Genomic DNA, 118416 nt, shown 5'->3' on the forward strand with positions numbered 1-118416 from the left:
AATATATAAATAAATAAATAAAAAAATTGCAAAATTTTGAAAAAAACATGGTAAAAAATAGCCCTGAAGAACAATTATCTGCACTGCCCAATCGAATCTCTCCCTTTTAAAATATGCAACTAATTCTAAATATACAAATTAACTAAGCTCCAACATGTATGAAGTTCATGCATATTCATTTCTCATTGAATTTTTTTAAATGCATATGCAGACTGTAGGCCTGTAATTGTGAATTCCATACATCATTTACACGTGAGTAGAAAAGATCCACCTATGAGAACAAAAAACCTTCCACCATCTTCATGTGATCAGCAGACGACTGCAACTCCCCGTCCATTATAGTTCCATTATTCCCATGAATGCAGCCAATAGGTATTGAAGGCACTGAATTGCAGAGCCACTGATGCCGCATTGTCAGTGACCTATTGGATTTAATTGACTGTTGGATAAATGCTTCTCCGAATGGAAAGGACAAAGCATTTGAAAGAAGGAAAAATATAAAAGCTGAAGGCTCCTTTAAGAGTTCCTTTATTGGTCAAACAGCTCATGAACACATTTTATTCTTACCTCGAATATACTGTAGGCTACACACATAAGCATTCCCCCGAGAGCACACATGTCTGAGAAGATGGTGAAGGGGGAGGAGGAAAAAAAAAGAAAAAACAGCAGTTTCGAGATGCACCTGTAAGGTGTAAGACTACCCGGAGCAACTTTCCAAAGAGAGCACAAGTTGCCCCCATGCGCATTTGTTCTTCCAGCAGCAGGGAGGACGTGCAGCGTGCAGTACACCACCAAGCAGTGCAGAAATCAAAACAACAGCGGCTGTCACCCATCAGGAGAGACGGGAGAAATTACCAAACACACCAGCCAGCTTTCAGGTCCCCACTGATAGAGCTCGCAGGTTGTGTTTGAGATCATATTTTTCCCATGCACTCCCCCTTTCCCCCTAAAAAAAAATACACTGAAAAAAAAAAGTCCATGAAATAGTCCTGTTTTTGGAGAAAGCTGCAGCAAGCGAAGCGCGGCGTTGTCTTAGCACTACTGAGAGGGTCCAGTTCAGGGGGGGGAAACCCTTTTGACTCGAATTAAGGGGAGGCTGTATGAGACAAAAAAAAAAAAAAAAAAAAAAAAAAAGACTAGGAGGAGGAGGAGGAGGAGGGCAGGGAAGAAAGTGGTGGTGGTGGTGCCAGACGCAGCGGCAGTAAGAAGCGTACGTACGTGCTTTATCTTAGCGGCAGAGTGTGTGACGTGATATTGCAGCCTGCTCCTGGAGCTCTGCAAGCACCGAGCAAAGCGCGTCTATTCCTCTCTCTGTTGTAACTCACTAGCCCCCAACATCTCACATCCACCCACCACGGATTCTTTTTTCTCCCCCTTTTTTTTCCAGAAAGGTGGGAGGAGGGGGGGTTGGAGAGAGAGAGAGGCTGCGCGACTTGCTGAAGAAAAACATATCAGTTGGAAATAGAGACTTGGAGTCTGCCGAATTAATTTATGGTAATACTGTAAGAATTGCTCTCTTCTCTTCATCACTCCAAGAATTTCTTTCTCTCTCTCTCTCTCTCTCTCTCTCTCTGTCTCTCTGGGTCTGTCTCCCTCTCTCCCCCTCTCTCTCTCTCGCTCTCTCTCTTTCTCGGTGGCTGTCGTGTGTTGTTGCGCTCCGTTTTGATGGGAAAAACCCAGAAGAAGAAGAAGACGGGGGGATATGAGCGGGCAGACCGGAGTGTAACGCATTTTATTTTCATCCATTGAACCATCTTGTTGCGCCGGACTTCTATTGTCGGGAATGGGGAGTATTGATTCACTGGAGGGCTGCAGAATTTATTTATAAAGGATGTGGTCAAGTATGTTGGAAAAATAGCCATAGCTTCCGCAGTGTAAGGTAAGATTATTATTATTATTATTATAATTATCGTTATTATGATTATTGTTATTATTATTGCATGAAACCCCTGAAGCAGCTGAAAATCCCATTTTCATATGTCATCTGTCAGTTAAAGTTTATCCTCCTCCTGTTAAATGTTTGTCCTGTCTATTCAACATGATGGCTCTGGAGCTTTCATCCGCTCACATTCGTCCAGAGTGCTTAACAGATGATTTTTTTGAGAGCTGATCTCTCTCTTAAGAGGCAAAAATCACTTTAAAGTGCCGAGCGTCGAACTGACACTGCATGAGATGTAGCCCGTGTCTCTATATTCAGATTTCCTCTCGAGACGAAATTGCTCTTAGAAGCCGAGGCAATAAAATCAGCGTCTCCTGACGACCGATTTCTCGTCTCCAGAATACTGATTTTTTTTTTCCTGTAGCCTTGGCCGTGAATCTTGCGGAAGGATGTGGAATCATATGGATTTATCGCGACTAAAAGCTGATTTCACTCCACGCTGCTCCCACAAATCCTTATGTAACACATATATTATCCTAATGTGGTGTGACGGGCAGGTTTTATCATTCAAAGGGAAGAAGTTGGAGACACAAGTGCAAATTTAGCCCAATCTATTCTCTGGACTCTGGTATCTGTAGCCTACTTGGGATTTCAACGCCTACACACGCACACAGACACGCGCGCACACACACGCACGCACACACAGTTTGAGAGAGACACACACACACACGCGCGCACACATGCACGTTCTGCTGTGACACTGCTCACAGCTGCATTGCCTGTAGGATTAAAGCAATCAGGACATCGCATTGCATTCTCTCTCTCTCCCTCTCTCTCTCCAGCTCTCTCTTTCTCTCACACAAACACACTTAGGCGCGCGCACGCATGCAAGCTCCAACACACAGAGCGACACAAACTCAGACACACACGCACACACAGACACACACACACACACACACACACAGGCTGGCTCTTTATCAAATTGCATTGTCAAATATGTCAAGCCCTAAATTTCGGAGACATGCAGGTCGGGTAGTGGACAGAAAGCGCGCATAAGGAGAGGAACCACAGTGACCGGGCGGGCGCAGAGAGACATTTCTTCTCAGTCTGTGAATTTATCTTCATCATATTATCTCCCCGTCGTGTGAGGAAACGAGACAAAATCACGAAGGGAACAGCTTGATTTGAAAAAGAATCTGGTTGCTGCGTAAAATGAGCAGTTGCATCCTCACAGCTCGTGAGGACCGGGCTGAGTTGGATAATAACTTTCACTGTTTGTCTTTTGGTCTCAGATATTCTAAATAGCTATATTTGAATATCCCCAGGGATTGTGACATACCAAATACGACCCAATTAATAATGTCTAAATGACTCACATTATTGCACCCCCCCCCCCCCCCCCAAAAAAATAAATAAATAAATAAGTAGGCTAATGGCTGAAGCGCCCACAAGGTGGCAATGTTTGCACAAAGTATAGTAATGGAGGAGGAAGGATGGGGATGCAAAAGCCACGTTGCAGGGTCTGAGTGTGATAAGAAATGTGTGAAGCACATCAATCGGACCTAAAAGACATGTGCCATCATGTTTCCTGTGTCCTCAGCTTTAACATTCCTTTGTGTAATTCTCTCCATCTCTCCTTGCAGGCCAAATGACATAGGATGAAGGCTGTTCGAAACCTGTTGATTTATATATTTTCCACCTATCTTCTGGTTATGTTTGGATTAACTGGTGCCCAAGATTATTGGTGTTCCACTCTGGTCAAGGGGGTCATTTATGGATCATATTCGGTGACTGAGATGTTTCCTAAGAACTATACAAACTGTACATGGACGCTGGAGAACCCAGACCCTACCAAATACAGCATCTACCTGAAGCTATACAAGCGAGACTTGAGCTGCTCTGAATATTCTTTGCTTGCTTATCAGTTTGATCACTACTCACACGAAAAGATCAATGAGTTGCTGAAAGTCAACGAGTCTATAGTGTACCTGTGCGATTCGAAGAATATTTATGTATTTTTGCTGTATGACAAGAATTTTGTTCAACTACGGAGAGTTTTCCCTTATGATTATAACGGATTGACGCCACAGAAGCTGGATGAGGAGGAGAAGTCCATTGTGGAGTTTTTGGTGTTGAACAAGGCGAGCCCCAGCCAGTTTGGGTGTCAAGTGCTTTGTACGTGGCTGGAAAACTGCCTGAAATTAGAGAAAGGGACAGTGGAGACATGTGGGATCGTGTACACAAAATGCACATGTCCTCAGCATTTAGGCGATGGAGAATCAGAGAGTATGCTCATGCTCAACAACGTGGTTTTACCTTTGAATCCACAAACGGAGGGTTGCTTGTCACCCCAACTACAAGCTGGGCAGATCTGCAATCTGAGTGCAGAAGTGAAACGGCCTCCTAAGGAAGGTAAGTATCCTGTCATCTTCCTCCTTTATGCTGAAATAGATGTAGACTTAATGGACTACTGTATGCATAGATAAGATAGTAATCATGTCAGACAAATGTGCACGTCAATCACTCCCTTCTCTGCCCTTATTGCATGTTTGAAGTGTGATGGCCCATGAAACAAAGAGCACACATAGATATGTAGACTGCAGTTGGCTCAGAAATGTGTCAACGTCAAGAACAAAGCTGCCAGAGGAGTTGGGTGTAGTAAAGACCACACCAGCACAAATCAAACCACCTAAAGGGGGGGTCTTTCATTTGGTTGGATTGAATTCAAAATGCACTATCATTGCTGTGAATTTAAAATGGCTGTTTTTGTACATATCAGCACAGAGTTAAAATGGCTGCGGATCCAAAGACAATTTTTTTTTTGGTGTGTTTATACATTTATGTCAGTGTCATCGATGCAAAGACCAACAGTGGTCAATATGGACACATCCCTGGTTTTTTTTTTACTGGCATCTATGTGACATGGAGCGACTGGGATCATGGATGCAGCAGTGTCAGACTGGATCACATTGCCCATGCAATGCAACATTTAAAACTTGTGTATAATATTCAAGAGTTTAATTCTTAGTCAAATCTGTAGAAACTAATAATTAAACATGTTTAAAGATTACTGAATAAAAGTTTTAGGATCTTCAAAGCTGTTCTACTATATAGGAATACCTGTCCAGTGTTGCCATAGAGCAATGCAACGCGTTTTCACTGTATGTTGGAACTGAGCAATAATTAACATAGAGTCAAGTGCTTACAGAAGAGAATGGCATTATCAGTAGACCCATTTGCAGCTGTAAATCCCACGTTAAAAGATGCATACATAAAACACCTATACATGCAGACACATACCCAGGCAGACAGCTGAATGAACATTTAATACTAAATGGTTATGATAAGGTCATAGTGATTCTGTTCATTAGTGTTACCAGGTAGCAGGGGGAGTTTTTGAGTTATCACATTTGTGTAGCTCTTTGAATTACAAAGCGAAACCTTCTTGACACATAGCTGCTTGCATTTTAACAGATAGCAGAGAGAAAAAAAACCCCAGAGGAATATGCTACATACTTCAGAGGCGAGGTGCGTTTACCGTGACACATAAAGGAGGAGCATTCATCACGGCACACTGAACCAAAAATAATGAGTCAACCTTTAGATTTTTTTGGGGGAAAAATAATGATAGCTGGAATGTTATGGAGCTATCTCCCTTGTGGCACTTACCAAAATAACAGTCGTTATAATAGCACCTTGGAGAACAGGTGGCAGTTTTCTAATCAAGAAGAACAGGTGATCATTGATTGCAGTAGTTCAGCTGTTTGGTTGACTCCTGCTGAGTGCTGCTACATGCTACATCCCATTTTTAGGGTTTTATTTTCTTGGAAAACACACAAATACACACATTTTTCTAGAAACATTACCCCCTAGATGCCTATGGTCTTTTTAATGCTTTTGAAAGAATTACTCTTGCTCCAAATATCTACAATTTATTAAGTGGCCAGCCTCCATGAAGTTGGATGATAAACTCATTTTTTGAGTATTGTTCACCTACCCTTTCATTAGAGCCCTTAGGCAATAATGCATACAGTTTTAGATGCAAATTACCATTACAACTCACCCTGCAGTCAAGTAGCACGTGCAGTAACACCGGGAAGTATGACTCAGCTGTGTATTTTTTTTTTTTTTCAGGAAATGTAATCATTTAGTGAATCTTATGTACAAATCACAAACGTTACTGGGAAGCATTATGCTTATTTTCACAGAAAATTCTGTGCTCCAAAATAACATTTGACATTTTTCTATCAGCATGTTAATAACAGCTTAAGAGCACAGCTTATTTTTTTTTTTCCTCTCTCAGAAGATTTTCCACAAGCTTCTATTTATAGGGTCGGTTGATAGGAGGTTTGAATAAATCCTTTTTCATCTGGATAACGGGGAGATCACCACTGGGTTTAAAAGAGCACTGTGTCTCCCGTGGCATCGTGGTGACAGAGTGGGTGTTCCTGATGAAGAATAAAGCATTACAAACAGTCGACAAGGGCTCCATTTGATAAAATCACTTGTCTTTGATCTTCTCAGTTCCTGGTAGAGGATGGCTTCAGAGCACATCAAAGAAAAGCAAGGCTGGAGGTTGTATACTCCAGCCATGCCACTGAAATGCCCCACCAGTGTTTCACGGAGACAGAGGATAACAACATTTTAAAGGTTAAAGCTTTTAAATATTTAAGGTGATTATGCAGACAATGGACAGGCCACATTCCTTGATACCGTGGCATTTTGAAAACCACAGCGACACGACGAAATCCTAAACAGATGTACTACTCGGATGATTCATTTATGCAGTTTTATTTTTATCACATTCTCCCATTTCATGAATAAAAGTTGTGAAAGGAGGCACCACAATGGCGCAGTGGCACTCACAGGAAGACAGATTTAATTCTCTGTCTTTTTTTTCCGTGTGCGTTCATGTGGGTTTCCTCCCACATCCCACACATGCAAGTCAAGTAGGCCGTTTACTCTGAGCTGCCCATAGGTGAATGAGTAGTGACTGAATAGCTCTGATGTCCTGGTGACGTGTCCTGGGTGTTTTCTTACTTTCAGTCCAATGAATGCTCGGATAGGCTCCAACTAGTGTGACTCTGAATTCTGGAGCAGAAAAATTAGAAACTGAACTGAACTGTCATAAATTTAAATTGCCCTGGTGCATTTATTTTGAAAAGAATAACCAAGATCATAAAGAGGCATTTGGTAGCCAGATAGCAAGTACAAGCAGACATTTTAGTGCATGCTCTTACCCAGCTATCTTCCTTTCCCCCTGTCCAATCCTGTGCAGATGCTGGTGTTTACATGTCCACAAGCTTAAAATCCGCAAATTCACATTGTGCTGCTCAAAAACATCCACAAATTGCTCTTGGCTTGAGGAAATAAACATCATGAGGCATTGTCTTGTTTTGTGGCTCAGTCTACCAGTCTGCCCTTGGCTAAGGAAAAGTGACGCATTCTTTCTCGTTTAGTTGGAATTTGCCAGTTTTCAAGGATCAGGGTCAAGGAGTCTCATTGTCTGAGAGGAATGTGCTTTGGTGCATGTCCTCCAAGGTGTTCACTGTTAATGCCTTGAGCAGCAACGTTCATGTCTAGATGCCTCAGTATTATACAAAGACTGTTTTGTACAAAGAATTGTGACAATCATCCCTCTGTTTAATATAACATTGTCACTGAAAAAGTTTTCTTTCTTGTTTTTTTTAAACAAAGCAATTATTTCAAAATGAAAAGAGCAATCTGACTTTTTCATCCGAACGTTTTTGTTTTTTTTTTTTGATTCTGTCAGATATTTCAGTTCATATAACCGGGCCCACCTCTACCCCCACTTTCTATTTCTGTGTTGTCATTGACTTATGAGTAATAGTGGAGAAAGATAACAAGTGTGACAGTGACAGTAAGATGCCTTCTGGAGATTAGGGTTCATAATTTGTTTCAGGCCCAATAATGCTGCAAAAGAACCAAAGCTCATAAGTGTGTAAAATATTCAAATAAATATTTCATGAGTCCACAAAGTGGAGCCTCCAAATTCATTGTTAGTACAAGAAGTAGGTTAGTAACGACTATGACATCACAGATTTGAGTCCTGATCTTTTTTTTCCCTTCTTTTTTCACTTGAGAGACAATTTTTCACACTTATGCAGTATGCAATATGTATAAAACATGTCAATGCTTTGTTTGGATTCTTTAGTTTTGTTTCACACGGGTGATTAAAGTCGACCACCACAGAACTGGCACAGAGGGAAAGAAATGTCACATTTCCTTACTGCAGTGGTTTTCATGTTATCTAAGAAACGTATCCACTTAATGCATTTGCTTATTTGTGCAGTTGCAGATGCTTATTTGATCATTACAGTTTCTGATGATGCAGACCACGCGCCATGTGGAAAATGGCAATAGGATTTTATTGGCAAATGAAATGTGTGTGAAGCGTTCTAATGCACTGTCACCCGCCAGAGTCCTGAGCACTGCAGCAGCTAAGCCTTGCTGCCTCACATAGTGAGGCCTTTTATTCACTTTGGATCTCAGTCAAGTCACTCAGTAGTCACACTGCATTATGCTCACCCCCATTGTTCAGTACACTTGGAGGCCATTTTAGTTCCAATTCAGTGAAGGAAAGAGCTCAGCTCAACAGCACAGAATCTGTTTGTTTTATCTTAGACATGCATTATTTGTCTTTAGCTATAGCAAATATCTGGAATATCCCATGTCCCAGCTATCCCTAAAATCCTGAGCTAAAATATTCCACCATCTTAATAATTTTAGCCTGCTGTAAACACTGTTTCACTGTTCAACTCCTGGATTTTTTAGAAACAGTATTTGAGCTATGCTCTCTGTGTTCATTCTTCTGTATTAAACCTCCTGAGGTAGCTGCGGTTATGTTAAAGAAAGTTGTTAGGGAATGACAAGGTCAACACAAAACGCGTGATAGGCTGTAGGACCCTGAAGAATCAGCATGAAAGTGCCAGCTATCTTCTTTGTTCATGAGCTGCATATTAAATTTGCCTTTTCAAAAAAAAAAAAAAAAAAAAAAAAAAGGGTAATGCAGAGTATGAAACAATTATGTTTTACGGTGTAATCAATTACGCAGCTTTGGGTCAATTCCAGACACGTCTTGTGAAACATATATAGAAAACTGCTCAAAGGAGGTTAAACACTAAACTAAAAATTGATTCGGGATCTGCAAGACTCTGATTTTTAAGATAATGGCGCCTTGAAATTGGTAAGCAGTTCTTTTCTGTGCGTGGCTAAATGATATACAGATATTAGAAGATGTACATATAATAACTAATATAGATTCCTCAAATAGCCCAGGTCACTGTTTCTGGATATAAAAATTCATGAGCCTCTGAGGTGACTCCTAAGTTATTTTACACAGTGATATAAAATGACAAAAACTGTTGCCATGTTTAAAATTCTGCTTAAACCACTCACACTGTCACACATGGATGCAAATGGGCTCTTTGGAACCACAAAAGTCTCCATTTTCCAACCATTATAAATTTATGATACAATAAAGTATGGGGTCCACCACATGAAGCTCAATAGGGTTTTTTTTTTTTTCGTGTGTGTGGCAAGTTAAATGCTTAAAAAGACAACAGTTGTACAATTATGTATAATATAATCAAATAGCCGATTCTGATAATTGTTTTATTAAAAGCCCTGATATGTGGTCCAACATGAACAATATAATTTTCTGCCAAAGCCTTAATTTATTCTGCTTATTTCCCAGGGCTCAATTAGTAAATGGTTATGTCACGTATTTCTGCTCATCGATCACAGTAAAGCAACATCTGAATCAAAACCTGATTGTGACAGTTGTGTGGTTGTTTGTGGATGTTGCCAGGTAACTATCAATCAAAGCTGATCCCACTCGTTTAGTATATCTATATATTATATTGAATATCTAATATGATAAAGAAATATACTTAACATTTGCAATTAAGTTTTCAGGGGCTTTCAATATCAATAACATGATGTTTTAAGTGAGATGAAACATGTATTAGTCAGTTATAAAGATTAAAATGAGAGTCTGATCTCAGAGTTCCAGTATTCTAGTAAAGCTAGAATCCTTAGAAAGCAGGTTTTCTTATTTTAGTTAACATCTCTAAAGTAAACACTTTCAGTTTACCGTTAGTCATTTGGTTAAAACTGCACTAGTTCCACAGCTACACCAATAAAGTATGTGTTGACAGTTGCTTTTGAATAGGCAGGGCAGGTATCGCTGTGTGATAAAGTATTGATGCAAACTGAATAGTTTATGTGGTTCTATGCCAGGAAGTGCATTATAGTATGATACTGAAAAGAATTTGGGCTGTTCTGTTAAATTGTCAATCATCATCCTATTGAAGTGGCCCACAGTGAATCCATTCACTAGCTGCGATGCTAACAATGATAACCTGGCGGTGGGGTGGATGCAGATGAGCTGCGAATACTGATGTTCATTTGACATGGATTTGTGATCTCAGTCTTGAGGCTATGTTTCAACAGCGTGACAACTGCAAGTCAGAGTGATAACTCTCAAATACCCAGACTGTGCACTGCAAACTGCCTCCAAGTAAATTAAAGCCTCGTGTTGTCACAGCTGAACAGCAGACAGGATGCAATGAAACGCAGCAAGTCTGGAAAGAAGACCTGAAATACAATTTCAGAAGCGTGGAGGTGATTTATGGTTTTCAGACATCTAGAAAGAATTATGCAGTATAAGAACCAGTGGTTACGATGCAAATGCAAAAAAGTGATGCTGGAGCTTAAACTACCTCCAAATTAAACAACACATTTTTGGTGATTCACCTGAAAAAAGTAGAAGTACTAAAATACTAAGAGCTCAATGTAGTTTTACCAGTACTTCAAATGTATACTTAGTACAGTGCTTGAGTAAATGTACTTAGTTACAGCGTCAAGCCTATATTTCTTAAATTAGTGCATCAATCCAGGCCCCATCTCCATCACTCTTCCAGTGTCATGGAGGTGACAAGTCCACCTTCTTAACTTTACAGCCTACACTAAATACAACTGTAATAAAATGTGTGAGTAACAGTTGTTGCCTATAATAATGTCATATTACAGCAGGAATCGTAATCAGAGTAATGGGTTACGCAATGTAGTATCTAATTCTCTGATGTGAGGCAGCCACGCCTCGTTTTGTCAAAACTGTGCCGCTTCACCAGTAAAATCCTACATAACCAACGAGGAAACATGCATGTCTGATTTATTAGTGTGCGTATTCCACCTATATACATGGTTCTTGTTATGAATTCCAAACAGTGGTAGGTTTGTGTGCCAGTGCATCCACACTGCACCAACTCCCATAACTACTCATAAATTCTTCTTGAAATGCCACAGACTTGCCTTGTTTACCATTCAAGCTCTCACTCAATTCTTTCAGCTTTGCCCATTAAATAAAAATCACACAAAACAACAAATCTAAACCACCACTGCATAGTGAAAATGCTGAACTGAGGTTGGTTCAGTGCACTGTTTGAAGGTTTGATATTACAAACAAAGTAAAGTAAGACATAAAGGGGTGAGAGGTAGCATTTCTTTACCTGTCAGTATCTTACTGTTTATACTTCTATCAATTTGCTTAATTTCTATCATTTAAAAAAAAAGAAAATCTAATATGTGGTCTGTCCTCTAAATGGCTGCACTGTGGGAAACATTTGAACAGTGAACGGTATTAAAGGTCTTTGTGAAATTGTGAAATTATGTCAACCTAAAAGACTGTTCTGCTTAATGAATAATTTACAGAGAACAGGTCTTAGTTAAAGCACTTTATGTGAACAATCTTTGTTGTTTTTCCACTGCAGAGGACTTATTTTACATCTCATCTCGTAGCACACTGGTGCTGCATCAATTTTGCCGTAGTGTGCGCATGGGCGAAGCTGATGCTGTTGTTTGTCAAAGGCTCCATACGGTATACTGCCGTGCTGTTTCATCAACACAGCAGCAAATGCATACTTATCATGAAACATTTCCATTTGTAATTGCATGTCTTGCTTTGACATCACAGCATCCAGGCTCTATTTTGCAATTTATGAGTTAAAGATAAGTGGACCTTATAAATCAAAGGAACAGCCACCGTTGTGCTTTTCCTTTGACTTCAAAAAGGTTTCTATATGAATGCAAACATAACAAGTCTCTGTAGATGAAGACTGTCTCATCTTATTATTATACAAATTTAGATTTGTTTATTGCCATCATATGCATAATTTAATACAAACAATAATTTCTGATTCCCTGCCATTAAAAAAATATATTCCTGCAGTCTCATTCATGAGAAAATGAGGCAACACTGTGAACTTGTTTCCATTATGTCCAACTAGAACTAAGTGTGAAGTGAAGGTTTGGCATCGTTGCTTCTCAACAGAAAAGGAACAATTCAGCTCACTGTAAAAAAAAAAAAAAAAAAAAATTTGGACAACAATTGTGATTTTCACTTAGCAAATTCATTTAGACAGCAAAATCCTGCAGAGGGGGCCTCAGAAACTCCATTCTTCATCCTTCTAAGAAAACCTTAGCCACATTCACAAGTCTGTTACAGCTTTGCCCTACGATTCTGAAGCGAGGGCGAATCTTTGAAGCTCTCAGTGTGGATAAACACTGTCACATGTCTCCAACATATCTTGTCATTTTTTAAAATAAGCTAAAAAAAAAAAAATCATATTCTAACTTTTGTGTGGGCTGGCTTAATGTGGTAAATTTTATCAAGCCCTTGTTGTGCGGTGCCAGAGATGTTAATGTAAATTATGCACTGCTTTCAGCCTCTCAGTTGCATGTTCCTGCATTTCAACCCAGTTAGTTTTGGCCTGTCACTGGATGGCTATTTCAGCCCACAGAGGAGAGGCATTTGCATAAACATCCACCCACAAAACCTGGCAAATGAGTCTGTCACTCAAAGACACTGTCTGTGTGGTAAAGTGGAGGCAAAATCCAATTTTTTTTTCTCAAGAGGCTTCTGTAGCTGCTCTCACTGGCATTCCTTCTGCAGGGTATGGCAAGTGTCCTTGTGTAGCTGTAATGGATGCTGCCTTTAAACTTGCATGGTATACTGTGAACTAGGGCAGCGTACACACTTACATAATCGGTGTCATATAACAACACCATGTAGTCTACACAGTCCCGCCATGAGTTTTACATTTTCAATGCAGTCAGAGTTTAGAACTTAAACTTGTATTTTTCAGTATAATATAAATAAAGATGTAATATTTAATAAAAATATTAATAGAATATTATAAAGTCAATTAGACCTTAAGTGCTGAAAACTGCTATTTAAAGTATTTACTTTGGAATGCAGGTTTTTGGTCAAGGGCGAGGGCTTAAGGTGAATACCACTCAATCATTTTCTCCTAATGATGGAAATAAGGGAATCCAGACTGATCAGACTGATCCAGACTGTCAGGATCAGGAAAATCCAGACTGAACTAATGACCTTTTGTTTTTAAATTTTTTATTTTATTTTACTTTTTGACCCTTGTACCAATCATTCAATTTCTATTGGGTGTCCTCTTTTCCATCCTTTCCAAATAGCAATGGGCAGGGTTTCTACTAGCTTTTGCTGATAAGAAACTCTAGTACCTCTTGTAAAAGAAGAGAAAAGAAAAAAAAAAAAAAATCATATTTGAACTTGACCAAGCCTTCACTTTGATGTGCAAACAATGCAACTTAAAACAACTGGTCGTCCTGTTGATAATGAAAATAGTAATGTAAATAAAACAACACGCATTACATAATGTACTATGGACAAAGTATTATAAATGTTGTCTCTCTATTAAATCTATGAGTTTTTAACAACAACCTCAGAATGACAAAACTATGTGTTGTTGTGTGCAACTATAATGGCAGTGATGTTTAATTTAAGTTGGTTATCTAAAGCATACATACAAAACAGAGTATATCACACAAATGAATAACATTAATAATTAAAAAACACTTTTATATTATTCTTGCTATGATCACTGATCTGTCCTGGATGAATCCATTACAGTGATATGAATATTCAAAGTGTTTTTTTTTTTTTAAATCTAATTTGTCTTGTGTTGTTTAATGTTTAATTAGTCCAATCTGTCATCAGGTGTTTTTTTTCTCTTGTCATGTTCTGCAGGATTACAAAAGTCTCCACTGCACTGCCTCTATAAGAACTGTTGGTGAAATAGGGACTGTTTTAACTTAAGGTATACGATTGCATCTTAAGGATTCTGAAAGAGGGGTCTTTCAAATGGCAGCACTAAGGCTTGACAGATGCGTGATGGGATGTTTCAGCAATGGCCATCACAAACGAGGACAGCTGACATTTGCTTGCACTGCCTGTATGTTTCCATGGAGCATTGTGGATATTCAGCTCCTCTCACTGTAAGGCGAAGTGTTACGTAACGTAGAATGAGCTTTAGAAATTATCACTCTGCAACACACTTGTGCCAGATTGTCAGCTTGTCTACAGTACAGCTATCTGTCCTTCTGAGCACACCGAGAAATGACTCTCACTGTAAATCTTTTTTTTGACAGCCCATCACAACGAACAATAAATAAATAAATAAATAATAAGAATAAGAATAACCTACTGAGTATAAGTAAACAAGGGCTATGCTATGGAAACATTCTTTTTTGGTACATCTAGACATGAATGTCATGGCATTCTATGGCATGGAGAGAGAGAAGGTTTATCTTGATTCCTCATTTGGCCTGCAGCATGATCGTCTGACTCTGGTCCACCAGTTAACATACCTAAATACTACTAAGTCACTACTATAGCAACCAGTGCAGATGTGTTGACAATGCCTGAATATATAATTCCTAATGGATCACTTGTGAACAGCAGTGTGCACAGAAAGTCCTTAAATTGGACCAGAGACACAAAAGTGATTTTCCAGGTCTGGATATTGTCCGCCGTCTTATTACCATCTATGCATACTACCTTATCTGTGGAGATTTTTAAGTCACCATTGCATTAGTTAAGGTTTGGTTATGTTTAGGCAACACAAAGTCCTTGGTAAAGACTGTGCTCATAGTATCACAGTCAGGTGCTTTGCTGTGTTATAGAAAACAAAATCGCTCCTCTGTTTTTGGGCCTGAGCATAAACATAGCTCATTTTAACCTGCTTGAACAAATGACCCATGCTGTCATTTTCCCCCAGAGGACAGTCTCTGCCTTTTCCAGCATTAATTCAGCAGAAAACTACAAAGTTCTCAAATGAAGAACCACTATTTCTGCCAGTCTATATCGCAGAGAATGTAATTGCTCTACTTGAGTATTTAATATCATAAACATGCTCTTTCCTTAAATAATCCTTAATTGTTAAATTACTCACAATCTCCTTGAAGTCTCAATGGCAGCATCAGTGTGAGATCTCTAAACACAGTAAAATGAGCAAATCGCACTCCACCAAATTAGTGAAAGTCTGCTGCAGGGAACTCTATCCATTTAGCCAATACAGAGGACACATCAGATGGTTAGATGCTCTCTGCAGTATTGTATTAAAGAGAGCTTCAGAGCACCGCCATAATGAAATGTGACAGATAAATCAGAAGCATTTGGGAAATAGGTTCGGATTACTGAATCAATACTGTATCCAGGGGCGCTGCCAGGGATTGTGGTCCACATGAAAGGATATCACATTGGGCCCCCACCACCCCACCACCACTGGCTACACCAAACCTGAAAAAATAACACTGTGCAGACATGCATGCAACATTCTGCGTACAGTGAAATTCACTGTTTGATGCAAAACTGATACCCTCAATAAGAAATGTGCTAAACATCATCTTTCAGTTTTAATGTAATTATAATGGCAAAATTCTTGAATGGAAAATTCTCTAAGCATTAACTAACTAATATTACTTAAACTTCTTCAATGAAAATAAATTAACATTATCATTTACAGAATTATATAACAAACAACAGAATATAATCAGCCACAGATTTTTGAACCAACTAGAAAACAAGTAGCTATAAAAACAGGAACTGGAAATGAAAAAGCCTGATGGTGGTGATAGAGGACAGGTCATATCGTCACCAAATAAACAGGTTTCTTCCACAACTGTGCACAACAAATATTATGGCAATGTAGCCATGACTCTGAGATATATTTTGTTCTCAGACTGTGGTCATCACATATGTGGTGATCCAACATCCATAGCCATGCCATTTAATGAGCTGTTTTTGTTTCCTATAATGATCATTATGTGGAAAAATAATTACAGTATTTGAATTCTTATCACTGAAAAGGATTTAATCGGTTTTCTTTTTTCATAATAATACAAAAAAAGAAATTCCCACAGACCCCCTGTAATTATGCCAACTGACATGTCATTCAACACAAAGCTGCTCACCGCCTTCCTCAGTTGGGAGTAGAACCGGTTCATTGGTAGGAGTATGGGGATGGGGAGACAGGGTTGCTGAGCCTGAAGCTGCATCTGTTGGGCCTGGCACCAGGCAGGAGCAGGGACAACTGATTTAGTATGCATTGCTTGCTAAAAGTTCAACCTGCATTGATTAAATATAAGCTAAAAGAGGAGCGAAGTGTAAACACTCTGAGTTTTCTGTCAAGATATTATCTGTCTAATGTTAGGGGAGCAAATGTTGCCTATGGACCTAACAGGTTAATTTCCACCACTCACAGAGTGCATTCACTCTCAAATTAGCTGACATACTTTTGTTTTCTCTTTTTCATTTTTGGAACCCAGACTTTTTTTTGAGGAAGCTGAGACGCTCCACCAGTACTCTTAACTCACAGTTCACTTCAAGCAAATACCACCAGTTAACATACCTAACACTACTAAGTCGCTACTGTGGCAACCAGTGCAGATGGGTTGACAATGACCGAACATACAATTCCAAATCAATCACTTGCAAACAGCAGTGTGGAATATGAGCTCTTAAATTGGACTGGAGACACAAAAGTGACTTTCTAGCAGTCTGAATATTGTGTATTTTCAAGATAGTTTCTATCCACTGTCTTTGACATTGCCATACATGCATACTACCTTATCTTTGTCAGGGTGCAGCAATTCCACAACACATATGAGCATTTTAATAATGCAATACTGAAAAAAAAAACATACTAAATCTTCTAATAATGTTTAGGGCCCCTATCAGTCAGAGACCTTTGAAATTGTCCTACCCCCCACCCCCCTGCACAGGCTGACCCACCACAGGTATTCCAGACTTCCCAAAACTGCACTGCTTTAGTAGCACCTCCAGTAAAACCCTGCACTTGGGCTTGGGACTTTGTATCCTCTGTACATACAGTCTGCAATGTCAAGTTTCAGACATAAATTAAAAGACTGTCGTCCCCTAAAAAACGAGCCCACAGGATGTCTGTGCAAGCAGCATATTATGACCCATAGTTACATTTTATTGGTAGGTGACCTCTTGCAGTGGCAGTAATTTTTTGGGAGCAAAGGAGGAAGTCAGGCGACATATAAAGAGCGTCAAACTTTCCTTAAACCTAACGTTGTTGTTTTTATACCTAAACCTAACCAGTCTGTGACCATTATATATTGTAACCGCGACAGTGAAGGTTGCATACACTTGCCGCCGTAGGGCACTATTTCATGATACACCCCACTGGGTCGCCTCAGAGGGTAGGAACAAACAACCTATATGGTTGTTCTGGTTGGAGGACTTTATAGTTTGTGACGTTGCTGTGAGGGGTGGTTATAGGCGCAACAAAAATTTTAACAAGAAGGGGTAGGTGTAGCCATGATTTTTCAGCTTGTTGGTTAGTTACATGTTAATCGTGTGAAAGAGCTGACTACTATGTAAATACAATCAGTATAATGTAGAGAGTTTTGACCTTGTTGTATCATTGGACGCATGCTACCTTCAGTTTCTCAGTTATAAAACTATACTAACTATACTTTCAGTATGAATGATGCCAACAAATAACTGACACAGAAAAGCTGAATAGACTCCATCTAGTAGTGATGATCTCGCCCTGAAACTGCAATGGCTGACAGAGTTCATCTGTTATTACAGTCCAATACAGTATCAGCCTGTGATTGAATTATGCAAGAGGTCAACCAAGCATAGTGAGTCAGTATAAGCATTGCTCCCTTCGATGACAGAGACTTTTACTGTGATGTGAGGCAAAGTGTTCATTACTAGTAACTGTAGCCATGCTGTGGCCCTAGCAACCATTTTCTTTATCGGCTTTGGATGATCTGCTTATTTGAATTTAATGTACATCTCTCACACAGTTGATATAAAAGGTAAATAATAGCAAGTTTTCCACAAATGTCACTCGTCATGTGTGTGTTTTTAAAGGGAGTTTTGGTGTTTTCCTCTGTCAAATTGCAGTATAATTCAAGATTCATAACATTGTCGGAATATCTACAAATACACATGAAGCAGCTGAAGGGATGATGCTGAAAGCTACTTTTTGTGGATCTGACACCTCTTGATGTGATCTTTAATTTGTTAATGGTTAATTTGGCTTGGCTTCAATTTGATAATCTCTTGACAAAATCAAAGCATAATTTTGGTCTGATTTTATATTTTTCCTAAAAGACTCAGATTAAGTTCTATTTCTACTGGTTTTGCTGTCTTCTGGAAAGCATCTGCCACCCTGAGTGTGATGTAAATCAAATATGGCTGGCATGTAAATTCTGTGTTCCTCCTGTAATCTGTAGCCTTTGATTTGGTGCATTCAAAGACACCTTTGTTTCCAAAGGAAGCATTAATAGACCATTTCTATGTGTGAAGCAGTTTTACAAGCCTTTGATTTAGTCTCTTTGAAACGTACATCTATGAAAAGAGGTCATGAGACACACAGCTGCTCTGCGTGTATGTGTGTGTGTATTATATCAAGCTAATGAATACAGAGCAAATGGCACTGAAGTGATAATGTAGAAAATAATCACCCTGTGATTCTTAGCCCTCCTCTGAGCTGCATTTGGTTACTGTCACTATTAATAAACATTTCTTGCACTTCTCCCTCATGATGACTCAGTGCATTACAAAATTGTCTTTTCTTGTGCTATGCATTTGTTCCCGCTTTAAAAAGTAAATGCAGTGCATATAGAATATCAAAACGTACAGGCAGATGTCTAACCACCACGGTTGTTCAGAGTTTGACTATGTAACTGTGCAGTCACAGTATTTTGTGGAAGCAGACTTAAGTGCAGGACAGTGTAAAAGCTGAAAGCTTATTTTAAAGTCTTAAGGATTCAACAACATCAGTATTCCTTGGTCAAAAGCCCTGCTTTGCTCTAAAATGTATCAATGCAGGGATGATGGCTGGAGGCCATTACTTGGTGTTCATCCTTGTGCATCAACTAGTCACGTGGCCACTCACAGTGCAAAACCCCTGTTTTTGCACTGTGCTATGAGCAGCATAGCCTTCCTATATTGTTGACAATCTATGCAATAAGTGAAGAAAAAAAATAATAATAGAAATTCAATAGACAAACTAATAGTAAAAAATAGCTTGATCCATACATGTAGAAATGTATGAATTGAAGCATCTACTGTAAATCTGATATTGGCACACAACAGATGCCACAGTACAGGCGTAATAATAAAGTAAAATCAAAATGGTTTATTGATTCCTTCCTTCCAGCACTTGTTTCTGCATTGATAGACAGATTGTTAGAACAGCAACAAAGATGAAAAGTCTTTTAGTTAACGGAGGGTGATTTGTAGAAATTCTACCACTAATTACACACTGAATCTCAAAATTAGAACTGCTGGACTTTGCAAAGGTGAAGTACATGAACATGAAAACAATCCCTGTCATAACAGAAAACCAAAGCTTTATTTGAGAGAAGTTTCAATTGTGTGGCACATTTAGGTGTAAAATTTATATTCCACAAATGCATGGCACCCTCACTTGAAATAGCAACTTTCAACAAACCCTCAATTTTGTGTGTGCTAATGTCTCTAAGAACACTGGTATCCATGGAAACCATTGCTGCAAATGGATCATGAATTCAGAGCCAGTGGTGCCATACTGTACAGCCTCTTTAATCATTGTTCAAACTGAAGGTGCCACAGTTGCTGTACAAACAACAGCACTCTCTTAATAAGGCAACTGCTGCCTCTACAAGAAATAGTAAAAGTGACCTTGCAGTTATGTTGAAACTTGTTGGAATGAAACCTACATTTACTTTGCTGATAGCTTTTGCTGAAAACAGCGGGCCTAAGAAGGGAAAACTTAGTATGACAGCATGAATGTAAACCTTCTATTATCTCATGTCAGGCTACAACAAATATCAAACTGTTAACTACTGTATGTTGCAGTTTTGCTCTGGCACATGAAAAAAAAGCACATGACATATTCAATTTTCTTCAAGGCAAAATTCAAACCCTTCCATTCAAAATTCCCCGGTCAAAATAGGCTTTTGTTTACATGCTTCGGGTCTTACTGTGAACTAGTTCTCAGTCTTTGTTTTCTGTGATATTTCTGTAGCCCATGTCATGAAGCAAATGTGACTGGGGCTAAGATTTGGGGTGTTTTTTTTGTACTTGCTGGTGCAAACGCACATTAGTGGTTGTGCTAATGATGGTGAAAGAGTCTGGACCTTTCTACTTTGACCTGATTAAGACATACAGTTTAATGCTAAGTAGAAGGCCAAGTCTTTCTTTGCATGAGCAAGCAAACTGATTAGTCCCATGATTTATTTGATGCATGTTAATTTGAAAACTATTAGCAAAAGCAATTTATTTACCAAATCTGATTAATGTGTGCTGTTAACACACACCAAGGTAAAAATGTTCAATTTTTTAAATTTATACACTCAGGATCTTTTCTGTCACAATAAAACACGTTCAGCAGGAATTATCACTATTATAAGGGACAGATAATTTACATTAATTTAGCAATTTTCTCACTGATGTTTCACATAATGGATTGCCTTTTAAACATTAGAGTATAATTTTACCATTGAAAACTTGCTTAACAAAGTGTCAAAAGAGTGCCCATTCACTCTTGTGAGTATGACTATGAGCCAGAAAAATGTATGACATTACATTTGGTGCTGCTGTTGGGCTACTAAGCAGTGATGGGGGTGTTTCATGGTTTCTTAGGGCACCAACACCTGAAAGTGCTCTGTGGGTTTACCTCTCTATGGGCACAAATGTCTATACCCTCTTCTCATACAGTGATCTAAAGCTATCATTTAGCAGGTGTTTTGGAGCCTTGAGATCCTCCAGTTTAAGAGCTCTGCTCCTCAGACCATCTTGCCTAACCATCAGCTCAGCGGTGTCCAAAGCTTGACTGTTGTGATGTTGTCTCAACAGTTACTGAAGTGCAATAATTGCAGCTTTTTTCTCTGATGTGAGGTGACAATTAGAGGAAGGGGGCGCAAGAGGAGGATTAGCAGTGAGAATGAGAGAATACTTTGCCATTTGGCAGAGTGAAACTCTACACACTGAACTGCGGGAACAATCAAAGGATTTTGTAAACATTGTTCTCTGTGGGTGTCAAGAGATGCAGCGTTGACATTTTTTCAGAGTGGCTCCAGATAAGCGATAAGGCCTGAATATATTTTCATACTAACACGGGAGCTTATTTTCCTGCCTCAGCTTACACTTTCACTTTGGAAATTACAGAGTTCACCTTAGCTTTGCGACTGTAAAGTGTAATCAACATCTTTAAGGTCAGTAGTGCCTCATATCTTTGACCCAACTGACAAATGAAAAATAGTGGTTGAAGACGCTGATTTTGTTATCTGTGTCCTGAGCAGACTGAAGCATTACAATAAGCCTCATAGGTCAGGGTCAGTGGGCAGATGCAGAGATTGCTCATCCTAATGTCAGCGCTTATCACAGCAGCTTGTTCCAAAGTGTCCATGTCTGCGTGACCCTATTATGGTAAGTCTGCATCCACAAGGCCTTACTGTTTAGTCCATAAGGTGAATTTCACACTCCATTTGCTATTACAGTCTGTATCCTCCAGTGTGCTGTGCACTTCTTATAATTTGCACAGCTCACAGATTGCTGATTGGAAGTGTCTTTCCCAGAGCTATATTAGCTGTGACATACACCGATCAGCCACAACATTAAAACCAGTTACTGCTTTTAATGTTGTGTGGCTGAATGGTGTATCTATACAGTATATATACAGTAAATGCGTGGGTGTATGTTGCTGGCACAGCAGTAAAGAGTGGACAAGAGATGTTAATGACTTACAGATTATTGGAGGATGCTTCCTCACTGCACCACTGTTGGTTAAAGGAAGGAACAGAAGTTCAAGACAGAATTTAATCAATATTAAAAGCCCTGAAACATCAAGTCCTTCAACCTCAATAACCACACAAACAACACAAAACAAGCTAATATTATTATATTTCATAGACTAAACAAATAATCAAAAACATAACTGACAGGCTAAGTAATAAAAATCATTCATTGCAGCCCCGTGCTGTATACACTGTATCACTGACGAAGAAGGTGGTCTCAGCGCAGAGCATTATTCATTGCGAATCCACACAGGTGTATGAACACATACTTAGCCACACACAGAGGCACAAACAGCAAACGATAAAATATTGTGGAGCTCAGACCAAAACCTGCAAGATCCAACCAACAGCTAAAATAACACCAAGGAAGAACTATAATGAAGACAAAGGCCTTAGTCACATGTCACAGATAAGATATTTATAGCTGTGGTAAAATCAGCTCATGTATTACATGTAAAATGTTTCAACTCTGAGTTTAAACAAATGTAATGTGCAGACAGCTGGATATAGGCTACTAGAATCTCCTTGGGCTGGATTTTCCCCCACACTTGCTTCTCTATTGCCTGCACTTGCTGAGGTAATACTGTGATTAAATTACATCAGAAGTCTTCCTTAGGGTCTCGCCAAGCTCAGCGAACCATTCTCAAATGTATTTGACAATTCAGATATTGAGCCAGGAGTTATTTTGACAAAGCAGGCAAGCAGAAGTGTAGATGGTACTGGGTGGATCGTTATCAAAGTAGTGATACCCTCGAACACACAGACACATGAACATCATGTCAAGAGAGATGCAGACACTGCAGTCAGCTGTTGCTGGCACTAGTGCAACAGGGTTTTGGTATGAAATGTACTACAACACAGCATGTATAACAATATTGCATCATGACCATTTTGACTGTAATACGAGTGGCAGAAACTCAGGCAATTGTTAAACGAAGCAAAAGATTATTCAACCAAAGTTAGCTGAGACAATCACACCTTTCTCAACATCACCATGCAGAAATATGTCCTTCTCTTTGTTCTTTTTCGTCAATTTCCAATTTTCTAACCGTGTCATGGAGCTACTAAGAGGGCTCTCACATGGGTTCCTTTATAAGGGTACAAAACACACTGAACAAATGTCTGTATATGCTTTTCCACCCTAAGGCCAGATTTGTTCAGAAAGAAAATCATGGAACACAATTTTTTTGTCCTTGAGGGAAGAACATATTTGGATGTTTGGCCAGTACTTTATTTGTGCCTGTCCTACAAATGCCCTCCATCAATTTCTTCTTGTGTTCATCCGAAAAAGCATTGATTTATTGGCCTCACAGCATTTTTGGACATTAACAGTGAAAAAAACAAATTTGATCTCAGGGGGAGTGTTGGTTTACGTCCATTCTTGCAGCATGTCAGGTGTGTAACTCCAAGCCTGACTGAATTCCCAGATGGACTGAAGCCATCAGCGCTGGCCAGACAGATGAATCTAAAGCAAGCAATGAGATTTCTGCTGGAGTCTGCCTTTTAGGACAGAACGGCATTGGTGAACTTAGTGTGAAAGCGGTATTTGGTCTAGACAGCGTCTCCCTGCTTTTAATGCACAAAGCTGAGGCTTTCTTTAGAAGGCCCCTCACGTTCTGGGGTAGGGCAAAGCCTGTCCAACAGGGAATGTCAGAATACCTCCTGTCTTTAACAAAAAAAAAAAGAAAAAAAAGGGAGCACGCCGATTCCATTTAATTATTCAAGACCTCGGACTGGCAAGAAAAAAAATAAACGGCACCCATCAGATAATGTCAGTGCTGGCTTCGACAGAGTAAACACCCACACAAATCTGTCACTACCTTTGTATGTTAGTACTCTGTCTCTCATGAGATTTATCCATTTTAAAATGTAAATTGAATGTCTTTGGAGAAGACAAAAGTCCAGTTGTATGGAAATATAAAGATTCACTCCAATATGGCATGAACATAATTTTTTAAGCAGGGCAATAATTAAAACCATAAAAAAAAGAGAGACTGGTACCTCTCCAGCACCAAAGCTTTGTTTCTGGTGTCATGCAGAAACCGTTTGTATTAGGGCACCGTAGCCAAATTAATTCAAGCTATATTTTCTTGATTCTAATATACCTCAAAGGTAGTTTTCAGACCAAAATCACAGGCATGTATGCTCATACTGGAACCATCTGGGGACCACCAGGTTCACTGAAAACACAGATCTAATTTCCACTGTAATTTAACCGATAAAATGTCAAAGAACTTTTGCACACAATCAGTGGAAAAAGGGTTTCTTGCAAAAGCGTTCAAAATGTTTGTCAAACCAGTCCCAACCAAATTCAAACCATTTTCAGTGATTATGCACTAGAAATAGGACCAGTTTGCTTTAGAACAAGATTTACTGTGTAATTCTGTCCTTTCATATTTCATACTCACACAAAGTCCCCATAATCACCAAAAGAAACGTTAAAAAAGGTCTCATTCAGCGCAGTCTGAAGTTAGATAGTTTTACCTGTCAAGCTCATTTTAAATTCCTTCACTGCAATGAATTACACTGTGCCTGGTAACTATTAGTCAGATATCACTGAAATATATTTTTTTTTCATTTAAAGGTTGACAAAGGCGCTTGTGCTAGGTTTTCATGAAAGGTTGAAAGCAGTACAATTAAAGCAGATTGGCTTCTGGGCATTAGAGTATTATGTCCCCATTTGAGTTTAACATACCCCCATCGGAGCTGGATTTCTGTGTCTATTATTCCAGAGTTGTACTAGTTCTGATCATCCCTTGGCTCGTTCTGTTTCTCTGAAATCGCTAGAATCAGCTCTGAGAGCAGAGGAAAGTTTGCCCTTTAAAGTCTGCACAGCAACACTGTGGGAGTGGGAGAGAAAACGAGATCAAAGATCTAAATTATAAAGCCACATGTTTTAACATTAGGTCCCAAAAGCAGATTGATGATGAAAAATCAAGCGCCAATCCTCATGTTAAAAAAAAGTACCTCAAAAATATATTCAGTTTCTAAAATGTCCAAAATGTGAGAGTACAACTATTCAGAAACAGTGCAGCCAATGCTTCATCAGATGTAATTTCCTTTTCCATCCATTTCTAATGGTAGTCATTGGACTACAGTTTGCTGGCTCATGATGGTGTGGCTGTTCTCTGAGTTGACTAATTGGCCTATAATTGTGGAAACAAACACACATGAAGCCAGCATCCTGTATCACACTGTACTATACTATAAACATGTAAATTTTGCTATGCTTGCCTGTAGCAGTACAAGAAAATGTATACTGTCTTTTAGCTGCTGTTCCTGTCACAGAACTATTTGAATAAATATATTGATGAGAACAGCTATGATCATGCCTGATTGAGGGTTGGATTTCTGACTCAGAGAAAACCGATATTAGTAACTTAGTCCAGTATATTATATACTTGATAAAGACTACGATGTAAACATCTATTAATCTGTTCAACAAGCATCTCTATGTTTATTATGAACATTATCCAATATGGGGTTACATGTACCGCTTGTTTGGTTCATTGGTATCACAGAAGCAATGAGAAAGAGGCGAGGAGAGGGTTTAAGATGCGGGGGGGGGGGGGGGGGGGGGAACATTTGTGAGCCAGATTGAAAAACACAGTACACTGAATGTCCCCTGCTTTCCGAGCAACCAGGACACCCCATGGCAAGTTATATTTTGATATTTTCATAAACATGTCCTATTATTAGCTTGTCCTCCAGCACTTGTGACATCAGTCTGACTGCAGCAGTCTCCCTTCAAGTCTTGGCTTTGCCTATTACACTTTGTCTGATTCACCAGCGGACTGTGCCTCCCAGCTGGCCATAGGCTGACACTCTCTTCCACCTCATTACCAGGAAGGCCAGTGAACGAAGTGAATGCGCCTCCTGGTCTAGTTAGAGGTTGGCACCTGGGGCTGTACAATACCTTATGTCATTTACTTTAGAAAACAACTGAGAAAACAGATACAACGAACCAGTTAGACAAGTATCGTGCTGCTGTGATATTTCTTTTGGAATTTCATAGTTGCTTGCACAAGATGAAAATACTGACTGCATTCATTTCCATTTTCTCAATATGCCTCTTGCAGAAGAGTGATTTTGTCAGATGCTGGCTAAAGAAGGAATATTTATCCACACAATGCTGGAGGAATTCTTCTCTCACCAAAATGCATCAAACCCAATTCATATTCTCATATCCTTAATGTCCTGCATATCCTCAAATTTCCTCTGTGCATTCTGCTCAAAAACACATTTAAAATGTATTTAAAGCAGAAGTGATTGCCACTAAATATCCATGCACTCTTTTCAAATACCATATTGGATGTAAATCTGTAACTCTTGCAACATTAAACCAGTAATTTGTTGACAAAATGATTTGGGCCATGGTAATGTGTACTGCTGTTTGTTTTGGTCTCTGAGACTGTTCTGTATACAGTAAGAGCAGACATAGCTCATTTAATTCTTAATAGGAAACAAAAACACAATATATTCTCTTATTCATCTGTAGTGTATCAGAACATTAATTATGTTTTGATGTAATGATAGTGTTATTCTATTCTAATGAGCTATGGAGGAAGAATTGCTGGTTGCACAAGTAAATTTGGACCATTGATTCAGGTTCAGTTTTGTATGTGGCTCAAACCTACTCTGCTGCACTCTACAATATTTCACCTGTCTAGTCTTTTTAAAGGGCAATCTCCATTATTAGTGGGTTGTTTAGTGCAAAAGCATAAGGTCACCTTTGTTGCTTTCAGGGGCCACGCCAGCACTGCAATTTGAAATTTTGCCATTTTGCTAAAGAGACTTAATTATGGATGGGCTGAAGCGAGCATTTATCATATTTCACACCCAATATTATGACATATTTGTCAGAGCATTAATTTAGATTAATGGCATGGGGAGGGTTTTGGGTGATCTGCAAAGCCCTTGACAGCTCATCCCTTCAGAGTCAGATGGTTTTAATGAAGGTGGTCTGTACAGTAGGCAAATGTATAACAAACCTTGTGCTAGTAAAAAGTATTTTAGACACTGTGTATCCCCATTATGTTAAAAAGACTGGGGCAATTTTCAATATGCAGTAATTGCCCAAGCCTCCATCCCCCCACCTTGGTACGTGTGCAGAATTAGGCAGACGCTGGGTCCAAAAATAAATAAATGAAACAGTAAGGGAGGACAAGGGGGAAAACTGTTCTTTAGATAAAGAGTAAGAATAGATAAAAAATGAAAAGAAAAAAATGGGTTAGTTAACAAGGGAACAGTCACCTCAGACAGCCTCAGTGACCTCTGTGTTCATGATAATTTTGAATAATCTCACGTTTAAAATCAGCACTTTCCATTTGTTCCATTGTTAGGACAGAGTATTGTGGACACTTGCCTCCAAAATGTGATACAAGTAGCTCCCATTAAAATCCCATTTTACTGAGATTTACTCAGGCAGGTGTTGGAGATCTAGTTGGACTCTATCCATCCACATGTCTTTCGACCATCACCTTACGTTTGGCATCACAGCGCACAGTGAATTCCTGCATTATTCAAATGCATTTTGAGTCTCAGTTATCTGTCATGCATAGGGCTGTCAAATGCCATAAAAAGGTGGGTGGTACCGTGTGCTTCCCGCCCGCTGCTGAACCGAAATGAACTTGACACATAGGCAGGAGCACATAAACATAGGATGGATATTGGTTGTGAGTGTGGATGGCAGGGTAGGAACGGATGTGTTCTGGACATTTGCATCCTCCCCTGCCCACTTTCATACACATAATAGGGCAGCTGCGTGCTTTAAAACACTGTGCTCATAATACTGCATGAGTCAGGATTTTTGGACTCTGCAGTCCAGCAGTGACAAGCTATATTGTGTCACGCAAAATTAATTTTAATTAACTGTTGTGGAGATTTAAAAATTGTAGATGATAATATAGATGATTTGTGCAACTATTTTTTTCTAGCGTCCAAAAACTTTTACATATTGCTTGAATTAGCACCTTTTTAAGCAATTTCACAAGATAGCAGTCGATATTATTTAACCGAGGATCTCATCTGTCTTTCTATATGCACATATTGATTAATGCCAGCCTGGTCTGGGTGATATGTTGATTTCTATTCTTTTTTGTGTGTGTTTGTTCTTCAGAAAAACACATAATGAAACTCAGTGTTAAAATTAAAACAGTTCTTCTTTTTCTTGTGTCTTATCCTCTTATTGTAGCTTTGTTTTTATTACAGACAAAAGAATACCTAACATCGCCCAAATCTCCTCCCTTTTTTACCCCTCACCCCCTTTTTCATTTCACTTGTTTTAAAGCCCTGCAGAGAATTTATTGCCCTAGCCATCACCACTGGCCAACTGCTTTGGATTCAAGTCACATCAGCCTGGGAGTCTCAATAATGCCTTTAAATGATCCTTTAATGAAAAGTTCTCATTAAAGGAATTTCAAACACCCCACTTAGACTTGATCTGTTGTCCACATTCCTATTTCTTTGTCCTTTAACAGAGTATATCCAAAAAGAGGGCCTGGAAAACAGGCAGGGAGCCCCAATTCCTCTCACCCTGCCTTTAATATGGATAGAGTGGTATGCACATTGGTTGACTTGGTTGCTTGGTAACAAGAAGCTAGGCATGTGATTCCTATCTCTGCTTTTTTTTACATTTAATTATGAAGCCCTTTTATAAGTGATACGCGGGTTAGCGCATTTTGGACTTGTACCCATCTGATACATTTACAACCGACCTAGTTTAATATCACACAAACAAACCAGAGATCTGCCTCATCCCAGACCCAGAGGACTGGAATGAGTGCAGTTTGAAAGAGCAGAAGGACTCACAAAAAACTGGCAGTGTTTTTAATCCTTGATGCAATTTACTCAGTTAGATTTGAAGTGGAAGTGAAAGTGGAAACAGTATTTCTGGTTATCTGACATTAATAAACATAGTCATTTTCCGGGACAGAAGCTAAATCTAGCAGACATCAGAGCACTGAACCCCAGTGAGTTAGCAAACAAACGTCTTCTTGTTCTAACTCCAGAAGCCGCACTTTGTGCTGCTTGTGGCATTGCGGTCTCCTTTGCCCTCCCCTTGCTCACTCAGAGATGCTGCTGAATAGATAGAAGGCATGACTCTAGTGGGGCTAGAGGCAGGAGGTGGTGGATAAAAAAGGATCATGTAACCACAGATAGAGCCGAGAATTATGGGGTAAATAACTCTTCTGTAGTCATAAGATAGTGAGAGAAACAAAGCAGTTTTTTATTAGCTGATGTTTTTGTTGTTTTTTCATATGAATATCCTAGCTGCACCTTATTATCAGCTAAACAACTGAAGGAATTGCCAGCATTTATTAACAAGACAATATATGAGACCATGAATTCCATGACAATCCGTCAAATATTTGTCAAGACATTTCACTCAAAAACACAAATTTCAAACTCATGATGAACCACGGGGTAAAATCAGTTTCACCAAAGTCATTAGAATCCATAACCTGTGAAACCTGTAAAATCCTGTGCCAATCCATCTATTAGATGCTGAGATATTTAACAAGACACATAGAAAATCTGACTTATTGGCTGCACTATAGAAAAATTCTATTAGTCAATAGGATTATTTCATTCTGAAGACCACAGATGTCTGTATGTAATTTTAAGACAATCCATCCAGTAGCTATTCAAATATTTCAGTCTAGACCAAAATGGTGACAGATCAACAAACATCCACACGCTGCCCTAGAGACACGCTGCTAGCATGACCGAAAAAAAAAACCCATTTATAAACAGCGTAATTCATAAAATTGACAGTGTATAAAGGTTGTTATTTGATATACTTGCAGTATTGCAATCAGTGATGGTGATCATAATGTGTCAGTTTCTTTATGATAATCCTAACTATATTGAGTATGTTTGATCTTTCAAATATATTTAAGCAGAGAATGAATTCAGTTCCTTATTTTAGTAACTTAACTTAGCATTCTACTTTTATTCCCCTTTTGTTCTGATACTTCTCTTAATGACCATATATAAGAAGCCACTGAAATGGACGAATATAGCAGTAAATACTATCTGCAATATCTATAAACTAATTTGGTATTAAATGATTTTTTTCCCTTTAGTAGTCCCAGAAGAGATTGTATTGTGTTATCAATGTCATATTCAGTTCATTCTATAATTAATAATATTTTAGTTGGAATGGCAGGTGAGGATGATATTTTATTTAACTCACAATGTTTAAATCGTTCAAAGAAGCAAACTCTGTGGGGCTTAGATAGTGCGCATAAAGCTCTCTCAGCATAATTGGCTGTAAGTGTAGGCTGACCGTCAGTAGATGCACTTGTATACTGTATTGTGATGCATAATGCTTTTTGAAATGAGCAGCACATTAGATTGAGCTTCAGAGATTCTCTGTGAGGTTTCTGGAGGTCCTCTGTTATCCACAGTACATTACAATTAAAAGTTTACTGTACTTTTTTTAAGAGGGCGGTGGGGGAGTCATTAATTGACCAGATCTCCAAAGCAGAAGAAAGAACAGTGATCGGATGAGTGAAAAGGGATGAAGCGGCAGCTGCAAATAACTGAGCAGCCTGCTATCAGGGAGAAAAGATAATGAGAGAAAATCTCCAACTGATTCATGCTCATGTGAGATTCCCCTTGGAAGTCACTTCCGCTGCCACGTGTCACATGCTTAAGATGTGAAAGAAAGCAGGTGTCTCTGATGCGTGGTAAGAATGTGGTTTTCACAAAGCGAGGGGTCTGAGCTAATCATAAGCCGATAATGGAGGAGGTCACTCCATGCAAGCTGCCCAGTCCAACCGAGACATTAAAACAAGGAGAAACAGGGCGGGCTCATTTGTAATGAATTATTGAGAATGTCATATAATGAATCCTGTCTCCTGTCTCTGCATGGCGCCTAGAGACACAGGAATTGCTGATTGGTCTAACTTCAAATGAATGTATTGCATTTTGCATTAACCTATAAATATAGTCATGGAGAAAGTGTCTGAGCTTATTAGTTTTAGCTATTTACGTGCCAGTGTGTATTAGGTAAAAGGCTACATATCTACTGTATATTAACAAATGATTATCCTCACTGCAGAAAAGGGCAGTGTTAACCACAGAAATGCAATTACTTGCCATGAATATTTGTATTTTTATAAGTGATATGCTGTGAATTTGTACAAGCACAAAATGCTTGTTGTCAGTTCCAGTCGAAAAATTTTATTGGATGTCTGTATTTTTTTCCCCTTAGTTTTTGTGTCAGTTACTAAGTTATGTGTTAAAGGGAAACTAACCTTTTCTTTGTACTACTGCTGAGTATCCTGAAAGTTATAGTAATTTTTGTTCCCTGTTGGTGCTGGTGAATATCTGCCTTACAAGAGATGGACTTTTTCATTTTTTAAGACTGATTTAGATGTCCAAATAATTGATTTTTGTCTTCAAATATATTAGACATCAATATATATCGTAGCACCGATGGGGACAGCGCTTATCAGCAGATAGATATGTGCGCCTAAATGTCACTGCTGTCTGCCTCGGAAACACCACTAGAAATTAACAGCAGGAAAATGCTAATTGTTGCCATGAAAAATGGCTATGTAGACATTAAGTGAAAATATGTTGCCTTTTAATGGGAGAAACCACAACAAGCAATAAAGTTTTGCCTTGTGGGACTAGACAAATCGATAATGTTATGCAAGCAGTCCTATTATGAATCTGAATCGCTCTTTTATGTGTAATCTACGCAGTCGAGTTTGAGTGATTTTGTTTTAGTACCAACACTTTAATCTGCAGTAGCATTTTGTACTTTACCATCCTGTGTACATAATACCTAAGTCAGGTTCAGGAATATCATTTACAAGACAGTAGTTCTAGAAAAACTGTTACTGTTATACTTTACATGGATCTGGGAAGGTTAGCCAGGCATGTAAGCTAAAAGGAGATACAGTGCATCTGTCAGTCATATCACATGCCAAATAAGGGGACATCTTGTATGACTGAGTCCATGTGCCTTGTGGTGGGTAGCTGGCTGGTTGGGACTGGGACTTATGATTCGGTCTGGAAATAAAGACTGGAGAACAGGAGCTGTGTGGGAGCTGTTGGACCCGTTCCTCCAAGCCAAGGATAAAAATGCCAATGAAATAGGCTAGCATAGCATTTCTTCATTTTAGGGAAGGCTACAGCTCCCTGTGTATGGTTTATATATTTACTTTTATATGCATATTACAATAAGTAGTTTGTCAGCATTAAACCACTACAGTTCCCTTGAGTGTCAAAACCCCATCAGACATGTTGACAACTAACGAAATAGTCTAATATCTTGACAAAAAATGACAAGATGATTTGATTATACTCTCTAGTTTCAATAGTAGTCACTTATTTAGCTAAGAATATGGAAAGAAATAATAGTATCACATTTCAAGTACTATGAGAAAACACAGTGGCTGGCTGAGGCCAGTGTAAAAAACGTTTCTTTAAAAAGACAACAGGACTCTCTACTAAACACGCAAAGGCGGGAACAGTGAACAACCATCCCTCCTCTAAAGATGATTGCCTGCCCTTGTTGCCGCCCCATTTTATTTGGATCAGACTCCTGTCAATCTTGTGCTTTGATTTCCAGACCATCAGTACAGCAACTTGACTGCTGCTGTTCTAAGCACAGGAAATATTCTGTGTTGCCAAAAACCAATACATGTGAGGTATGAACACATCGATCAGTTGGACAGTCATTCAATCAGTCAGTCATTCATGTCTGTCTTTAATCGGATACTTTGTCCATAACGTCAAATGGCACTCACTCACATTATATTGAGTGACGCTTGCTTGCTCCATATTGCAGTCTTGCTAATGTGTGTGAAGATGATTTTTTACTGGTCTACTATAAATAACAAGTAGTTTACACAGAAATCAACTGAGCTACTAAAGCAGGTGAAGAATGTATAGGCACAAATCACTTGTCTAAAAGGCACTGCAATATGACATTGAAGAAATAATTATTTTGACCAACCAACAGTCAAAATCCCCAAGACATTCAGTTCAGTGAAATTCAATACACAGCAAAATCCTGACATTTGGGAAGCTGCAACCAATGACTGCTTGATAAATGACTGAAATGATAAATCAAACATCAAAATAGGTTCCAATTAATTTTCTGCCAATCGACTAACTGGGTAATCAAATAATTTTCTCAGCTCTTTGCAGAAGCAGTAAAACTATTCTTGACAATGTGAGACTGATGCGATTATTCTAATTACTCCAGGATGACAGTAAGGTGGAGGCAAGACCATACAAAGCAGTGAAAATAAACAAATCTGAGTGAACAATGGGTTTAGAGATAAAACTCGCACTAAGTTCTGTACTCAAACGTTTTTTTCTTGAGTTCTCCTTACTGCATATACCCGATTTGTGATCATTAATAATTCAAACAACTATAAAGTTCTCCAAACAAACTGAAATCACACTGTTAAAGTTTTAGTCATAAAATAGCACTCAGCCACAAAGAGGACTCAGTTCTGATTCTGTATTATTAGTCTTCAGATCTATTATCATATTGACACTTAATTTATCAAGTCGTACAGAATTAAGCAAGGGTAGTTGTACCAAATCCCAGATATATCAAAAGGAAATATAATTTATAGCATATTTTGTATATCTAGGGTGCTGTAAATTTTTATGAACTGACTAATAAAACTTGGCATTGTATCCAAGTGGCTGCTAATGAACTTTTTTTGTTGTCCCATTGGAATATTAAAAACAAAAATTCAAAGGTAAAAATATATAGTACCAAACAAATTTATTAATGCTTGCTTGTAAGTTATATTCCTCTTCTGAAAAGTATATACATAATGTACCCAGGATTATTTTTCAATTACAACCTGTAATTGTGTATCTGTGGCACACCAAATGATATTTTTCACCACATGCAGCCATCTGCGCACACCAGCATTTCTTTCTATATATTATGCATGTAATTTTAGAGAGTCTGTGCATGTCCAGAGTTTAGTTTCATATATAGTGTATCATTTAATATGGAGGAAAATCATCCAGTTGTAATCCTGCTGTTCTGCTACTTGTCTGCATAATATTCTATAAATACAAGAATAGTACATTGTGCCCTCTGATTACCCTCTATTTTAATATCATCTTATGTCCATGGAGATTCAATTACTGGCTGAATATGGTTGATTTATGTGACCATTCAGTGCTGCCTGATTTAAAATCAGGAGGAAATACAGAAAATATGCATTCATCAGTGCCTCTAAATACCATAATGAGGTGAAAAGATAGTCGAGACTGAAATGGTTCCTTTGCCCATTTGGTGTACCATGATTTTCTACTGTCAAACTAGCTAACTGTGTGTGGGAGAAAATGTAGCTATTGATGTCCTTGAACTTTTGCCTAGTTTAATAAATTCTAATTAGATTAGAGCAAGAAAGTGCATGAAAAGACAGCTTTTTCCCCCCTTTGCTGATTAGATGCATGGGGCTACATTTTTTGCATAGAAAAGCTCATTAAGGCTGCTCTCACAGAAGTGCAAGGGAAGTGGAAGGAAATGGTTTTGTCATTCAGCCTCACAGATCACACTTTATTTGTTGTGTGAAAAACAGAATGAACAAGTGGTTGCCTTCATATGAGGATGGTGAATAATAAATATCTATTGATTATTTAATTCATGCACACAGCCACATCTATTCATCATGAGAGTGCCTCACAAAATTAGAAGTTATTTCAAGAACTTTGATGAATTCAAATACTATGAGTCATTTTGTCATATTCATCCAGGCAAGATCCCAAAAAACTGGGAGATGTTATGTACAATACTCGCCACAGCCGTGACAGATTATTCTCTGCAAATTAACCGCTTCACCTGGTACCATCAGTGAATTGAAGAAAGGGATATGTTTTAAATTACCTCCTTCTTTTAGAAGCTTACAGCACTTTTGCTGAGAGGCAGAAGCCCTGAGAGCTTTGACTGCGTATCAGACAAGTACATCGACAATAACGTGAACCCATAGATATAACCAAAGCTCTAGTAGCAATGGTAGACAATAGTAGACACTGAAAGCTATTCACCCAAAGCTATTTGGGGGGGGGGGGGGGGGGGGGGGGGGGGGGTTGCAGGGTGTCATGGGCCTTTAAAACTCCACGTTCCTCTGCAGTAAGTGTGTCGCCAGCTCCCTATTTCAGCGCTCTGCAGAGCACAGCTGAATGGACAGCAGCCATTGTGTGCCCAGATAATGCACTTCAATCATCCTTAATGTCATCATAGCTAAAAAGGCTCAGAAGCTGGGTGGAGGGGGCTTTATTTCCTCCCATATCCAAGAAGAAAAATGGAAGTTTCAATAATAAGATTTAGAGCTGTGCTTGTTTTGCACACTAATTATACTGACCAGCTGTACTAAGAGCTGTGTTGTGTGTGTTCGTGTTGTAGCTGTTTTTTGGATGCACGTACGTTGGTGGCCCCTGGGTGGAAAACATTTATGCAGTCAAGTTTAGGCTAAAGCTGGTTTAATTCACTTTGTTGAGCTGAGTTTTTTTTTTTTTTAATGTAACACTTAATATTCTGGACATGGTAGGCTGCAGGGAAAGCTTGTGGTGTGGTAATCAATTCCATACATTGGCCAACGGTAAGATGTTGAATGGCTAATTGACCACATTAATGGTGCATGGCTATGTGGTGGTGGACAATGGAGACGTGCACATTAAAAAACAATTAATTTCCAATACTAATGTCACTCTTGGCTGCCTCTGCTGCTGCATATAACAAGGAGCTGTCACTGATAAGTCATTTCATACTCCATCTAGGATTTGATCCAGGCTATGCAAAGTTACAAGGCCTTCCAACTTGTTGGATTGAGATACATTTTCGAGTTTCTCCCTTTTAGAGTCAATGAGAATTTAGACTTCCTTTTTTGGCTGATGAGTTTATTTAAGATCTTTTCCTCCTTCTTTGCCAAAGCCACAAGGTCACAGTCTGGTCATGCACTGATCACATTTTCTGTTTCTGGCCACTGAGTCAAATTTATTTCACTCTTGTTTACAGTATATTTCAATCTGCACCAGGCAACTTTGCACTTTGGCAGTTCCACATGGCAACAAGACATCATTTTTTAAAGTTGGAATAGTGTCTTCTTCTGGAAATCATAACACGACTTCAATAAATAACAAATTTAAACTCTAATTTTAGTGTGTTAGTGGCTGGGCAATGTTGGATTTGATTTAAAAAAAGAGCCAACAGGTTCAGCCATCACTGATGAATACTGCTTTTTGGCTGTGGAGTGTTTGCTGGCAGCTGTTTAGGAGAGAGTTTGTTTTCATTTTTTCCATTCAGATTTTGATTTATTACTTCTAGTGCATGTTTTTTTATTTACATGCGCATGGATATTTTATTTGATGTGGTTACAGCGCACTACAACCATATCAAAGTAAAATAACCACACTGAGGCAATAGCTTGAATGACAAATCAGAGTAACCTAATTTCCCTGTCTAATAATCTGTGTGTAAATGGTGCGTTTGATAATCCAGTTGATGTTCAAAAAAGACATAGCAGACTACAGGAAACATCTTTGTTAGCGTCACATTGTCATACGAGGAAAATGGAGCAACCTCACTCTAGCTTTCTCAGCTGATGAATGAAAGCTGCTTTCACCCAAAACAGTGATGATTTCGTTCCATCTCCCGCTACCATTGGCAATACAGCTGTTTGTACACAGACAAGCCACTCTGCATCTGGTTGACACCATGGCCTTTGTATAGTCAATGAAAAAGACCCAAAAATGACAAACATGCAAATGAATGGAAATGTTTCCCTATTTGTTTGTGCTCAGGTCTTTCATCAGTTTTTATAAGGATGATTCCAAAGGCTTCTAGTGGATAATAACCTGAGACCTTTTTCAGGATGCAAAGATAAAAACATCATGAATTAATTATTCCAATTTTTTAATGCACCCTTCCTTTTCTTATTCCACACAATTACTTTGCCCTCCTGAAATTACAATTATCCTCCACAAAGACTCAGCATAATTTCGACAGCACTATTCAGCATAATTTAAAATTAAGATAATGCTTCTTTGCTCTATTACTTTAACAGTACTTAGCATCTCTTTGATATAGGGTTGCAAAAGTTTGAAAAATAAGACTGAGAATACATGCATTAAACTTGAAATGTACTTAGCGTCATGCTTGGCCAACTCGTTACAGTTCACTTTAGGTGGTATTTTATCTCAGAACCTTTGCAATGTGATTTTGGGACTCTTACGATGTATCTATTCATCTGACTTTGCCTCTTTTCCAAAGCACTTCGAAAAAGACTGGAAGAGACATTTTACAGAAACTAAAATGGGCCAGATTTGAACCCGGAACATGGTCACATTGTGTGGTGTTTCCATAGAAGTGGTTAAAGTGGTTAAATCCCGGGACTCTCAAACTACATGCCCCCTTGTCCTGGGACTGAATCCCTGCAGGGTTTTCACTCCCATGCTTCCAATTCTCTCTTTCCCTCAACACTTTACAACAGTCTAAATAAAGAAGTGAAAATACTACAGGTTAGAGGGCTGCACACCTCACTTAAACAACAAAAAAAGAAAAAAAAATCTGAGATTGCAGGTTCATGTCTGTCGTTGCTAAAAATGAAGATATGATCAATGCCGGCCTAGTAATAAAAATTATGACTTACAGAACTTACTGTATTATGAATAAACACAGTTGATGTTAAAAGTATATTAAAAGTATATTTTATTTGGTACCCAGACTCTAAATTGGGGCTGTTGGTCATCTGATTATGTTTAATTTTAAAGATTCATTTTTAAAAACTGATAAACAAATTGACATTTTGCAGAAATGGCCAAAAAATATCAGCAAAATCTTAGATATTTACTTTAAAATTAAACAAAATTGAAAAATAAGTTCTCATGAAAGTAGAATATTCAGATTAATGAGATTTTATATATAATAGTTATTAAAATGAATAATAACTTATGTGCTTAGTTATAAAAAAAAAAATACAAACAGTAATTACAGTCCAGCACAGCTATGCATGGTTTTGAAACTTGTAATAACTGTGATGGTTCTCATGTTCCCAGGCTTGGCATCAGAATCCATTAAATAAAAATCCTATTGTGCTGCCGTTGTGCTCTTGTCTGAGGACATTTCAGCATCACCGCTGTGTCCTTGTAATTATTTTGGAGAGCATATTTGCTTTAACATGAGCTTGGCCAATGAGCCAAGACAGGGCATGTTGCAGGCATCTTCCTCATGACTAACTTGCATATGACACAATGTTCCCTGTGCTGATAGATGCAGGGTGGCAGTCTGAACCATTGGGTTTACCACTGCAAAAGGATCAGACATGATTGGTGCTGCTGAAAAGCTGACAGCATGAATTATGAAAGTCTCATTAGGGGCTGTTGGAAATGATTTATCTTGCTACGAAATATGGTGATCCTACCACGTTTGCCTGCATGGTTACAGAGTCCATATTGTGTTTTGCTCTTTTAATTTCTTATGTGCATCATTTTACGTTTATTAGCAAGGAATTTCCATGGAGGCCAGATTATGACTCTATTAAATCGAAGGTCACTCCTTGGTATGCCAAGCAAAATGGCTCAGAAAAGGACAAAGTATGCTCTTTGAAAATTGGCTGTAGTCGCAAAGGTGCTAAAAAAATGTGTCATGTTTCTCACTTGACAGATGCATTGCTTGGCATGGTGGCGTTGAGCTTGGCAGTGTGTGTGACTGCCAGGTCATCTACTGGGGTTGTGTGTTTGTATACTGATGCCAAGTGCTGTTTCCATAGTTTTCCAATGTCCCTTAGCAGGAGCATTGTAGTATACGTCCCACTAAAGATAATTATGCAAAATTTACAACCGTATGTTAAGATCATATCCTGCTGGTCAAAAAAAATGAATAAAATAAATCTTGTTTTGAGGCAATTGGCTAAAACTTACAAGAGAATATTTCATTAAATGCTCTAAGCATGAGACTAGTGTCCCAGATTTGAGAGAGCCTCAGTATTTCACTAAGTGTATGTGTAGTTTCTATACTATTCATGTAACATGACTTCTCTGTCTGAAATGGTTTCATTAGTAATCCGCTTCCATCCTTGTTTCTGTCGGTGCACAGTAGTCCTTTCAGTTGTGTCCCTGCAGCAGCCCCACTTTTAGTCACGGGTGGTTCAGCAGTGTCGCTTTTTGAAAAGGCTGGTGATTTTGCAAGTTATAAGCTGCAATCTTGGCATTGCTTTCACTTTAAAATGCTCCATAGGCGGATCCATTTTCTGATAGCATCATGCAGCTGAGCTGAAAGCACGACACATTGCTCACATTATCATGCAGAGGGTACATCTTTGTGAAAACCTGGTATAGATGACAAGCAAACAAGTATCTTCATTCACTGTTGTTTTCAATTTTCCTCCCCTCTTATTTAAAGGAAAATGAAGTCTACTTCACTACTGAAGAGATTGATAAGCAAGCAGTTGTTTACAACCCCGGTAATGTGAATGATGCTTTTGATTCTTGAGGTGGCAGTTTATTATAGCACATATAATGTTTAGACTGTGAAATATGCATCTAAACTGTGTGGCTTTTGACAGATTAGATATTCAATTTATACGTGTTTGTATGAGTTGAAATGATATGAAAACATACTGCTGAAGCCTGTTCCCTGAAGTGTATGGAAAAGAGGAGGAATGATCTGCTCACGGCACCCAGCAACAGGGCTTCTTGATCCAGTGCTTTGATAACGTCAGAGCTCCATCTAGGTTGCTTTGTGAGGTACTGCTCAATAACCTTGTGATTTAGCATTGTGCTGAAAATTATCAATGCAGTCTCTGGTAGCCACTCATTTGCCTACACATCAGCAATACAAAATTTATCCTCTCTGCTTACAACAGACTGCATCTGAGTGCTTGTCTCACTCGCACTCACTCCATTTTTAGGCAAGTTCACATGACTTTTCAATGAGGTGCAGTGGCAGTTGCACAGAATTCTAATTTGGCTTCAATCTAAGTCATTAGGAGAGTCAACAGGAAGCAAACAGATGGCAGAAGGAATATGATGGATAATTGTATGTCTCAGAGGACAATTCGTAATTTGTATCTGATTCCGTGCAACCCCCTCATTTTCTTAATGAAGTACTAATTGAGTTTTTTAGATTGGCTCAAGCATATGGTCCCACCAATAGTGAAGGATTAGTATAATAGCTGTAAGGAGATACATTGAGTACATTGGAGTAGATTTACAAAATCATGTCTGAATGGCAGTCTGTTTTTAAGGCTGGAGTAACGTTTGAGGCTTGGATTGGATGTGGAAATGTATTTATTGTGAGCTAAAATAAGGTGAATCTCCATTACATCATGACCATCACCACTATCATCATCATCGTATTTATTATTATTTTTAACATTAAAAGATAGTTTTTTTCAGTTTTGTCTAGAACACTTGACACTTACCCTGAGAAAATGTACTGTCCTGCCTCTAAAATGTTGGATAAATAAAACATAGTAGTAGAATCTGTACTTTACTTATGACTAAATGTATATTTGATGGGGGTTTTTTTATGTAATGTATTTTTATGTATTCCACTGTAACACATGATGACTGATTTTCTTTTTGCTTTTCCCTGGAATGTGTTTCTTTTATAATAACATTTCTTTTTCTCTCTATTGTATTATACTTGCTGTTAATTGTAACTGCTATATTTATTTTTTTTGTAGAGAAAAATCAATAATCAACCAGAACAGGCTTTGGTCATTTTTCTGCATTGATGTTTAGATTTAATATCTCCACGAAACAAGCAAATGAACGGGTGCTGCTGGTAATAACAAGTTTGTAGACCCTTAAATTACAATTGTTTGTGAATGTACGCAGTACTACCTTTTGAAAAGGTCAATGTCTTTTCTTTTATAGTTTGGCATCTTTTTATTTTTAAATATATTCCCATTGCAATTCTCAACTCAAACAGAAGTCCAATATATCTACAAATGTAGTTTAAGCACCTTATAACCCAGAAATATCACAGCATTTGACCACAATTTGCCAGCCTCAGCTGCTGAGAAATGGATCAAAGACAGGCATGGAATAGGGAGGTATCCCTCTTCCTGGTCTGCATGAACTGTACACTTGTCTCTATTTTGGGAACGTACACTCTTCAAAGTGCAGTGGTAATGAAGTGCTTCTCATTAAGAGCTACATTTGTGACAGTCAGTCAGTCAGGCAGGAATGCATGGAGGGCAGTAAGCGGAGCACCCCTGATAGAAGCTACTCATAGGGGCTTCTGAGTAAAGGCTCATTTCATGCAAGGTTAGACACATCAGTCATTGGACATGGGGCTGGGCTTTTACTGCCTTTCAATAAAATTACACATGGAACGTGTCCACATAGAGAAGATGAACCTGGAAATGAAATGTCTTCCATTGGACTCTCTGCGGCTGGCCCGATCAGTGCCAGTGCTTAAGCTTAAAATTCCCTGCATGCAGTGGATCAAAGCCTCACTGATGACAAAGGTCATGGACCCAGGGAACTTTCATTCTCTTTGATTGTGCACTGAGTCTTTATTTGTTTGTAATGTGTACTGCATGTACTTAGTAGTAGGACATTAATTAAATCAAGCATGAATATCTTTGTAAATATGGCCACTAATTAAGCTTGAAAGCATCATGGGAGCTGTGATGGGTCAGAAAATCCATGAACCCACCAAATCAGGCTCTCATAAAGTTTGGCTGCTTGGGCAGGAAAAAAAAAACTGTCCAGCATTATCCATGTTGGCACACCTTTGACACTGTGATAAAGGCCTGTGTTGCCACAGCACACACAGTAACACCGCTTGTCTCAGATTCTGAGCCTCGGTATCCTTCTGTTATAACCTTCATTTATCGTCACCTGCTGAGGTCACAGCCCAGTGGTGAGTAGGTGGTTGCATCTGCATAGCCAGTATTTTAAGCAGACATTTTGTTCAGTTTTGGCCAAAGATTTTCATGGTTTCAGCTGCTCCACAGCTGTCACGGCTGCATGCAGTTTTTGCATAACAGATGCACCCCTGGAAATCAGCTTCCAAAGCTAACAGAAACAAAAGAGTTATTTTCCTTCCCGTTTTAGAGCGGCCAGACAGATCTCATGGTAAGATCGACTTGCAAAGGAGGCTGACTCACTAGACTAGCCACCCAATCATTTCAGCTTCTTAAAGTTGAGAGAGTGTTTTTTTGATTGTTGTTTTGTTTTTTTGCTCAAAATGGCCTAATCGCATTTGAACCTTTTTATTACCTGGTTTGTCGATAATCCCTGATAGAGTACAGTAGGCAAAATGGTTGCTATTATAAACTGATGGCACAGCATGGTGGCAAAAAAAGCAGCCTGTTCTTGAACCTTTTAAAAGATCTTTTTTTTTTAACACTTACTGGAAGTAATTGCAGGTTTGACGTTGCAAAGTGTTGGAGTGCTAATTCTGCTTCTTCCGTTAGTGAATTAAGAGCTTTTAAAAATGTAAAACGAGAGAAATGGGAAAATGGTGTATGCATTAATTTGTCTGAGCTTGTGTGTATTTGTGAGTGAATTAGTAACTTACCTTTTTTTTCCCCATATCGCAGATTTAACTGTTTTATGTGACAGTGGTTAATATAGGACATGTTCCAAAAATACAACTTTGTTAAACAGTCAAAATTCATATTTCATAGTATCATAAGAAGTTGACCACCAAGGTTTCACTTGCCTGGATGTTTTAGCTGCTAATGCTAACTGGAACTGAATTTTGGTTCATGTATGTATGGTCATGTATACCAGAGAATCTGCTAACATTTTACTTCTGAGAAATTATACCATTATAATCTCAGGGAACTATAAGGAAATAACATAGATGCTACAGTCCAACATTGTTAGGATAGGAGTCTATGAAAGGGGAGTTTAAGAAAGTACCTTACAAGCACAAGTATATATTTGACTAGTAATCACACCTCTCCATGCACAGTGAATCTATATCAAAAAAGACAACTGTTTTATCCCAGTATGATGACAGGTTATGATGGTAATGATGACCTTTAGCCCCTCTCTGTTCCATAAATACAACACACTGTTTGTTGACTGCATTTCCATTACAGTATCAGCACAATCTGCTAGATAGACTCAGCTGTGTGACTGCTCTTTGTAAATTTTTAATGTTCCCTCAGTTATAACTAATTCCATGTATTTACTTTAATCCATACTTTACTGGTTATAAACTAATTGAGGTCTACTTGTTAGAACTACAGATGAAACTATTCTTCAGAAGTACCAGCTTTCTCATTTTTTTATTTTTCTATTTTTATATGATTGCGAGAAAAAGTTGCATGCCTTTGACCCAGCAGGTTTTGCCTGTTATAGAGGGAAATGTGGTTATTGCAGATCAGTCTGCCAAGGTCATATAGGCAATTCAGCTCCCTATTTTACGCAAATATATTCAATCCTCCACAAAACTGCTGGGTATTTCTGAAAAGCAATGTTGCTATTCTTCAATTTGGCCAAACCTGCTATATTTAATGGTCGCTGTAACACCTGGCAAAATGTAATTTTTGATTCTCAGCCAAAAAAAAATGCATGCTTTGTCAGTGACGCATGCCACAGAGCTTAGGTGCATGCAAAAGAAAGTGAATTAATTGCTCATTGCACAAAAGGAAATTCTGCAGCAATGGCAACAGTGATGGATTTCTCTGTATGGCATTGTCTCTGCTCTGTTGTTGAAGCATGATGGCTGATGGATATCAATAATAAGTAAGGACAGACACCTCATACATCTTGAACTTAATTCCCTTGAAAACACTCAGTTTAGAAGTTCTGAAAACAGGCCAAAACTTCAAAATTATGCTGTCTCAAACCAAAGAAATCCTTCTAAGTAGTGACAAGCTAAATGCATCATCTCCGCTTTCAGCCTTGTAATACAGTAAAGAGACATTGTTTTGGGCTGTTTCGACAAATGGCAACAGCCTGTCCCTCCAGTTATTAGAATTCCAGCTTTGTCTTTCATGTTTACCGTTATATAGCCACAGGTTTGAATACAATCCTAGTAGTTCAATTAAACCGTTGTGCTTATTTCTCAGTACTTTTCTGGTGTCATGTTTTGACAGCCTGCTCTTCTCCATTCTACCTCAGGCTCAACATTAGGATTAACATCTTGGCTTTGTGGCATCAAAGGAGACGCTAGTCTCATAGAGTTGAAACAGAGACTTCTTATGCACTAAATTAACCACTTCTCATTTGTGTACCAACAGGTTGAGCTTTTTTTTTTTTTTTAATAGATTCCTGTCCAGACTGATTCAAGTATAATTACTCAAACAGTCATCATGAAATGATGAGGCGGTGATGGTAAAACACTTCTATTTAAAAACGTGTGACGTTTGATTCATACAGCGCGTCCTCTGTGATGACTGTTTGTCATCCAAGCAACTCACTGACATCACGCTTAATGACAATTTTAAAATCTATTTCATGTTGCAGTGCTTTTGTTGTATTGTTCATCATGAGCTGCTCAGGGCTAGATTAGATTAGGCGTGACTGACTGTAGGGCTAATATCACCGTTTAATAGGCTGGGTTGATCAATGTTTTGCAAAGGCAAGTCATTTTTTCAAAAGGTATGACGGAGTTATGATCAATGATTTGTGAAGCAAATCATGTTGATTAGTGTTTAAAAAGAAAAACAGCCTGCAGTACCTGTGCAGTATGTTCTCCTTGAGACAGGGACTGACTAGTTTCTTTACCTTTATGTTGCTTCTAAATGTAAATAATAAAATAATAATTGTAACTATTGCTTTGTTATGGCATAGGACAGTGGAGTGTATATTGATTTGTATGTATTTCCATCCTTTTTTTATTTTGCATTATCAACAATGTTATTGAAATGTGAAAGCATTAAAAGAAGCCATGTAATATCAAAGGTATTGTCGATATCCATCCCGTCCTGCTGAGCTGAGTGGCATGAAAGTGCTACTGTGTGTTATCTTATAGCTTTTAGTGTTTTAGTGTCATTTGTGTAAATTCATTAAACAGCTGCGTGCCCTGCTTTTTATATGATTTGCAAAGCAGCAGACGTTCAGGCTGACTAAATCAGACAGCCTTTTATTCTGCCAAATGGGGAATTGGTTCATGATCCCAGATACCACAGGGTAGAGCACGAAACACAGTAAAGAGGTAACATGTCAAAGTATCCACAGTAGTTAGCCTTACATGACTGAATGTTAGATCAACAGCCTGCTGGTTGTCCAACCACAAGAATTCAGCGCTTTCTGTCGAATTTGAGCTAAACAGATGTGGACACAATCAAATCAGACTGAAAGACCTTTGAACATGTTTCTGAAGCTTGTTACTTTGTGCAGTTGTGTTTCTGAAGATACCAATCGACATCAAAAGGCTGCAATGTTTGGTCCTACCTGGCAGCTTTCTGCCCTTTCATTAGACCCTCTTAATATTCACATTTTTAATGCAAACACTAGCACTGTTTTCCTGATGCTATACTGGGAAGGGAGGTTGTTTGAATGTAGCTGAAAACCCAGAGTCACTTTTCTGTCTTGATTTATTTATTTTTCTTAATCCAATCATGGAACATGTTTGTTGATATGATTTGCTTAATGCCAACAGTCTGATGCACAGATCAAACAGCTGTCTTTTTTTTTTTTTTTGGTAGTCCAGTGATTTACCATATAATTAGTCATAAAATTTTAGCTTTCAGTGGAACGTGATACGATGAGATGGCAGATTTCCTCCTCTAGGCCTCACTGTGCAGGAAGGTCAGTCTAGGCTTACAGTCTGCTGTGGGAAGCACAGGAATCTGAGGCTACAAATTATATTAGAAATGATGATTTAAACATCCTCCCTATCAATGGCTGATGCATTGTATTGTCTAATGTACTAACATAAGCTATGTGTGAATTTGTTGTTGATGCATCACCTGCATTGCCTATTTGCAAATGATATAATCACCCCATTAGGACCACACTGGCAGAAGTAATGCTAGTTTTTAATTAAAACAAGAGTTCAAAGACAATTTGCATGAGCTATTTAAGTAAAATAAAAATGTTTAGCAGTGCGTCGCTTTGACTTAAAACAGCTGATGCAAATTCTTAACTAAATGCAATATTGCTAGCATCACTTTTCTCAGTGTGGCTCAGAACTCACTGTCTCTTTGTCCCTTTATGGGAAACAAAGAGGGCATGCATTGTAATGAATACAGCTCAGAATACATTTGTCTAATTTTTTTTTTTTTTTTTTACAAAGGCTCACAATATTTTGGACTGGGTCAAAAAAAAAGAAAAAAAAACAAAAAAAGAAAAAAGAAACCCCACAAAGATGACAAACTTTGAGGAAACTGTGGATCAATAGCATGTTACGTCCATGACCCCCTCCTCTGTGGCTTTCTGATGGCTTACACATTTTTACTTTCATTTTGTTTTCTTTTCTTTTCTTGGGTGCGCAGGAGGGTGGGGAGGGAGGGAGCTGGTCTGATGAAGTGGTAGAGTCTTAAAAACCGATGTGAAGTTATTTGCATGTTTGCTATGTGTTTACGCTGTGCTTTCAAGCTCAATTAATACTTCCAACTCACCCTTATAGATTTGTTGCAATGTTCTATGCCCTAGAGTAAAGGACAAATTAAATACAAACTTGTGTGGTCTTTGTTTCTAGCCATGTACTGCAGTTGCTTCAAATATCCTGAAAAACAGTATGTAATAAGCTTTTGTTCTCAGAAGATCATGTTTAAGCCTAGCTTTCATATGAACCTCTATTTTGTCCCATAGAATATGGAATGATCGGAGAGCATACAGTAAAAAGTCAGCGGCCAAGATCAGTTCATGACACAAAGGCCCTGCAGGAGCAAGCTGAATCTGCTAAATTTATGGCACAAACTGGTAATACAATAGTTATGTTTCTTTACTTTATTTTGTTAACTAAACTTAATTTCATCATGCATGCTCTCTCTTGTACTGCACCTTTTAAGTGGAAATGTTTTGCATTATTATTTTTTCTACTCATTCTCTACTGCTACATATGAACCAGGAAGATAAATTTTCCATTTCTCTACGAGTATTTGCTTTGACTATAGAACATAATTGGGTTTTGTGGGTCTGTTTGGTTTTTTTTTTCCACATAGTGAGTCGGCAATACGGTATATTCATAGAACATTAATTAAACAGCAGTTTAAAACTAAGGCCCTGATGTAGTTAATCATTTCCTTCAAGGCGTGATAAATTAAATGTCATTCGATGAAAAACCCACCCCTTCAGCCAAATATGAAACACATACTTGGCAAAAGTTGAACTGATAGTTGCCCTTATAGATAAAAATTAAGCTATGTGGCTTAATCAAGTGCAGCATTCAATACATTAAACAGCTGAAATTAAGTAAATTCATAATGACATTTACAACCTATCACCTTAGTATTTTTAATAAAATCACATAGTTTTGAAATCAGTGACAGCAATATTAAAGCAAATCCTTAATTTTGCTTTTATTTAGTTATTTTTGCTTTAATATATCTTGAAAACACTTTTTTTAGTGGGTGGGTTTAGATCTAGCTGCTACTGAGATTATTTTTTTTTAATTCTTTATTTTGATTTTTGGGAAATGTTTTAATTTCTCCATGTGTTGTTCCATTTAAATTGCTGTCATTGTTAAAGAAATCCTCTCATTACCATTTTAATTTGCGACACACCATACATACATACATACCAGTACTAACATATACTCATTAACACCTCTCCATTTTACACACGCTGTAGGTTTGTTGTTTCCTTGTCAAGTCGCATCGCCGTGCTTTTCTGTTTCTCATTCTCACACAATTTACTCTCCCTGTACTGCCTCATTTAACAAATTGATCCACCTTTCAGTCTATTTTATGATCTGCAAAATTAAGGGCAGGGTTTAGATCCCTATTTGGCTGAATCTATGTGTCCTTGATACTACATGCTGCGAAACTACTTTAAAGCATATTGTGCTTAAAATCCTAATATGATTTGATGACTTCCAATGACATAAATGTATTCAGAGCTGCAATTGAAAAGATTCCACTCTGTATTAAATTATTCCTCTAATGCATAAAGCCTCAAAGAGAATGAATACTTCACCTGAGGGTTTAACATAATCAAACATCAATTATTCGGTGACTACTCTGATGTAGGAATTTGATTGTCCACTCACTTGTCACCAAATAATTCATTCTTTTTTCATTTAGGCGACCATGGCTTTGGAAAAATCATCCCCACTGCCTCATCGTAATATACAACTTTATTTAGCATTTCATGGATTTCTTGATATTTGACCTTTTTGGACCATGAAGATTGAAAGGCTCAGTGCTGTTTCTTCTTATTGATCTTTTTAATTTTACTCAAAAGAGATCTTGATATGAGTGTAACAACTATCACCAACATCCTTACTAACTGCTACCAAATGCTATATATGATTATTAGATAACAATATGTCTGCATGCAGAGTTAAACTACTTCAAAGTCTGCTTGCCAAAAACTTCCATATGGGCGCAAAGGCCTGGACCACAGAAACAGAATTCATTTCTGTTCTGTGGATTAAATACTACGTTATGCTTCCTTCTGGGCACTCACAATTGCAATTTGAATATACTGAAAACAGTTTGCTTGGAGCCACATTCACACATGCAAACGGCTGTGCTGAATAAAATCAGCTAACCTAAAAGATGGATTTGAAAATTATTTGAATCCATTGTCTAAAACACACAATTTGCTCCACTGTTGTCAAGGAAACTAGATAGTTTGCTGCAGTGCAAGGGAATCCATATCTCAGAACTCTCTCTGAACTAACACCCATTAAAATCCATTTTATTTTCTCAGACGTCTTTCTTGCATGTCACCATTTTTTAATGAAATTTTGTTTGTTTATGCTGATTTTCTAACTTTCTTTGAACATATTATTGGGTTTCATTGAAATGCATGAATTATTTTTCAAAGATGAAGTGATAAAGTTAGATGTAACCCTAATGTCTGCTGTTCATTCTCATAACAATAGCTACGCCTTTTCTGTGATCTTTGCATAAATGCACATGGAAACTCATTGTAAAAAGTCTGATTAGTTTACACACGTCTCCTACACTATAAGGACCACAGTTAATGAAGCTACTCTCACTGACTGCAGACACAAAACACTTTATTGTGCTATTGTCCAATTCCGTATTTATCAAAGATCACATTAAGGTAGTATAGACTGTACAATAGTGTTACTGTAAATCTTAAAAGCCCCACCTCACCCCCAACGTGATTCAAGCTCGCCCACCTTGCCCCACCCTGCCCCGTTAGCCCTGCCCCAGGACCATATTGCTGCATTTAACTAGTGTCACCCTTCTCCCACACAGGTGAATCAGGTGCAGAGGAGTGGTCCCAGTGGAGCTCATGCTCTGTAACATGCGGTCAAGGGTCGCAGGTGCGAACAAGAACATGTGTCTCACCATACGGAACACACTGCAGCGGCCCTTTAAGAGAATCAAGGGTTTGCAATAACACTGCCCCTTGTCCAGGTAGTGTTAGCCGCAGATTCTTGAATATTAATGTTTTGCTCATTTGTTGTTTATATGGGAGGAAATGTGTTGATGTGTTTTAACAAACTTTTCAATGTGTCTATTTAAGAATGTATTATCATAATTACTGAAGTTATTATCATTATTATTGCTGGTAGTAGAAGTAGTATTTTTAATCTGATGCTTTCTTTTTAATGTTATTTTGTGAATGTCTTTTTTTTTTCATAATCACTTTTGTGTTTCCCATTTCATATAACTGTAAGGCAATTCATCAGCATTGAAATGGTCTAATGACATGTGGTTCTGCATGGAGCTTGGGGAGCAGTAGATACTGATATGTCATCAGCTTCATTTCCTTGAAGGTCAGCCGTGCATTTTAAAATAGCTTGGCAGCGTTTCTTCAAACACGCTGTCAGGCATTTCTTCCTCAACCCATGATGGCATGGCAGATGAGTCACTGGTAGTAAGGAATCAGCATCAGATGCTTTTCTGACTAGTGATTGCAGAGCACTAAAATTTGTCTGTATGCATCCGGTAGGGCACAGTGTGTCGTTTTAAACAAGTCACCGTTATCTGCTTTTGGGATTGTTTACGCACACAAACATGCAGATTTAGTCATGAGATTCTGAACTGACGTTTAGTCAAGATATGCCGCTGTTAAGTGTAGTGCCTCTGAGACTGCATCACAAACTCTAAAGTAATTATGGCTGATCAAAAATGCTGCGAGCTCCACCTTCTGACATTGTGGTCTAGGATGTACTGCACTGCTTTTTTTAGATGTGGCTTGTGTAAATGGGAAGTTGGCAGTGTTCAAAAGGGTCATTCTCTTACTGTGTATATGCTGTAATACCAGTCTTGGATTGACTCCTCTCTGGCCATTAAAATTTATCTCAGACAGACAAGCTCCTATTTCTCAAGAACAAAAAAAAAAGCCGCACAGCCCAATTCCAGGTATATCCATTAATTTGCATAAAGAATTATTATTAATTTAGAACCAGAACTTACAGTGCTGCCCATGTGAATTCATTATTGTCCTTGATTTATCTCAAGACTTGCAGACTTTAGGCATTTGCTCATGGCTAATTGTGGATCCAGAAAGTTTCTCTCACACAATAAAACAGACACAGTTATCACCAAATAACTGGGCCATAAAACTCTGGGAAACCTCTAAAGCAATTTTGACTTTCCTCACAAGAGTTAGATTGTGTAAGAACTTTTCATTTTCAGAGAAAATAAGAGAGGGAGTTTTAAGATGAGAGTCTTTTTAATTTCTAAAATGTCACTATTCTTTATTTATCATATCGTTTCATGGGTTATTAGTTAGACCATATCAAATGTACTGTAGTCCTGCAGTGTCGATAAATTGCATTGCCTGTAATATCTGAAAGATCATGCTTTTTCTCTTCACTTACTTTTATTAAAACCTTAGAACTGGGATCATAGAGTTTATTTTTCCAAGTCACCCTAAGAAAATGTAGCTGATATAGCACTAAGCTTACTTAGTTACAGTGGCAAACTGGTACAAAAAAATCACACCTGGCATGGCGACATATGAAACACAGACTCTGTATCTAATATTCTGAAAGGCAGACAGATCAATCTGCTTACTTCAAAATGTCTGTACTATGCCAACATAGAAGGATATCTCCAAAATAAAACATGCTTAAATTACAGACACATCACCCGCAGTCTAAAAGGAACCTTACCTTATAGTCACCGTCGCCGAAGACATCAGCATCACCTGTGAACAATGGTTGAGGCGCTCCAGGCGGCAGATCAAGCATGCTGTTAGAAAACTCTGGGCCTTCGTACAAGTTGTGATCCTGTTCATCCAACACAATGCACCTGCCAAAATACAGCAACATTTCTGTTTCATAAAATATCCCTTCTGAATGAGTAGTTCCCCTTTAACAAAACAACCAGCAGCACCCATGGCTTTTTCCTCTTTTTATGCTGAACTCTAGAGCAGAAGGAAAGCAGTCCAGTCGATCTACATTTCTACAGTACAGGATTTATATCCAGTGCCAATGTTCAGTGCCAATTAAGAATTAGTGTGAAGTTCTCATACTGTAGCAGAGAATTAAGTGCGTTAAGGTCAGTAGCAGCATTCAACATTATTCTGTTGGAAAAGTGAATATGATTAATTGTTAATATTACCTAATTTCTCAATTGATCAATCTAACACTCCGGTTTGTTATTAAAACACTGCACACTTTAACAAACACCCATCAAAATCAGGAGTAAAACAGATATGGCGAGCATGATTATAATTTTTATTCCATCTTGTCATGGGTAGTCTAACTTACTTTCATTTGTGCTAATACTAATTATTTCTTACAACACAGCAGACATTTCACAGTGTGTGGTTTGATTGTGGTTGGGGCTTGTCCTGCATTTTCAGATTGACTAATTACTGAGTGGCATCAGTCAATTTGAAAAATCTTGACCTGTAAGGATAAGGACTGTTTTATCTTTTCATTACCATCGACAAAGGACAAACCTATTTTCTGTTTAACAGCAGACTGATATAGCTCACAACTGCACCTCAAAGAACTCCACTGCCATCCATACACAAAAATAACACATAAAAGAGCCATACCTGGGTGAGATATTTCTTCACTGCAACAAAAACGACTATTTTCTCTTTTAATAGCAAAACAAAACGTAAATAACGAACCACTGACCCACGCATGCGCAGGCGTGTCTTCCCGACACCATCGTACGCTACCGGATATTAATGTAACCGTCGATTTCTTTCACAATAAACTACCGTGTCCGTGACTGTGGCAAAGTTAAATGTCACCCGAGCGTAAAGTCGCGCCTTTTGTAGACAAGTTTAAAGGGATTGGGGCAACAATGGAGTTCAGCGGCACGAAGGAACCAGCTCCTTCCGATTGTGGCTAACTATTATTGGGACAAATTTGTTGGTTTTAGTCTTGTCCTGGGATTTGCTGACAGTAGTAAGTAGACAGAATAACGTCAGCCTTATCCTTTGAGCGTCTCGTAGAACTCAGAAAACGCATAAAAGCTTGAACATATACAATATTTTACTTTAAAAAATAATATTACTGATGGAACTGAACAAATGTTCAGATTTATTAAAGTTTATATTTTAGCTGTACTTACCAACTGCTGCTAAGTATGACTGAAGACTCCCCATAAGTTTTCTTCAGCGTTTTCTTCAGCGTTTCTGTGGCTGCTACGCTTATTAAATACCATTCAGAGACTTGCCGGTGATATTATCGACATTATTAAAATACAAATAGTAAACAGTAATAAGAAGAAATATATCGTATTATGTTGTAAGTGACCAATAGATCCTTTTTGCCATTTCTGTACCGTTAGGGCCGGCGACCATTATACTATCTAGATGTTTTAGCTGACATAACGAGCACGTTCAGTCCTGACTAAACATAGCAAAACGGAATCGGTGATGCGTCGATCAATTTGTTGTGTTACGCATGCGCACTGCGCACTGTCAAAAAAAAAAGGGGAGGGGGGGGTGGCTTTGCAGTAGCAAACAAAAAGCAGGTACCTAACGAAACTTTTCTCAGAAGAGAACTCTGGGAATTTCAGTGTAAAAATATGAAATTTTTGCCCTCTTAATCGTAAAGATGATGTCCAGTTTAATATTAATAAAAAACAAAAATTCATATTAAAAAGCGTCAATGTAAAAAACTTTTGGCACAAAGCAAAAATGTGCAGGTGTGTTAATGACAGTGCAAATCAAAGACAAATCAAAAATCAAAACAGGAAGAAGTTATGTCCATTACAAATAAAGAAATAATGATAAGACACGATTCCAGTAAGGGCAGACATTTTCCGTTTACACGTTGATGTAAAACATTCATTTTTTATTGTGAGCCAATCAAACCTGAAAACTGCTCATGTAATTTCAACAGCAAAAGAAATCTGAAAGATCATGAGTTCACTCTGTGAAAGCATGGACTTATTTCAAAGACCAGCACAAATTTAATAAATAAGAACTTGCTGAATGGCATTTTTAACTTGATCAGGACATACATCTGACAAGTGGCTTTTTATTTGAGAAATGAAAGAGGATGACGTACTGTATCGGAAAAGAGGTTCCGTCGTTCCTTTCTTTAAATTGTGCAAATTTAAGAGCCAAGTGCAATATTGCACACAACAGCCCTCAGCTGCAGCTTTATGCTTAGCAGTGTGGATTTGATAGCGTTTTTAATGGAAGCTACCACAAACAGCTCTGCGGCAAAAAAAAAAAGAGAGAGAGAGAGATAGAGATGGCACTGCAACAAAATAATAAATACGGTATGGGGAATACAGTTAAGGTCAAGAGTCAGGCTAATAAGTTTAAAAGGTGAAAAATCATTGGAATGATATGAGAGGGCCAACCAAATCCCAGCTTTCCACAAATTAAGGAAAACATTCTTGGCAAACATATTTACTTTGGCCACCATCTTGTGTTGGTCCAAGAATTTCACCTCTAGCAGCACAATGCGATTGCTCATGACTGTCCCTGTAAATCATGGCCGCAGTTCAGAGAAAAAACGCACAAAGAAGCGGAATCCTATTCCATCATTTCTAGCTGTGGTGACTGCCTGCTTTGAACTCAAATTTTCAAAGTAAACGCTTCAGTAACCACGGGACACTTAGCTAAGAGCATCAAAGCAGCGCCTAGAGGCAGGGGCTGGGACAGACGGTAGCTCCCCTCATGGCGGACCATCGGCTTGATTCCATGAGCCAACTACTCTAAACTGATCCTGAGATCCAACTATTGTACTGCACCAACTTTAAGCTTCTGCAGAAGCTATGGCCAGTGACCTCTCTGAAGAAGAACTGTCAGTTGCCAGTGGACAAAATAGTCAGACATAGACTCCCTAGGTCTTAAATCCCATTTGCAGTCAACAGATGATAAAAGGCCATCAGATATGTTGTGTCTGCTGCCAATTTCCATAAATTCTGCCCTTTTATTTTGTGCCTCAGTCTTTAAACGCCTGAAGGCTGCACCCTCATCAGCCTGTTATTCCCATTGCAGTTCCCTGTGCGCCATTGGAGCTGGTTAGAAAACAAAGATTTTGCATCTATAATGTGCTTTCTGCACAGCATATATCTTTAGTCGATACATATTTCTGGTACTCAAAAAATAATTCCAGTGTGATTTAGGTTTGATATAGTTTTCTTCCCCTTAAAGTTCATTTTTGAGCCTTTAATTCTCTCAGTTAATACACTTTATCGCTGGGATCAAGAACCCAGCAACTGCTTCAGAAATTAATATCAGAGGGTAAACTTTTACATTTTGAAAGAAGCATGTTCATTGCTTCATATCACTGTGTACATTTACATTTGTAGGGACACTGCAAGTCCCCAGACAAGACAGGAGGTGTCTTACTTCTATGTGCCTCTCAGATTTCCATATTTCCCTCTCCAAAGTAGCACTTTGAGCCAATAGCAAATATTCTCTGCAGTTCTATGAAGATGCACCATCTGTCAAACAGAACCCAGTTAAGCTTACACTCATGCCAAGATACAAGATGCAAAAGGAACGATGCATTTAACCTATTTTAAGCTATTGTTCAAGACTATATGGGCAAAAAATGATACTTTAAAAGTTGCACTTTTGTCAGGGAACACCTCATAATATTTAGAAAGTGTTTATGTCATTATATATTTTGATAAGCAATATTTAAATGGTACACATGCTGGAAAATTATCTGCAGTGTATTCAAATGTAAAGCGAAATGCAGGAAATCTTTAGAAATCCAAAGCATGCAAAAATTATCCATGACACTAAAAGTTATTTTAGTTTTTTTATCCAAAGATCAAAACTTTAAAATGGGGTATTTCACTGATGTTGCTTTTAATGTATCCTGTCTAATGTAGGTTTAATATTTTGATGGAACAATTGCAGTGGCACTATGTCCCAAGCGTCTAAAAATAACCATATGCCACATGGGATGTAGAATGATTTTGATTAAGAGAAAATTATCAGGCTTTGAAACATTTTTAGCATTAATTTGTGAAAACACCATATGAAACATATCAGTGAGCCTCCTTCATGATAAATTTCCATTTGGATTTGGGCTGTCTAGGCTGATATTTAGTCTGAGTGGCCATTTCATTACCAATCACTCAACAGACCATTAAATGAGGCCAGTTATTCAGAGACCAGGTTACGGGCTGTCTGCTTGGTGTATAACCATGGTTAGTATGTTGGTGCAATGACAGATTTGCAGAACCATTGTCAGCCCATATTAACCTACTGCTATCAGATTCCTGGTCAGCCAAGAAGACTCAGTAAACTGTAACCATGGACAGACCTGCTGCTCCTTCCCCTACACCTTGGGTTAGAGAGGGATGAGAAAGGATTCTTATTGTTGTTGGTGTTCTGTCTTTTGAAACTGCCATGTGACAGAGACATTTTTATCATAGTCTACTGCTTTGCTTCAGTTTGAAGCATCTTTAGTGGGTTAGTATTTATCATTGTTATTGTGTACATGATAAAGAACATTAAATGTACTGAGGTGACTGAAGCTTGTGGCTGAGGCTTTGTGAAGCCAAACACCTTCTGTGTGCTCCGTGTTTCACTTACATTAGTTTTGTTGCTAATTATTTTTGATTGATTTTATTTCATTTATGGCTCAGTGCAGTTTGTTATGGGTTTATTTATGCTGTAGCAGGGAGACATTGATTAGGCCTGACGCCTTTTCTGTGCCCGCAGTACACGGTGTATGGGAGGAGTGGTCACCGTGGAGCCTGTGCTCATTCACATGTGGCCGAGGGCACCGCACTAGGACTAGGATGTGTGCCCCTCCCCAGCATGGAGGCAGGGCCTGTGACGGACCTGAGACCCAGACTAAGCTTTGCAACATAGCCCTATGCCCAGGTATTATCTGTCTGCTCTCTAAATATATTAAAAATAACAATAATCCCTAAAGGCATGAAGGTGAGAGGAATGGAAAAAGGTAAAAATCACAAAGAGGATCATAAACTCATTTCAGACGTTCAGTTCATCAGAATGGAAGCAGTTTTTCTGACACACAGCTATATAATCATTAATCAATACAATACTGCAAAGGTGAGTAAAGAAATGAATGACTGCATTTTGTGGTGCATTTAAAGTAATAGTGCTTACACAATAATGCGGTTTAGGAAACCCTGTTGAGAGTCAATACTGTGATACTGACGTCAAAATCACTTACCCTCAATTGCCTGTGAATGGTAAGCAGATTAGTGATGATGAGTTTTTCCACACAGTCAATGTTAGCTTTGCTCTGGTAACAGACTCAGTGAAAACCACTCAGTCCCAGATGCTTTCCCTCTGCCCAGACATGGAGCATGAACAAATAGTGTCTGCAGTTTGTGCATTTGACATAAAATAATCTAAATCTTAATATGAAGATGTTCTAACACTTTTTCTTTTTTTTTTTTTTTTTTTTGCATCTTATACTCCTTTTGCCTTTGGCTATATTGGGAAATTCTAACCTGTGAAAAAAACAAAGCAGAAATTCAGCTGCAGTACAATTCTCCAAAAATCTACAAGTAGTCGTGACTTTTTTTTTTTTTTTGTTTGTTTGTTTTCACTCAATGTCTGTTTTATTAGCTTTCAATCTTAGAGGGAATAGTGATCTGAATATCTCCTCCCATTTCTGTCTGCCCTCTTTTTCCCTCCACTTGGGACATGCTTGTTGGGTTGTGGTTGGTGCCTCAGTGGACGGACAGTGGCAGGAGTGGAGCTCTTGGAGCGATTGCTCGGTGACCTGTGCCAATGGCACTCAGCAGAGGACCAGGCAGTGCTCAGCAGCCGCCCATGGGGGATCTGAGTGTCGCGGTCACTGGGCAGAAAGCAGAGAGTGCCATAATCCTGACTGCACAGGTAAAATCCTGAGCCTCTTAATTCTGTATCCGCTTTGATGTCTAAATTCAAACTAATGATTTGAAATATGAAAAAGAATGACAAAAAATATCTCGTCCCACACAGGCATAATCATCATTACAATCATGAGTAACATAATCATTTCCATGAACTTTAGATTGAACTGTAGCTTAAATATGGAGCCTGATTTTACTCAGCTGTTTTTTTTTCTTTTTGTTGAAAGCTGAAAAGCTCTGTAGCAAGAATCAAATCAAAGTGTTGTAAGAATCAAGAATAATGTTTAAGACCATGCTCTATCAATTGGATTTGTAAAATCCAGTTAGATATACTGTATGCCTTTCACATAATTCAGGGTTAGCTGTCCAAACTGTCTGTCAACATCACAGATGTATTAGAGGCTCAAAGATGTCAGCTTAGTGGTCTCCATCAGGCTTTGAATTGTCTGATCATATGAAGGGCCCGAACACTCTCATAATCTCCTGATGAAATTTTCACTGTAGCAGTGTAAAACAGCAGGGTCGTTTTTTTCTTTCTGTATTTCACTGGTATGTGTGATTCCTCTCAAATTGTTGAAAGTCAGCGGAAATGTTGTGCAACCAGCCAGCCAACCTTGTGTTCCCTCGGACGACTAAAACAGCGGTAAATGCTTGTGAATGCATATTTTTAATTTGTGCGTATGATAATGAAGCAGAAGATGCTGTTGTTTGCCTCGATGGCGAGAGGATGCACCATGCAATTTATTCATTTAATGAGGCCTGCCTGTTTAGCAATTCTTATTTGTTTCCAAGGTGAGAGATCAAACATTAGTGAGACAACACGGTCTAAGCCGTCATTTAACAAGTCAGCACGATACCCGTGACTTCTAGAAGCACTGCCTTGGTTTGTGGAAAAAGAAAACAAAAAAACAAGAGTGTGTCACATACTGTATATCTTTGAGTCATTTAGAGTGCTAAAAGGCAACAGGCATTGTTTAACAAATGATACTATACAGAATGAAGTCATAAAACTGGCTAATATCTACAATAAAGGGCTGAGCAGGATTTTGAATCAATGTTACGTGTTAGAAATTTGAAAGAATTTCTCCAGGACTGCTGGCACAGTGAGCTCTTTGAAACACATGATCATGCATCTGTCTTAGGAATCAGCTGCTCTGATGTGGGGCAGAAGCTTCAGTATCTTCTGGGATTTGATCATTGTCTTGCGGATAGGTTTTAACCAACAGATCACAACGGTTTCTGTGTTTTGCTTCTTTTTTTTTTTTTTTTTTCCTTTTTTCTGTTTCTTCCGGAAGCATTTCTGACAGAGGGTAGTTGTAGGACATGAAATAGCCTGTGTGTGAAGTAGGGGGTAAATGGAGGTTCACATAAGAGTAGAGTGTGTTTCCTGCTCACAGGGTGTTGTACCTTTCCGCTCAGACAAGGGCATGTGATTTACTACATTGCTGAAGGGGGGCATCTGTTTTTTTTGTTTTTTTCTAATGCACAATTTAACAGTGTTCATTACAAGGGCATAAAACATGCTGCTGATTTTGGAAACTTCAGCATGAATGTGTTTTAATATTGGCAAAGTGAGGCAAATAATCACCACTAAGAGAGCAGCTTCTGTGGCCATAAAACACAAATCCTCCTGATTATTCAAAGTAATTATGATTATTTTTGGAATATATAAAAAAAATCTACAAACTGAATACATGGATTGCAAATGAAATAAAAGTAATCAAAAAAATATATATTTTTTTAGATGTCACACACTAATTAAAAGCTTGAATGGCATTAGATAGAAATCACATAATTGTGTTCTGTTAGTTTATTAGCCAGTTTTATGCCTCTGAGAGTATCTGTTTCTAACCAATAACGGTTCTGTTTTAGCTAATGGCCAGTGGAATCCTTGGGGTCCCTGGAGTGGCTGCTCTAAGTCGTGCGATGGTGGATGGCAGAGGCGAGCCCGAGTGTGTCAGGGGGCAGCAGTGACTGGACAGCAGTGTGACGGCACCGGAGAAGAGGTCAGAAAGTGCAGCGACCAACGCTGTCCAGGTGAGCCAAAGGATAATAAGACTTAAATCTGAGTGGCCACAGAGAAGCTGAATGAAAGTGGGGCGATAATTATCTCTGTGGAGTGAATGACATGTCTCGTTACACAAGATCAGTTAAAACAGAATGTGAAGAGGAGATGCAGATAAGCAGACACAGAGGAAGGGTGAATAAGTATGGATATATTCCGATAAATGAAATAATTGAGATACTGGTGACGGACGTTCTGAATGGAGCAGGTATCATTAAAGCTTTTCATCAAAGATTTTCAACATAATCTCTTTTTAAAATTGAGTCGAGCATAAAGTCACTTAATACTTCCATTCTTTGGAGCAAATTATAATTACATAGCACCCACTCTCACAAAAGTTGTGATTAAAGAAGGGCATACATTTTATTGAAATGGCATCCTCACTTTCACAAGCACTATACTGCTTTGGTTTCCTATATTTCCATACCTCCTTATATATAATATGAAGAAACTGTTGCATCATATTGGAAATGCTGAAATGCTCTTTGCATTGATGTGGTAACACTTTGCTCTTCAGCACCATATGAGATTTGTCCTGAGGACTATGCAGTGTCAATGGTGTGGAGACGAACACCTTCAGGAGAACTGGCCTTTAACAGATGCCCACCCAATGCCACAGGTAAGGATATGAGCTATATCTTTAATTGATCTTTTGTTATCGCTACTTAATTTATAAATGGTATGGCAAGCACCGAGAGGTCCAGAGATGAATGTGGGATAGTCTTTTTATATTATCATTATCACCTGTCTTCCGTCACTTAAGACCCATCCCATGGGGTGTTAACTATAAAGAGTTATCCTCTTATAAAGAGGGGACAGAATGGGCGAATACATTTTAATAAGTACACAATGGAACCAGATTTGACTTATTTTCAAGGAATGGCTCTTTGAATCACACTGATTTGCCAACGGTTGCAAGTGTCAATTTACAATGGCAGAATTACCCGCAATTGTACAGTTGTATCATGGTATCAAAGTTTGAATACACATCACGATGTTAATCATTTTGCTATATTATGAAGAATAATGATTTTTTTTTTTCCTTTAGTATAGAAGTTAATAAGCCTTTTGCTTTTTAAGCCGCCTGCCTAATCTTTGCATGGTACCAAAAATGCGTTCCCACATCTAGAGGAGAGAGCACACATCCCTTTTGATCTCATTTCCACATGCAGTGATGTAACCCATGGCTGCACCCGTCAGTGCAAGGCTTGTGTACTGGAAGGGAAAAATGGTAACAGTGATTCTGAGAGCCTTGTCGAAGAAAAGCACGCTGAGGTCTGTTTTCAGACGTTAAGCAGAAGCTTTAATATGTGCACGGGAGAAAAGAGCATCAGAGCAGAGGATGCAAGTTCTCTAACAGGGCGAGACTAACACTCTGCTCTTGAAAAGAAGAGAACGGGGGAAAGAGGCGAGACGGTAAAAAGGAATGCAACCTCTGATTGTGATGCTTCTGTGATACAGGTTACTTTTGTTCTTGCTGAAGGTCAGTTTGCTAACAAACAGACAACGGGACAATGTGGTGCTGTTGGGTGCTAAAGTTACATGTTGGCTTGAGACGGTGAGCTGCTTTAAAGTCTTGAAACGACGGTCTGGTATTGTGAATTGACATTTCCTCCAACAACCATAAAGTGGCTAACTGGCAAACTAGGTGCAGCAGCAAACACACTGTCATTCACAGATGGCTTACCTGCGGCAAAGTTATGGAGAGTAAGATTTACTAGTATGACATTAGCTTTCCGGCTTGACATTAGTTTTATGGCTAATAACTGTTGGGCACTACAAAGCTATTTCCAGCACACAGTAAGGACTTTTTTTTTCTTCTTCTTCTTCTTCTGTTCTGTATGATGTTGGAAATTTAACACCTTTACTGATTAAGAACTTAATTTACCCCAAGAGGTGTCTTCAGGTCAGTGAGTCAGACTGAGACACTGGGCTCCTTTGTACAGTCAGACTAATTACTTTTCTTTACTGAGCAGTATCACAGCAATTACATTAATTATATTTAAAAAGGAAATTAAAGGTATTTTTAAGAACCTTAGACATAAACAATTAAGTTATTCCACATTTTTCTCCTATAGGCAGCTGAATTTGGATCCCATTACAGAGCTGTATGGACCTGCTGCTGTCTATGTAATTTTTTATCACATCCAGGGATTTTACAGTGGAACAGTCAATGCAATCAGTGTTTGTGGACTCTGAACATCAATATGCACGGGATGTGCAGCATGAACAACAGTACTAATATGAGGTCGCTATATCACTTTCTTAGTGAACCAGGACTATTAATGCCTGAACAGTATCATGACAAAAGGGTAAAATAACAAATAGCCGACATATTTCATGTTTAAGTACAGTACATCCCCCCTGTCAAAGCTGGTACTGACCACTAGAAAAAAGGACCATGATGGACAATAGTTCAGGTCAGGTCAAGTTTATTTCTAAAGCCATTAATCACAGGTCCAGTGTCAGCAGGTTTCACAAAGCACACATTATGACTATGACTATAAATGAAAACAGTACCTCCAAACCTTTGACCTGTAATTAGATCAAGGTCAAACTCACAAAACCCTCAATGAGAAAAATGTGAAAAGAAACCAACCCCCTCTCGGTTAGACCTCCTCCTTCCAGAACAGTCAGAAACGTACTGGCTGCTGAGAGCGGGTAAACAAAGATGAAATATTGATCAGCAAAGGAGGCATAACAAAATGTGCGACACGAATGCAGTACGACTGCTTGGGTGAAGCGTCCAAATGTGTTAGGGGCATCAGCGCCTACTCAGCCGTAGTCTCTGGCGTCATCAAGGTCATCATAGGAACAGCACCCAGTGCAGGGGCGTCAGCACTGCCTCGGTCATCATGGATGACAACTGCCACCAGAGGCGAGAGGGGAGGAAAATTCGAGAGGATACGTACACACAGCAAATGAATTTGTTCGCTTTGTATCCCTCAAACAAAGGTTCATACATTGGTAAACACGGAAAGTACACTTACAGCAGCCTTCTGTCTAACTGGTCAGCCTGTCTCAAGGAGACTGGGTGACTGTGTGTTTTGCTGTGGGTGCGGGGCCACAGCAAAACACCACAAGAGTAAAAATGCAGTCTTAAGAATTAGATTCATGAATTCCTTTAAGTATAAAGTAAATACAACATTGCAAATAATTTTTTAGTCTCTCCTTTACTCTTATTTTTTGTTTTACTTTACAGTGTGAAATAAGACAAAATAACCAGTAAGCCTTAAAATGTCAAATATACCAAAGGCCAGTGAAATGTGCATCTAGTCTAGCACTATCTGTAATTTTCAAGTGTTTACATTTTTCAGGCTTTATTTTTTACATGCAGTCCTTACTCCACTGATGCCTGTGAAGTTAGGTTTTGCATGTAAAAACACATGTGCTGTTTATATGCATGTCTAATTAGAGGCCCCCAAATCTCAATTATCAACTGAAGTTCGAGTCACCCAACTGAGAGACGGAGCAATTAAAGCAACAGAACCACAATCTATTAAACAAACTTATCACAGGTTAATGCAGAGGAAAATGATCCTGCACCCTCTAGCAATTAAATCAGACACCATTCTTTATAATGAAAATGGTAATTTTTATTTGTGACATAAGATTCAGTTCGGATTCAGTTCAGTGTTTACTGCCTTCAGTGCAAGGTATTCACTTTTACCAGTCTAATAATCAAGTAAGAGACAGTTTTTCAAAAAAGGAAAGGATTTGTGTTGTTTTTCCACCACAGGATGATACTCAACAAACTAAGTCCACAAAAATCCTTCTCAGACTGTGTTTTTAGACACATCTTATCTCTTAACTCCTCGGATGGTAAACACTGTTTTAGCCTTCTGTCTTGCGGAGAATCGTTTGAATAAAAATTCTCCTCTAATCGCAGCCGAGTTTAGGACGCCGTAAAAACTGGACAGCGACATGTCAATGTCTCTGTGGAGTGCGGCCTTGGTTTTGATCAAGCACATCTCCACTGACCTGTATTTCATAGTCAACCTACTCCACATATATCAGTGGTGATGCAAGGACAGATGACAGATTGGTGAAAAATCACAGTGAAAGCCTCTAGTTTCCATCACTGACCTTGTTTGATCCTGCCATTGACACAAAGCCATCTGATTCTAAACAACTGAAAAATATATTTATTTGTTTCAAATATAAATATTGTTGAATTATGAAAATGGACCACTTCAAGAAAATTGTGCACCTATTAAATTCCCAAAATTGATAGAAGAAGGGTTGACAGAGATGTATTGCATCATCTCTCTCCACTGACTGTAGGTCAAACTTCCCACCTCAGTAAACACAAACCCTATTGAGCACCCAAGAAATGCTTATGAACACCTTTTATTATGAAATAGCGGAAAGTGTGGTATTAGGTTTTATTTTATGCAGCAAATAAACCACAACCACATTTTCCCCCCTAAAATCATGAATTTCTCAGCAATACTGTTGTGCAAACAAAAAGAAAATGAGCACTGATCCACGCATTTCACATTAAAATGATTTTGGCTTTGGGCAATTTGTGTCCTCCAGTACTGCTGAATTCACATTAAAATTGCATCATACAGTATAATATTAAATTGAAAGCAGACTACAGGTGATTAGGGGGGAAAATAACTATCATCAGTAAAAAAATAAAAAAAAAAGAGAAAAAAAAAGTCTTTCTGGAACTGTTGATTTAAACTCATCATTCAAATCAATACACAAACAAGATACGCATCTGCCATTTAAGTGGCTTCCAAGCTTATCAGTTTAAACCAGTCCTCGAATGTGGCCTCCTCTTACTGTTTTGTGTCTTTTTGCCACTTCCCAGTTAAACCACACTGTCTCTCTCAGTTTACACTGACCTTTAAGAATGTCAGGACCAAAACACTGAAGTGAATCCCTAATTTCTCAGCATCATAAGCCATCATAAAAAAAAAAACACTTTTTACCACCTTTTTTGAGAGTGAGGGCCTGAGAGGTGATCAAATAAAAATGTGAAAATATTCTTTTGAGTGCTGACAACCTTTAAACCCAGGGTCTGCATTATCAAAGTAAATAAAACCTCCCGGGTGAAGTCATTTCAGAGGGAGATGAATGCTCAGCTCGGTGTAAAGCAGTGGGCCTCTCCTGTCGCCTTCTGGGTTGTCTCGTGGTGCTGCATGGGCGCTCCCAGCATATAGCGACGTTTTGTGTGCACTCATGGCTTTAGTGCACATCACCAGGTAGTAGCAGTGGTGAAGGTGGGCGTAGGAGGTGTGGTTTTGATCTCTCTCTCTGTCTGTGTGTGTTAGTGTGTGAAAAACAGAGAGCGAGAGAGAGAGAGAGAGAGAGAGAGAGAGAGAACAAGAGATAGCAAAGGGTTTATGTGAAGCACGGATACCAGGGGAAATGTTTTGTACTGTGGGAGTTTTCCTCAGGATGTCAGGCGCCTATGTTGGAGCGGTGGGGTGATGTGTGAAGTGCACTCCACCAGGTCGACAGCTGGGAAGGTGTGATGTTGGGCCCCTATGTAGGATGTGTATTGGGATGTGGGTGGATATTGGGTGGTTCGGCTATTTTGGGATCACTGTTTAAATGCCTGACAGCTATCACAGTTGAGTTGCTGCATGCTTGAGTAAGCCATTGTAACTTGTATTAACACAGCCCACAGTACAATGTATTAAAAGCCTCTGTCTGTTGCTCATATTGTAAAACCAATTCTGTATACCGCGTTTAATTCTGTATAGTACTGCAGCACTTTCCTTCCAGAAACCTCTCTCTCCCTCCTTCTATAATGTGCCTAAAAATCCACTGCAAAATTTAATGGGCGACATCAAATTTTGATGTCGAGTGATGGGCAAGAGAAATGGACAAAAAGGAAAAGATAAGTCTTTCATGGAAAAAATTAATATTTCTGTCCTTCTCTGCTTTTCTGTCCCTCCACTCTTCCTGTATCCAACTCCCTCCTCTCCACCACTTCCATCTGCCTTTCTTTTGGCTCTCCTTTGGTCTTAATCCCACAACCCCACCCCACCCCCTACCCCCATCTCTCCTCTCATCCCACCCTCTCTCCTTCTCCTCTCCAAATCTGTCGCTGTCTCCTTCTCCTCTGCAGGCACCACTAGTCGACGCTGCTCTTTGGATCACCGTGGTATGGCCTTCTGGGAGCAGCCCAGCTATGCTCGATGCATAACAAATGAATTCAGATACTTGCAGCAATCAGTAGGTGCAAAGTCAGCTCCCTTTCACAGCCTCTGTTTCCAATGCATCATAAATTATCTCCCCAGTGGTTCCCCCCCTCATCTCCCCACCACCACCCTTCTCATCACACTGTAGCCAAAGATTAACCACTTTCAATAGAGGAGCAAATTAAAACACTGATTTTGCCATTTTTCTCTTTGTAATGAATGGTCACAGTCAAGTCCTTAAACAGTTTGATTTAGTGTTTCTGGCATGTTTTCATCCGTGTTTGTCTTCGTTCATATACTAGGATCCAAAAAAAAAAAAAAAAAAAAAATATGGAGTGGAAAAAACAAGTTATAATTATTGTTACAACTGTAGGAAGCTTGTTGTACTTTTGTACTTTTATAAGCACTGAAAAAAAGTGTTATTCCTCACTTGCACTTTACTGCAATGTTAAACAGCTTCTGCTGCAATAAATTACAATGCAACTTGGTTCATTCAAAAAAAAGCATTTCACCATAAATAAACAAGGTAACACAATTAGGGAAACTCAGTGAATGTTAACAATCTTCTGTTTGGCAGAATCAGTTTCTTCTCTGCTAAAAGATAGAAAAAGATAGAAAAAGATAGAAAAAGATAGATAGATAGATAGATAGACAGATAGATAGATAGATAGATAGATAGATAGATAGATAGATAGATAGATAGATAGATAGATAGATAGATAGATAGATAGATAGATAGATAGAAATTGTCATGTTACAGCAGCCTGAACAATAGAATTTAAAAAATGAAACATTAAAACAACAACTGCACCACAAGACCTGCTGAGCCAAACACTGAATACAGATAAAAATGTACATCATATGGTTTATTAGAACAGATTGCAGTGTAGCAGCATGTTCACCTGTCACACAGAGGTGAGCTGCTGTGAGCAGTATTATGGTGAACTGTAGGAATGATTTTCTGAAACATTCTTTGTGACAGCAGGGCTGAATGAGTATGTTAGAAAACAAGCTCCGCTGTCTCTGCAGTGTGTCGTGGAGGGGATGGGACGGATAGTCAGTGATGGAGAGCAGGTTGTTTAGTGACCTCCTGCTCCTCACTGACTCAGACATCTTCAGGTTCTGACCAGTGATGGTCCCGGTCTTATGAATGAGTTTATCGATCCTGCTGGTATCTCTGGCACAGTAGCAGGTCCAGCAGACCACAGCACAGTAGATGGCACTCGCTACCACAGACTGGTAGAAGGTCTCCAGCATCTCGTATTTGCATACATTGAAAGATCTGAGCTTCCTCAGATGTAGGGTCTGCTCATCCCCTTCCTTTACGCAGTGTCAGTGTTGAAAGCAGCTGTGAACTTGTATCACCCTTCCTTTTTTCATTGCAAGCAAAATGAGACATTTTGATCGCAAAAAAATCAGTTTTCATTAAACTCTGAGCAGATTCTATTGCACTATTTTAAATATATTTTTGCTTTAGTGTGTATGCCTTTAGCCTGGAAACACAATGGCGCTTCCACTAGAATAGGTAATTTTGGTAACCCTCTATCACTGTTAAAAATAAAATAATTCAAAAGAGCTGAGATGGCACATAAAGGGCTGCACCTGTGAACATGTATTTATGGACATAAACCCTGTGCAATGATGTGAAATGTCATTTCACTGTGCAATTTCTGCCTAAATGTGTGTCTTCTGCTCCAGTTAACTCTTTTATTCATATTGGCTCATTTCAAAACATCCGCGAGGCAGAATACATTTCGGCCTGGCTTAGATATAAGTGTCACAGAAAGGGCCTTAGAGAGTAAGGTCTTTCTTCCCGAGTTTTTTTTTTTTTTTTCACTCCATTTGCTCCAAATGCGTGGCTGAACATGTATCTCACAAACCTGCAGAGGACACCGATGCCCCAAGTTTTGTCTTCTCCTGTTTTTGGAGGTTCAGGGGCACCTTGCTAAGGGCCAGAGGATGCTGGCGGGGGATGGGATGTCCCAGGTCACAAAAAACCTGCTGGACCTCACCCAGAGGAGAAACTTCTATGCTGGTGACCTGCTGTCTTCTGTGGAGATCCTTCGCAACGTGACGGAGACCTTCAAGAGGGCCAGCTATGAGCCATCTTCAGATGATGTGCAAGTAAGTGGACAATGGGCTTATTTTAACACACAGACACGGATCTTTGTGAAATATATTCACATCCTGTGGTATAGTGGCTTACACGTGTATCTATTTTGACAAAATAATCATCTGGATGAGGCTAAAGTTTGATACATGCAGAAAAAAATATTGTAACGTGTCTGAAACAGGACAAAGGCTGACAAGCACATCCCATGGCTTTATTGTATCAAGAGATCTCCTCCTTAACTGTTTCATCTCATCATGGTGGGTTTGTCTGCAGTCTTGATCCTCTTTATGTCAATAGGATAATGGAGATTATAGCTAAAGCTCCACCTCCATCGCCAATAAGATAATTTATGTCCTCAGAGCTGTGTCATTTTCAAAGACACAGTCTTTCTGATCTTCTCTCTGTCCTATGTCCCTGTTAGAATTTCTGTATGTTTTGGTTTTAATGTGTGTTTGTAGTCCTGTGCACGAGTTAAGCTCATGTTGTTCTTTTATAGTGAGCTAAATAGGAAAGAACAAATTGTTACTTGCTATGTGATGGTAGAAGCAGAGCAAGTTTTGAATATTGTATGTGTGTTAATGAAAAACCTAATTCTCCATTATGGTTCTTGTGTGACTTTCTAATCTTGCTTTGTTACTGTATCAAGCTTGTTTTGTTGCCATTTTTCTGAAACAGCGCCAAGAAAATTAGAAAAGTATGAGTAAACATCAGCCATGTTCTGTTTGGAAGCAGAAATAATTTCTGCGTTTAATAATGTGAAAGTTCAGTCGGTTTCAAAGACCCATGAAACAGTAAAGTATCTGACAGCAGTTGACTAATGAGCTATTTCAGTAAGCTGAACATGAAAATATACCCATATTGTTAAGGGTGGTACAGATCTCTGGGCTGGAAGGAGAAGAAATGACAAAATATATATATATATGAAGAAAAAATAAAAGTATATAAAGAAAGGAAGAAAAAAACAAATCATCTTGAAGTGATGTCAAGACCAGTGATGCCAGACACATCACTGTTTGAGCTTTAGCGTCTTTTGAATATGATAGGACTTAATTGGCACACAGCTTGTACTTCAGGTTAGGATGTAGGTAATTAAATCACCAAAATGTTCGACTCACTTAATTATGCACTTCCAAAGCGCGGTGGTATTTGGACTACAAAATGTCAGGGATGTTCTTTTCCTCAGTTTGCAGCTGGTTTTCTGCGCATTTATCAACAGTTTCCCCTGGATGTAAGGTTCATGGTCTGCTGCTAATATTCTGCAGAAATGAAACCCAAATGTGGTGGCCATGGATGGACAACCTAGAGCCCATTCAGCCATTTTCTCGCCATAGAAAATCTATGAGATGAGGAGAGCATCCTGTCTCTGGTTATTATGAGAGCTCTATAGTGTGTGTGGGCAGACAGGAGAGCAGTCAGCCAGCCCACCCCCTCCGTGTGTCTCTGCGCTAATGCAGTGTTAAAGTGGGCACATTACCACCAGAGGGAGCATAAGCATTCAAGTAGAAAACAAGATAGCCTGTGTCAAGAGAGAGAGCCACTCCCTCAGGCACATTGTAGACCAGACGAAATAACAAGGCTAAAGATCAGACAGGGGTCCTATTACTACTGCAGGCATGCACCCCAAGCAGCCCCTGCTTTCCGCTGCTGAAGAAGACAATCCACACATCTGCTCAAACATTCCCTTTCATCTTTTTTTTTTTTTTTTCGATTGCAGCTTGTGCTTCTCCCCGCTAGCATTAAGTGTTTGCTGCAAGCTGCAGGGGTTCAAGGTGTATTTTTGTCAGAGCTGATCCACATATTCCGTCTTTTCTCTAATCATTCACCATCGTGGTTTCAGTGGCAAATTTCCTGCAGGGAACGTCATTATTCCTTTATCCCTGATTTCCTGCCATCAGAAATGTCAGTATATTATCCGTAAAAGTCATGTCTGAGTGCGTAGTGTTTATGTGTCATGATTTAAAAAGCATCTTGCTGCAGTGCCTGTAATACTTGTGTGTGGGTGTGTTATGTATTTTCCCTTTCATCATCTCCACAGAACTTCTTTCAAATCATCAGCAACCTCTTGGAGGAGGAAAATAAGGAGAAATGGGAAGATGCACAAAAGGTAAGCATCTGGCAGTACACATGAATGTTGTGCATCTCAAAAATCATTTTAAAGCTTGTTTGTAAGTTGCTCCTTCTGAACGGCAGAGATAAAGGAAAGCCAGGATGGTGTTGGTACAGTGTTATTCGTACACGTATCACTGTGAGAGGTCATTTAGCTGGAGTGACATCTGGCCTCATTTGGAAAGCTAGTTCCTCAGAGCCCCACTTGGTGGCAGCAGCACTGCCACAGAGACTGTCCAAGCATTACCACTGCAGGACTCATTTCCTCCTGCACACACATTGTTTCACCCGACTGATACAGATCATGGCAACTGGTGTGATTAGACCATTACTTCAGCAGAATTTTGTCAAAGAGACAAACTGTTTAGACATTTTATTGCTTGCACAACAGCAGCTAAGACTCATATTCCCTGTCTGTCTTTCTCTGACATTGAAAGGCATCTCCATCATATGCAGAAGCAGTATGGTGAAAAAAAAAACATAGCTGAAATGTTCATTACAAGTGGTAACAGACGGCAGCACTGCAGTAACTGTAGATCAGAATCTGACTACAAAACAGTACGTTTTCGTGACACTGTGTTTATCCATGGAGATTGGCTTCTGGCTGCGTCCTCCGTCGGACACATCTCTCAGCTTGAGAGGTGGCAACGCTCGTTTTCAAAACTGCCACTGGTGTCTGAGACAACCTGAATCTTGAAATCACGTACATCCAGACTCTGACAGAGATACCATCTGTGATGACTGCAAGTCTGCAGAGGGCATCTGCTCTGTTGTCACCTTCGCTGGTAAATTGACTTAAATTAGGTATCACCTGCACTGACACATGACTGAGAGGGTGTCTTAAAATCAGTCAGATCTCTCTCTCTTTTTTTTTTGTCACCGTTTCTCCACGCATGACTTCAACTAAGATGGTAGGGGAACGCAGGCAGTTCAAACTCTGCCAGGAGTGCCAGTCCTGGCTGTCTCTACAGGCAGTAATTAGGTGTTTACTCACTGCAGCTTTAGTTTGGCAGGCCCCAAAGGTAGGTTGTCGGTGAGGGGAGCTCACAAATGAGCAGTTTCGTCAGTGCGAATGCGTCAGAGATGGAGACAGACAGAACAGAGAAAATATGGAAATAGGAGAAGTTGTCTCTGTGATTGAACACCCAGAAGAGATATGTGACATGGTTAATTATTTCTGTAGTTATTAATGTGCCTGTCTAAGGAGTGCTGCTTCAGTTCTGGCAGTTCACCAAGTGGACATTGGCTAAGCGATCTTGTCTGATTTCAACAGACGACGCTTGGATTGGACTTCACGTTCTCGATTTTTTCTCACTTGCTGGCTTTCCTTGCATTAATGAGTGTTCTGAGCTCAGTTTCCACAGCACCCACACACTGCATGCTGTGGACATTCAAAACACTCAGATGAAACACCTCACTATGAGGTTTTTTCTTTTTCTTTCTTTTTTTTTTTTTTTTTTTTACTGGCTGTAGAATTGGCTCTGTGCAGAGATCACTATATATTCACCTCCTGTCACTGTTACCATGGCAAGGAAAGGAAGAGCTCTGTCTACTGAACCTCCACTGCAGCCATTTCCCTGCGCTGCCTTCACATCTCATGGTTGCCATGGCGACCAGCAGAATGAGCATGACTGCACTGTGCGTCAGACATGCCGGAAGGGGCGACGTGATGTGCTTTTCTCCCCCACTATGGCTTTCACTCTGCTGTGTCAGACGCTCTCAACTTCAGCATCACTGATCTGCTCGCCTGGCTTAACAGCACATGTGGAGGCATGTGCAAACACACACAGACCGCAAGGTGTTACCGAGGAGGGAAATACCTGCCTCAGGTGTTTGTTGAATATCAGCCCTGAGTGAGGTGTTAATTGCTAAATGCCACTCAAAGGCCTTTGTAATTGCCCGACATCATCGTTGTGTGCTCACACATTGTTTAAAATCCTACAATAATGTTTATACAACATGACACATTTCTATAACAGACATTTTTTAAAGGTTGTCACAGCATTGTGCACTGTGTAGCTGAAACTTGGCAAAAGTGACAGATATGTTAGAGTCTGGCATGAATGTGGCCACGTATGACACAGCTATTCACTCCTACAATCAGCTTTTCACAAAATCCAGTCAAAGGGTGAAACTGGTGGCCCCCCGAATCGAAGCCTCTTATTAGATCTGATCCATCTCTGCCACTAGATTGGCAGCCAGGACAGCGGGCCAGTCTTTTTGAAGGTCAGTTATTGGATTAGCGTGCCTTTGATTTATCGACTCGGAGGAAAGAGCTGACCGGACCAGCAGTGTCACTGGTCGAGACGTGGAGCTGTCCGCGGTGCTGAACTCCTGCCTCTGCATTCTTTCGCTGATGTGCTGATGTCCATGAAGCGGCACATGAACCCAGGCAATCACCCTTGACTTGGCAGAGCCTTTCCGAAGAGAAGCCAGCCAGTAACTGTGTGTGCAAAGCCACTGATTATAGCGCTGACGCTGATGTCACATGGATGGTTCAATTAGGGCTGCAACTGTGTGCCCATTATTTTCTTGATGAACTGATTAATCATCATCTGCACAGTGTCAGAAAATAATGAATAAAGGCTATCACAGTTTCCTAGATGTGTGTGTATCTATAGATAAATATATTTAAATTATTTATTCACACACACACACACACACACACACACACACACACACACACACACACACACACACACACACACACACACACACACACACACACACACTATTGCCCATAAAGTTGGAATAAAATATATTTTACCTCTTCCCATGAAATGATTGTGACAATGTGATTCAAAACTTTATTGATTCAAATGTGATTCAAAACTTTATTGATTAGTCTCTTCCAATGTGATTACTGATGTCTATAAAAAGGGGAACATGCCTGAAAGCAAAATTATTCCAACTTTATGGGCAACAGTGTATATCTTAATTATCACTTCAGTGTGTATTTAGCAATCATAAGTTCTAAATTTAATTTATTTTACAACTTTATAAAGTTATCCATGGTTTGTATTTACTGTCTGGTTTTTAGTTTGCTTTCTTTTCCTGTTTTTATTTGATAGTCCACAATTCTGTCCTTCCAGTAATACCTACTAGTGCTGCATTTGTGAAATAATGGCAGCAATGTTGAAATTGAAAGAGTCGGGTTTTTTCTTTTTTTCCTGTCCAGATCTATCCGGGAGCAGTGGAGCTCATGCAGGTCATAGAGGAATTCATCCACATCGTTGGACTGGGCATGAAGGATTTCCACAATGCCTATTTGATGACTGGGAACTTGGGTAAGAATCAGCCCGCTTTTCCTTCCTGACCTTGTTTTACCATTTATTTCTGCTTGACATGGACACATAATCCCTGTGCACTGCTGACTCCCAGTGTCAGTTTCCCTGCCATCATTAATTTAGGATAAATGGCGCGTGGTAAGGGTGGGGGAGTAAAATTACTGCAAATCAATAATGTTAATTAAAACTGAGCTTGTGGTCTCAATGTGCTAAATTCCTATGAAAACACTTAACACCCAATCCAATATTGAGAGCGTGCATATCAAGAGAGGAGAGCTCTTCTTAACTAGAGCTATAAACAAAAAAAATACAAGATACTTCTGTACTCTACTAATATTTTACATTTTCAAGTAATACAAGCTAAATAATATTCACAACAACCAGTCTGATGTTACACTGTACATGGTGCCCTTTGTGAAAGACCTGATTAGCAGAGCACACCCACAGCCATGATATGACAGAGCATGTGGTGCAGAAGTGCAGCAGTATAAAAAAAAAAAGAAAGATGTTTGTCAGTTTCTTGTGAGATTAGCAATCATGGGGAAAAATATTGTCATAGTGTCTGATAAAAGGCTATAAAATTGGAAGTGAAATTACAAGTTATTCTTTGCAGATGCAGTGGGCTTGCAAACATTTTTTTTCTGCACCACTGATTCAGGTCCAGACTATAACTCCTATTCTATGAAAAAAAAAAAGTCTCTGGATATGAGTCTTTGAGCAATATTTTTCTTCCCTAATGTTCTCAGGGGGTTCTTTTAGCTTCTGTCGCGCAGCCTCTTGGATGATCCGAGGTCTCCGTGGCATTTCATTTCTTACTCAGCCATAAATGGTGTCTTACTGGAATGGAATAATAGAACTGCGGTCTTGATTTATTCATGCAAGTGAATGTGAGCATGTACAGCTGTGCTGGTAGCCAATTCATCTGAAGGAGTGAGGTTTCTTCCTTGCATTCTGTACAATAGCTAACATTTGACCCACTTCTAGCAAACACTCACACTCAATGGCTCTTTATGGTATATCATTTCCATAATGATGAATACTGTAGGTAGCCCCTAGGAATCGCATACCAAACATGGTACAATGAATGCACCCATCAAAATGCTATTATGAAACACAGTGAGAGGCAAATTAAGTAATGGACACTTGGAAAGAAGGCTTGAATGCATTTCATAATGCCAAGCATTAATGACTTCTTTCACAGATGTTAGAATATTTCTGAGCTCTTCTCCTGTTTTATACTTCTTCCAATTTGGCTTAATGGTAAATGGTAATCGTCCAATCTCACTGCCACTGCCTCCGCTTTTTCGCCTGAAAAAGCATTAACACGTGACCTCTGCTTTATAGACAATGTGCAATCGATTCCATGAAACTGACTGAAGTTGACAATAAAGTGTTTTATCCTGAGTCATACAAATTCCTTGAACAGCAGTGTATTTTTCAGAGCTAAACCTGAACATGAAATACTTGACTCTTATTTTAAAAGTCAGCCATATGACCTGCACTCAAATTTGTGGAAGTATGGATTAAACCGTCTTAAAGAAAGCACTAACTGGCATAATCAGGGCCCCTTCTTGAAGGATTATACTAGAGTGATTTTTTTCTTAGCTTTTTTTTTTTCATTCTCTGCAAATATATACATTTTACTGCTGTCCATTAGCATTCCACCATTTCATTCCTTTCATTAGGATTCTATTGATTTCCTACAACACAAATATTACCTTAAAGAAACTTCAGACCTTGACATAAGCAGTGCACCACAGTGTACATGTCTTCATGCTTATTTTCATCAGAATTATGATATATTGTTGTGTGGTACAGCATTCAACGGGGCATCAATCTGAAAATTGCTTTGACTGAATTGGAAAGTCTTCTTTGCACGGTATCACAACAGCTATGCATTTTTTAAAATGTATTTATTTTTACACAAATACATCAGACATAATGTTTATTGTGATAGATAACCTGTACGTTTAGTTTTTTTTTAGATCCTGTCACAAAACACTGTGATGGGCTTGATGAGGAAAGAAATGCTTTAAGACATGAGTCAAACCGTAGTGCTGTTTAGGCATAACCTACCACAACCTGAAAACATTAAAAACACAAACATATTTCATTTTGCTACCAAAATAAAGTTTAAAATTTAAAACTTATGATAGTTACAGATGTCGTACACTCATGCTAACATTTGTAACATGAGTGTTTGATAGTGAAGCAAATGATTTGTTTTTCTAGTTCTCCACAATAAATGTGAACATGGCTTTCAAACAGAATGTGCATGTGAGCATCAAGAACTTGAAAGAAAGTATCTTCCATTCACCTTTTTTTGCCTGTTATATCTCTGAAGTCTTCCATGTTATTCCATGTACCTTGTTAATGAGTTGTAGCTGTGTTGGATCTTCATTATTACTAATAAAGCAGACCGCCTCCATTCCCCAAGACTAATTCAAAATACACAAAACTGACAAATCTTTTAACCTTAGGGCACTACAATATGTCCTCATAAAGTTTTAGAGTTCTCATAGTGGTATGTAGCTCCCTGTACATTTTCACCTCATTAACAGGATTAATGTGTATTGAGAGGAACTTTATATATATATATATTCTTTAGTATCTCAGAGAAAAAAGACTGATAATGACTGAACATCAGTTTTCAACATAATGTTAGGCCAGGGTTTATGTTCTATTTTAATGTTTATATATAAAGTAATAAGGAAAAAATGTATTGAGATGGCCCATTCAGAAAGCCCACATTATTTTCCATCAGTTTTTTTAAGAAACATGTATGAATCTCTTAGTAAATAAATGCTGGAAATACAGCATCATTATCACTTCGGTGATGCAGAGCTGAGGCAGGTTTCAGGTTCAGATTTCTCAAGCAGCTTTTTGGGAAATCTTAGCACAGAGGCTGAGGGGCCATTTGGCTTGTGGGTAGTGATTTGAAGATGTAGCAGTAATGAGCTGCCTCTGGCTAGAATCAACCAGAAGCTCGCTGGCTGCTGGTGGGAGAAAAAAATATAAAGGTCTTGAAGGAAGGTTTTTTTTTTGTTTGTTTGTTTTTTTAGTGCAAGAAACGACTACATGCTTTACCTATTTGTTGTAAATGTCAGAAAAAAATACTGCCCTTTGTTTATGTTTTCAACTTCCCCATTATGGTAAAAAAAATCACAATGGGAAACAGGATGTTTATTTAAAAGATGGCAAAATAGTGTCGCATTTTACTTTTATTTTTCATATTTGACTGTGTATAGTGGTGTACATGACAAAGACATGGGATGTGACATGAGTTTTCCGAATAATTATTGCACCCCTGGACACAGCACAGTCTTTGGTCGCCAGCCACACAGTAATTTCAGCTCACACCTCACGGGGCCTTGTGGTGTGGTTCTTTTGATTAAAGGAATGGAAAGTTTTGTGGCTCCATCGGTGGAAGAGCATCTGGCTGAGTAAGATATTGCAGCGTCATTTCGTCACTAATTTATGGCAGCCTCTTGACACTTAGATAAATACTGGCTGTCACCAGCTCATCGTCCTCTGTCCTCCTACTTTTAGTCAAATAACCTTGATTGCAATAGGCTCTCCACTCCAGCAACTTATTCTCTCCCCTTGGAAACAAACACATGGAGGACAAAGTGAAGCTTGGAACATGTTAGAAAATAAATTAAACACAGCTTACAGGGTGGTGTATATCATGCTCTTTTGACATTTTTGTTCTAGCTGTCTATTGTGAGCCTGGTCGTCATGGTTGGGAGAATATTTTGACTTTAATAGTGATTAATTGCAGGGACACGCAAATAGGAAATGACTGCAAATGATCACTGATTTATTTTTTGTTCAACATGTTTATAATGTTTTGACTTCTGACAGTTAACTTAATGGTGAACCTCTCATGAACACATTCAGATGTAATAACAATTGCTTTATAATTCCCTCTTATGACAATGAGCCGTAGAGAGAAAAACTCTCTGCGCTGAATCGGTGTTCAGAAGCATCGCAATGCTAAACGATCGATTTATTTGTGCTGTGTAGCCCCATCAAGCAAGTGCAAAGCCCCATTTACCTGCAGAATTACCCAGAACCCTGAAAGACAGTCTTTCTAGCACCCTGTTGTGTTTCACAGTGTGCCTCGTGACTAAAGCCTCCAACACAAACACACATAAAACACTCACAAACACACACACTTGCTGCTCCCAGCATCTGGTGCTGTAAACAAGTCTCTTTGCAAATGGCGGGTCTCGTGGTGCTCTGCGTTTTCATGCCCGCCGCTGGATCATCCCAAACACACAAGACACACCTTCGCTGTCACAGATTTCCCTCAAACATGGAGTCTTTCCAGGATTCAAAATTGTATTACTGGCAGAGCACGAGGAACAATAGAGCTTTTGCATCAATGGTAGGATTAGCCTCAGATTCCCCTCGCTGAAGCACCACCTGACTGGGACTGGATGTGATACCAGGTAGAGAACAGTACAGCTTTATCCTCCCCTTGTAATGCTGAGGCCTTTTTAGTTGATCCTGGGTATTTTCCTTGTCATTGCCTTAGTGTATGGACTGGCCTTTTATGGCACCTCAGCAGGGAGGTGAGAAAAGGAAAGAGTGATTAAGGAGATTACCTGTCTACCAACTGTCATGTGCCAGTGGTAGCTTTGATTTTCTATTTTATGGTAAATGTGTACATGGATGCTTTAAAAGACCAGTTGGGAAATTCTTTGACGTATAAATTATAATTATAATAATTATAATTATATTGTATATTCACGTAAACATTTCAGTTTGAGAAGTTAAAAGAAAGTCTTTCAGTTTGACTGATTTAAAAAAACAGCATGTGAAGACATAGATGTTAGCCATGTTGTGGTGTTAGCCAGAGTATTTGAAGATTTTCCCCTCAAATCAGGAGCGATGGCAGGCTCCAGTCCTGCATTTTGAATTTATTTAGGCCACAGGACTACTCTTTTGTTTATATATTTGGATTACAGATTGTGCCTTAAAAGAGTAAATCAGATTTGACCTCTGCTGAATGAAAGTTTCAGCTTTGTTGTTCTCATATTTACACCTAATCTCCAATGTTCAAGCAGAGATTTAGCAAGTAAAACACTCTGTCAGAAGACTTTCAGAGCGTGAACAGAGTGTACAGCAGAGTGAAACATGTCAACTGCTACACACCTGGGAACTCAGGCTTTTCAAGCATACAGCATACAGTGAGTTTAAATTTAATTCACAAACAGAAAACTCACACACCTGGTATCGTTTCAAAACTTGTGCCTTACATATTTCTTGGAAGCACACAGCTCTTCCCAAACATACAGCGAGTTAAAGAAATAGTTTGATATTTTGGGAAATGCTTTTGTTCTTTTATTTTTTTATTAGTTTTTTTTGCTGAGGGTAAGATGAGAGGATCGATTTCACTCTCATATCTGACTGGAAAATGTGAAGCTCCAGCCAGCAGATGGTAAGCTCAGCTTGGCATAAAGACTGGAAAGAGGACAAAAACAACTAACCTGGCTCTGTCCAAAGCCACTGCTCCCAGCCAAGGAGTTGTCCAGTACATAACCCTCAGAAAATCCAAACGTGTTGTTTTCATACTTCAGGTTTTGTTTGAATTAAATAAATAAGATGTAATGTGTAAATTACTGACAGATCCATGCTAACTGGTTCTCTTGGTTTCCAGGGCATTAAATGTATTTCCCAAAATGTCAATCTGTTCTGAACTCTTAACTCATTTCAAAGAGAATTTTTCATTGCAGGTCGTCTTTTCGGTAGATGTTTCTGAGGTTGATTCTCCATGAGACAATCTCCTAACTCTTAAATACTCCAAAGCACATTGATCATGCGTATTTATTTATTGGTCTGTTTGTTTGAATTCTGCAGTGGCCAGCATCCAGAGACTTCCAGCAGTGTCCGTGATGACTGACATCAACTTCCCCATGAAGGGTCGTAAAGGCATGGTTGACTGGGCCAGAAACTCTGAAGATAAAGTGGTCATCCCAAAGGGCCTCTTTGTTTCCCAGTCAGCAGGTATGTGACTGAACATATTTCACAGAGCCGTCCTGCTTCTGGTCAGACACATCTTTCTTCAGGGCCCTGAGCCACATGAGCGGCCTTTGTGTACAAACTTTCGTTTACTTCTGCTTAAAACCAGCAGTAACATTTTAAAGGAAACTGTCGTGGAAATGTGAGATTAATGCATAGTGAATGCATCACGATGGATTCTGCTGAGGAATGGAAAATAAATATCTTGACATCTCAGCAAAAGCTGAATGATTTTAGTTGAATTGCTTTGTCTGAAAACTTACAATAAAAAGACTCTCACACAGACGCATCAGTCTTCTGTGGAAGGTATTTTCTTGATGTTTTATGCTACACCGCCCCTTGTTTTTGGGAAGGTGAAATAATGCTACGAGCCCTCTGAACAAAGCCAGTTTGCTTGCCTGTGCTTGTTCAGTCACTGAGTTTTCCATCGACTCAGCATTTTCGGCATCCTTTCAACCAGTGCCAGTTGCGGCTGTATATCGCAGTCCGGAGCCAGACAATTTGGTTAATTGGTGTAATCAGTCTTATCTGGAATATATCAAAGATAACAAAACAAGGGATTGATTAGGAATCTGTGCCACGTGGCTAATCCCAGCCACTCTAATTTAGACAGTGTAAGAAGCTGATTCTATTGGAGACTTTAGCACTTTGCTCACTGGAGTCAACAAAGTCTGTTGCAAAAAGTTGTAAAAAGTACTCTTTGTGGAAAAAATAAAATCTTTATTCCTTAAAGTGTTATTTACAGATACTGCACTGGCACTACAATCTAGCAGGTTTACAAAGTGTTACTCTAAAGCGTTAGATATATACAGCAGGGACATTTTGAATATTTATTTTTAACATAAAATCTTTTTAATAAGATCCACTTGTATAATGAGGTTGTGTGATACTGTAAAAAAAGAAAAAAAAAGACTTGACAATAGTGTTAATTAATGCTTCATTTTTCTCTTTTAGATATGGAAGGATCGCCCGTCTTCATTTTGGGAACAGTTCTTTACAAGACTCTTGGACTCATGCTACCTTCACCAAAGTAAGCAGAGCAGCATATTTCCTTGTCTGTATTTTCTGGTCTGCTGGCAGGAAGAAATATGAGACAGATTTAATCCTTTGGAAGCAGCGGAGGTGTCCATTTTTATTCAAAGAGGGAGATCGAGTCTTGAAAACAGACTGTGCCTGACTCCTGCGTCCCTGAAATGTTCCACTGTAGAGGCATGAAATTAAAAGTTTCAAACTGGAAGAAAGAGAAAAATCTAATTGCTGTGCTGCAACTGTTGTATGTTCTATTTAAAGTTAACAACTTTGAGCTTACTTTCAGTTATAATTCTTTTTGTGTCATTATTGCTAATGAAGGTCTTTTGGTGCATAGACAGTGTAAAACTTGAACGAGGGGTTTCTGTTCACTCTAGTTTCGCAAAAGAAACATGTTTGCTGTTGCATGGAATATGTGGTTAATTAAGGACGACATTAGTGAGTGGAAAAAGCAGTGGGACGTCTCAAACAAACACCTGGTGTCAGACCCCAGTCAACAAGTCCCTGGCACAAACGTCCCAAGGACAGAGCGGTCATTCCAGGACCGGCCCGGGCCAGCTGTCACAGGTGGAGCATCAGCCCTCTGTGTACATGTGGAGAGAAGCTCTCTCTCTCTGTCTCTCTCCCTCTCTCTCTCTCTAGAATAGCTCCCATTTCCATTTGCCAAATTTCAAGCTTGCAAAGTTTCAAAAAAGAAAATGTCTCTCTTGCCAAATGTCAGAAGTCTCTCGGTGCACTTTGAGCGAAGAAGTAAAGAACATATCCATTTAGTCCATTGATTTCCATTTTAAAATAAGTCCAGAAAGCCGACTTGTACCATACGAAAAAGTCAGATAAAAATATTCTCGGCTCAAGTGGTGCTGGTAGGACGAGGGGGGAGGGTGTAGCTGACATTTTTCTTTTTAGTGGGAAGTGCTCATGGATTTCAGCTTCTATTAATAAGAACATTCTGTCAACTATATATATATATATATATATATATATAGTATAACTATGGACACCAATCGGCTATAACATTAAACCCTGATACTGGTTTTCTGGATTTCAAAAGTGGAGGACACAAAAGAAACATCTGATTCAGTTCAGGTGAGCCTTTGATTTGTATTCTCTGTTTTCTTCTCTGCTTGGATGTTTCGAACGCCTCACAAACATCCTGTGTAGCTGCTTTGAGGTCTAATGGGCAGCTTTTTAAGTCCTCCTGTTACTGAGAGTGTGATGTCTGGGTGAGCGTTCAACACAAGCTGCACAAGAGAAAATACCTAAGACTAATACTCGGTCTGCTTTAAAAATTAATTTGAAAAACTTGCACTCTGAAGTTTAGATAATTAGATTAGCCAGCAGAGAGGAACTTTCAATTCAAAATATGAGCACAAAATCTTCTCAGAAACCCCAAATCAGGTTTTAATACTAGCTTTCCTTATGGATCCCACATAAGTCTCACTGACTCTGCACTTAAATCTAATCCCTCACCGTTAATGCCTCTTCACAGAGCATTAAAAAAAGAGTCTTCAGGTGTTTGAAGTGAAATCAGGTTTAAGGCTTTGAACACTGGAAAACAGGAGCCTCTGCTTTACTACATTGCCTTAGAGTGATGACAATTAAAGTGTGTGACAGGGACATTTGAGAAATTAGAATTGTTTTCTCATGTCTGGGCTTCTCTGTTCCACTTAGGAACCACACAGTTGTGAACTCCAAGGTCATTGCAGTGACTGTGAGACCTGAGCCCAAGGCAACCGAGTCGCACCTGGAGATCGAACTGGCTCACCTGGCAAATGTAAGCACCGCAGCCACTCTGTCATTTTTAATCACAGTAACTGATATCTTCACATTGATCAGCAAATAAATAAGATGTTTTTACATGTGAACATTGCCTTTCATGTTTTTTCATGTTCCCACTTCTCAATGCTGCGAGAAGAGTTTTCATCTACTGACTGAATGTTGTATGACAATGACCAGAGCACATACAGTATCGCCTCCCATTAGCCAGCTCACAATGGTGGTTAATTGGCTCGATAATTAATTTGCAAGCACCCGGTATCAGGAGAGTGCACTGCAGTCAGTCAGATAATTACAAGGACAATCCCTTTGTTTTTTGATCCAGGCCTTTTTATTCATCTTGGAGATAAAGAGCATCGAAGTCTGAAGGGGTCAGCAAATGTGTGTGTGTGTGTGTGTGTGTGTGTGTGTGTGTGTGCGTGTGCGTGTGTGTGTGTAATACACGCTCCAATTTATGCTTCCTGTGTGATCCATGAAACACATTTTCCAAAGACCTACACAGAAGGACAAATATGCAGTTGATTTATGATGATGGTGATAATAATGATGATCAATTATCATCATAATTTACCTGGTAAACATTTTGTCCTTTTCCTTCCAGGGAACAATGCACCCTCACTGCGCACTGTGGGACAGCACCATAATGTAAGTGGGCATGCGCTTTCACTTTTGTAACTTTTGTGTTTTCAGAAACTCTATTAAGTGTCAAGGTAATAGTATTGTGTTCAGTATTACCCACTCATTCTGGTACGTCGCTGTTACACCTCTGAAATTGGGTTAGTGTGCATCCTCCCTTCATCTTCAGGAAGCAGAATAACACGTTTCTCTCACACGCCTCTCTGCAAAGAAGCTGGGGAGAGAGAGAGAGAGAGAGAGAGAGAGAGAGAGAGAGAGAGAGAGAGAGAGAGAGAGAGAGAGAGATTGAGAGAGAACAGGAGAAAATAAACCTGCAAGGCAAAATTTTGCATTAAACCGTTTTCATTTGGTGGAAAAAATAATAGAAATACCTTATGAGATGATGCAGTTCTCTACAAAAGCCAAGCTATAATCATATATTGTGAATCCTGCTGCATGATGTTTATGTTTTGCTGAGACTGTCACACGTGCTGATTTAAGCCTGTGGTAGCTCAGTTTGTGGTGTGTTTCGGTGTCTTCAGTGTCTTTGAGTCAGTGTTGGTGAGGTTCTGCAGATGCAGAGCTCCTGTTTTCAGCATATGCCGTCATGATTTCGTCAAGACTCTCAACCTAATATGAGTCACTCGTGAGTCATAGGTTCACTCCTGTATATCACAGTTATGGAGACATTTGTGCCAGTGAGTGTGGGACATAGGAAAAAACACAAGGAGACTGCATTAGCAAAGAGACACCACACAACAACAATAGTACAACCCAAAACCTTAAAATTTACCGTGGAGAAAATTAAAGACCGTGAACATTATAAGCATTATGGTTCACATTATACTGTATTGTAACATCCATCCATCCATTTTCTATACTGCTTATCCTCTTAAGGGTCACTGGGGGTGGGGGGATGCTGGAGCCAATCCCAGCCATCTTTGGGTAAGAGGCGGGGTACACCCTGATCGCCAGTCTATCACAGAGCTGACACATAGAGACAAACAACCATTCACACTCATATTCACACCTATGGACAATTTAGAGTCGCCAATTAACCTAATCTGCATGTCTTTGCACTGTGGGAGGAAGCCGGAGTACTCTTTTGAGGGAACCCACGCAAGCACGGAGGAGAACATGCAAACTCCACACAGAAAAGCCCTGGCCCGGATTTGAACCCAGAACCTTTTTGCTGTGAGGCGACAGTGCTGTATTGTAACATGTTTTCATTATTCTGTCCACATCTTACACATTTACACACCGACTTAATGCTTTCCTGAGACCTGCTGCTTCATGCATAGAGTTTTAAGTTGGGCTTGTTTTGCTGGCAGAGTTTGGTGTCGTGATGCTGTTTAAGGTGTTTCCATGTCACCTTGTTTGCAGCGGAGGGATTTTTATTCTTGCACGGTTTACATTTGACAGAGATGTTCTTGTTATAGTGTCGCTTGATAAAAACCAAAGTTGTTGGAGAATTTCCATCCAGAGAAAGTTAACTTTTCTAGCTGCTTTGCGTTGAGGCCTGTTCACTGCTTTTGCCTGGAGGTGATTTTTATTTACTAATTACACTAAAAAAGGAATAATAGCTGTGAATTATTTACTAGTTATAATCCTTAAAATTTTCATCATGGTAAACCCCATTTGCAACACAATTTATGGCCTTTTTTTTTTTAGCCATAGCCATTCAATGTATTCACGTTCTGTAATTGTCTCTGGATGCATGGTAGTTTTAATTGTCACTTTTCATGTGTGGGATTCAAATTGCATACTCATACACAAAGGATTCACGGGAAACAATGCATGTGTGTGTATTGGAACTGATGCAGAAGTCAAGTGGTGGTGCATGCCTGCACGTCATGTGCTGCGGGCTAATGTGGAAGAAAACATTTGGAGTGAGATGACATTGTTGAACGTGGTGAATCCTCTCAGCTCATGGTTTGGGTGCTCTGCAAACAGACACAGGATTTGCTCCCCTTCTGTTGCCTTTCTGACAAAGTACAGTAGCTGCTCAAGGCATGTTCGCTTCCCTGCATATGTGTGTTTTTTTGAACTCGAGGACCAGTATTATTAAAAGCTACTTTCTGTTACCTCTAGTAACCGGAACCGAAATCTTAATCTTTAAAAATTTGACTAAACTTCAAGGTCAGTCTGGTATTTAAATGGGTGGATTGGTACTGTCACTAAATATATTTAGGGTATATTTTGCGTTGGATGAGTACAGGATACTGGAAATACTTTTGATTTCAGTTTTGCTTCATTTGTGGGAAACCTAACAGCAGCTGTGGGTGAACAGCTAACTTTGAAACAGCATGTGAATTGTGTGCATGGTGTGTCCTCTATCATGGTATTTGAGGGCAACTGGTCTATTTTTGAACAGCAAAGATACAACTGGGACAACTCTGCTCCATTCTCTTTCTCTGACTTTCACAAACCGAGTGTTTAATATCAGCATTTTTTTTTTCCTGCTTTACACTAAGTCATTTCAATCAGAGCGCCGCCGAATGACTCCGCGGTATGATTATCTTGTTCATTTCAAACAGTTGGCTCGTCCTATTACAGAATAGCAGCCACTCTCAGGGACTCATTGAGGGGGTAATACACCATCTGTCAGCCATGTTGGCTCAAACCAAATGAGAGTGCTCGCTGTAACAATTAGCAGAATGAAAATGTTGTTCACAAGTGGGGGAACTGTGTCCTCTGTGTTTCCCGTTGCACTGAGTCGTTGTGGTCCAGATACAGAACATGAGAATACTGAACTGAACCCTGGAGGCAGCTACAGTGAAGCTGTAAGGCTGAGACAGCTGCCACACCTGTGTCTCTGCTGCTTTACTTTCGCCACAGGGGGTGGCATAAATATTCTTATGTGACAACACAAGGGAAAAACTGTTGTGATATGTCTGTGTATTTAAGCAACTGGGGCGACCTGTTTAAAGAGAAGAGGACGTGCTGTTCATCACCACGAGCTACAGCTTGTTGTTGTGATAGAATCCATACATTCTTCATTTGCATGGTGGCTTTCTGTGCCTGTCCCATATTTTGCTATGCAGAGAGAAGCGAATGGGTGCATTTATAATAAGGTGCTATTAAATCTTAATAACTGCAAAATTAGAAAAAATGTATTGTTTTTATTTTATTTTATTTTATTTTATTTGAATTTTAAGCAAAGCGGAGATTGGAAACAAAAAAAAAAAGAGACAGCAAGAGTTTTTCATGTTTTTTTAATATATTTTTTTTATATTTTCTACTAAATTAAAACAGTGGTTTAATGAGAATAATTTGATATATTAAAATTCATTCATTTTTTAAGGGAAAGTAAGCCAGCATAACAATTCAGAAAAACAATTAATGGGCATAAAATTGGGCAATATACATTTAAATCTTTTTACTAAGACTATGAGGTTCACATAATCATATACATTATCTTTATACTCAGATCATAACTTGCAGTGATGGAAAGTTACTAAGTGCATTCACTGAGGTACTGTAGTTAGCTCCAACTACAACATTTATTAGGGTGCTGATTTTTTTAATGCATCACTGTAATAACCCAATCATTTTACATATAATGATAGTAATCTATGAACAGGGCGTTCTCTATGAGTACTTTTATTTTTGATATGTTTAAATGCCTTGAGATCAGTACTTTTACATAAGTAAAGGATCTGAGAAAATCTTCCATCACTGATCATTTGCAATGTTAAGGAGAAGAAGAAAAAGAAAATATTTTTCTTTTTAAATACTGAAACAGAAATCAGTCCTGACAAGATAATTACTTCAAGCTGTCTTGATTTATTCTCTGCAAGCAAACTAAGCAAAATTACTCACCTGGCTCAGTGATTGCCTTTAAAGCAGCAAAGAAAATAAACAAAGACATAAATAAACACGCTGATATGCAACTCTCCATGTGTTGTGGAAAGTAAAACAAAGGAGCATCCAGAGAACCAATATCATTCTCTCTCTCTCTCTCTCTCTCTTTTTTTTTTTTATTCACTCTTCAAGGCTGTATCTCCACAGCACCAAATGTAAACAGGTCAGATGCACACACTTTTATTACTCTTTCAAATATCAATATTTTCAGCTATCAAACAAGCCTGAAATGACCAATATCCCACCACTGTGCCAAGGGAAAGAAATGAAATGCAGCCCAGAGATTTTGGATCAGTTAACTTCCCTGTTGAGCTCAAAAATGAAAATTTGGGGAAATGAATCTATCAGTCTACTCAAAAATGCAGGAACCAGGTTTGTGCTGTACTTCCCTAAAATTTCATTAGAAATATTAAACAGTTTTACCCTATCTTGTAAATTTATTATCAGTGCGAGTCCAGCATGAGGTAAAATCAGACTACTCTTCAGCCCGTCTAAGCTTAAAACTCATCGTCCTTTAAATGGCTTGGTAAGATTAATTAATCTCATTTTGAGTTCAGTGATCACTTGTGTAAATTCGAGCTCTTTAGTGATTCCAGACTGCCACTAAAACTTGCAGAAAAAAGAAAATTACAGAATGGCATTACACGCTAGTTCCATGCCTTTTGGCTTTCCCCTGCAATTAGATGCCTTTAAAATCCTCAGAATCTTCGGCAAAGCAGTACATGGAAATCCATATGTGCCTCTCTGACTTTTTAATCACAGATGTTTTAGCGTTCCCTCTTGGATTATCCGGCAGAGTCCCTGACATCAAACTGAAAGGGACAATCTTAATCAGAGAAAGCTTGTAGATCCTGAAACAACTTGCCACATCAGGATTAGCAGCACCTTTCTTCTTCTTTAAAACATATTTAAAACACAGTGTTTTTACTGACTGCTGCATCTACTTTTTTCAGATTTATGTCCCCCTGTTTTTTGCTTCCTCTCCAAGTCACTCTGAAAGTAATAAATTATATTATTACTATAGTGATCTTTTTAGTATTAAATGTAGTTTCTTTTTAACGTTGTCATATAACCAAACAGACTACTGTCTTTATGGCCAGACTTGTGATACATTTGCCACAACTGCAGTGGGAAACAATGTGCTGAAACTCAGCCCAGAGAGTTAAATGTTTCTTCTTTTTAAATTCAGTTGATAAAATGAAAACTATAGGAGACACCTTGTCATAACATGCAGCACCAAGCAGTTTATTGATGGGTTTAATTGCTATGTTTTAAATGATACAAGCACTATTTGAAACCCATCTTAAATGAGCGGACAATAATGGAATTATCTATTCAAAGATAATTTCAGAATAATTATGATGGTAGAAAACCTGCTGGTTAAAAACAAAACACACACTTTCAAAGCTTTGACAACAGAAATATAGTTACCTGAACCAATGAGTAGTTAAATGTGGATCTTCTTTCCTTAATGATTTACCTCAGTACAGTAGTTATATCTCAGATTAATTAGTGCTAAACAATTCATACCGTGAATTTCCCAGGAACACTCTGTTTCCTGTGGAATCAAAGCCTATTAATTATTTACGTGCCAAGGTATGAAAAGCAGCTGTTGCAGCTTTAGTTTCTACGAACATCTGGAGATCCTGGATTTGAGCCAAACAAGCAGCTCTCAACATTCTCGACTGAGGCAAAGCTTGAGAACCAAGAGGAACCTCTGTTATGGTTCTCCATCACTTGGGTCCTAGTTTGACCAGAAACAAGACTCTACCATCGACAGGTCTCGCTCTCTAATGTAGTACATTGGTGTAGCTAACAGTATAAACATTACAGAAAGTTAAAGTTACGCTGTTAAAAGAGAGAGGTATATTTTATTCATAAGAGATAAATATTGCTGTCATTTTGATGTTGTGTATGTAAAGTTTAATTCACATTGTCTCCACTTTGATCCTTTTAATCTCCTTAACTTTAAAGCGACTCAAGAAGTTTTGACGAGTTGTGTAAACAGTAAATGCACCTGCAGCCTCTGATGTACCCAATATTCTGAGGGCTCAGAATTTCCATCTCCAGCTTTATCTTTCGCTTGAAGTTGTGTTTGATTTTCCATCTTTCTAATTCTGTTCAAAGTGCTCTCTAATGGTTTCCTCCTTTGACGTCAAGCTTCTGTGACATTTCCATTTCTGAGATCAGCCGTTGTCAAACTTTTTCACGTCATAGATGCTCAAACAGACGCATTTGCTCCACAGACTCTCGCACTTGATCACATTCGGTACCGGGGACCCATGTGGAGAGATATTTTTGTTGTTTTGTTAGATTGATTTAGAATGGAAACTGTCCACGCTGCAGATGGGGAGAAGATAACGGTGAGAGTGCTGCACTCTTTATTTCTGGTGGAATTTATAATGAAATTAAAGCACTCCTGGTTTTGCCTGAGACCTCTTGGGTCGTCTGCTCAGCAGTGATCTCTATATACTATAAAGGGACGTCGGCAGGCAGAAGAAGTCACGATGTGGTCGATGTTTACGGTAATTCTAAGCTTTGGTGCAGCAAGGACTCGTGATGGGCTGATGAGGACTCTAACCATGCATTAGCTGACAGCAGGAGGTATTGCTGTGCTTGTGTGTGTGCGAGTGGGCACAGGATCTGAGTTGGGGTAAATCACATGCAAACCCTGAGACAGTACATGATCTGGATCTGATGGACTACATGCAGTGAGCAGCTCTGAGTGACGTGATTCTGTTTGGCCTAACTGATGTATTTATACATTACTTTACAATAGATGACATGACAATAAATGTAAGTTATGTTAAAGTGGATACAGCTATGGTGATAATAAGCACAAATAATATTAGCAGGGACATGATACCTTGACTCTGTGTGCTCGTGTAGAGTTATTCACATCCTCTCATCCTCTGTTCTTTTACTTGTCTTTTTGTCCCACTCGGGATCAATAAGATTTTCCTTGCTGCATAAAAATATGCACTCATTTTTCTTTTCATTGAGTTAACACACACACACGCACACGCGCACACACACACACACACACACACACACACACACACAGTGTGGCTCACAAGCTGATATAAAAAATTGCCCGTCATCAACAAACCCAAGATGGATGGCAGATTTTCCCAGCATTGCCTCCACCCTCCTCATTGAGTGTCAGTCTTTCAAGTGTGTATAAAATTGCCTAAAATGCATCACCTTAGGCACCCTTAAAGCCCCCGGCCCAGTGTCTGGTTAATCTAATGTGGGCATGCAAGGGATTTAAAGAGGTTTTTGGATGGTTATCCCACATCCCTGGAAAAAAAAATATATGGTGAGCAAAGCAGTCTCATATGCTTTAAATGACTGACAATGTGAGAACAACACAAGCTAAAAGACTGCAGCCTTGTCTGGACCTTTAGTCTATAAAGCTGCACCATCTATTCTAAAGTGCACTGCTTGGAGATGTGAATAAGTTATGGGTTTAGTAATAAGATCTCTGTGGCAGGAGAAACTCAATGTGTCAAAGTTCAGCAAGCAGCACAAACCTAATTGGAGTTTTTAGCAACTGTCTGTCTCTCTGTTTCAGTTAGACGCCACGGTTTAAATACTGCATGAGCCTCAAGCTTTGTTGACTTTTCATGTCACTCTACTGTCACTTATCTTGTGTCTCGACACCTAAATATGTTAAAAATTGGAGCGCGATCAAATTCTGTCACAATTTCAAATCCTGGAAAGTTTTAACGCACAGTTGTCAAAACATCACTGCGAGGATGGAAAGTGGTCAACAAAGGGTATGTGACGAATGTCATGTCATCAGTCTCACTGTGCTTAACATCAGCACTGACACTTTCTCTCGGGGACATTTTATATTCTGGGGGCCACCAAGCTCCGATAAGGTCAGACAACACATCAAACGTGGCATACATAAATCCCCAGTCAGGGATGTTCTCCTGTCAGCTTCTCCCACTGGCACAAAAGAGAGGCAAAACATCTAGCAAGTCAAAAGTTAGAAACAGATCATGTCGAGGATTGAGTCCTCACCGGGGGGAAGCGGTGGATTCATCCCAAAAGTTATTGAGAAGTAGAGGCATCAATCTATCATATCGCACGGAAGCGTGGATCGGAGAGAGGGTTTGCTTCTGAATGTGACAGTCAGGTTTTTAGAGTGCAGCGGCACCAAACTCAAAGGGTGATCTCAAGTAGGGAGATATGTGAAGGGTGTGATGCTGATGGTTGGTTTCCCAGCGACTTCATCATGGCCGGTCTTTGTCTGTGCTTTTAGCCCAAACCACATTACAATGTTGTTTTCCATCATGTACAATCTCCTCAATAGCTACTTTTGAGGCAGTCTTCAACTTCTCACTGGGCTCGTCCATGGTGGTTGTTTAAGAAACCAACACTGATCTCAAAGCTGCAGAAAATAAAATTTAAAGTGAAGCTTAATTTTGCACAATGTCCTGCCCCTGAAGCAGGTGTAGCTACAAACAGAAATGAAGTCCAACAAGTCCTTTGATGCTCCTGTCAGCGACATGTTTTTTTTTTTTGTCAGTGACTGGAGGTTACATGATACTCATGTAAAGCTTTATGTTAACTGTCTTTTCCCAGTTAACTATGCACGGCTCCTATTGTGGTATTAAAACGAAGTTCTTATTGTGCCCACAGGCGCCTCACTTTAGCCACCCCGGTGATTGCCAGAGAGGTTGTTTTCAGTCTATATCGCGCTCTTATTTGGCTTCTAGAAATTCAATTATCTTCAAACATAAAGTGTCTTAGAACGTTTCTAATGTTACTGTGCCCTTCAAGTCAATAGTCAAGGTTCTCGGGAGTCTCTGTTTTTTTCATATTATTCAGTGCATCTCAATAATGTTACACCTATTAGGACCTGTCAAAGAACATCGCCACAGACTTCGCTTTTATTTATTATCTTGAAATGTCAGTGTTTGAACCCTCCTTTAAGAAGCCACTGAAGAAATCCTTGATTTTTTTCAGTTAGCAGGATGGTACATCCTTTATGTTCTGATAGACCTTTAACACATCCTTTAGAAGTCCAGCTGTTTCTCCTCTTAGGCTTTTTCTCCACTGCCATTGGGGTGAATGGGCTTCACACAGTTGTCTTTTATAATTACTATCTGTTAAAGGCTGTTTTAACACTGTTGCTGTTCACTGCATTTAGTTTTTCCAGTTTATAAACCACTTATTGTGATTTTCTTTTTTTCTGCTGGGCGTATGTGTGCAGTCTGGGGGCAAAGCAAAAACATGCGTCAGTTGTTTGCACAAAACAGTCACAACCCATTTAAGAAAAGAAGAGATGGGTGGGGTGGAAGGGGTGGGGGTGGGTGAAGGCTCTTTTATTGTTTTATTGCTGTGCACAGACAGCCCAGAGTAGTGGTCCTGGGTTGAAATTTGCAACTGGCTCCAACAGTCCCTTCCAGGAATGATAAATATTGCTGCCATATTGATCAAATGACAAAGCAGGATTGCCTCACGCAGCAGAGGCCACTTGGCACACAAATCAGCAGCCACAGTGTGCTTTGTACTGTCTCTAAATCAGTGCTATGAGTCCTGTTCTACAGTTGTCATGTTATGAGTAGGATTCTGTATAGTGAAAAGACAGAAAGGTGTCTTGCAGTACAACAGGTGTTTGCTTGAGCGTCTGTGACACGAATCTTAATATCATATTATGTGTTGCGGCAAAGGCTGTGGGGCTACTCTGACCACAGTCCTGTTCAGATTTGGGTTGTCAATAAAGTTTTCACGAGGGATATTTAATCAATGAGGATGATTTTTTTTTCTTCTTCTGAAGATTAGAAACGAGTGGGGGCGAATGACAAATGGAAGAGAGACGCTCCTTTCATTTCACCTACTAGTGGTGTGAAGTGGGGACTGGCTGCAACCATTTACGCTGCTTCCGCGGGGTGGTATTAGTTCTGCAGTCTTTCTTTATTCTAAAGCGTTCCGCGCCGAGGAGAGACAACTTTCGTGTTAAACAAAAAAAAAAATGACTTTCAGGAATCGTCCACAAAAAACATTTATTCCCGTTATACCATTAGACCTGCAGCCGAATAAACAGACGCTGCGACAGCGCGCGTTTATTTTCTCATTGTATCAACCTCCCCCTCTCACGCCAGCAGAGAGGAACAGAGTATCAGTCTGATGCTGTCCACCGTTTCCAGGGTGAAAATCCCCCTAAGGAAGCATTCAAAAGCTGCTAATTAAAACAGCAGAGGGGGGGAAAAAATCAACCGAAAAGGAAAAAAAGACAGGATAACAGGGGCATTGAGAGGATTTAAAAAAAAAAAAAGGAATACAGACGTTTGGAAAATATCTAGAGGAATAGAAAATCACGCAGAAAGACAAGCAGGTAAATATGAAACGCTCTTATCTCTATGCAGTGTGGGGGAATAATAATAATAATGGTGTTTTGCTATCAGTTGTTGGTATTTATCTGCGTATAGCGAATCAATCAGCACCGGTCTGCTTGGACAGCTCCAGCTCCGTGCGTCCTCCCCCCTCCCCTCCTCCTCCGTGTCTCTGCCTCTCTATCTGCTCCAGCTGAAATACTGCTCGTATAGCCACACAAGATCCGCGTCGATGTGTCTATTCGCCTTTATATATATATATTATTATTATTTTATTTAATGTAACAGTCTATAGGTCTCCATAGCTCTCGATCCGAATTAATAATTTAATAAAAAACCCGACGCGATGTCGATAAGTCCTGTGAAGTCGTGCCACCACTGGAATTAAACCTCTAATTGCCTCTGCCTTCTGCTTGCAGGAACGATTCTTGGGGAGCCTGGTCCACAAAAGGATGTAAAACGGTGCTTACAGATGCATCCCATACAAAATGCTTATGTGATCGTGTATCTACCTTCGCCATTTTGGCTCAGCAACCAAGAGAAATAGTAAGTAGGCTATTGATTTGTTATTCATTGTGTGTTTTATAGGCTAATGTAAAGGAGAAACGCTGTCTGTGTGTGTGTGTGTGTGTGAGTGTGTGTGTGTGTTTGTGTGTGTGTGTGCGCGCGAGTGTGTGTGTGTGTGTGTGTGTGTGTGCTGGTGCGAACTGAAATTGAATCTTTGGTGTGCTAATCCCGTTAAACAGTAATTCAGCGGTAAAGGGAGATTGTGGGGGATATTTCCTAGTTTGCACATAGATTTAGATAACTCTGTGCGCGCGCGTGCGCGCGCGAGGGTGTGTGCTTGCTAATGCTTGTGTGCCCATGTCTCTCCTCATCAATCAAATGCACATTACGGTGTGAGATTAAAGATAAAAGTTTCACATTTTTATGTTACATTTTCTTTTCTGAAATTAGAAAAAAAAAAACAACAAAGCTGATTCTGTAGGTGAGATTTTTAAAACCATGTTTTCATTCTCCTGTGCTGAAATTAGACTCCTGTAAAGGAAACAGAAGCCTGTAATTTCGTTAGAAGATAAAGTAATTAACATGGAGAACGTACAGTACTTACACTGTGGCCTCTGCATTAGTAGGCTACACAGTAGGAATTGAGATTAAAACAAATAAATCTATTGTATTAGTCTCTATCAGGCCTGAAGCATTCATGCAATGACATGGACAGCACAAACAGTAATTTGGACATAAAAGTGCATTTTTTTTTTTTTTTGGGTAATGATTCATTCAAGACAAGTACATGTGCTGTCTGAAACATCATGAGTGTACAGTATGTCCAAAGGTAGCTCCAAACTGTAGGCCTATGATTGGCCGGCTAACATGATTTCAAACGTGACAGGGAAAAAACTAAACAAAATGAAGACAGAATCAAACAAAATATACATATATTTTGACACAGCTGAGCCTCAGATTTTAATGTCTTTGCCTCAACCTTCACTGTTTTGCAATATGATTTCCAGTGCAGATAGATGGAAAGTTTTTGGGCATGTGCCTAAACAACCTTCAAGCCCACGCACACACCTCAAACCTCACAGTACATTAAGGAACCCACTGTGGAGTATTCAGATTGGTTCCCTCTCTGGGCAACAATAAGGATTTACTGTCCTGCATGAACCACATCCAGCCTCCCACTGACTGCGTTTGCCTTGCTCTGTCTCCTCCACAGACCATGGAGTACTCAGGGGTCCCATCTGTGACATTGATAGTTGGCTGTGGTCTGTCTTGCCTCGCTTTGATTACGTTGGCAGTGATCTACGCTGTGCTATGGAGGTAACTGCAACACTTTGAGTGCATAAGCTTCAACCACGTGATGATTTTGTTAAGTTTGTGCATTTGTAACATCTTATTTCTTCAATCATGTAGTAACAGTCAAGAGTTTCTAGCTAGAAAAGAACACTGATTTGTTTACTTTCATCATTGTTGTTGTCTTTAGGTATATTCGCTCTGAACGCTCCATCATCCTGCTCAACTTCTGCTTATCTATAATCTGCTCAAACATCCTGATCCTTGTTGGACAAACGCAGACCCACAATGTGGTAAGTCCCATTTAAGGATTTATTCAATGCAGTCTCAAGATAATATAATAGTGGAAAGATCCAAGAGACGCTTCTCTGTGGCCTTGAATAAGCTCAGCGCTCTTTATTTTTGTGATCATTTCTCTGAGATCTTAAGGTTTGTATTGTAATGTATAAAATGTCTTGTGACAGCTATACGGTGGTACAGTGAATCATACAGAACATTGTGGCATTCCTCTTCTTGATTTTAAAATCTAAGTAACAGTAGAAACTCAAATCGTATTCACCTGTTCCCTATCAATTTTTGAAATGCAAGTCAACTTTGTTCTCTTATTTTGAAAAGGATTAGATTTGAATCAATAGTGAGTCTAATTCTTCATTCACCAGACGTTTAAGCTACAAAAAAGTGCCTTTTGTGTGCCAGATGGTAGCTCTGTCATTGAGAGCACAAAAACAAGAATATAACAGTTAGATTATAGCCTCTTTCAAACTAATTACTCATTTACTTTTTGGTCTTGCACTAAGAAGCCTTTCATATTTCATCCAAATGGAAAATAAAGTGTTTCTAATGCCTCTTTAAGATGTAACTCTACTCTGCATTGGCTCAGGACCATCGGTCTTTACTCAGGTGTTTCATTGTCCTCTGGTAAACTTGAGACAACCCCAATCTGTTGGCACTGGGACAGCGATGATCTTCAATTGCAATTAAAAGGATGGTGCCATAAAGAAAACTTTAAAAAAAAAAGAGAGAGAAAAAAAGAACTAAAAAAGTATAGTCAGATCACTTTGAGATGAAATACTGATTCTAGCTCCATTGCTGTGGTTAAAACGTGAAGCACTGCAATCATTAACAAGTCAGAATAGGCATTTGGCAGTCAAGGAGATTCGGCGGCGTAGGGGCAGGAAGGCAGACATAATGCACAGCAGGAGACATCATGCACCGGTCAATCAGAGACTAATGAAGTTATTGTGTTGTCCCCCCGTCCTCGAATGGATGGTGATGGTGACAATAAAGTGTGGCTTAAAAGTTCAGTTGCAGGATAAAAGCACATCTCGTACTGAGATTTGCTGTGCAGCGTGCATTACTGAAATGACTCAAAGCCATCACAGAGGGATGTGAAACGTTTTGTGTTCAGATGTCAATGACAGCTGAAGTTCAGATCAAGAAAGCGGGATTGAAACAGGACAACTGCCGTAGTTGACGAAGGACTGCTTCCAATAAATATGTATCACTTCCTCTCTCTGGCTTCGCAACTAGCCAGTAAACAAGTGGCTAATGTAAAAGATTGTTTGGCAAACAGTGGTTGGGATTTACAAGCTGCCCACACAGATGCACTTCTCAGTCATTTGGCAGCACTAGAGAATGACACATTGTCCAATTACATAGACATTTATTGTGTAACCATATTCTCAATATACCTTTACCTTTTGCAAGGAGCACGCTGTTTTTTATGTCCCAGTGCTACTAAATTAATCTATTCTCTTTAGTGTTTTTGAGTTGAACAGCTCATGTAAAGACCGTGCCAAAAATCTTTTAAAGCGCTTGCAAAATTATATGTCTGGGGTATTCCATCATTAGAAATGCATTTGTTGGTGCTGTACAACATGGCTACTTACACTGTGCTTATAGATATGACTTGCTCTGGGAGCAGATGGGCCTACCAGCAGTTGGGGCTCATATTGGACCAGACCCTACTCATAAATCAAAATGCTTCCTCCTATTAATTTTCCTATGTCCAGTGAAAATTGAATCACGAGTAATGAATGAGTGAACGAAACGAAAAATTGTATGAACTGCGTTTTGTAAACCTACAATGTCTGGTTTGTGCTGATACTATAGATTAAATGTGTACAAAATGTACTAACTTTGACCATTGACGAGATACTGATATTGGTTAATATTATGCAGACCTCTTTAATTACATAAAAATTGGCACAGAGTAGTAAGCAAGACTATGAATGCACAAAGCTTTAGGGCATTTTTAAAGCTGAGCTGATTTGAAGCCTTGTCAGATTTAATCAGGGCTCCAGTCATCTCCTGTCTTGATTATGAGGACCACCACTTAACGTGGAATGCTCACTCGGCATGCTTCTAATAGGATATCTGTCTCTGAAATCTGCAGAGAGATTATGTGGTTTTTAGAAAATCCACTGACATACTGAGGATGTCATTTCAGTGTCTCTCAGAGTGACTCAACAAACCTTGACTGACTCACCGGGTGCCAAATTAAAGCAGCACTGACTAATTTATTGGTAATGGGGCCAACATTGTAATTATACTGAACATTAAAGCTGCACTTATAAATATTTTCATTTTAACAATGGATCAAATAACTGTGTTAAGTGAAAGAGGTCGGCCATGGTGATGAACCCACAGAGAATTATCTCCCAACTCAGCAGTTCCCCCTCAGATATACTGAGCATTTTAGCATCTTTTAGCTCATTGTTTTGGTTTTACACCATGCAAATTTGTTGTTTTGGTTCACTCTGGTGGTTCTCGTCAACCTTGTTGCCAGCAGCAGCAACGAGCAACTGTTTTTAATGATGGTATCTTGTCTGATGTGCCTTCTACCTACCCAGCATGAGATAAAAGTTAGCTGATAAACATAGTGGAGCATTTAGCTGCTAAAGAGACAATATTTCCCTCAGGAGTGGGTGGAGACCTTAAACAGAGCTAAAAGGAGAGTGAATATTTCTGAGGTGGCTAGAAACATTATTTCAAATAAATGCTAATATGGCTCTGCATCTGTTGGATATGTAATTAGGCAACTGTTTGCTGGCAAGTTCACCATATAAATTTTTCAGTACGTCAGTATTGTGTTTATAGTTTGTTGGATTGTCCCCAAGGGGTCAAAAAATCAATGAATGCAGGTTTAATTAATTATTCAGTTCTACAGTACTGAGTGCTTAAAATATAGGAAGATAAGATATTGCCTCAGTAACACACAACTTTTTTTTTTCTATTCTTCATGAGCAAGTAAATATAAAAATCAAAAGTTAAAAGTAATTACTTTTATTTCTAAAGTGGATGTATGAAAAGTGCACACAATTATATTAGTTTAAAAATGAAAAGAGAATTCATTTTAATTATACTGTAAGATGTTCAAAAAGCTAAACCAGAATTTTGTCTTTTTGCTTCTGAGGGTCTCAAGAACCCAATTTTAAAGCTTTAATCAGACACTTTGAAAGCAAACCAGCTCTTTCCAAGTCTTATCATCATCAGTAGGAAAGTACACTGTTCTTGGTCTAGTCAAGATAGTGAGCTGCATTTGTCTTGTTGGTCTCCATGGTGTTATGTATAAAACATCCAAGACAATGAATTTATTACTGTCGCCCCTATGCTGTGTCTTGAATGTGTCTTTCCTGTAGTCATAATATTTGAGAAATATTTCATCTGTTTGATCAGACATACTGTAGAACCCAATGTTTGAGTGGTAGGCCAGCAGGAGGAGAAAACATAGCCCCTGTGTGGGTTTAATTGCCATGCTGCCTGACACTGCCTCACTTGTTTTTCCTCCAACTCTTGTAAGAAGTGCATATAATTGGCTGCACTGTTTGTGGATTCAGAGTTGCTCATCGTCTAATAGAAATCATCTCTTTGCCGTGGAGGTGTCCTCTTGGAACAGGAAGCCAGTGAGTCACCTTTGCCCGTCTGTGCTTTTCCTTTGTCCTCTGTCATCGTTCATCTTAGTTTATGGAAAGGAGACAAACAAAAAGAAGCAGACACCGTTGGTTTTGCCAGGAAAAGTAGAATCAGGGAGTCTTGGTGTTAGGGAGGATATTCCTGTAAAATGTTCATCCTGTAATGAGTAAAAACATACTGAGTGTCTGGGCAGGGGGGGGGGTCAAGGTATTCAAGGTCTACTGTGTGTCAGCCTGTCCTCTCAGGACAGTTAGATCTGATCAGGGCTAAGCATTGTGAGCTGACACAGTTCTTCTTAAGACAAACACTGGAATAAAAACAACTTTGTACACTTTATCTGCTTTGATTTTTGGGCACCCAGACTTCCCGATGAACTAGAAATGTCATGTCTAATATTCCTATTATTATTATTGAGAACTTGAAAAGTCTCAGTTTAAATTAAATATACTCAATCATTGCCATGATATTAGTAAATTCAGCCCTTTCATATGTTTTCAGCTGTAACATTATTTGGTGATTGAAGTAGAAATGGTAAACCAATCTGAAAATCACAAGTTCTGAGGATTTTGAGTTTTAGGAAAACAAAGAACATGATATTTTTTTATACTAAATATCAGGAGGTTTCAAGGAAAAGGTTAAACTTTGTAACTAAATGATTGTTGGATTCTTTTTTTCCCAGCACATTGGCAGTGACTGTATAACAGCAGGAATCCTCTGGTTATTATTCTGCTGAACAAAGGTTCAGCAGAATAATGTATGCATTGTTCAGAGTCTTAAGAGTGTTACATATTGCAGTAAAGTAGGCAGAAGTCTCATAAATAGGAGTTCACTTCAGGTTGGTGTGAGGCACATCCATAGAACAGGAAGCAGAAGTAGCTATTCTCTGACTGTGGCGTGCAAAGTCGATGCATTTCGCTCAGTGTTCCTCCATGGTTCAACAACACTTTGCCACCACCACCACCACCACCACCACTTTGTTGTTTGAAGTTTTATTGTCCTCCACCCAAGCACCTGCTGTATAAAGCACTGGGGCACTTGTTGCCTCAGCCTCCTCCTCCCACACTGATTCAGAATAGTTGGGAAGACAAAAGTAATGTATTAACTGAAGTTTGCTGCATTCTTATACAACCAATTAATGAATCTCTAAATAAGTAAATAATGAATAGTGACTGGCAAATACCTGGGGCTCTGAGGAAAAATAATTTAATTGCCAAGTCAAAATTAGTTTAATCCATTTATGAAGAAGGTGTTCTCAGCAAAACTGAAATCTCTTTTTATGTTTCACATCAATGAGATGTCCCTGCTCCCTTTTTTTCTTTTAATTCCAGCGGCCGCCGCCGTGGCATTATGAAGCAGAGTGTGCAACAGTTCATAGCAATTAACTTTCAATTCTTAATATCGAAGAGAGTGCTGAGGCTCGGCCCAGACCTTTTAGTTAGAGTTTAGTCAGGCCACAGTAAGAAATTCTTCAAATTTCCTCTTCCTGACCTTAAACTGCCATCACTGAACTGGCTTGAAGTATATCCCATCGCCCCCTAATCTTACCTCCACGTCTATCAGCTCTGCAAGGTTTTAATGTGGTCCCTTCCTCAGTTCCTCTGTTTCCATGGATACTGACACAGTGCGCTCAGCTTCTCCCGGCATTTGCCTTTCCAAAGGGCAGCGTGAACTCTAGGTTTCAACCTCGTTTTTGTGTGACAGCCTACGTCCAACCACTGCTATCATAATGTCCTCATAATGTACCTTTCTCTGTTTTCAAATGCACAGTTTTTTTTTCAAGGACTAATGAGATCAGATGGTATAGGCAACCAAGTGAACTTTGAAACATAATGGCTGCATATGACCTGTTTCCAGGAAACAAGGCAGGCTCTATTTTCAGCACCTTGTACAGCACGAGCAACAGCAACTCTAGAATTAGCTTTGGATGTGAGTCTACAAGAGGTACAGCTACTGTATATGACAGTATACACAGCTTCCCTGTCCCTTATGGCCTCCTTCACCTGAAAATCAGTTTGTAAAATGGCTGTTTTCCCTTTCATGTAAGATACAACACAGCGATAGGCTCAGGTCACTAGATTCATATATTCATATGAAAAGTCAGAAACGTTTAAGAAGTGGGAGATGCGTAGCTATAATTTAGCACAGTTAATGCTATTTCTTACTCAGAGCTTATCAAACAAAGATTTATAGCGAAGATTGAGTGTCATTTCTACAAAAACAGCTGTATACACCTGTATATACCACATGAACAAGTGGCAGCGTGTCTTGGGAACATCACATGCTTTGGTTTGATATGTTTCTTTGATACTTTCATTTTGTAGCATCAGCAACTCTAAAGCGCCGTATGTTAAACTAAGTCTTTCACTAAAGCTGAATTGTCTTCCTGTCACCAATGTGATTATTGTTGTATTTCAATACAATTTCAATAAGTTTGGCCCATAGTTAAGATAAAATGTAAATGTAGCCCACAATCTGTCTTTATATTACTATCCTTTGTTGCCACTTTGAACCATAAAAGTACAGTTTATATTTAATGTGTCCTATCAGTGTAAGCAGGATTATATTTTATTATAATCTTATTTTACACTGATTTTCTTTGAAGGTAGAAAACAACAAACCTGCCAATTACATTTAAGTCTCAAAGATGCTAGAAACACAGAAAAGGATTATAACATGCATACTGCATCTGAATGCATCTGAATTTTGTTTACAGTACAGAAATTAATATCCCTCATGGGTGTAGGTAAACAGAAGTTCCCACTTCCTAGGTATGGGGTAATGCAGGATTATTGTCTCGTATGAACCCCATGAACTCTACGGGGGATCAATGGATTTAGTGTGGTTTTCTCAGTGGGGAAGTTAAGTGTATGGGAGATCTCACAGTATGGTGTGGACGCCCTGGGACGAGATGATACACTTCAATCTTTCCCTCTTTGCGCGGCATCACACAGATTACCACAGCTTCACACTGCAAACAATCTGAAGTTAAAAAAAAAGAAAAAGAAAGAAAAGCTTAATCTCCTCTCACTCACAAATGTCAGCGTGCAATGACAAAATTCTTAAGGATACTTCTTCATTTCTAATCCTCTTCCAAACAATCCCATTTAGAGATGGCTCTCTGTGGAACAAAGATGGACAAGCTAATGAAGCTGAAAAGTGCCGCTACATTGTCAAGCCTCGGTGCAATCTGCTGCCTCCGACGTGTGCCTTCTGTATCATTCAAGCAGTGTTGTGGTTTGTTCCCCTCCTCTCTGTGTAAAACAGTTGACCTTGGCTCACATGCCTCCAGGTGGGTTCCCCAGCATACTAATGAGGGTTAGTGCAGAGGAATGCTACGCCACGGCTTTCTGTGTCAGCTAGCCTGGCTCTGATCTTTACTACTATTGCCACCTCTGTTGCTGCAGTTCAAAGTGATGCTTCGTCTCATTCACGGCACAGGACAGTGCTTCTGTGGATGGTCTAGACGGTGCCAATGCAAAATGCTGTTGGTGCTGCAAGAATAGTTCAAGGAAATAAAGGCATATCGATGTAATCGATGTGTATCTGCGGGGAGCTTCTTTTGCTTTACAGGAATCTGTAGTGGAACCTGATGGAGTCTGCATTTGTTCCTGTTATGCAGAGCTGTTGTGCCACAGCTGCACCTCCCTTTTTATATGAGCTGTGGTTTGCTAGTAAGCTGCATTTCTGTAAACGTGATGCTCTTGTTTTAATCCACAACCAATGAATATATCTTTTCCTGACCCCCCCACCTCTTTTTTTTTTGTATCAATAGGGCGTCTGCATCATGACAACAGCCTTTCTGCACTTCTTCTTCCTGGCATCGTTCTGCTGGGTCCTCACAGAAGCCTGGCAGTCGTACATGGCAGTGACGGGAAAGGTTCGGACCAGGCTCATCCGGAAGCGCTTTCTGTGTCTCGGCTGGGGTAAGTAAGCAGTATGTTTCCCTAAACCTCTCCATTATCTTCCATTATACCTCACAGCTGCCATTTTCTCTCAAGGTCTCCGGCCAAGGTTTTCCAAGTAACTGTATGTCTTTTCGTTCCGCTCTTCTCATGCTCTCTGTGGGGCAGCCAGATCTTCATCCTATCAGGCTTTTTGTTGTAATGCTTTTGTGCTCTAGTCGAGCTCTCTGAGGGCTGGGTAAATGGACCGGCCTTGAGCAGCGGGAGGAGACAGACTGGTGCGGCTCTCCCGTAGCAGGTTGCAATGACCTTATGTCTGATAAAGAGGGTGTGAGTCGTGCATTTACACTGCAGCAGAATACATTTTATCTGCTACCCTCAGAAACTGAGTTCAGGAGAACAAAATGCTTATAAATCTACAAAATATTGAATTTATATAGACTCAAGCTTGGTCTGAGTTTGAGCTGTACGATTATACATATTCTGAAATATGTAAATATCACAAAGGAAATACAAGCAGCAATGTGCAGCCAATATAATGTACTTGTTACCTATATTGCCACTGATTTTAATCAGTCTGAGTCTTAATTAAGCTCTTACTGCCTCCCACGCTGTGATCCCTGCACTCCAATATCACACCACAAAAAGAAAAAATAATGACAAACATACATCCAGTGGCAAATTGCAGTGTATACACACGTCTATCAATAAACACAGGCAGGCCAAATATCTGTATCAGAATTTTAAAGATGTCACTTTTTCCTTCATTTGATAAATGTCAGTATGAATCCTCATCCAAAGGGTTCTTTCTTACAGACTACTAGAAATCTCTCCTTTAAAAAAAAAAAAAAAATCAATTTGATTATGAAAGAGCCCACACTCATTCTTCTTGTTACCTAGCAACAAACAAGGCTCTCTTAGTCATTGCAGTGCCACTGCTTGCTGCAAAAAAAATGGACAAAGGCTGTTCTACAATCACACAGATTTCTGACAAAAGCGCCGTAACACACAGTTTAATGATAAATAAGACAGTCAGTGTCTTGTTGTGTGACAAAAAAATGCATTACATCCGAATGCTACTTTTACATATAATGACATGAAAGTAAAATTCCTCTAATCCTCTACAGATTACCACCTGTACTCAGAGAGAAGACAAAAAAAACATTTTCCAGAACTGATTTCTTAAGCGACACAGCAGCACACTGTACCTGTTGTCTTTTAATGCAGCCTGTTTGAAGTGCAGCGTCTCCACCAGGCTGTTGCCTGCTCGCGCTGTGATTTATGACATGCTTGTGTACACTCGGCACTCTTTACCTCTTCAGCACTGCAGAGAGGCACTGGATGGCCACAGGGTCTTCGCCTCGTGCCTCCAGGAAACTGATTACATCAATAGCACCTGCCTGCTCTGCTCCGGGAGAAAAAGCGTTAATATTCTGAGCACACAGTAGTAAGGACCGAATCCATTACATCAATCTATAATGAGGAGCCATACAGCCAAAAAAAAATCCTTCATATAAAAGGTGTGGAGGGTGGTGAAATTTCTTACAGCAGAGAGATGAAATTTCACTACGCGGTTTTCTGGACTTGATGCACTGCTGCCATTTTGTCAAAGCACAGTACAGTCTGTTCTCTGCTGCCACTTAATGGAATACTGTACAGTATGTTGATAGAGTTATTTAAATGCATATTGTTGATCACATGCTCTCAGATGATTGTGTAATCTCATACCGTAGCTTCTAATGGAGTGAGTGTAGTTGCACTTTGTTTAATGACTGCAAGGCACAAAGGCTGACTTTCTCTGAAGTGGGTTTATACTCTCAGTTCTGACAAGCAGCTAGAACTGCTCGAATAACTATCGATTGTTTTCTCTTTTCTAAGGATTACCAGCTTTAGTGGTTGCTGTTTCAATGGGATTCACCAAAACAAAGGGCTATGGGACACCCTTATAGTAAGTTTTTCTTTTTTTTTTTTTCTGGAATGCATTATTCAGCACACATGCAGTAGGTTCAGGGTGACACTTCGGAGTCATGATTAAGTGCTTCTGCAGTGGCTTACTTATCCTAAATAGTGCCATAAACAAAGTCCCATGAACCCAATCAAATTTCAAAATAGCACAGCAAGACTCCAATTTCATCTGAGTTGTATCCCTGCTGGATACCAAACGCATAAACACTGCTTAAAATCTCTTTAGCATTTTATTACCCTATGAAACTTTGGAAATAGAGTTACAGCATATGGCACATCTCCCTTGACAATCAAGGGAAATACAATTGCATGCTGGTGTGTGCCATTAACTTAGATGTTAATGCCTTGGTGGGAGCTAACTGTTTTTTCCTGCTTTTCCTGCAGCTGTTGGCTGTCTTTGGAGGGTGGGCTCCTGTATGCCTTTGTTGGACCTGCAGCTGCTGTTGTTCTGGTATGTTTGAGTCATCAGATATTCAGTTTTTACTTTTAGATACAGAGAAAACAAGGGATGTGTAGATTTCCAGTAGGAAAAAACAGTTACACTGTTAAAACAGTCAGAAGAAATCCATATTAATCGACATAACTTTGCATAGCTTATAAATAATAATAATAACAGTAATAAAACTTGACATTTTGCACACAAACCACAATATAGTTGAATTTGATGGTACAGTATCAATGTGATACAGTTTCACTGTGTTAAAACATAAGAAATTATAGCTATGAAAATGCCAGGAGGAACACACATCACCTCAAAGTCAAAGTAATGGGCATCCCATCAGGCAATGTGCTCAAGCAGTTGCCTTTCACTCACCGTAATGGTGCGTCACGTCGCTGTGATGTAAAGTATTTATGCATCGAATCTGAACAAAATCTAATAAACTGGGATATTTTAATCATCTTGTATTTACACTGTCGCACAGATAAAACTACACAAAGAATGTGATTCTGCAAATCAATGAGTCTGTGTCAGAGGGACAGAGGACGTCCAGATACACAAAGACTTGAAGTCTTACTGTGCTGTGGTTTTCATTTGTCAAAAACCACAGAGGAACGCAAGCTAATCTCTCTGCAAAAGTGGCAGAAAACCCTCTGCAGTGAGAATGGACACCATACTGCTGTTATCACTGTATTGATACTGTAACATCAAAATCAAATGTCTCATAGTAACAAATGGTGTTAAATAAAAACTTACCCAAATGTATTTGTATAAATAGTTAATGAACTCTTTATCTCAGCTAGAGGACTTTGAAAAAGACCATAGCCTAATGTTTTAAAGACTCGTCTTCCCAGCTACTGTAATTCTTGCTCAGTTTTCTATTAGCGCAGGCTCTGCTAATAATAGGAGAAGGTGCCTTTGAGAAGACAAGTGTTTCTTGTCAAGCAGATCTTTTCTTAAGGCTGTTGTGCTGGGCTGAGTGTGTAGGGCATGCCTCATCCATTGGCTGAAATGTCACAGAGATGAGCAAACAATAGAAGCTAGAGGTCAAAGCTCAGTGCGGATGGAAAATCGAGGGGAAAAAAAAAAAAAACGCCCGCGGGATAATGACATCAATCACTGACTACCTATGGAGAATGTCAAGCCGGGAAATTAAAAGAAATATTTCACATTGGTTTTGAAATGATCTTGTTGCGGTTGATTTATTGAGACGTTAATATTCCTGTTCCCTTCCCATCGACAGGTCAACATGGTGATTGGTATCTTGGTGTTTAATAAACTAGTGTCCAGAGATGGCATACTGGACAAGAAGCTGAAGCATCGAGCAGGGTATGACAGCACATCCTTGTTAGTACCTCTGTTTTTCTTCTAAACATTTTTCTTCTTAACATCATGCAAAAATACACATATGCTTTGATTTTTTTTTATTTTATTCATATGGAGATTTAGACCTCCTTTTCTTGCTGCTGAAAAGAAATTAGAGACATAAACATAAAGAGGTCAGATCTCTCTCGGGAGCGACATGGCTTCGTATTTCTTTGGCAGAATCAGTCCAAGATGGAAATCATTAAAACGCCCACACATTGGCTGCTTCTGCTGTTGCTAATATGACGGGGGAGAATTTAAACTCGGGGTAGTGGCTGTTAGCGTTGTTTGTCATGCTGTTGTCTCTATGTCCTACAGACAGATGAGTGAGCCGCATACAGGATTAACTCTCAAGTGTGCCAAATGTGGTGTTGTATCAACAACTGCTTTATCAGCAACTACAGCTAGCAATGCAATGTAAGTGCCTGTCAGTGTCTCTGAATCAATAAGACGATGCTACAGGGAGTCTCTGCATGTACAGCGTGTCCACCTCTACAGTTTAGACCAGCTCGCAGTCCACTGCAGTGTAAACTGATACTCCAGTTACATCCACAGGACATCAGGTCTACGGTGTGGAGTGTTGTTAAACACACAAAGTTACATGCTTTTTTTCTTGTTAATGTTGTACATTACTACTAGCATGCACATTAATATGCTGCCTTTACTATGGAGCAAAAAGACCCTGATGGAGATGTTACTCTGCAGTCCATACATGATCGTGTCATGCTTTTATTTCCTCTATACAATCCTTCCTCTCTTCTCGCAGGGCGTCTTTGTGGAGTTCCTGTGTCGTCTTACCTCTGCTGGCTTTGACCTGGATGTCTGCAGTGCTCGCCATGACAGACAAGCGCTCCATCCTCTTTCAGATCCTCTTTGCTGTCTTTGACTCACTGCAGGGTTTTGTCATTGTGATGGTGCACTGTATCCTACGGAGAGAGGTAGAGGATGATTTTAAGCCACCCCTTCTTTCACCCGTGAACTTTGTTCACTTGGGGAGTTTTATTTAAAATGTGGCAGGGGACTAGATTGGCTCAAGACACAAATGAACCCTAAACACATTAAGTTCTCACAACCAGAGACAGAGACTGTGCTGGTTTTTGCAGTGTAACACTTTCTCAAGTAAAATACTGCCATCTTTTAAGATTTGACCTAATAACAAAATCAGTGATGAACTGTCAGAGGCATATATACATATACATATACATATATATATGAAATTAAGGATTGTGGACATGATGAAAAACTGATCCCCCCTGTCTTTAGGTCCAGGATGCTTTCAGATGTCGGCTCAGAAACTGCCAAGACCCAATCAGTGGTGATGCAACAGGAACCTTCCCTAATGGGCATGCTCAGATAATGGTAGGCACAGTTACCCTCTGTTATCTGTAACCATTAAAGCCTCTATAATTTAAGCAATGTTCTAATGCTAATGTCCCCTGGTTATTTATAATACACATGCATACCTCTTTGACCTTAATTTAACTTGTGCTCTTCATGCAATTTTTAAATTTTCTTTATTATTTGGCTGAAAATGGCCTCTAAAATATGACGTATTGTTTCCCAGAGGTTTGCAATTTTCCATGCAACGGTTGCAAAGCTGCAATTACATGCGTGGTACATACTTGGCCCTCTGATAAATGGCATTAGTTCCCTTTGGTTTTCTTAGGCCCTAAGCCCAATCCTTTATTTCTGTTTGATTGAACTGAGTGTCCATGTTTGCCATGCATCCCTCTCATTTCCTCTCAACACGGTAATAGAGGACTGCTCCCTGCCTGACCTTTGAAATGGGACACCAGTCTCTTCATCTAGCACAACGCCGCCACTGGCACATCATAGCAATGATCTGCCATTAGTATTCTAATACCCCTCAGAGTGAAATAGTCTTCACGATAGCAGAATGGTGTCAGGGCCCCGTGGTTCAATACAGTCATTAGCAATGAGCACAAAATGTTTCCCAGCTGCTGCAGTAGCATTTTTTTTCCATGGATGTTTTATTGATATATTGTTAGGATGAAGTCAAGAAAAAAATGACTGCTTTGCAGTTTTCTAAAGCAGTGGGAAATAAAAAAAACAACTATTGATCTAATTTTGCAGCTTTTATAGATGACCATGCCTCTGGTTATTCTGGTTTTGTGCCTTATTCTCAGCAATGCTTACCATTTGAATGTCTTCTCTCTACAGACGGACTTTGAGAAAGATGTGGACATTGCCTGCCGATCAGGTAAACAGATGGCCTCTTGCTAACAAGATTCTCCTTGTGTTGCATGTAAAAAAAAAAAAGAAACCCAAAAGAGGTTAGACAGTAAAAAATAGCTCAGGTTACATAACAACCAACAATCCCCACAGGAGTTTTTTCACAGTTACCAAAACACTGAGTTTAATCTGAGAACAAAACAGTATAAAGAGAGCTGTTGGATATTCACTTTATTTGTCAGCTTTACTGCAGTAAATGTGAATAACAGCGGCTTTTCTCATCTTTTAGCAGTGGCACTTTGTAATTACATTTTTCATTAACATGTTGATGCTGTCAGAGAATAGGTACATAGGTGCTATGTGTCTGATTTTGGGAGGATTGTCTTCCTCTAATGCTTAGCTCATAGTAGTGGGAGGATAATATTTCTTCCCGATTCCTCCATCTAGTTATTCTATACTTGTGAGCCACAGTAATCGCTGGTAGACAAGCGTATGATTCAATAAAAGTATCTTGGACAAATGTTCCTAAGAAAAGTTATCCTGTATATAACTAGTGGTGGTAACTTGAACAAGCCCTCGCCTTTCTCCAATCCCTTCCAAACCAATGAAGAACACATCCTAAATGGATCTGCAGGGAATAAGCAAGCTGGCCATTATTCAGAGCACTCAGAAACACAGCTTGTTAAGAGACGAAAAGGGCTGTCTGGCTCTTCTGACCCACGTTAGTTCATGCTGTGCAGTCTTGTAAAGCTAAAATGGACATTTCCAATACAAAAAGGCCGAGCAGACAGGTGTCATTTATAAATCATGACCAGATTTAGACCGAAGCGGAGCTGCAGTCAGAGAGAAATGCACTTTACAGATTACTCTCTGGGTTACACAGAGTTTGAGTTGGTTGTTTACAAAAAGGGATTATTGTCAGCAGCAGAAGTAATATTCTGCAGTGTCACCCTACAGAATAAAAGTGTAAACTTTGATCAAAGGGATTCTTCAGTATGAATACCAGACTCCTCGTGTTTTCCCCAAGTCCACACTGAGCAGTAAATTAGACTCAAACAAAAAGGCGAGTATTACATCTTATTTGTTGTGCTTGTGATCTCCTCGCAGGCCTTTTGTGAACACATAACATAAAATTCCTACTGATTCACAAGGCAAAGATTAAAATGCTCAGTGGGGAGGACAGGGTGTTCTTATAACCAGAAGCTGAATAGACAGCTGCTGACTCTTTGAATATTTGGTGCATCACAAGGTCATCACCAATCACTAAATTAGGATTAGGATGCTACATAGTGAATAGCAAGGAGAATGAATCCATGCTTCCTTATTTACTGTTGCACCCTCTAGAGATAAATGCTGTTCTGCTGTTGTGTCCCTTTGTATTTAGGTGTGAAGTCACACTCAGTGCATATTCACAGTTATTTGTCTTGTCATTACAGTTTTCCCTCTGCAGCACTAAATCCTTTGGGAATTGGTTCATATTGACTTGAATTCTCTTGTTCTTTTGGTCATATGCTGGATAATCTCAGACAAACTGTGACATTACTTTCATTACTGACAAATTCCAACTAATCCTTGTATCACTCTGCCCTGCAGCACTCCACAAAGACATGGGCTCTTGTCGTGCCGCCACCATAACAGGCACCCTCTCCCGCATTTCCCTCAATGATGAAGAGGATGAGAAGGCCCCTGAGGGCCTCAACTACTCCACGTTGCCTGGCAACATCATCTCCAAAGTGATTATCCAGCAGCCTTCAGCTCTGCACATGCCAATGGGAGTGGGCGAGCTGAAAGAGCAGTGCATGGCTGACAGCAACGCCGACATGCGCCGCACTGTTTACCTGTGCACCGATGACGCCATGCGCCAGAGCGACCAAGACATGGGTGGCCATGACATGGAGGGCCACTCGGCGCAGGGCCAGATGATGGAGACAGACTACATAGTCATGCCTCGTGCCTCTGCAGCAGTGTCAGGGTCGGGTAACGTACCCACCCTCCTGAAAGAGGACACCAAGATGAACATCACTATGGATACGCTGCCACACGAGAGGCTGATGCATTACAAGATGAGTCCTGACTTCAATATCAGCCCGTCAGGCATGGACCACATGAATGTGAACCTGGAGCAGCAGTATCCTAGCGCTCCAGAGCAGATGCAAAACCTGCCCTTTGAACCTCGCACGGCTGTTAAGAACTTCCTCGCGGAGATGGAGGAAACCGCGGGGCTTTCTAGGAGTGAGACAGGGTCTACAATATCTATGAGCTCCTTAGAGGTACATACGCTCATGTGGATTAAGCGCAGAGGATACAGAGCTGCAATAAACACTTTACCACACACCTTAAAATATACCATACACGTTTATGAATATACATATCTTCTTAAACTGATTACTCAATAATTTAATACCTTCATGTTTTATTTTTACAGAGACGAAAGTCACGATATTCTGATCTGGACTTTGAGGTACGTACAACATTTTTTTTGTGCCGTAGTACATACATCTAGCTTTTTTTATGCAGTGAAAAGCCATTTTTTTTAAAGTTGTGTTTGTCATTTGATTTACTAGTACTTGTTGTGCCTCTTAAGCTTATTGGAGTTACACAGCCTTGACTCAACGAGATTTATTGACATGCTGTGTAGTTAAGGTAAAAGCAAGGCTGTCAACTGACAAACAGGGCAACAGTTCTCATCTACATTTTGTCCTCCTCCATCTCCTACATCCATTAGCTATACGTTGATTTTCAAAATGTATGCTTTTAAAGTCATTTGCACATTTCACATCTGATTTTGCCACTGGTTTTGACAATTATTATATTGGCTTGCAAACTCATATTCAAACCCCCCCTTTGGCAGGTTTTAGCATTTCCTTTGCATTGTTAAATCAGGCTTTTCTGCATATGTATTGTACACTCTTTCAAAGTAAAGGAAACATGAGGCTTCTGGCAGCTATTTCGGCATGGGGTGCATTTTGTTTTAGATAAGATTAACACCAACCCTTAAAATGGAAGATCCGTGCCAAGGTTTGATTACAAGGATTTCCCTTACGCCAACAAAACTATAAATGAGGCAATTTGTCACTGAAGAATTGTGTTTAATCTAGATACACCAGCCACTGCAAATTAAAATAGTTCAGGCTTTGGGTGTCCTATCACCTTAACTTTAATTAACATGGTGTTTCCTTTATTTTGGCAGTCACATGTATATATGCAGAGACGAGTAGATTTGTTTCAAACCTGGCCTATGAGTAAACTACCATGACACTAACAAATTGATCAGAGTTGGAGGGGGTGGAGAGGAAGATGCATTTCCATTATTGGCTGTCAATACCAAAGAAAAAACCCTTGCCATTGCAGAAAGTCATGCACACCAGGAAAAGACACATGGAGCTGTTCCAGGAACTGAATCAGAAATTTCAAACCCTGGACCGATTTCGAGACATACCAAATATGGGCAGCATGGTGAGTAACAGGAAACCACGGGGGTGGCTGTCAGCCAATGAAAGAGAGTAACATCCAAATACCCTATTATTAGATATCCGGTACAGGACACATAATGTGTGATTGTGCAAATGAGCGGTTATGGAGCTAAAGTATTCATGTGGAAGTGAACCTTCCTATACATAGTGGGCCTGCCAGCAGCTGGCAGGGGGGCGAGTGAGGGGGCTGCCCCTTAAGAGCACTGAAGCATTTTCTCCACAAGGCCAGTCTCAGGGTAGAAAGACCTTTGGTAATCTTGTTGCAATAGAGTGCATCCATTCCAATGCAAGGCCATGAATGCACTTTTATTTACATGCACATTCCTACTTAGCAACCCCATCATTTTTTCCATTAATGCATGGCAGATTATTTAATCTATCAACATCTATGCAAATATTACCTTAAATTCACCTTTCTCGCACTGCAGCTGTGTGGGGGGAAAACTTTTCTTCTTTGTCACAATGGAGTTAGAAGTCAGGTGAATTATGAGAATTCCTCCTGACCTTGCTACAAATCAAAAGTCTCACCATCTGTCTCCACACCTGGCTGGAGCTGTAGACAATGGGGATGTCAAGCTTTATCCGTCTCCCTCAGACAAGTGGCAATGTTTTCTGTATTGAATGCAACAAACAGAAATTGGGCTGGTGACCAAACACAGCCAGACTATTAGACAGTGTCAGCTACACAGCAGCCTTTTGGCTGCATGTAATCCTTTTTCACTCACATTTCAATCACCCCTACAGCACAATGTAATTTGAGGTCTGTTGCTTAGTAACCAATGCAAGTTCTTTTGTATAGAAAACGATAACTACAATACAGTGTCACTCCCCCCTTTTCTTTTTTCTTTTCTTTTTTTTTTCCCAAATGAATCTACTGCAGAGCTGGCTGCAGACATTAGTATCCATTTTGTATTCCCTGTCTGGGAACAGCTTCTCTCCCTTATTTGCAATAGTGTCTTTGGGACTGTCAGTGAGAGCATATTCAGATGAATGGCTCACACATGAAGCCCATATAGCTCACCAGTTACCAAGCTTGGGGAAAACACAATTCTGCTACGACTCCATGATAATAGCGTAAGCATGTTCACATTTAATACACTACCATTATCTTTTGTTATTTGATGCTTCCCACAGCATTAATCCATTATTTTTCAATTAGCAATGGGTAGGAATTCATATAATGCCCTTTTGAATGAATTGACTTCACAGGAAAAGTCTTTTTTTTTCTTTTTTTTGTAAAAAAAAAAACAGTTAAGCTGCAGAGGATGTCATGCCACTAATATCACACCCCACTGGCCATGTTCACAGGACAAGGCAATGCCAAACAAGAACCCATGGGAGAGCTACAATCCAGCCTGTGAGTACCAGAATTACGCCACTATGAATGTACTAGAATCTGACACCAAGGACTCACTGGAGATGACGCCTGCAGAGTGGGAAAAGTGTGTCAACTTACCCTTAGACGTCCAGGAGGGAGACTTCCAAACAGAGGTCTAGAGGGTGAAGAAGGAGAAAATGCAAACTAGGAAAGGAGGAGAAAGGGATGTATTTTGCACTGAATAAAGCAACAGACTTTTCTAACAGCCTTGGCATACATATCTGGATAATACGAGTGTGGCAGGGACATTATGTGCCAATACAATATAAGGACTGAGGAGAGAGAAAAAAGAAAAAAGGGAAAAAAACATCAGTGTTACTTTTTGTATTCTCACTAGTGTACTTAGTGTGGGGCAGCCTGGTGTACAATATTTACCATCATGTGTTTCAAATTATCTGTTGAGGAATTGGCTAAAAAAGGTAATCTCTCTAGATGACACCTCACAAAGCAAATGACATGCCATGTCGTCCCAGCTTCATTGGGTCTAGTTTTGATTTCATAAAACTTGACCCGGGAGCACAATGTATATATTTATGCAGGTTTTTAAAAAGTTTATAACAGTCTGTTTGGCCATTACTACACTTTTTACTTTATAATATAAAACATGGGAGGCAAAGAGGATTTTTTCTGTCATATTAAAATGAATGTTTGTCAAGCTACATTCTTCATTGCTTTAAATGCAATAAAGATAATACTCACTTTTATATAAATAATATATTTCACAACTTTAATACTGCAGAATCTGCTTGAAGGATCCCAGCAAGCTCTCTCATCTGCAGCTCTGTATAAAATATTTAAAAACAAAATGTTGTATGGTGTAAATAAACTTTTGTCTACATATGTTTTACTTGTGCCAATTTATTTTAATGAGAAAAAAATGCCAACCTGATCAAAAGTTATAGCGAAAAATGTTAACATTTGAAAAGGAATGTAAATAAAAGAGGAAATATGTTCGTACTGCTTCAGAGGTTGTGTCAAGTTTATGTGGTTTGTTTGCTCATGTTGCTTGATTAAGAGAACACTTGAATGTATGAAATCGAATGATGTGGATGTGACTAGATATGGAAGAAGTATTAATGGTTGAAAATTGGACTCATGATTGACAGTGTCCCATTTCTCTAAAAACCATGAACACTGTTTGGACTTTTGTTAAACATCCAGCCTTTTCTCCAGGTTAGTTCAGCACAGATTGGATAATACAAGAAAACAAAAGAAAAGAGTTCTCCTCAGCACCTCACTTACCATCCCCTCTGATCAGTTTTAGCTGAGGTCAGTCATTCCCTCTATGATTTAAATCTTACCTTTAAATGCATTTGAAGTTAAAGTTTCCTGACTCACCTCATAAATCCAACCCTGTATCTGATTTCAGAATTTGGATAGGAAACATTCAAACTCCTAATGGGTTTCTGTGCCTCCAGAAGGTTCACCTGATAAGATCAGGTAAGATTTTGCTGGGGCAGACAGGGCCAGATGGAGCGCAAATGGGAGGAGAGTGTGAGGGCTTAGGGAGAATCTTATTTGTGCTGTCTGGTGGTCTGCAGTACGGCTGGCACTCTGGCAATGAGAGCATCAGTATGTGTCTTCCCTCTGGGGAGCAGCGGTCGGAAGAAAGAGGAAGAGACGGAGGAGGAGGAGGAGGTGTGATTTGGACCTGCACCATCAGTGAGAAATGACGACAAGAAGAAAAAGGGGGAATCAGACAATAAAGTCACGCTTTTCAGTTGTGCTCCGTCATCATAACAATATGAATTAAGTTGATTACATGAGGAGCTCAGTCTAGACATTAATGTCTGGATTTATAGTGCATTTCAATTTAGACTACCAGGCATAATTAGGTTAATTATATACAGAATCATTGCCTGTGAGAGGCTCTGTGCTTTTTTTTTTTTTTTTTTCATTAATGTGCCATCGTTCAGTAGAATGAGTGTGAAGTGCCTTTAGGCACAATGTCATCTCACCACCGGCTCTGGTTATATGTCTCATGTCTTTTTTAATACAAAGACTGGGAGACCAATAATCTTTATAAATGCACAGTTTGAACCAGCCACCACAAGAACAGTCTTACTATATTCCTATAAATGTACAGCTAAGGGACATCAGTATTGAGGTTTTTTTTTTAATATTATCATGGCACACTAAAGCATCTACATTGCATTTAATTGCCAGTGTAATAGGACACTTGTTTGGTACAGCAACCTGTTCTATGTAGAATCTATCAGCATTAAAAAATAAGTATTTTCTTTCTGTTTACACCAATGGATTAATGTTAGTTTTTGTGTTTGAAAGACAGTACAGACTGTGCTGCTACACTTCAAGATGTAACTGCCGCTTGCAGCCGTTGAAACTTTCATTTATTTATTTATTTTTATTCCCTGAAACTTTAGGCATTTGCCTAATAAATGCATGGCTGACAGCCTTTTTCTTCCACACAACGAATATCATTTGGAGAAAGATGAAAACAGACAAGTTTCACTGCCTCCAGGCATAATTTATGTGCTTATATGACCTAATGGTATTCAAATGAGAAGCACTAAATGTGTATGGGATCAAAGTTCTTCATTTGTCAGTTGATGAGTGTGCCACGTTGTGACTCACCAGCAAAGGAGCATGACATAATTTACCATACAAACAATATCAAAAGGCCTATTCCATGTCCAAAATGCTATTTGTGACATTTTATTTTCTCTGCTTCCCTAACTTGTTAAAAATCCTCAAAGAGGAGATTTTAAAGTACTTGAAAAAGTGTGTGTACAAAACACTACAGATTTAACGCAGATTGGTTCATGTTTCCCTCATTAACGATGTTCTACCTTCCTTTAACAGAATCGCCCATTGTATGGGGGAAAACATGCTGCCACATTTATTTTAACAGCCTCTTTATTTTAATCGGCACCATATGCAGATAAGTCCAGGCAAAGTCATTAGTGCTATCATTGTCTGTGCCACCACTTGCTGCTGGCCATTAAATAGCCAAGTTAAAAGCAAACATAAAAAGAAAAAAATTCAAACACCATGCAATTTGGTTATACTTCACTTGCTGTGAAGTCTTGCTTGAACTAAGATTTGTGTCTCTGTAGCTCAGTTAATGAGAATAATATGGTTAAGATTATGATAATTAATAATTCATGATGACTAATAATTTAATATTTCAAACTTAAAAATCCTGCAGAATATTTAGATTTTTGAGCACAAATTCCAGATTTTTATATTGCAGATGTTGTAAGGTTGACACAATGCCCCTGTGTGTCTGTAAATGGAAAGCTGTATCATTAAGTTGCTGATAAATGGAGCTCGGGACATGTTGACAAGTCTGCTGGACAAGTCTTCATTTGGGAGTGAGTGGCAGGTCCCACAGGTCCGTAAGAGCAAAGAGGTTAACCTGCTTAGGGGCTGCAAACACTGAATCAACATAATCACATTGATCCTGCCTCACTTTCCTCCCTGGGGTCATGACTGAGGGGTAAGTCAAACTGTTGGTCTATCAAGGGCCTGTCAGAGGAGTTTAAGCCCAGGGGAAAGACTTGAGGCCACCCAAAAATCACAGAAATCCTCCTGGGAAATGCTGTGGAGGACATAATGAAATAGGAAAAATGGTGAAAAGTTTGGAAAAACAATAATACTTATGTTTTTTGGACCAATAGTAAAATCATCCAGCGCCATCTTCAGGTTTTGCCACGTTCATGTCAAACTGATTAAAGTGGGAAAACCAGTTCACACCAGCCTCCTCGTGGCAAAATGGCACCAACAGCACCACGGCTTTTGTAGATTGTTTAGCTCATAGCACTGCTAGCAGCAGCTGCTGCCATGGCTGATATAACTAAATCTAATTTAGCATCTGGGTTTATCCATGTTGAGAATAAAGGGGAAACATACATAACATGCAGTAGTTTCAATTCTGACATCTTACTTAGATTAGAAAGACTAGAAATAGACTAGAAAAGTTTTGGAACACAACAAAAATGAAACTGCAGCAGGTACTTACCATACACTGTAAAATGCATTATGGTCTTTCATCCTGTGGTGCAGTAAGATAGATGATGGGTACTGAGCCCTTGTAATTTCTCTAGTTTTGTACAGTATACTCCTTATACTTATATAATACTCTGCCTTATTTAAAAACAGGGACTGCCTCAGAAAAACAGTACTTGTATCCACTATCAGAGGCACATACAAAGTGCAGGTTTTTTTTTTTTTTTTTTTTTTAGTTTCTGTAGTTGTGATATTATATCAGATATGATAATCAGCAGGATAAGGCGTGACGCAAATTAGGATTTATAGTTTCGAATGTATCTGAGTCTGAAACCCCACTGCTTTCTTGGTGACTTAGAGGATTAGTGGCTTTTCCTTTCATTCAAAATGATTTGGAGGTCTCCCAAGAACCCTGGAGTCCCAAAACACTTAGGTAGGCAGGTTTAAAATCTCCCATTTACATCATGGAGAGTCCCTGCAAATTTAATAGATGTAAACAGTTGGCCAAAATTGCTCAGTAATGCTCACATAAAAACAATTAATACTAAAGCTAACTGAATTTGCATAAAAACTGGAGCTCTAATGGATGTAGGATCAAATTTTGTGTTTACATTTATGTTGACCACTACATTAATATTGCACAAATTGTGAAAAAGAAATCAAATGCATCTGTTATGTATGGCCTTCGGGCACATCCTGCAAATGTTGTAGCTGCCTGCAAAAATAATTTTCCTCAACTAATTCATTGATTTATTCATTAAAATGCGTTCATTGTTCCCAAACAAACTTGCTAGAGGGGCCCAAAAAACAATGCAGGAAGGAGGGAGAAGATGAGTCAGGACTGGCTTTTGAATAACATGGATGTCAAGAAAAGTTGCACTCTGAACAGCACAAATCCTCTGATCTGACATGTTGATCACACAATCCTCTCTGCTAGAGTTCAAGGGCTCCATGTGTTTGGCTCAAGGCTTATTTGGTTTATTAGTGTATGTGGGGGTGGCGTATCACATTATGGCTTAACTCAAAGCAGGCTTGCACAATAGTTATGACAAGGTGTGCATACCACTAGCTCTAATTGGATGTGCACACGAAATGTCATGCAAATCCATCTGAAACAAGCGCTGAGTAGTTACATGCTAATCCAAGGACGGATGTACTTAACTGTCGGTTTCATTTGACGCAACCCTCTTATTACTCTAAAAATTAAAAGTCAAAACTTCAGCTCAGGACATTGTGGTAAACTTTATCAATCACAAAATTACTGGTTGTGATTATGAAC

At 39.2% G+C, this 118416-nt stretch overlaps 1 protein-coding gene across 1 annotated transcript; it reads left to right on the forward strand.

The window, feature by feature from the left end:
- Positions 1–1701: 1701 nt before the first annotated feature.
- On the forward strand, positions 1702–114103 carry adgrb3 (adhesion G protein-coupled receptor B3). Its single transcript, XM_041049673.1, has 31 exons — positions 1702–1879; positions 3523–4291; positions 46763–46873; positions 49345–49506; positions 56204–56368; positions 57194–57358; positions 59227–59391; positions 59937–60038; positions 65505–65611; positions 67507–67701; positions 69726–69794; positions 72975–73083; positions 78949–79095; positions 80065–80140; positions 81811–81913; positions 82517–82560; positions 93161–93287; positions 94462–94565; positions 94729–94831; positions 102226–102376; positions 104234–104303; positions 104705–104771; positions 106003–106088; positions 106443–106541; positions 106891–107062; positions 107388–107483; positions 108306–108345; positions 109911–110587; positions 110743–110778; positions 111669–111773; positions 113099–114103. The coding sequence occupies exons 2-31, from the start codon at positions 3538–3540 to the stop codon at positions 113285–113287; spliced, it is 4596 nt and encodes a 1531-aa protein (XP_040905607.1). The 5' UTR covers positions 1702–1879; positions 3523–3537; the 3' UTR covers positions 113288–114103.
- Positions 114104–118416: the final 4313 nt, after the last annotated feature.

This window comes from Toxotes jaculatrix, chromosome 11, assembly GCF_017976425.1.
Source record: "Toxotes jaculatrix isolate fToxJac2 chromosome 11, fToxJac2.pri, whole genome shotgun sequence".
Lineage (NCBI taxonomy): Eukaryota > Metazoa > Chordata > Actinopteri > Toxotidae > Toxotes > Toxotes jaculatrix.

Coding starts and splice junctions, on each gene's coding strand:
- adgrb3 (XM_041049673.1), top strand. CDS start 3,538: ATGAAGGCTGTTCGAAACCTGTTGATTTATATATTTTCCACCTATCTT. Junction 4,292..46,762: donor GAAACGGCCTCCTAAGGAAG/GTAAGTATCCTG, acceptor TTTGTCCCATAG/AATATGGAATGATCGGAGAG. Junction 104,304..104,704: donor GGCTATGGGACACCCTTATA/GTAAGTTTTTCT, acceptor CTTTTCCTGCAG/CTGTTGGCTGTCTTTGGAGG.